The 144,179-nt window shown below is 42.5% G+C and overlaps 1 protein-coding gene across 5 annotated transcripts; it reads left to right on the top strand.

The window, feature by feature from the left end:
• Positions 1 to 54,463: 54,463 nt before the first annotated feature.
• Positions 54,464 to 136,340, top strand: CCDC85A (coiled-coil domain containing 85A). 5 transcript variants are annotated; one of them, XM_053937754.1, is made up of 6 exons: positions 54,464 to 54,533; positions 69,920 to 70,308; positions 72,836 to 73,751; positions 119,156 to 119,232; positions 128,598 to 128,717; positions 134,334 to 136,340. In XM_053937754.1, exons 2-6 carry the CDS (start codon positions 70,090 to 70,092, stop codon positions 134,421 to 134,423), a joined length of 1,422 nt encoding a protein of 473 aa, XP_053793729.1. In that variant the 5' UTR covers positions 54,464 to 54,533; positions 69,920 to 70,089; the 3' UTR covers positions 134,424 to 136,340. The 5 variants fall into 5 exon arrangements, with proteins under 5 accessions (XP_053793729.1, XP_053793725.1, XP_053793726.1 ...); XM_053937750.1 differs by lacking the exons at positions 54,464 to 54,533; positions 128,598 to 128,717 and having other exon boundaries at positions 70,010 to 70,308; XM_053937751.1 differs by lacking the exons at positions 54,464 to 54,533; positions 128,598 to 128,717; positions 134,334 to 136,340 and adding an exon at positions 119,412 to 119,505 and having other exon boundaries at positions 70,010 to 70,308.
• Positions 136,341 to 144,179: the final 7,839 nt, after the last annotated feature.

The following is a 144,179-nucleotide window of genomic DNA, read 5'->3' as shown; positions in this document are numbered from 1 at the left end:
ATTCACTGTGTGTGAGCTGTGAAATTTAGAAGCTCCAATCCTGTGCCAGTGTGGGTGGGCTTTCTGTATGCAGCACTTTAGGTCTGTAGTTCTCACTGACAATGTTACTGTCCCATTTCTCACACTTATGCTGGATCTAGAGAAAACATTGCATTGGAAAGGAATAATCTAGGTCCAGACCTGAGCCTTGATAGTTAGTCTTGCTGTGTCCTCTGGATGGGTGTGTGCCAGGGATGTTTGTCCATTTGCTGTAGGTCTGGGTGTACTGAGAGCAAATTGCACACCCCATTTAAGCAGCATATGGTCATCACAACCCTCAGACATCAGCAGTTCTGCTTCTGCCCTCTTCTGTTTGAAGGTAAATGATTTTGGAGACAGTTAGGGTTTGTATTTCTGTTTCAGGTCTAGAAAGGAATAATCTGAAGTGTGTCTGACTGACCGATTTAATGAAGCTGCTCTTCCCACAGGGGTGCCCTGGTTGTATTTAACTGGTAACTTGTTACTGCTTTCGTGGCACCCATGGTCTGTCCTAAAATACTCTGCAGTCTGTGTCCCAGAGATATTTTCACTAACTTCAACTTCGGGTATGGAAGACAGATGCTTACAGTGGACAGGGTAATGTCAGGTGACTAATGAGAATAAGAACTAAAGCCATATAAATGTTCTGCACAAGCTACACTTTTACATCAGAGGTACTTCTGTTAGCAGTTCCTGAGAAAGCAATGGTGTCCCTTCACCAGGGCTGTTTCAGTCAGGGAATTTTATTTCAACAATTTTCTCCTAAAATTCTGTAGGACTAAAAAGAACTCAGGTCATACCCGGTCTTGTTGAGCATCAACTTCTGTACATCAGAGTGAGCCATCTTTTAGCAGGTTCCTTTGAGTCCTAGTGTAAAACAGGAATATTTTCTGGCAGGCTACACATGCTCCCTGGAATCTCACACACAAATAAAACATAGGGATGTATCTCTAAGGATTGGCCATCTGGAGCTTTCAGCCACAAAACTGGGGTGTAATAAATATATTTTATGTGCTCTGGCTATATATAATGTTTCTTTCTGGTATGTGTCCATAGACTAACTAGAGCCATCTAATGTTAATGGGAATCTTGTATTGATTTCTACATTTTTGGATTGTTCCTCTTGAGCAGGGGAACTTCAGCTGTAGACAAGTTAGAAGAATCCTGACTGATTTGAATTAGGATGCTACCAAGGTCATAAACATGGGGAAAATGGACTGTAATTGTTTTGGGTAAAGGAAGATTCAGCATAGAGGGTGGTTCTGGTGGAACAACAGCCTTTGAACTTGTGAAAAGTCTGGACACAGAACTGTGCGTATCTTAAAAAAATTGCAGATGCAAAGGATTAAAAACAGAAAAGTCATTGTCAGTCCTATGGTTCAGGGCTAAATCAGTGGCTTCAGGAGATATTTTGACAAGTAACAGTTTCAGGGTGGTCAAAATGAGGTGTGACTTCAGAAAAAGCTGTAAACACAGTTAATGAAGAGATTGTTCTGCTGGTGCAGGATGCTGCAGCAGGGAAGCTGGGAAAGGCAGGAGTTAGCAAGGCAAAGCCTGAATGTTGGTGTATGGTCTGGATAAGGCCATGAGGTTCATCCTGCATGTCTGGGTTTTGTGCATTGCAGAAGTATCTCTTGGGTCTGTACTGAAGGTGCCACTCATGTCTGCTAATCCGTTAGAGCAAAGAAATTGCTGTGTTTAACATAATCCCAGCTACAACTGTGAGAGAGTTATTAACTGCTCACAGTTGCCAGCTGAGATTAAGCCAACTCACAGCCATCCAGGTTAGGCCTGCAAGTGGGTTCATGTCAGCTAATTTTCTTCCCTGAGTGTCCTACATAGGAAAAAATGGCATAATTCCACAGACAACACCTGGTGCTGTGGATATCTGTCATTAAAACATTTAGGTTCTCTCTGCTTCTTCTCTGAGAGAACTATTATTAAGCAACTTGCTGAATAAACCTGGTTTATTTAGTGATCTTTGGCATGCTCCAGTCTGGGTGTGAACTGATAAAGCAGACTTGTTCTTTCTGGTTCAGCTTATTTGGCTCCCCTTGTACAATAAGGAATACAATAAAATACCCATTCAAGGGAGTTCTCTGACTTCTGAACAAAAACCATTTATGTAAAACATCTGAAAATGATGTGCCTGTTTCTTCAGCTCCTTCACTTACCTCCTTCACTGCTCCTGGAACTCTGCTGAGCAGCACCCTCAAGCCAGGGTAGCACACCTGGGTAGGGAGCTCTAACCGAACCCTGCTTTCCTGTTGGGCACTAAATCTCATATGTTTAGGGATAAAGTGCCAGAACTGCAAACAAGAAAAGAATCAAAAAAGTTGGATGTACTGGAGACATCTGATAAAATTAGGAAAAAAGGAGGTATTGAGACACTATTGTGGACAAAAGCTGTACAAAAGTTTTCTGGAAGATGAAGAAAACATCAAGTTGTTTCCTAGAGGTGTTTACCTGCAGGACACGATAACAAGATTCTTCCCTGTGTGTTTCATCGTGGTTTGCTGCAAGCACAGCACACTGAAGCCAGGAGAAGTAACTGTTCATTCCCTTCAGGAAGCCTCTGGCTGCTGGAGGAGCAACTGTGGGCCCACAGGCAATTCTGGGGAAATCCTTGCCCTGCCCGAGCCCTCCACTAAGCAACAGGTCATGTGCTGGGATCAGGGGTTTGTGCAAGGTTGAACTGCTTTCCTTACCTTGCCCACTAAAGCCATGAAGCCACAGAGCACAGCCTGGGCCATCACTGATGGGGAGCTGTTGGATTATCTCTGGAATCAATTCCCAGCAGCCTTGGAGCATACTGGCGGGGGAGCTGCTCGGAAAATCCTCAGGAACACCGAGCTTCCGCTGGAGCAAACTAGAGGCTGGCCTGGCAGGTGGTCTGATTATGTTTGCTCAGCCAGTTCCACAGTATTTGCCAGACAAAAGAAGGCATCAGGTGGTACAGAAAGTCCTGAACAAAGCTCCAGATGAACACAGACATGACCAGACTTCTCATCTGTTGCAGATATAGGAAGGTGAAGGGAAAGGAGAAGGCACAAGGAACAGGAGATGCACCATTTCTGTTGGTTCATGTGTGGCAGGCTACTAAACACTGCACTGGGGAGAACTCTGATTTCTTTGTGTTTCTTTTGTAATGCTTCAGTTGTTTTACATGCAGTGCTGGCTATCAGGAAAATACCATTTTGGCATAGCACTGAAAGTAGTCCGTTTGCTGTGGGTGGAGGATGGCTCTTAGATCAGAGTTTCTTCAAATTTGGGCCTCCAAATGTATGATTGTGGAACTTCTGTGGAAGCAGAGGCTCCAAAGGAGTAGGAGGAGACCATTTCTAGACAGGAATTTAGACAAGTCCTACAACAACATGGTAAATAGATATGGATTAATAGTACAGAAGGTCCCTGCACAAGTTAGATGCCTCATAGCTTCCCTATGAGTGAGAAGGTGCTCGAAGTTCCTGAAAGGCTGGACTATCCTTTCCCTTATCTCTGGTGCATAAAAGCCTTGTGGTAAAAGAATGTTAATTTTGCTCTAACACATGTAATCCTCTAATTTAAACTCTGTCTCACGCTGCAGAGGGGACAGAGCAATTGCACCCAGGCAACCTCAGCCCTGGCACTTTAATTTTTCATTGCTTGACTTCTCAGCTCTTTAGCCTTGATGGACACAAGTGCACAGCTTTTTTCTTTTATTTTACATGCATGTAATAAGATTATGGACTCAGTGCAAGACTGATTCAAAGAGAATTTAGAACTTCTAGCTCAAAGATCAAATTACGAATCTTCAGGGTTTTTTTGGTACTGTAATTTGCAGTGCAAACCTTCAATGAAAAGTTCAGATGTAGTGGAGGTTTGCTTACATTTGGAGTTAGATAAATAGAAGGTGGTGCTCCAGTTCTACATGTTGCTAAAAGTAAAGATTCAGACTTCTTTTTTTATTTTTTTTAATCAGTAATTAAGAGGCAATCAATGTTTGAAACCTGGGCAGCTCACCAGGAAGAGAGCTCTCCATTCACTGGTGACTTGCTGCAGCATCAGATTTGTGTTACCAGTTTGCACACTCTCCTTACTGGTGGAAAGTGTTTAAGAATTTTCTTTCTGTTCTGCAGAAAGGGTTTTTTTTTAGTCTGTGCTATGTAATTTTCCACTATTGCAGCATGATGGGTTCCAACTAGTTCCCTAGCTTTAGTGCTCATTTGTATGTCTTGTTTAAAAAGATTTGCTCACAAATAGGGAGATGGAAAGAAGTCATTAGAGGAAGGATGAAAAGCTTCTGGAATAATCCCATGGAAGATAATGCAAAAAATTGTCTTGATTTCACTGAGGCAAGATTTTATCCATCAAATAAGTGCACATTATTGTCATTGGTGTAATTGCTACAGTTTTTTGATGAACTCTTGAAACTTGCTGAAAATTTGTTTTTCTCTTATTTTTTCAGCATTTTGAAGGTGAAGGTATGAAAGATAGTTTTGTCAGGATGACAAGAGAAGAAATAGTATTTAAAATTATGTCAGAAACTTAAAGCATACAATATGAACCAAAAGAACCTCTTAACCAGAACAGTCATAAGAAGAAAATAATATAAAATAATCAAGGGATTAAAATTTGAGATTAGCCTGGAGTGATTCTAGTACTGATTTGAGTCGGTGCTTGGAATGAAGCTTTACTTTCTTCCTCAGGACTGGATTTGCCAGCATAGCTTCTTTTTGGGACATTTTTTATCAATCCAAATTTAAGGACAGGTTCCATCTTATTCATCAATAGCAGTTTGGGAAATATGTGGCACTCTGTTGATGTCTCTGCAGTGCTTGGGCTGGCTGAATGATTGAAGAGGGATTTAAAATATTTGAGTGGTGTAGTCAGATAAATTTTTTAAAATCATACAAGGTAACTGATGTTTTTATTGCACAGGATTTTATGACTTACTTAAGCAGTGAAGACTCAGTAGACAAGACAAGTTGGCGCAATAAAAACAAGGATAAATTGTGAGGGTCTGATTGGGGACAATGCATTTGTTCCAACTGCACTTTTGTCTCCAGTCCAGAACTAATACATAAAGCTTATGTTGAATACAAACTTGGTATTGAAATGAGGGGGGCTTTGCCATTGTTTGGAGTTATTCTGGGATGTCACCACAGGTTTTATTTGCAGATGCTGACAAGTCAATTGTACCCACATGCACAATTTATCAGCTGTATCAGCTGTAATCATGGTATTGCAAATGCTTGCCCTCATCATTTGTCAATCAACACTTGTTTGAGAAGAACAGATTAAATTCATGGCCTTATTTCAGTCTTTATGTACATTCCAATCTAGAATAAAGGTGGTAACTCTTCTGGAAGAGTAGTGGTTTGCTGGCAAGTGCTAGGAACTGGGAATCTGGGAATGTAGCGAGGGTGTGCAGACTAAGGATATATTTCTTGTAAGCAGGGAGAACAAAGGAGATGTAAAACGAGGAAGTAATAAAAAGTGTGGAAATCACTGATCCTTTACAGTAAGGGGTGGAGCACAGCTGCTGGATTTTGTGGAGTTTTGTAATGAGAGTCCAAACCCTTCCAAGAAGTCCTGTCTGTTGTACCCAAGTAGAATCAGGTTTCTGTGCCTCCCCCTGGAATAATGCTCCTGCACTGGAAAAGATCCACACCTTCTCCACTACTCCCTTTCCCTGCAGCTGCTGGCAGAGCTGCAACCCTGAGGAAGAGGCAGCTTGGCTTCCCCTGTGCCTGCAGGAGCTGAGGCACAGCCTGAGTGGTAGCTTTTCATCCCAGGGAGATATTTGACTTCTCAGCAGGAAGCAAGTGGATATGAGGGCTCTTCAAAGGGACAAGTGTTGTCTGAAAGTCCTCCAGCAGAGCATTAACTGAGAAGATCCAGGTCTTTAACTTGCAGCTTGGTAAAATCGTAATCCTGCTTCCTCTGTCTTCTTGCACGAAAAGCTCAGCATCACCATTGATGTCCTTTCACACTAAATTGTCCTTCTAGCCAAACTTTGTGTAAGTGCTGGTCTGGTGGAGTGAGTTTCCTGGAGTGTATAGGCACAGGTTCTAGTGCAGTGACTGGGAGCTGACCTGGTAATGCATTTCTGAGCAGGATGAATGCCTGGATGTCTCATGAACAAACATCTTTCTGATCCCTGATAAATATTTATCCGATTAATTTGCTGGGTATTCTCTTCTTTCAAAGTGGATTATTCTTGCTTCTTGATATGAGAATGTTCATCAGCTGAACGGATCTTCAAAGCATCATCACTTTAAAAAAGCTGAACTCAGCTGGTGCTGCATGAACTGATCACCCATGAAAACCCAGCTGTGATTCAGCTCAGTTAACAGTAGGTGTAGCCTAGTAATGGAATATTAAGCCCTCATAGTTGAAAAATAGCCTATAATAACTTTGTCCTTTAGTATTTTTCCAGTGTCCAGTTGGCTAATTTATGTAGGCTTTATGCTTTTGTTTTCAATTTTTGGCTCATGAAAATTATTAAGTAAAAAGCTTGCAGTCAGCTCCATGCTACTTGGGCAATTTGGATGGAATTCAGCTCAACTCAGCAGAGGTGCAGAGGCTGAAGAAGAGAATAGTTTATAATTACTGTGCACAAAGATGCCAGATTGTAGAATCTCTACAGGTGAGATTGCTATAAAGACATCACACTTGCCTGCAGAGATTTCTCAGTCTGTGACTTCTATCCAGGTTGAAGAAGAGAGAGAAATGTTTCCTTTCTGCTATTCCATGTAATATTTTTTGTTGAACTTTGAGTAAAAAGTTAAAGAAGATTCTGTCACTGAAAGATCAGCTATAACTCAAGAAAACTAGATAATAAAATTGATAATTTTAATATTGTTTGGATCTGACACTCTGCATTCCCAGTGGAACCCTGGCCTCCAAAGGTTGCATTTTGGATGCCTCCCAGTCAGTTGGGACTGAGAACAGCACCTTTCCTCTAAATTTCTGTGGTTGGGTGCTTCTTTGCCCAACTCTGTTACTTTTGTTTGGTCTCTACTGGAACAATGGCAATTTTCCCCTTCTCAACACACATTCTATTTGTAATCAAGTAGCAATGATCTATCTTCTATAACCTCTTCTCTCTGTCCCTTTTTTTGTCTAATTGTTGGTGTTGGGGAAGAAAGGACAGAAAATTCAAGTGTTCTCCAGTGGCCATCACCATCCCTTTGGCTGCAGCCATGAGCAGTTTCTCTGGTACAAACCTCTCTCCTTCAGTCCATGTAATTCTTACCTCGTTTATGACTCTCACACTTGTTATGTCTTGTTGTGCATTTTTACATTTAAATTGGGCATTCTTTGAGGCACAGATTATGAGTAGACTTGTACTGTGCAGGGCTTTAAAAAAGGGAGAAAATTACAAATGAATTTGTACTGTGCAGGGCTTTAAAAAAGGGAGAAAATTACAAATGAATGAGAGGACTGTAGAGTTTCTAACCTTCTAATTTCAAACAGTAAGCACAGGAAATAAAAAAAAGAAAAAAAATACCCTACTTTAACCTACTTTAATACTCTTTTTGTGAACAGCAAAGGAGACTGTAAAAGCCTCAGATTAATTTACTCAGTTCTGGTGTGGAGCTTTCATTGTAAGAGATTTGTTTTTGCCAATGCTAAGTGATCCAAAGAATTTGAAGGATGAGGAACAGATCTTTAGTGTCTTCTGCTCTGAAAAATCATTAATGTGCTTTAGAAGGGAACTAAAGCCTACTATTAGTTTTCCTTTGTCTTTAGGAAGTGAAAGGATGTTTTGTAGCAAATTCTTGAAAAATCCGTGCAAAAGAAGTCTCCCTGAGATGTGACTCACTGTGACTGCTTGTACAGTATAAACAAATGAGAAACAGCTTGTGTCCTTGCTAAGCAGATTATCAGGAGAGGTTGAAAAGGTTCTTTCTAGAGAACAACTCATTCTCGTCATTTTTTGTAATGCTCATGGAGCACTAGGGAAGGGGAAATGAACACCCAGAGCCACATTTTTCCCTCACCACACCCTGCAGCACCAGAGGAATCAACTTGTATTTAGGAGAAAGAAATCTGGGATATGAAACTTCTCAGTGTCCCTGTGACTTATGTGTGTTTCTTATGCTCAGCCCATCAGTCACCTCATCCTGCCCATGCTGGGAAGGAACTGCACCATTAATGGAGCTGTGTTGCACTTTCTGCATGGTCCCTTTCAGCACAGCAGCCTTTAACACAGCCACTAATAATCCTTGTAGAGTGAGCAGATAGATAAATGTATGAGGGAAAAACTCTCCTAAATACAGAAGGAAACCTTGCTGCTGTTACTGAGAGCTCTGCCATGGCTGCCTGGGATCGAGGGTTTGACTCCCTGTTTCAAACAATCAGGCAAAACCTGCAGAACCCTTGTTAAATGATGTACTCTGTTCTGCAAATTGAGTGTAGTCAGCCAAATTCCATGTTCAAGGGAATGAAAAATTGCACTGCAAACTCTGATCCTGTGTTTCCAGACAATGAAATTAACTATTGTGTGGCTCTGGAAAACCCTATAATGAACAGGAGACCAGTCTGTTGCTGCATCCCTTTGATGTAAGGAACAAAAAATGGGCTGTGTGTGCTGATTCACTTCTAAGCACAAAGAGTAATTCCATCCTCAGGCTCTGAAACTTCGAGTTTCTAACTAACTTTTTTATAGTTAATTGCTTATGTTAATATTTGCCACTAGTGACTTGAGGGGATGTTGACTTAGGAAAATCACCATCCTAAAAGTGCACAAGGCAACACATTTGTGTGTATTTAACCAGGAGCTGGTTTTAGTATCTTTCCTGTCCCTATATTTTGGTTTATGTTATTCTTCTTTCATTTCATTCCCATGTACCTCTGGCAGAGAGGAAAATAAAAGTTCCACAGGGCTTCTCTGGTGCCCTGACTGTTATTTCCCAATGATCTACAACAATGGTTATTCAGTAACAGCTGGGCCATGTCTTCTTTAGACAAAGCCACTGTGGGGCTGAAACCTCCAATTGCTGGAGCATAACCGTTTCCCTGGAAACAGTTAACTAGCACGTGTTTTATTGTTTCCAACTGCTTTCCTGGGGTATTTGCAGGTGGTAGAAGATGCTTTCTTAAAGAGGGGTCATAACCTCGTGAACTTTCAGATGTCACAACAAATTGGGGGACAAAAACATTTTTTTTTTTCTTTCAAATGGATTAAGTAAATCTTATTATTCAGCCTTTGCATGACAGACGTAACTCACAGTTTGATTTTTAGCATTATATCCAGATGCTGATATAAGCATTTCTGCTGTCAAAACTGTGTCTTGGGAATGGGAACCAAGACCCTATTCCAATAAAATTTCAAATAAAACCAGTGAGAACATGCAGACATTAAGATTACTGTGACTTCCTGTCGTCCTGGGTTTTTGTCAGCTGTGGTTTTTTGCCTGTATGTATTTCTGGTGAATTCGATATTTCAGGGATTTATCTTAAAAGTGCACTTGGATCTACCAGAATTTTTAGGTTGGTAGATATCAGGATTAATACAAAATTATCTGTGAATATGGAAAGGATGGTAACCATGAAAAAAAAAAAAACTTGCTTGGTATTTTAAGTTGAAAAATATGAAAGTATACCTACAATGCAGACATACATGCATTTATGTGTGTATCAGTACATAGGGAAGCAGAATTTTGTCAGTAGGAATTACATCTTTATTTTTTTACTATACCAAAATGAAATGTGTTTTACAGATGTATGTATTGAATTTATAAACATTTTTCTGTGGTACACAGGAATGTTTGAGCTAGGGTGGTTTGCTAAGGGGAAACAGTCCCAGGACAAAAGAGGGGCAAGTAACATGTAACACAGAGTAAAAATGTGGTTAGATTTTAATAAATTTAGCAAAATCCATTCCTAATCGAGTGGGATGAAGAGAGAGCTCCCTCTCCTGTCTGTTTGATAAAATTTATAGTGGCTATTTGTATGTTTACTTTGAGGTATAAATAAAGATAATGTTTCAGTGACATGCTGAGAAGCTTGTAATAAAAGGCTTCATCTCTCTGGAAGGAGTGAGGAGGCAGTTAAAGCTGATCTATCCTTTTTTTTGAGGCATTCTGAAGCTCTTCTGTCGCACTGGTAGCGTGATGTCTTATTTTGAGCAAGGTGCTGGCTGTGTAACCTGATTTTATAGTGTGCTCTGAACTAGGCACAAAACAAAGCTCCCCAAGCTTGGACAAGAAACTGTCCCAGTTTTCCTGAAATTAACTCTCAGCCCAGTGGCAGGTTCAAGCCCTCAGCATCCTGGTTAATAATTATGTTTTTATTTTTTGTATCTGGAGAACAATGCAAGTATTCAGGGCTTTCCTTCACAGAATTTGTTTAATGGCACATTTTTGAGATAGAGTTTTCTCGAAGGTACAGCCATGGTAGGTGTTGCTGGGCCAGCCCATCTGCTGCCTTTGTTAGAGAGCACATACCTCATTGGCAGCTTAGATACCCCTGGGCCTGAGCTGGATCCCAGGCAGATGTGGAGAGAGTGAGGACAAAGTTTCTGCCGCTCACAGCCGAGCTTTTCCCAAAGATTTGCAACAGATCCAAGCAATGAAGAATTAAAGGCTGAGTTATGTCATCAGAAGAAAGAAAATAAGTTATATCATGGCTGAAATGCACCTCTGAATATGACTGTGTGTCTTCTGAGACTGATTTTATAGATTGTAAAGTTTTTTTCTGAGAAATGGGCATTTGTGTATAGATCAGTGACCGGTGTGACTTGGTTGCAAGCTCGTTTTATATGGAAGCTTAATGCAGGTTCCCTCCTGTATCCGTCCATGAAAGTGCTTTGCTTCTCTTCCCTCTGTTCCACATCCCAGCACTGCTACAGCTTCCAGTTTTTATGGGTTGCTCAGTCCCATGACAGCAAGGATCATCATCAGTTACCCATGGATGCATCCAGGGGTTAAACCCAAAGGTCAGGCTGCTAAGTGACCACAGGACTGGACAAAGTGTCCCTGCCCTGAGCCCTGACTGGCAAAGTCCCTCTCTGGGACCTGCTTTGGAACAGCAGAAAGAGCAGGAACATGGTTCCTGGGCCAGAGCACAATGCAATTTGGCACAGGGATGTGCCAAATCCCAAGGGATTTTTAGGCAGCACCTGGAGGAGACTTTGCTGGGAGCTGTGGGAAGCTCAGTACCTGTCTGCATTAGCCCAGGTGACAAGGACAGTTGTCTGTTCCTTGAGATGGCTGTGTGGGTCGTTGAGTTTGTGCTGAACAAGGGTGTGGGAATGCTACCTTCTGCAGGGATAGATCATGTGTGCCCTGAAGTGCTGGGTGAGAGCACTGCTCATTTTTCACATGTGTTTCAGAACTATAATGCTTGATGGCCTCTTTCACTTGGGCTCATGACTGATGGTATGAAAACTAAATCAAACTCAATTTTTGGACAGATCCATTTCCTGTTGTGATCTCTACATGATCTGTTAGATGATACTTGGGTTGGGGAAGGGAAACTGAGCTAAAGCAAGAAAAGGAGGGAGAAAAGCAACAGGTTGTACACTCAGCCTACTCCCCCTCTTTTTTGAAGGGGAATGCCTTAAATAAATTAGCCACATTTCAGGCCAATATGTCAAAGAAGAATGAAAGCATTAGCCTAATTTTTTAATCCACAAACCAGGTAAAACCATTCTGATACACAGCCTGCCTCCTGCACACCCTGAGCTATATTTTTCAGGAGAATCACACTGGTTATGGCTTTTCCTTGAGATCAATGTGATATCAAATAATAAATAAGTATTATATAGTTTTGCCCACATGCTTGTTTTGCTGAAGGTTTTCTGGCAGCAGAGTAACTCAGGCTAATGATTTGTGTGCAGTCACCCCACTCTGCTTCTCTGCAAACCAGCACTAATTCCTCCCCCTGCCCTCCTTACTACCAACCTAGTTTTAAGTCTGATATAAAGCAACTTGGATTCCAGACACAGCAATGAAACCACATTGAATTAATTATATTCTGTGAACTTCAGAACTCAGCTAAGTCATTTCATTTTTCATAGTTCTGAACAATAAGCAAATGAGGCAATGACAGAGGCTTGAGTGCTGGCAATAATAAGATTGTATTTTGCTGTATAATTACTATCTCATTAATTCTAACTGTTGAAGAGCAGCTGCTGACTGTTGGTGCCAATTTACTTTATGACTAAACCAATGGTCTTGTTCAACAAATGAATTGACATTATTTTCAGGAAGAAAGCATAAGGAATATTTACAGAGCTATAGCAGTGATTAATATCAGGAGTTACTTACCAGCTCCCCCCACCCTGAATTTAAAAGTCCATACTTACCAGAAAACATGGCTACAAGCTGTTCACCTTTTAGCTGTGTTTCTGCAGACTCCAGTGCTGCTTCCAGTCTGTTCACTAACATTTGCAGTCACTTCAGACATCCTGTGCTGGGATAGATGCTGCCTGATGTGAGCTTGATCTCACAAAATCACTTAAAACGATAAGCTTGGTGAGCGCTGCCTTACGCCCAGACCTTTCTGCCTTTGCTCCCAGTTTGCCACAGTTACTGTGCTAAAGCGATTCCTCAGGCTGGGGCAGTAATCTAAGAGCAGATTAATTTGTCACTGACTGCAAAGGGAGGCGAGGGGAGAGGAGGAAGAGTTATCTTCCTGCTCTCAAATCCCCTCTGAGGTCCCCAAACTGCAGTGCTGACACCGGCACGGGGGCACAGCTTCCTCCAGCCAGGCCTACTTTAGTGCCGGCTGCTCCCGGCATGGCAGCTCCCAACTTATTCCTCAAACACAAAAGCATCTGTTCCTCCAAAAGTTTCAGAAGCACCAGAGAGATAGCTGAGAATTACAAGGAAAATACAAGTTTTCTATAGGAAACAGCCTGGCAGTCCACACTTTGTTATTCACTTGATAAGCAGAGTCTTTTTGACAGTCCTAACCTTCTAAACTATAGGTCCTGCTGAGCCCAGCATGAGTCAAACGCTGGGTACCATCTGTCAGAGCTTTAGTGAGTTGTTTTTTTTTTTTTTTTTCTCTCTCTCCTCTTTTGCCACAATCTGCTAAGAGGGGTGTGGCATAGAAGTTGCTTTCCTACCCTTAAATGAGAAAGTAGGGAAATTCAATCAGAGGCATTAAAGAAATCCTGCTGTTTGCAAAAAACTCGGGAAGCACTGGGCAGGAGAACAGATTATTCTATGTTCCTAAAGTTTTTAAAAACAAGTATATAAAATGTATGCCTTGGTAAGTGGGGAAAAAATCTGAACCCCCAAATCCAGCTGATGATTTTAAAAAATGAGTTTATGTGAACTGTGGAATTAACAGGAGTTTTGAAGTGATGCACAGCTCAGAGGTTTCAGCTGTTTTCCTAAAGGAACACTCTGAAAGGATACTCCAAATTTCCCATTGATGGACATTTAATAAGAGGAGCTGGCAAAGAAGAAATGCCCCCCTGCTGCATTGGAAAAGAATTACCAAAGGGACATTTTTATGTCTCATTAGTTTAAATTCAGCCCTAAATTAGTACCTGTTCTGAACTCTGTCAAAGTTTGTTGGGACTTTAGATACACAAGTGAGTATTTTTCTTTAAATATGTTGCTAACAGAGGGGTTTTGAGTTATTGCAATGCAGGTGGAAATGAGAATATAACAAACACAGTGTCCTGATTTTCCAGGGCTGAGGGCTGTGTGAGATGATGTATCTGCAGTCATCTGTGTTGCTTTGCAAGATGCAACCAGGTTTTGCCTTCTGCTACCTGCACAAGTGGCTATTTGAGAAGCAAGTCCCCAAGAACCACGGCAGTTACTAATACTTGGAATAAAGAAGTGGAAAATTCTTTCAAGTCATGGATTTTTGTTGTGCACCATCCTGTGTTTTATAGGGTAGTGTGGGACTGAAGCTGTTTTGTATTAGACACTGCAGTGTCAGCAATGCTAGCTCCCCACCAGTAACACAGCCCTGTGTGTCACAGCCGCTCCTTGGGGGACATTTAGTGCCTTTCTTGTCTTTTTGCCCTCAGCCTTATAAACGGAAGGAAATGTTTAGCCTTCACGACTGGGTTTGTGACTCCACCTGGACATTTGTGTCAGCAGTACTCAGTTTTCACTTGAAATGATTGTAATTAACCACAGAAATTCACAGTATAACTGTAGATGAAGTTTTGTTCGAGGTCCGAATTCTAGAATGCAGAAACTCTTAATTATCTTTACCAACACGCTTAGGTCTCCTTTTACTGTCTCATTTTCTACCTCTGCTGAGTTGCATCACATCATTTCAATTTGTGTTAATTTAGCAGAAAAGATCTGTGGCTAACTGTGAGCACAGATTGAAAAAGTTTCAATGCAATTTTATTGTTTCTTTAGTCACAGCAATCTATATTGCCATTATAAAAGGTCAGCAGTGTGATTTTAATGAGCAATTCTGGTCTCCCTGTAATTTTATACTCATGCAATTTTGCTTAATACATGCAAGCACTTGTGCTGGTGACACAGGTGGGGAGGGAATCAGTGAAATTCAGAACCTGGTGTTTGCTTTGTCTCTTCTTGTGAGCAGAGGCGTTAAAATGTACAATTTGGGCACAAACAGGTGGTTACAAAAGTTGTGGTGTGTGGCAGAAGCAATATGCATGGAGAAATGGCTTTAAAGGCTTCTGTGTGGGCAGTTGTACCTGTGGTTGTTGTCTTTGGGTTTGAACATAGGATTTGAACAAAAGGTGATGTAGTGACTGTCCCTATATTAGGAGGCAATTGTATGTACAGTACATATTTGTCCAGATTCCATTTTCATCCTCCTTGCCTGTGTTTGCTGTGGCAATGAGCAGGGTCAAACCAGAGCTGAGCTCTTTGTCCCTGGTGCAGGGGAGCACTGCTCGGTGGGAAGCTCCCTTCCTGATGGGCTTCAGGGTGTGCAGGCAGGGTGCAAGGGAGGCAGAAAAGATGGAAGGAAAGAGAACCAAAACTGTCCAGTGAAAGCTGATGTGTTTAATTGCTTTCTCACTAATAATCTTTTGCAGGCAGTGTAAATGGTGTGTTTCTCACTGTGCTGCATTGGTGCAGTGATGCTGCCATACAGGGTGGTTCTGTGGCCTTTCATTCTGTTCAATGTCCTGCTGAGCAACATTTAAATCCATGTGCTTCTTTTTGGGATGAATATCTTTGATTTAATGCTATATTCTGGATTGTGAGTCTCACCCCTAAAGGCTGGGTATGTTCCAGAAAGAGCCTGCCTTTGTTTAGGCGTGTGGGAGCAGAGCCTGCCAGGACCCTGCCCCAGCCGCAAGGGAGAGCAGGACAGCTCCCAGATACATCCCTGCTTCCGAGCGGGAGCACAGCCCGGGCTGTTCCCGCTCCACATGCTCCACAAAAAGCCGGAGCACCTGTTCTGAGCACGCTCCTGCTGGGCTCTGCTGTTTGTGTCTGTGCCGCTGGGGTCCCACGAGGGGACTGGAGCTTTTTTATGGAACAAGGAAAGCTGTGAGTGCATCAGATGTGCACTTTCACAGCAGTTGTCTCTCTCTTCTTGAAAAGACCATAGTTCTGAGGTCAAATCACATTCTTTTGATATAATTAATAAAACTGCACGAGAATTAGTTGCACTTCATCTTGCCAAGCTCCATGTGTGAATCTGAAGGGCTTTTTTAGTTGAACTGCTGGACTTTGTGGATGTCACATTATTCAATTTGTAACAAATTGTGAGAGCGCTTTGAAGCATTTAGACAGTGCAGCAGTCACTCCGGGATATCTGGTATTTTATGGATATTTAGGAAGTGCCTACTTATTTAGGAAGTATATTATTTAATAAAATAACATTTATGTTCCATCAGCATCACTGCTGGTAATGGAGATATGTATGAAGTGCTGCTTATTTTCCTGTCTTTAATTTAAAATAGTTATTTAAATCAGTGGCTTGTGTTGGTAAAAAGGATGATGTTCAGAACACAGAATAATTTTATTCCGTGTTGTATCTCAGGTGATATGAATACTATTATGTCTAACATTATATCTGAAATAACTAAAAATGAGCAAATAGACATGAGTTTTACACCAGCTTATTCTCTCCTTTGTTACATGAAAAAACTTTCTACACCCTTTTCCTTCATAAACTTATTGGCTTAAATGACTGGTTTGACACAGACCCATTTAGTGGATATTATTTATTACTATTATATTAGAATTGTGGAAGACTCTTAGGCTTCTCTTTAAATTAAAAATACTGTAGGAAAACCTAAGTCAGTCCTGATCCCAGAGCCATTAATTTTAGAGGCATAACTGCCATTAATTTAGTGAACCTTGAGGCTTTGTGCTATAGATATCAAGTGATGTTTTTAGAAAATGCAAAGTGAAAATATTTTTTCAGGAAAGAAACACAAATGTGCCTTCCTCTTTTCAAAGCTAAAATTACTACTCAAAGTTGCCACGAGTTTTGTGTAAATATAAATATTTCTGAAGTGCACTCCAAAAGACAGGGCACTTTTTCATTTATAAAAATCATGGAATGAGCACCTTAAAATTTGCTGTCAGAGTAAAATATATTTTCATAGCATTTGTACAGCACAGATGTTTGTCATGTAGTGTCTTGTGTTACTTATATCCCTAAGCCCAACCTGCTTGATGGGATTCCTCTACATTTTTCATGCTGGCTGACATAAAACTGCTGTTAGAGGCATGGGGTGATTACATTTGCATATGACTGGGGGAATTTACTGATATTTGACTTTCAGTCTTATGCAAATTACTGGCATCCAATTTGGCAGAAGTAAAATTCTTGACCTTTGAAATGTTCATTTTCAAGTGTCCAATGGGATCATTATAGGCGTTGCTGTCTGTGTTTTATATTTAGCACTTTGGAATAGTTGGAGTTCCTCAGTTCCTTCCCGTGGATACTGGTAGATATTTTCCACTGCATAATAGAGTTGCTGATTTGTGATAGCATTTTACAATTTTCGATGCTTTCTCTTCCATAACTAGCTTAGTCTTCTGTAGGAAAAGTCTCTCTTTTACTTGTAAATGTCCCTAATTAAATAATGCTGAGATAATTTTATTTGTATATAACTTTCAATCTTGTGATCTGCTCTGGAGGGGTCTCAAAAGTTGAATAGTTTTGAGAAGGGACTTCTTCGGCTGGTCCCCTCCCAACAGCCTGAAATTCTTCCTAATAGTCTAAAAATGAGCAGAAAATAGGAGCCTGTTTTACCTCACTGGTAAATAAGGACTGCAGACATTCAAAATGCAGTTTCAAGTGACAAACCTGTCACTTACAGGCTCCCTGTCAGAATTTAGGAATAAGATGGAACGAGAGGCTATGTGTCTGAGAATATTTAATAAAAGCAAAGTTAATAGAGCTGAATCTTTCCAGAACTTTTTGTTTCAACAATCTCTGCTGCCCAGTTTTAGTTCTGTGAGTGTCAATTTGCTGTTGAGAGCCCTGCTACCTGCTGGAGCACAGGATGTGCCTCAGTGAAACAACAGGAGCGAGTTAATAACACTTCAAGGTTGACCTGCCCTTTATGCCAGAATTCGTTCTGTATGTCTTTCTATTGATCTGATTCATGCAGCTTTTTGTCACTTGGGAATTAACAATTCAATGTTTTATTTGACCATTTATCTCTTTAGGAAAATTGTTGCAATCTCTTTGACCTTTTGCAATGTTTATGACAAGGTGTTTGCAGTTAATTGTGCTCATAAAAGAGTAAAGCTCAGACCAGGTCTAATATGCGAAAGGAGCCAACCAAGATTCCTTACAAAAACATTCTAAACTCTAATGTGAGCATTTTGTTTGTTTTCAGTATTATTATTAGTGAAAGAAATAAAATCTCACTTCAGGCGCTCCACTGAATTGTTAATTTGGTATAAGTCTTTTCCTGCCAGTGGAATTCACGTGGTGTCCCTGATTTCCTCAACTGCTGCACTGAAAATTGGTAATCTGGAAATGACTTGCCCTCACAAAGCCTTAAAATTATTTAGTAAGAAACTGGGAAAAAATTACTTCAATGACACAGTGTTGTGAAATGTCACAAAACAGGACCAAAACCTCACTAATACCAATACTGTGTAAATCAAACCAGTCACTGGAGAATCCTTGAATTATTTTCTTTACTAGTGAAATATTTTGCTGTCTGTTAATGAGTGAGTAACTCTCAAAATCTGCTCTTTCCCTGTGTGTCCCACTGCTCTGCCGTTATCAGAGTCAAATGCAGGTTTGCTGCTTTTCCAGCTGTGCCTTTCCCACAGCTCCGAGCATGTTCCCTGTGCTTCCATGCAATTTCCAAGGCCTCGCTTTAACCGATAAGGCCTGAGGTGCTTGGCTTATTCACATCTGCTGCTTTCCTGGAGGTCAATCAAACAGTTCTGCATTCAAGGAGTAAATGGGGTCTTACAGAGGAAAACAATTATTTCACTTGAGATCTATTGATCTGGTTTCTGTGGTTCATGTGGTGTTTTGGGTGCAGAACAGTTGCTTGAAACAATTTGAGATCAATTCAAGTGTAACTGAATCAATAGATAACCATAACTGAAATGCAGCTCTTGGTTTTTATAAGAATAGAGTTTTTGCTTCTGACAGTAAAATGAGAATGCTAAGAGTGAGCAAAATAGTTGGAATTGGAAGCTCTTGTGTATTAGTGATGAGTAACTTTTAGTAGTATTTGCCTACATTTCAGTTGAAAGGAAAGCTTGGACATGAACAGCAGCATGAAAGCGGGGATTTGTTATTTTGAAAGTAATTTTTATAAATGTTTCCCAAGGAGTTGGGTTAATTTTTGCTCTGAGTATCAAATCATCCAAAGATAAATTTACGAGGTTTATGATAGTGTTCAGAATGTTGTCACTGTTATATAATTTTGCTTCAAGGAGTAAAATTTACGTTTTTAAAGTACCTTACTTTCACAATAAATGCTGGTGCTAGAGATTGATGATTTTATAACCAGGTCTCCTTTCTATATTGCCCACAGAGTTTGGTTTTATTTTACTCATCTTTCTGTTTGCTCCAGTTCTTTTTTCTGTTGAGAGTTTAATCAGGCAGAAAATTTCTGACCATTCAAAAGAAGTTTGAAAACAATGGATGGGGAAAGGCAATCGAGGTATCAGAAGATGTATTTTGACATTAACTCTTTGTCTGCTGCTGGAGCACAGACTGGCAACTAAATTAATGGGACAGGGGAAGCTTTTGTTAAAGCAGTTATTAAATACAATCACTTCATCATGCACATGGAAAATGTTTTGGAAATCTTTCCTGTAAAATGTTCAGTGCTGATAGAAATCTAATGGACACTAAAATAGGCAAGGTTCTTTCCAGCTCTGTGGAATCTGCAAATTACTCTTTCTTCCGGGACAGGAATATTTTGGGATCCACAGAATGAAGATCATAACTAATTTTCTGATTCTTCTATTTTTGTGGGCAAGGGCAGCAACTGTAGCAAAGTTATACCTAGTTAGTAATTAATAAAAAGTGACAGGCAAAAAGTATAAAAGTCTTTTTATGCTTTTCTGAAATTTATTTCAATTGAGAAATTTGTTTCAGTTGTTCTTTTGCATTTTGCTAGTTTGCTTTCCTAAAATAATGATTTGACAAATGGTTGGTAGGGGATATTAGGACAAATCTGCCCCATTACAAATATACATAACAAGAGATTTCCACAAAGCACCATTAAATTTGTAGTGTAGTTTAAACAGCTTTTGAATGCTCAGTTGTCCCTGGAAAGGGCAATTTGGGTATGTGTGATGCTGAAATGTTCAAATAAACCTGCTGGTTTTGCAGAGGTGCCTTTTGTGGACAGAAATACATAAACCGTGGCACAAAAAGCTGAGCTGGATTCAGTCCTCTGAGTCTGGGTGTGAACTGCCCTAAGCAAATTCAGTGAGACACTTCAGATACTCTGACATGAATTTAGTTGTTAGGTCTTGCCTACTGCCTACTGATGCCAGCAGAATATTCTAAGAAGAAACTCTAATAAAATACTTGTTGTAGAGTCTTATGGATCTTCAGACTGGTGACTGTCTGGTTATACAGAGAATTTGTTATTTTAAAAGCCTCTCTTTACAGGTGTTGTGCAGCAGCCAGTGAAGGCTTTTTACTATTGTGCCCCAAAATTAGGAGCTGTGAGAGTGCACAATCTGCTAACTACCACCAATAAGAGTTGTGCTGTGCCTGGGCTGGGCATCAGATGATGCAACCTGCATGAGATTGGAAGAAGTTTTTATGCTACAATAAATGGCATGAAGAGGATAAAACTTCATTTGTTGATCTTAAAATTGGAAATTGAAAACAAAGCTCAGCCTTTTTGCTGCACTGGATGAAGATGGAGATAAATAATATTTATGATTTTTTGCTCAAATTTCTGTTGCTAAAGAACATCACCCTGTCCAAGCTGTTGGTGCTCTCTTTCCCAGAAGGGTCAGTGGGAACAATAGACAGAACTTCTGGTTCTTTTCCAAAGCAGATACTGTTCAAAGATTCTGTCAGTGTCCAGCATTGATGATTGACCAGCTCCAGAGGTCATTTATACATCAGAGCTTCTGCTGGACAGCCCCTGGGGTATTGATCAGCTCAGCATCTGGTGGGTGCAAGGTGCTCAGACCCTGCCGTGGAAACCAGCCCTCAGTATCCTACAGCTCATACTTCAACCTCCCTCTGGAGGGAACTCACTCTGAATTTAGGGCTAATCCTCATTCATCTCTTACCTCTCAGAGCGTTCTGCCTGGAGACTCTGCAGCTGCTGCGGCACAGGACGGAGCCGAGCTCTGCACGCAGGTTGGGAACTGGGGACGGGAGCCATCCCCAGAACCTGCCCTGGGCTCTGCCTATTTCATGTGCAGACCTTCAGCCCTATCTCTAAGTAACAGATCTTCCCAATTAGGACTCCTAATCTGAGCGATCGTTTGGAAAAGAGAATTGGAGTTAATATTCAACCTGCTTTTTTTTTTTTTTTTCCAGCTTTCTTCATTTGAATGTGGACGTTAAAACATGCTGTCCTCAGAACTAAATTACTTTACTATGAGGTAAATAATGCTAAGGATAAAATATAATGTTTTTTGGTGATCTCATTTAACACACCAAGTGGAATATCAGAATTCATTTAGGTAACAGACTGCTACAGAGACCAATTAGAAACTGCAGAAGTCAGGAATCATAAGGAGTAGTGAACCTTCTAATTAGCTGGGGTTTAAAAGCTGACCGGAAATCAAGATGCAGAGGGTCACAGCGTGGAAGGGAGGACTTGTCACAGATGAACAGATAAAAGCTGTGCCAGGAGTGTGCTTTTCCCACATGTGACATTCAAAGAAACACTGATCCCACAGCCCACTTGCCACCTGCCCTTATAGCACAAGGGACAAAGTGGAAAAGGTGACTTAGAGTAACACTGATATCTTTCTCCCTTGCCTGTTGTAGGAGAGAGTTACCCAGTCTGGACATCACAGATCTCACCTAGCTTATGGGGTAGGCCTGAAGGGATGAGGTGGGATTGATGTTTATCCTCTTGCTGGTCTTGCCATGAAATGGGAAATTAGGCAATATTGTGCAGATCTGAGATAAAGTGGACTTGCCAGCTTGTTGTATTTGCACATTTTCCAGTTTTATCATTTGGAAAACGTCTTTATCTTTCTCTTGTAATACTTGGGATGCTGCAGGTTTTCTGCCAGCTCCAAGACAGGTTTCCTAGTGTTTTTTTCCCCCTGTGCTATCAGTGATCACCTGCAAAGGTGTGTGCAGGTGGAGCTGTGTTTTTCTAGTTATGAACCCTGATATCTAAAATCTCTCTTTTGCTTCAAGCATCATTAATTGCACTTTTTAAAAGCCCATGTTAAAAACATCAGCTCTACACTACAGTGGGAAAATGCTTATCTTTATATCGCTCATCCTGAGACCAGGAATTCTAAGAAAACTGAAGGAGATGGATAAACCATCAGGAAACAGCTTCAGTATCTTTGGTTTTCCAATTGTTCTCTTCACCTAAACCCCATATAATTTTGGAGTTCCATGGGCACAAACCCAGACTGACCAAGGCAAGCTGAACTTTGGAGATGAGAGCATGATTTTGAAGCCTTGGTGATTTTCACAATCCGTTTTACAGTATCTGTTCATTACAAAACAACAAAAGGAACCCAAGAGGAAGATTCCAAAGCAACCAAATGCCTTTGCAGTTGGACTTCTCCAAGTCTGTGCCATTTTCAGTCAGGGTTTGTAGATGCAAAGTGTATCCAAATTACCATTTACAAATCTCTAGTAATTGGGGTATCCTACCATAGATTTACTCAAGTAAAAATAAGCTATAATTTATATTTTAGTCCTAGGGTTTGCTATTTCTGGCTTTTAAATTTATAAAAATGCTTGTTAGGTGTATCATGTCACTGTGAGTTTTAATGATTCAACAGCAATTAGAAAGCCTGCATTTAGCTCTAAGAATGTTATGGGAATGAAATTGGATGAACTATATTCTAAATATGATGGGAAAACAGTGGATAAACATTCCTAGGTGTTCCTCTGACCTGCCAATATCAGCACTTTGTGGCTCTTGTCATTGTTTACAAGTCCTAAGGAAGCAGGTTAATCCAGGACAGCTGTCTAAATTTCCATGGGGCTTCCTTGGATATTTTAGTCTTGCCCTTGGATCTTACTTTAGTAAGTTCTCCTGTAAGCCCAATTTTCCCAAAACAGATGGGACAGAAGGACTTCTGCTATTACATTGGTTCCACTCATGGCAGTGGGAGGAACTGGATCTACTTTAAGATCCCTTCCAGCCCAGATCATTCCCTGATTCTGTGGTTCAGGGAAAAGCAATGTGGTGTGAGTGGCCCCTGGGCATTAACCTGGACATTATCTGTGCTTTTTGCTGCCTGGGGCTGACACACTTCCAAGTGAAAGTTCCCTTTCCAACAAATGTAGCGTCTTAATTAATTTAGTGATGTCTGAGACTGCAAGTTTAGAACAAATTGTAACTGTGTGGTTACTGTGTAGGGTCATTTCATAATGGAATTAGGCTTGAGAGCCTTTAAAACACAGCTTTTCCTAGCACAGTGTGTTTGATTCCCTTACATGTTGCAGATGCAAGAGATATCTGAAACTGTATCTCAGATTCCTGTGTTTGGAGCTCTTTCTTAGGGGATGATCCCATGATGCACTTATCCTAAATTTGATCTTGTCTTCAACGCTGGTTAACATGATTTCTGTTTGGGAATTGGTATTTGAACTCTGAAGACAGCAGTTGCTGTCCCTGGGAAAAGGGAAACTTCTGAGCGGGAAGATCGGCCCTTGTTCAGGCTGGAGAGAAGAAAGTATCTGTGGCCCTTTGGCTATGTCCCACAGATGCTTAAACAGAGTCTGATAATTTCATTTTATGAGCATCTGTTTGTCCACCAGCTCTTTGATGTGACAGTACTATAGCAAGTGCTCAATAATTTACATACTGTACAACACAGCCAAGTATAAATGATGCATTATTCTTCCATTTAGCCCCATTTGAATTGACTGATTATCAAATCTTCCATTTGTCATCTATAAGCATTGGGATTATTTATAACTTGTGCTGAGCTTACACCGTAATGCATCAATCAAGAAGCTGAGTTGCACTTCCCCGATTCATAATGGATATTTTAATGATCAGGACCTGATCCTTGTATTATTTATTTATTTTATTTTGTCAACATTGAGCTTGAGAAACCAGACAACGGAAAACTGAAACTAAGGTTGAGAAAGACAACACCCTCCCCTTCTTTTCCCCCTTGCTTTGCATTATTGACTTTCACTGCTGCAATATTTACTTTCAGGTGTACCACAAATAGTAACCCAGGGCTGTTAATTTTGGAAATGAGAGCAGTGGTGCCTGGGGAGTCACAGGGGATGTTCAGTTTGTGGCAGGGAAAGGAGCAGAACAGTGCCTGGCTGTGAGTGCTGGGGCAGGGGCTGTGAGCAGGGCCTTGCTGGCTCCCAGTGCTCCAGGTGCCACCTGTACTTGTCACCAGCCACGAGCCTGAGATCCAGCTGGATTTACACTTAGACATGGGGATTTTGTATGGACTGGATCTCTGTTGTAGGCAGGTTCACAGTGTGAGTGCATTTCCACTTTATGTAGCATGCTGGTGTGCTACCAGCCCATTTTCCTTCCCCCAAATCCATGTTAACCCCTCATTTACCCAAACCCTCTCCCTGGCTTTCCCTGCAGTTCAGGTCAGGTCAGTCTCTCCTCCATCCCCACCAGGCTCCTGCCTTGCTGTCTATTCCATGGGGAGCTGAAAGAAGGAGCCAGGCCCGAAACACTGAGCACTAAAATCTTGCCTAGTTAAAACCTAAAATTCCAGTTCATTCTTTTGAGTGGAAAGAAGTGGCATTATTGATGAAATGCAAGCCACTGAAACAGAACATGGGGTGCTGGCTCTCCTAAAAATTTCTTACTTGAGTATTGTTGAATATTGTTAATTGACTAGAGAAGGTCCTTTTTGGCTATTGATAGCTTTCACACTTAATCACTGTACAACCTTTTGTGGTCTGGGCTCACCTAAGGACATTTTTGTTCCAAACTGCTCAACCAGTCGGGAGCAGAACTGCAGAGTGGAGCTGCAGAGTGTCCAGCTAACCAGGCTTTTATCCTCTCTGCTTCCTTATTAACATTTGCTCTGCTGAAAGAAAGGAAGATTGAATGTAAAATCCTGAAGGTCGTCCATACAGTTGTCTCAACAGCAATCTGTGTGACTTTAACCCTGTTGAGGAAAAGTAATTACCCTTTGGCTTCTAGTGACCTCAACTAACCTTTGCTGAAGGACCAGAGAAAATAAAGGCTGACCAACAGCCTGCCCTTCCTGCCCTGTGGTTAACCTGCTCTGGGAATGAAGAACACCCTCAACAATAGAACCTGAAAATGTTGCCATGGAAATATCATTGGAAGAAGAAACAAAAATCTATTACAATTAATAGTGTTTTATTAGGTGACTGCCATAGAACTGTTTAATCCATGGAAGTTGCTCTATCTGAGGATCTGGGGTCAGAAAATTTCAGGCAGAATAAAAGAGGGGAGGGAATGGTACCTGTTTAGAAATTCAGGAGCTGTTGACAGAGCTGGGGTGATTTCATGAGATAAAAGAATCAGATGTAAAAGCACTGTAAGTATGGGAAATGACAGCAAAGAATGAATGCGATTACAGTAATTGCAAATGATCACTGCCAGCTCTCCAACTGCTCAGGGGGCATTGATACACCAATATTTAGGACTTCTTATATGGCAAATATCAGGGCTCAGTTTCCCTTTCAGATTTTTTTTCCCAGAACTGAGGCCATTCCTGGAGAACACTGGGTTATTTCAGAGTGGGTGCTGCTTTTGTGATCCAAGCACTTCCAAAATCAGGGCCTTACAATGCTTGGGGTTGATTTCCCCCCCCCCCCCCCCCCCCCCTTACTGTGGACTAAATTTGACCCCTTGCAGACATTGCATTTCTCTGTTAAATTCCTCCTGCATTGTGTTAGGCAGGATCTTGGGCTGTTCATTTCCCCGGGAACTGGCTTTAGTTGGAGCTGACAGTGCTGCATTTCGCAGAAGTACTTCAGCAGTTTCCAACAAGTATCGATGGTACTTTGACCACACCAGGACAAAAAATTATGCAGACATCAAAAATGCAGATGTTGCTGCTCCACGATATCCCAGTTTTTACAGCATGATAAGGCATTTCAACCTGTGACATTCTGTGATATTTCCCTATTCATGAGACAAACTACAATACTTTAATGTCAGAAAAAAATTGTAAATGTGTTTCTATAGATGCGTCCCTAAATAATTTTAAATTATTCTGCTGCTTTTAGAGAAATGAGAAATTTCTGGACATTCATTTGAAAAATTAACACACAGTTGTATACATACATTTCCTGGTATAGAAAATGAATTAAAAATTACATATTTATGAAAGTCACACACCTGCTTCCTTTTTTTAGTTGTTTCCAAAGCACAAATATTAAAAATGCTAAGATGATGTCAACAAGAATAATTTAGTTTTACTGATAATCTTACCATTAGTGTAAATGGGAGCAAGCCCAACTGTGTATTTCTCCTAATAAAAGCTGGAAATAATGCTAAGGATATGAATTGTAGTAAACATCAGATTAAAATATTTTCCTTTAAAAATGATAAATAAGATTTTTTTTCTTCTCGTATTTTATATGTCAGCTTCTAAAAATTCAGCTGTGGATTTCGCCATGTTCTCTTCAACTTCAGTGTATTTTCAAATGGTGATTTGCGAAGAGAACATCATGTGCTGGATAGAAACAGACATTTATTGGTACATGTGAAACATTAGGATAATTTTCTGTATTGCAGATTCAATAATTTCTGTGATCTTTTCCTAATTATAACACTTTGGTTCAATTTCTGAAGTTCCTTTGCCAGTCAGAACCTTTGAGGTGAGAGAGCGGTGCAGGGCTGCAGGAGTGACAGTGCACCTCTCCTTTTGTTTATGAAATGTGGGCCTGTGTGTTGTTGCTTTAAAATGAAATCTGCTGCTCTTTTCAAACACCAAATGAGGTTTTACTCAGGCATTTTAACTGCATAACCTTGTGCTTCAAGTTATCAAAGCAGTGCAGGGCCAGGAGAAAGGAAAATACTGTAATCTATTTTCAGCACAAATTCCCACATCCCTGCCTCCAAGGCATTGTTTGTGAAACTCACCTGGCCCTGGTGCTGTGGAGGACCAGTGACTGTTCCGCTGGCTCTTCCCTTCTTCCCTTGGGCTGCTGCCAAGCTTCCCGTGCTGTTGCCTCTCCTCCTTCAAGGGTGTAGGTCCATGGCCTTATGGCTGAAGCTAAACTAAAGTCAAGGAAGTCCAGCATCATCTGTGGAGTTTCTCTTCTGTTTATTGAGAGAGAGAAAGCAGGAGGAGAATTACAATTACTGCTCCAAGGTAAGCCTCTCCATACCCTGTTGTGTTCCAGGACTTTGGGCAGTTGGAAAAATCGCCTCGAATTATGTGCATTTCATTTCTCCATCAGAAGTTGCTGCTGAGGTGTCTTCTCTTGTGGATAGTGTTCTGTTGTGCTTTGTTTGGCTCATGGGCTGCATCTTTGTCCATTGTATCCTAACATAAGTCTAAAAGGTTTAAATTTATCAAGATTCTAATCTGTGGGATGAATAAAAAGAGAGGGGTGAGGGATCTAGTACCACATAGTTAGATAGTTGTTACTGCTGTTGAGTGTTTACCACCAGAAAGATTTTGTAACTGAATTAAGAACAAGCTGTTTATACTTAACTCTGCTTTAGAACGTGTTTCATACTTTTATTCTCTGAAATTTATTGTTGTCTGCCATTGTCAGCTGACTGGGAAATCAAATACCAACTCTATTTTCAGGGTGTTATTTTCCTGCTTTTTTGCTATGCCCATACAGGTGTTTGCTCTGTTATGCTAAGCACAGTATAGGTAGGTAATAGCAAAAGAAAATACTCCAAATTTCTATAATTCAAGTGCAAAGTCTGGTGACATGCAACCACATTCTTTAGAAAACAAAAACCTGTTTATACTTAAACTAAATTTTGTCCCTATATTTATTGATATTTTTGCCATAAAACACAATTGTTTGATAGCTGGTGATTAAACTCGTGAGCAGATTGTCATAATATGATGTAGGAAGGCAGAATGGAAATTATTTCTGTTCTATTCTGACCTGATAAATTCCCAGACATCTATAAAATTCAAGGCTTTCAAACATCCCCCAATTCTTAAAGCTTTAATTGATCTAACATTACCTAACTGGTGTATGTAACTGGTGGCCTCCTATTGTTCTATAGCATTATCTGAAATATTTTGCCTTTCAAGAGAGAGACTGAAAATACCAAGGTCTAAATGTTGTCTAAATGTTATAGAAAGAAAAGAGGATTGATTCAGTCATAAGCGGTAATTGTGGCAGTAATGTTAATTATAGCAAGATTACTTCATGGCAAACTACGATATTGAAAGTCCTGAAAGAACATCTGTTTCTGCAAAATGTAAATACAGCCTGAATTCCGAGGAATTGCAGGAATGCTTATGGATTATTTTAGCAGTTGGCACAAACTACACAGGAGGTATTTTTAATAAAATTGTATGACATTTCTGCAGCAAGTTACTCTCACTTTAAAGTCATCTATGAGCTATTTATTAACAGTACAGCAATAAAGCATTGAATGTAGTTTGGATAAGTGTTTATTGCTAGCCTACATCACACAAACAGACAAGTAAATCTTTAGCATGATGCTTTTGTTTCTAAAGCAACAGCAGTATTAGATATCCTAAAAGTTACCACAGTCATTAAATACCTTATGGTGCTGTGTCCCTGGTAATCCAATTTACAAAACTCTATTCTCAGCAGAAACTCCTTGGGTATAAGTAGTTCTCTTCAGTGAGCCCTTCCTGCTTTTCCTTGTCATGAAGCAGTGATGGTACATTTTTATCCTGTTGATAATTTGACTCTCTTTAAACTATTTCTTGTCCCACTGGGCTGCTCTTTATTAAGGTGGAGGTAGCTGGAAGCCTGAAGGACTGCAGCCCATGTATCGTTCTTCCTTTTTTACTGTACCTCAATATTCAACATAGCATCATTATTCTGAGGCAAAAAGAGAAAAGCTGGTCCAGCATATATTCCACACATTGCTAGTCCTTCCTCCACATCCTACAGCACCAGGGAGGGGGATTATTGCTGCAGAAAAAAAATCTGGCCATAGTAGAGGAATAATCACTGCAGTCCAGCTCACCCCCACACCTCTCTCTCTCGCTCCTTCTCTCTGTGCCTGTGTTTGAGGCCCCAGCTGATTCAGTCTGCATCCATCCATACATAAATCATTGCCCTTATTCTATTGGTTACATGGTACATGGCAAGTATTGATTTTTTCCGTTGCCTCGTTGCTGGAGAACCCATGGTTTTTGTTGAGACTGAAAATGCAAATTTTTTTTTTTTCTGGAGATCTTGTCAAGGGACAAAAATGACAAGCAAGGAGAGTGCTATTTTAAGGTTTATGTGAGTTAAAAAATCTTTGCCTTCTCTGTTTTACTCTCTATTTGCCTGGGTCCCAAAAAGTCATGGCTTGTTTAATCCCTGCTGCTCTAGGTAGGGATACTGCCTAAGCAGCAGGGGAATAAGGAAACAGAAACAGGCCCTGGCCATTCTCAGGAAGGCATTGCTTAATTATTAAAAGTTTAATTATCATCTGAAACATAAAAAAAGGATAAAGAATATAATGAAAATAATGCCATTTTAAGGGAAGAAATGACTCCTAGGCAAAGGATGATATATATGCTGTGGAAAAATGGACATTTGCTTCCTTTCTGCATAACACAGATATAATATTGTGCTTAATTCTTGAGACAGAATGCTCTTTGTAGCATTTCAAAACAAGTTTAATAACCATTTATCAGTGAGATTTCTGTATCAAAGTAATTTTGCTCAGCATTCAAAGCTGCCTGAAAACATCTCACAAAAGATGGCACCTTGTTTCCTCAAAAAAGTATTTTTGAGGAACAGAAAAATAGTTGTGAGACAGAATCTGAGATGTTCTCCTTCTGCCATAGAAAATTCACAGGTATAAGACTCTCTCTTACGAGGAGCCTGATCCAAACCACACTGGAGTCAACAGGAATATTTTCATTGACTCCGTAGGTGCTGGATCAGCCTCAGATCACACAGAAGCAGATATTTGTCTCTTTATTTGGATGCAGTTGCTTTCCCCTGTTTGGAAGAAGCCGTGAAATGGGTCATGATGGGTGGTTTATAGATGGGTATAGAATATTACTATATTTAATCCTATCTGATTTTCATACCTTTAAATAAGATGCATTGAAATATTTATTTCCTTTACAATCTGTAGTGTGAAATGTGACCTATCCCTTCCCTGTGCCATTCCCAACTACTAGATTTTGATTCTGTGCTTTTCTGTGTGTTTGAAAGCCAGTACCCATTCTTCCTTGGACCTTCACTGTCTTTAGACCCCAGTCTTTCACTGAATATTGACTCTGTGTGGCATTTTACCTGTCTTCTTCTAGAGCAGGTGGTATTTTCTCTCTGCTTGCATGTAAACCTAATACCTTCAACAACAATGCAGCTTTAGAGCTTTTGTGTTCCTGGGGCTGTAGAAATTGAGCATCAAGCTAAAATTATCAATAAGAAATCCCAGCCAGACTCCTCTACTTGCCATATGGCACATAAAGGAGTGGAAAGCACAACTTGCACTGGCCCTTCAGTTGAGAACCAGGGATCGACCACTCCATCAGCCTTTCCCTGAGCAGCCTGCAAGGGTTAAATCCTTGGTTCATCCTGGAGTGGGCCATCTTCCCCAGGTGTGAGGACAAATATCAGCAAATGGGCTTCTTCCTTCACAAGAAATAGTCTCTGAAAAATGTGCCTTTTGTCTCACTGAAAACTGTAATTTCTCTCCTGGTTTTGTATATGCACAGCCCAGATCTTTTTTCTCCTCAACAGTAATTTTTGCAGTGATTGAAAGGGGAACAGTTTTGTGATCTTTGTGACAAAAGGGTTTGTTACATGTCAGTGTGTTTCTCATTCAAACCAGTTCTCTGGTTTCAGTTCACTCCTTTAACTTTTATTAGTAAAACAGGAGGGTTCCTCGGCCAGCTGAAATGTCCTTAGGTTTTTAGTGTGGCTTGAGGAGTTAACTTCTTCCTGTCCAAGGGAATAAGGTGAGTCTGAACATGGTGAAGTTCCTGTCAGTGAGGCAAGAATTGGTCTTGGTCAACGGGATTTTGTAGAACTGCAGAAATCCTCCCTGAAGGTTCCTGGTGTCAGCTCAGCAGCTCTTTAGAGCTTAATTGTTCCCAGACTGGAGGTTATTGTATGAGAGTCTGGGCACAGAGACACCTTTGGTTTCTTCCTCTTTGAAGGAATGGGAGACAATTCTGCAAAGTCCTTCTGGTGTGTGGGGGAAGTGAAGTGGCATAGTCAGCATGATCCTGGGGCAGGGCTCAACATCCTCTGGATCCACAGGGAGAGGAAGATGGGATGTTAGAGGAATTAGGATGGAATGTTCTTTGTGCTGGTCAGAGGCCCCTAAAAAAAAGGGAAACTGGGCTGGTATCTGCCCTTGGTGGGTGCTGCTGCTAGCTGAGACACACAGGGGTGGCTGCACAGATCCTTTGGGAAGCTCCACCTGACTCCCAGCCTGGAGCCAATGCTGAACCCTCCTTGTGCATCCAGCAGCCCAGCCCTGGCCACAGCCCTTCTCTGTCCTGCTCTGTAACAGCAGGATGGGGTTAGTGCAGCCAAATCAGCCAAACTCTGCACATCTCTTCTGGAGGAAGGCAGGTGTTGATTCATTGTAATTTCCTTGAAAATGAACATGAGAATTAGTCAATAATGATAAGGTAGCAACTAATAAAAATACCTTTGTTGGAAGTGAAGATTGAGGATTTCACTCTCTAAGGCTTTCATAAATAAGGTTGCCATGCAGGAAAATAAGTCTTGCCAGTATCTGTTTCATAGGTGAAGAAATTACAGAGCACTGAGAGCTGAGACTGAAGCTGAGATTCTGTCTGAGCTCTTGCTTGTGACACACACATGGGGAAACTGCTGAAGGACTTTGTGTCCATGTGGGAGTTTGACCCTTACGATGCTGCCAAGGGCAATGGGGGCTGCAGTGCTTTGCTCAGCGAGCCTTAGGCACAAAAGCATCTGGCTCAGCTCAAACCTGCATGTTGCAGTTTTTTAAGAATAAGTACATAAAAAAAATTCTACCCCCAAAAAGGGTAATAGGAACAGCAAGTCCTTTTTGGAGCAGCACCTTTCCCTTTCTCTGTTTTGCTCAGCTTGTTGTTGTGTGAATCACTCTTCTGCACCCAGCAAATAAACAGTACGTGGTTCAATGTGCTGTACAAGCCTTGTGGATTTATCCATTTAAATAGCAGTAGAATATGATGCCACCTCATTTAATCTGTGCTGAATGCTGCATGAGATCCCAGAAAAGTTATTCAGCAATAATTTTAAATCCCATCCCTGAGAAGAAAGGGGAAAAAAAAAAAAAAACAAAACAAAAAGCACAGGACTATACAGTTGGAGTCTGTAGTTGCAAAAAAATCCAGGAAAAGGTTATTTTACCTGAATTTATTGCTTAGCAACCAAGAATCCACCTCCTGAGATTGCTGATCCTGGGTTACCAAGTAACTGCCTGTGACAATTACCAAACAGCTGTCCCAGGAATCTACATAGCCTTTAACCCCTGTCAGCTGAAAGATGGGCTGATGACAGCCAACAAACAATAGAAACACACCCTAATATTTTATTTAAGAGCTGAGGGAAGCCACAGCTGTATGGATTGTGCAGCCAGCTGGATTTAACTGCTTTAAACTGTGTGGCCTCTTCAGGAAACTGCTCTGTGTGTTTAAAGATGCATTTGTTCATCCTCCAAACTTTGGGTCAAATAATTGAGTCCAAACTCTCAAGCCAGGGTTTGCTGTTGTGGAGTGGGGAGTGGCTAATTAGAGAGTATGACAGTGATTTACAAATTTTTCTTGTTAATTAATTGAGTTTATCTTGAGTTTTTCTGGATGCAACTGCTCCATTGATTATCACTAAGAGGGAGAGCATTAATATATCCAAGTAATAAAGGAGTGATTTAGAATGAGGGGGAAAGCATAATCAAGACTGGTAAGATAAAAACAGTGAAAAAAAACTGAGCTTGGATGTTAAGAAGAGCTTCTTGATAATGAGCTGGATTATGTCTTGGGGTGGTATCCCAAAGGAAATGAGGGAAACTCCCATCCACAATGTATGGAAGTGAGCTGGAAACAGAGTATAGCACTGGAAATGTTTGATATATTGTCTCGGGTGTCTGACTTGAGTTGTGCCAATTGTGCTTTCCCCCCCCCCCCCTTCCACTTCCACTTTCTGTATTTTAAAACAAAATTACAAATTTTCTTAATAGAGTTACGAAGAGCAGCAGTAACAACTAAGAAGCACGCTTTCTGTGGCTGCTTTTCTCTTCGGGCCTGGAGAGCTTTAGGGCTGTGCCTTCTTCTGCAAGTTCTGAGTGGCTCCTTTTAGTTTAAAATGGAAACAGGAAGAAGGGTTTTGGAAGTTAAGGGCCCTGTTCACATTTACAAATCCCAGGCATGTGAGCTGGCTGGGATGGCAGCAGCTCCTTTCTCCCTGGGAGGTAACACTGGGAAATCAGCTGTCATGCTCCCGCAGCTTTTCTGTAGCATCTTCTGTTGAGAGAACAGAACTTGCTCTGCTACACTCTTCATTCTTTTTTCTTCTTTCTTTTCTTTTTCCCTGGCATGTTCCATGTGTCACAATAGTAAGAAGTGGCTCACAAAAGTCTCCACCACCTTTCCACTAGCAGCAAGTTCACAAAAAAATTTTTTTACCTGGCCACTTGTGGCACCTCTTTGGTACTGGAGGATTCTTTAACCACCTGGAAAATCTAACTGCATTATTTTGGCTCCCTCTGCTTTTTCTACATAATTTTAAAAGCAAAATTGATAACATTTACCTTCTCTGCACCCAACTGTAATAGCTTTTCAGGCACTCAGGTTCTAGAGGAATTTCTGGCTCCTGTAAAAGGTTAAAACCCCCACAGCTACATCATCATCATTTCCACTGATAAAGTGACATCTCTCATGGATGGGAGTGTCCCACTGCACATACAAACAACTTTCAGTGAGTCCATGCAGGAAGGAAATGCTGAGGACTGGGAAACACCTGCAGGAACCAGCACACACCTGTGCAATGGGCTGTCAGCAGCAACACCTTTTCCCTTAGAACTGAAATGAAACCTTTTTGTTATCAGTGATTCCCTGTGGGTGATGAGGAATATGTGATTGCTTAGAAAATGAGCAAAGACCTTGAAAAAAATTATTTTAAAAAACCTTGAAGCATAATTTCTTGTGAGCATTAAGAACTTGTCATTGCTATCACTGCAATGCCTTTACATGTCTGCTGTGGAGGTTTGGCCAGGCTTGTAATTCTGCTAATAAGATGTCTGAGAGAAACAGCTCCCTGGTCATAAGCAACTGATTTTTTGGGGAGAACAGAACTGTCTCCAAGTTGTCACTGCCTGGAGGGTGGTTCCTTTGCTAAGTATCAAAGAGGCTTCCGCTTCTAAGCTGTCTTTTGGCTTATTTGGGTAGGAAGGGAAGGGTCAGAGATCACAGCAACTCTTCCTTGCATCCCATTCTGTTCATCTTTTGTCTCTGTGTGGAATTTGGTATAGGGAAGCTGTGCTGGGGCATTGGTTCTATCTCTCGATGACAGATCATGGTTGTCCTATTTTCTGACTGGAAGCTGTTTGGTTATGTTGACAGATGTTGCAATGATTCCTTTGGCAATGTTCTGTTGTGCTGACTGTTCAAACAGGAAATTCATCTTTTAGTATTTGTACATGTTAAATGTTTGTTTTAGTAGGAATCGGTCTGACAGCAGACTGGTCAAACTGTGTGATTTTGGAGCAGCAAACTCTGGAATTCTCAAAATCCCTGTTAGGGTTTGGAGCCCTGCTCCCTGAAGTCCTACAGAACTGACTTTTGAGGAAAGGACACTTGAACTCCAGGTTGCTGCTGTGCCACTCTTTGGGTGACTGTGAGTTCTTGGTGGCACTAGATTCAAATCATCCCCTGGTGTGGCATTTGCAAGGTTTGTTGTTTGGCAGAGCCTGTGCTGTTTTTGGTTTCCCTTGAATTTCTGCAGATTTGGTTACTGAGCTGGGCTCGTGTCTAACGTGACACAAGGAAAGGGCAAAATGACTGTGGCTGGTGCTCAGCAGCAGAGTGAGCACAGCAAGAAGTGCTTCCCCCCACACCAAGACCAGCTGGAGAACTTGATCTGAGAAAGCTGAATTTCCGTCTGAATCTCTCACTGGTTGATCCTAATTCAGGTGACTGCTTTCTGACCTTGACAGGCAACTTCTTTGAAGGACAACCTGCTAATGCTAGTGTGATTTTTTGCTTCCTAAATTTTCATTAAGCAAAATTCTATGAATTATTTATTTGAGGGATAACAGTGTTTCCTGTGTGCTTGGCCCCTGACCAAGATCTGTTGTGTTGTCCTTCAGGAAAAGTTAATCAGACATCAGAAATTACAATATTTACTTCTGTAAATCTTGGTACCAAGCACATTATAGGATGCAACTCCATAGAGACTTCCAGTACATGTGTAGAGCAAAGGCTCCCCAGACCCCTCCACTGTCATGAAGTAGGTGAGAAACAAGAGGCTTCAAGCCACATGTGAAAGTTGCTTTGTGTCTTGATGGCCTTTTGGACATCCTTCAGAGCTATTTTGGGTAATAGAGCTTGGAGGTGGAAAAACGCCTTTTTGCCTTTTGCCAAAAATGCAGCTTTGTGGCAAGGCTGTCAGAGGCATTTCTGGGAAACACATTTGGTTCCTAGAGGGTTATTTTTGTGTCATATGTCAGGACAGAACTCATGTGGAGGAGAGCTTGCTCAGGTGAGGCAGATGACAACTCACAGATGTATTTGTGCACAATTCCATGAACAGTGTGTGCATATATGGCAAAAATGTTTTCTGATGTCCTCTTACAACAGTTCAGGCACAAATTACACACCACTCCTGAGTTTCTAAGGAAATCAGAGCAGTGAGATAGCAAGGGGATCCTTGAAAATGTTACACCTGCAAGAAGGGAGAAGAATCCTTGAGAGCCCAGTGCTGATCAGCATTGATGAAATAAAGGAAATCCAGTGAAATATATCCTTCAAAACCTGACATTTGGGTATTGTGGTGTTTGGAGTGATGTTATCAGTTTGGAACTTGCACTGATTGTTCACCAATTAGTTGCATTTTGAACATGTGCGGTTTTTGAATATTTAGTGTCATCCATGTTTTGATGGTTTACTGATCCTCAGGATTTTAGATGGTATCTTTTTATCTTGATTTACGATTTTTCTTCTCAAATTCACCCATCCTAATCCCTGAGTAATAGCATTGGTTCTGGAAGGGGCACACTCTTTCCAAAAGAAATTTAGAAGTGCTTTTATGTATGTTGGGTGAAAGTGCAGTGCAGGAAAATGCACTGTCTTTTAACAAAGTTTGGTTTTAAGCACGAAATAATCAGGATTTGGGCATTATTACAGTAATATTTTTTGTGAAAAGGCACTGGATTTATAAAAATGAACCAATTCTTCAGCCAGACCTGTTATGAATTGCAAAAGCAGCTGGGAGATTTGGCTGAAAAATCAAGGTTGGGTTTTTTTTCTTCATCAGAGTTTGTAAGATATTTGGAGGGACATAGCATTTATTTCTTATTTCTCTGAGTTTCAGGCCAGGTCTTGGAAAAACCCATCTGACAGTAAGTTTGTTTGTATATTTTACATTTTTTCCCTAAGTACGCTAGGCTCATTAGCAAGCCTTGGAGAAGGCATGCTTTGTTAAAGTGAGTATGGAAAACAAGATACTAAGGGCTCAAATCTGTCTCCAGAATATAAATAAGCATAGCTTCCTTTGGAGCAGATTCTGACCACAGCTATACTGGAAGCCTTGTTCCAGGGAGAGCCATGAATGTGTGTTTGCTCGGAAATGCTGCACCTTCAACAAATTTCTTCACAGTGGTGGCTGAGTTCCTGGCTCCGGGAGGTACCATCTACCTGCAGAGGGGCTGCAGGGCACGCACAGCATCCTGGAGGGCAGGGATAGGTCATGGGGTGTTGCTGGGGGGGAGATCTCTGCCCAGCAGCACAGTGGGTGTCAGGGCTGTCCCAAATCCTGTGGTTCCCTTGCTGCCTCACGGTGCTGGCCGGCAGTGAGCAGGCACTGAATAGTCTGTCGCTGGCTATGGGTTCCCTGGAAAAGTTTCCTCTTCCTGTGGATCAAGGGAAAACAAATTATTTTTCCTTGCTTTATGTGGAGCTGTTTGTTTGGTTGTGGTTTTGCCTCCAGTAGCAGGGGGGCTCTACCCCTGCACCCACCAAGGACATGGCAGTAGCAGCTCAACACCCAGTGCCTTAACTCTGGTTTGCTCTGTCCAGCACCCACTGTGTAAATACTACAGGATCAGCTCCAGTGTACTCACCAAAGAGGGCACAGCTCCGAACCATGCTTCAAAACCTTAAATGAAATAAGAAAAAGATGTCTGTTGCACTGGGTGAAGCAGTCATCTTCAGCTGAGCATCTGAATTTTTATGGTCATTTTTAAATGAAAAGATGGGATTTGAGAAGTTTGTATGTATGAAACATCTGTGAGCACTCCTTAACCAGTTGGCACAAGGTGGATGTATCCTCTTTAGACATAATTTCTACTTCCCTGTTAAGCCAAATTTATTCTATTCACTATCATTATCCTAAGCTGGGTCCTTTGGTGATCTCATAATTCCAAAATTACAATAGCCAAATAAGCCTTGATTAAAGCAGTCCCTGTTTTCAAGCCAAGCATATGTTAACACTGGAGAATGAAATAGTGGAGCTGCAGTGGTACTGGAGAACTCGGAATATCCTGAATTGCTGCTTGAGTCTCCTGAGGCAGGGTGTAAAATTTTACATTTGAAACATGCTCTGGAATTCGTCTCCTCAAAGGATAATATTTATCTGGTTCTTGAGTTTATTACCAGCAGAGTATTTATATAAGCCTGTGCATGAGACCAGGTGACGCTTTTTAGATCCCTGAAATGTCTGACGCTGCTGTGGTACCATGTGGCAAACCCTATGAAATAATTTTGATGAATCTCTGTTCTGGCTGTAAGTGGTTTTTGCTGTAACCCATCTGTGCTAGCAGAAACATCTTCATCTTCAGAGAATGTTTATTTTTGTCAGGTTCATCAGCTTTCCCTGCTACTCTTTATCTGAGATCACCTTTTGGAGCGTTGCTCTGGAGATAATGATATTCTATTTATACTGTTAAAAGGCCAGTTAGATGAATGCTAGCAACTCTGCTTTTGGGCAGCAATTTGACATGGTGGGAAATGATGCCTTTTTAATATTCTTCATACCCTCTGTTTCATGTGGCAAAACTCCATTTGTCTCAGTAGAGCTCCATAGCAGCCCGTTTACCTTGCCCAGCACATGCAGTTTTCCCTCGCAAGGTGCAGTGTCACGTCTATTGTGCTGCAGCAGCGCACGGTTCTGTCACTTGGTGGGATTTACTAGAGGAGCAATCCTCTTCCAGCTGGAGGAGATGGCAAGGAGGAAAATATTTTCCCATCTGCACAGACTTAAGAGCAGCTCTGGAGCGGCAGACGAGCGGGACTGTTAAAGCAGGGCTGTTAACAGTGTCATTTAACAAACTACAGCAGAAGGACTCTCTGGAGCTCTGGGACCAGCAGAATTTGCCTTCCGCTTCTCTCTCATATCCTCTCTGGCTGGAGCCAGAGCAAAGGGAAGTGTTTTCAGAGCACAAGGAGCAAATGCTGCTAAGAGAGCAGGTAGGAGGAGGAACAGTGTGCTGGAGTATCTGCTCAAGCATTTGGGGAACCCTCTGAGTACTTGATTAAAACTTCTTGTAGTCAGCAAAGCTCCTTGTGAAGTCATGTGCAGCAAATCATTCATTACTTCTGTGCTTTGCTGCCCAGAGTGCAGCCTGCATTGGGATGCAGGGCTGCATCTTTCCTTGGATAACTCGAAACCAGCATTTCTGGGATAAGCAAATTTCCCAGTTAGCTGTCAGCTCTGCTCGGTGTTCAGCTCTGTGACTTATACCACTCCTACCCTTCACCGAGGCACTGGTATTTTTATTTTCCTATCAAGATAATAAATTAAAAATTCTTACTATCTTTTAATTTGGGTACTAAGTTCAGGGAAATTGCCCAAGTCTCCAGAGAGGAAGGAGCCTGGATCCATGCACTGACTCAATGCTGAGCAGGACCAGATCAAGTGAACACAGTGGTGTATTGTGGATATTCTCAGCTCAGTCAGAGGGAAAGAGAAAGGTTTTCTAACCAGGCAAGAGCCTGGGAAGCAGTTGGGAAAGAATGTAAATAATTCTCTAATCTATCTTGTTATTCACATTGTTTATAGATACGCTCTGCCACTGTGCGTCATTCACTGCACACCAATGGTGTGAGATGTTTTCACTCTAAGACCAATGAAATTAGTCTTCTCGATGTTCTCTATATATAGAGCGGTACATTTAAAATAAATCGGAGCTCATTTTCTTTGCCTTCTGATCTGGAGTTCTCTGTTCCCGTCCTGCTCGACAGCGACAGTGTATGACCACACCGTGGCCTCAGGGCCACTCTGGAGGGTGGCACAGGGATCCCCTGGTCATTCCTCATGTCACTGTCACCATGCCCTGCTGAAGAGGCCTTTCATGGAAACCAGCAGGTGAATTCCCTGGCTCTGTTCATTAATGATAGCCCAGGTTTATTTTCTCCTTTGTCTTGTGTCACTAATCAAGCAGTAATTGAATTAGCTGGAAAGAAGGATAAGATAAATTATGAGGAAGAATTAGCTGTGTGCACCTGAGGTCAGAAGGCTTCCAGAAAATTCAAGGTGATAATTGGCTGGACTATAAATGAGATTTAGCAGGAGGACACCAAGTTCTCCGGAGAATCAAGATGCAGAAGTGCATGTTACAAATCAACTGTGAAAATCCAGAGGTGTATCAAAGTCTCTGGGCAATCCCCTTCTATTTTATGACGGGGAAGCAAAGGATTGCACTTACATTCTTTCCAACTGCTGTATTTGATGAAGGGAATTTCCCTGAAATTTATCTTTTCATTCTTGTGTGAGTAGACTCTGCCAGAAAGGTATTTTCCCTTCTTTATTAATATTAAGGTAGTAAATGGTCTGTCCCTTTGTTAACCCACTGGCCTTCCTTCCCCCCCCCCCCCGCTTAGTCTGTAGTTAAAGTTCATCTTTTATGAAAACCGTATGTCGGATTAAAGACAGGTTATTATTTTCATGCATTGTAATACACTCCATTACCTTCTCCATCACAGCCCATGTAAAAATAATTATTATTCCATGTGTCACTGTGAATACATTTAAGATTCTTTAGGTCTTCTCTAGCAAGAGCTGATTTCTGACTCACTGGGCTCATTCTATTTTTATATACCAGAACCAGCCAAATATGAACATCTTAGTTTTATAAAAGGCTTTTAAAAAGATGAAAAATGCATGTTAAAATAAATAGAAAATGAGGCAATTCAGGAAAATATTAAGGTAATGGCAGTAAATGATTTTAATACATTGAAACCCCTTAAATAAATGTAATTGTAATAAAAGTAATAAAGAAAAATTCCAATCTTAAACACTAAAGCAGACAAAGGCAGCAATTTATACACTTGCATTTGCTTTGACAGTTGTATTTGCTCTTTTGAACAAAGGTTGCAATTAGGTGACTTTTATGGGTTTATGAACTTAGCTTTTTGCAGCAAGTTTTATCTGATTATCCTGACTCCATAGCAAGAGCTGCATTCAATCAGTTCACTTAATTGTTAATGTTCTCTCCCCATCAAACCTCAGCTGTGGCTGTATTAAATAAAAATACAGAAACTGGTATGGTAACCTCACCGTCTGCTATGCAGCTTTGGTTTTTGTTCTGGAGTCGGAGTAGAAATACATTACTGGAAATCGTGGGTTAAGTCGCTGAAATTAGATGGGACCCCTGCAGTCTAATGCATAGGAACTGGCCAATTCTTTTGAGTTTTCTGTGTTTGATTTGTTGTACTGTAATTAAAGAAATTACCAATAGTCTTCTGTCTGGAAGTGATTAACCCACCAAGTGCTCATACCTATATTCTCTAAGCATCTTCAAATAATATAAGGCTTCATTCATTTTCCTTAATAAGGAAACAAATTAAAATTGTCTCCAGCTTTAATTCTGTGGCTTGTGTGTGACAAGCTGTTCTGCCTTGTGCTCAGTGATGGCTGTTCAATTGTTTGTGATTATGCTGCATTTTAATTAAAGAACTGAAATGCTATTTGTATAAATGGAATGTGTTTCTCAGCACAGCCGTGACCCACAGAGAGAAAGAAATCAGATAACGATGGGAGCCACCTGAGCAAACAAAACCTGGCACACTGACCCTGCACACTCATGGAGATATGGGTATGGTTGCTTGAATTATGCCTAAATTTCTCTTGGCCTCTGCAGCAGCAGAGTTTTCATTCATTGAGGGAAGAAAAGGAACAAAACCTAGGGGCAAGGAAAAAAAAAAAAAGCCTTTCTCAATTCTGACTTCTTGATGATGATCTTTGCTATTAAAACAAAAATAGCAGATTGAATTGTTTTGTTAGATTTGCAGAGTGAAAGAGCAGCAAAATACTAATTCATCCTTATGTGCTTCTCATTGGAAGGAGGAGATTCATGGCCTGTGCCCACAAAAACCTGAGAACGTTGTGCCCTGAGCAAAGGTCTGATGGCTGAGGATCCCAGCGGGAGAGGCCGCTGGAGCTGGCTCCGACGGGCTGGCCTCAGGGCCTGGGGGAGGAGGAACAGCTGCCTCAGGCCTCAGCCAGCTCACTGAGCCGCCCTTCCCTGACCTGCCCCAGGTGCCAGACCTCACCTGTGAAATTTAGTTCACCTTCCCCTCCCTTTGTACTCCCAGCTCCACTCCAGGTGCTGCTTGGCCGTGGGCAGAGACACAGAGGTCGGGTGAGTTTTTTGTGGGCAGTAGAGCCACACCTGGTGGGATAATGCTGAGAGCAGCTGCAGCCCCGCCAAGCCCCCCTGCCCGCAGGGATAAAGCACAGCAACCTTTACACAATCTGTGAGAGCAAATCTCCTTTTCTCCAGAGCAGGACTCCTAGAAAGTGGCAAAAGAAGACAGGCCAATAAGGCAGTTTTGCCTTGTCTGTTCTGGGAATATTCCAGGGTGTGTTTTCAGAGTAAATGAATTTTTGCATCGGCCTGGAACATGGGCTGTGCCCTGCACATAGGGATGGAGGCACAGATACCTCCTGTGACATGATTCATACAGTCTGTCATTTAACTCTTCCTATGCATAAAATGTGGATAAAACCAAGACAGCCTCTCAAAAACATGCAAATTAATACAACTTCCTTGAAATAGGTAGCAGAGTATGTCACAGGTTGATAAATAACCAACAGATGACACATAAGAAATTTCAAGAGTTTCTATGAGACAACAAAATAAGTCATTGTACAAAATTCTTAAATTATAAATTCTGCAATTGAGTTTTCTTATTTTGATTCCCTATAAATTGTATGGTTATCACAGCAGCTTTTCAGTGGTTCCTTAAAAGGGATTATTCTCATGGAATATTTTTTACCTTAAAAATCACCCCACTTTTCAGTCTGAACTTGTATCCCTGTTGTCATTGATGCCTCAGCAGGATATTGCAGGAGAGGGACACTGCATTGGGAAAGCTTTGAAGAGAAGCATTTCCTAACCCAAGGTTTTTTATCTGCAGCACTGCACAGCACAAAAAGTTCTGCATAGACCAGTTTAATTTGACAAATAGGAATATAAATGCTACAGGAGGTTTTGATGGACCTTTAATATTAAGGAAGAAACCAGACATGAATCAGGTCCTGTTTCTCACCTGTGCTGGGAACCCTGTGCTGAATCCCAAATCTGTTTTAACCAATTGTTGCATCTCCTTAATTTTCATGGATTTCAAACAGAGCTCAGCTCCTCCACAACCATTTACTGAAATGCATTTTGGTTGAGTTCATCAGAGTTTGTGTTAGTCTGTAATATGATGTATGTAATGGGATTTTACAGGAAATAGAATTTATGGCTTCATTTCCTGTGCCATGCAAATGGAAGTTCTGTGTAATTCATACAGAAAAATCTGCTTATGCAGCGTTTGGCATTGGCTGCTGCTTGCCCTCAGGCTGTAGAAATAAGTGAGAGACTGGCAAATCAGACACATTTGTGTGGGAAATATCACTCCATGGTGCAAGTAGCACATTCTGTACCTCCTGTCAGCACTGCACTCACTTGAGGGGTCAATGGGAGCCACGACCTTATGGGGTCCTGCCAGGTGGAACGAGTATTTTGCATTTGCTGGGCTTTTGATCAGCATGTATTCACTGAGAAATGAGGAGAGCAGGGATGCTGTGGAAATAGCCTGAACTTTTTGTGGGCTGTGAAGCCATGGGGGTGTCAAAACTGGAAATGGGATGGTCTGGTTTGCACCACTGAGCCTCTTCTGTGACCACCCAGTGGCACCTAGTGCCCCCAGGCCCCGGAGAGTGAAAAGCAGAAGTCAGGGCAGGAGGGAAGTTGCCTGTTGGGTCTGAGGTGGAAAAGGGCAGTTGAGAGCTTTTGCCAAAACCTCTCAATTCATGGCAAGGTAGTGAGGTATTTCTGCCTAGAAATAGAGTCTAAAGTGTAGAGGAGTTGTTAGCTTGTCCCATCTCACACAAAACTGCAGCAAAACGGGAGCTAGGGAAGATCCCCAGCCTCCAAAACAAACTCCTCATCTTTGGTTTTTTCTGTTTTGCCTACTTTGGTTGAAAAATCCTTGGGAGGGAGAAGCTCTCACCATGAATTACACCGTGCTTAGAACAGCCTGTCTTCATCATGGCTGGTACTTCTAGGAATTACTGCTTTTCCAAGGGAATCCACATCACAGAGAAATAATAATACTCATCCTTACTGAATGTCCTTTCCAACATTGCAAGGACTAAATGGAAATAGGGAATAAAGCTACTTTTCTGCTTCTAAAAGTAATTCTTCTGGGTCATGTGGAAAATCATTGTGGAGATTATTTGTGGGAGTTCAAATGTTCAGTTGTTCTGCTTTCCTTTTTCTAGGAATTGCTGCATGGCTGAGTGTCAGCCTCTAAAATTCTCAAAAAGCTCATGAAAAGAGCTGCTCTATTTCCTTTGGAAAAACTAGATGGCAGTGGAAGGAGAGAAAAAAGTGTTAGAATGTTTTAGCTTTACTGGGATTTGGAAATAGAGTTTAGAATTTACCTGTTTGTGTCACAACTCAAACAGGACAAGAAATTAATTTGGGGATTGAATTAATTATTTTTAATGAATTCCACCTATAGGACAGAAGGACTGCTCAGGGGTGGAATGTCAGTGAAAAATCATGAGGTTTTCCTTGAGAAACAATGCCATTCCTCAAAGGTTGGTAGTGTGCAATAAAGGAAGCTAATGGAGCATTTTCAAAGTTAAGGAAGGGCTGTTTGATGTGCTGAACCATGGGGGCACAGCCACCAGGGATTGTCTGGGTGGGCACTGGGGACGGGGTAAAGTTTGCCTGAAAAAGTGATGGGTTTCCTGAAAGCTGCTGGCAGAGGGAGGATGCTGAGGCAGCAGGACTGCTGACCACCAATTCCTGCACTCTTAACTGTTTGCCAAAATGTAATATTTTTTTTTTATAGTGAAAGGTTGAAAATAGGAAAAAAAAGTAAAGCAAATCAGTGCCTGTCCATGTAGAACAAGTGGTTTCCTGGTCCTAAAGCAGTTGTCATCAGCTCCACAGTTTGCAGTTCTTTCTCTGGAATAAAAGGAAGTCAGAGCTAAGTAAGCAGCAGAGAGGTTCCTTCTGGGTACACCTACACTTTAAAGGCTACCTTGCTCTTTTTAGCTCGTATACCAGCATGTATGTTTAAAAAATAAATGAAATCAATCAAGACAGGAGCTCCTAGCCCTTTGCCCTCTGTAATCTTTTTTTTCCAGCACAAAATGTCTTTTTAAGTTGGGGAGTTATCTCATATATGGGAATTCCTGTGTCCTGGTAACAAGAAAGGGAGATGGGACAAAGTTAGCAGGGCTGTGAATGGTAGGAAGCTATATAGTCAGTTTTAATTTTCTCCAGCTCTCTCCTGTTTCTTTTGAGTGTCATATGTTAATAGAAGTAGAAAAAAAAATGGTTCTGTAGCCTGTGTGTTGCATTTTCTGTAATCTGTTTGCATGGAAGAGAAAACTCTGATGTTCCTGTAAAACTTCTTTATATCAAATCGCTCACCTGTCAATGCTCATCTTGTTTCCAGCACAAACATTTCATCTCATGCTCTCTTGCTGTGTGCTGTGCAAGGATGAGGGAGGGGGGCACCACAGCACTGCTCGTTTGGGGAAGAATCTGTTGTACAAAAATTGGAAGGATCTTAGCCTCAGACTCTCAAATGTATTTCTTGATACCTATCAGCTTCAGGAGGACAGCATTAGCTTTTCTCCCTCTTCTCTGTCATGTCAGCAGGCTGAGAAGATGCTAAAATGAGCTGATTGTCTTGCTCTTGAGAAAAATTGAGGCACGGACAACAAATAACAAGCACAGAAATATGAACAACTGAAAAGCTTTGTCTTCTGCCTTAATAAACGTCCTTGGCTCTAAGTTCTAGTCTGCCTAGGTACACATTTAGCAACAAGGTTCACAGAGCTGAAAAATGTTTGCACTATGCGATATAACTGCTTATCATGTTATCCAACCCTGATAATAGATATGCCACCCTGGGAGCCAGAGGTTTGGGGCAGAGGAACGATCACCTAGTTCTAATTAGAACTAAATACTGAAGGGATTTTGGTTTAGTAGTAAAACAACCATAGGCAGGGAAAAAATTAGGATTTTACCAAAGAAATATGTGGGGGGAAAAGTTTTACTACTGGCATTTTTCTTGGCTTCTCAAATGTACAGAGGGACTGGAGAATAATTACTGAGTAGTTTGTAGTGAGAATTGGCCATGTTCCACTGTGTTAGATGTGTGTGCAGCATTTCTTCCATGTCTTCAGCCAAAGCTTTCTGTGGTGCTGCTGCTGTTGAGGATGCTGAGTCCCAGGTGACGAATATTCACCATTCCAGGCGTGGCCTTTGTGAAGCTGTTCTCTGAATGAGGCCAGTCCTGCTAGAGGAGCCCTGGAAACTCAGGAGACCTCACTTAGGATCTCATCAGGGCCTTGGGCTGACTGCTGGAAATTCTCCTTTCCATGAGCAGTTCAAGTCCTGTGGAAAACTCCCACTGGCTTTGCAGGGATTATCCATTTGTGGAAAGTTATTTAGAGGGAGGTGCCTTCCTTTGTAGAACAGCTGGCAATGGGTCTGGGTAGGCTGAGGCCTAGGTCCTGACCGCGTACTTTGTTGGTCCAAGTCTGTCCTGTGCCACGTGGAATGGGAATGCACTCAGTGACTACGGCTTGCACTTTCTATTTTAGTTCCATAAAAAGTAATAATAAAAAAGAAAGCAAGGCTTGAGTGCATAGGTGTTTTCAGATATTAGATCCCTTGGGCTATATCATGTTTGTGTCTTGGTGCAATTCTGCTTGAGAAGCACAAACCCAGCATGACCTGTCTTGTGTCAGGACCTTTGGGCTCCCAGGTGAGAGAAGTTTCATTATAAATGGAGCAGTGTTTTCATTAATTTTCTGGGCATTGTTATTAATTGTACTCTTTTTTTATTTTAATACTTTATATTTCTGTTTATATTTGTTTTGTGAACTCATTCATTGGTGTATTTGCAATAATATTCCAATATTTAATTTGAAGGTAAAGCAGAAAAGTCCTCATGCTAGTTCATTTAAAGAACATATTATCTGCTGTCTGCTCAACACATTTCCTGTGATGCTTCAAGACAGACAACCCTGTGCTGCTTTTATGTTTAAGAGTTTGCTAGTAAAAATAACACCTCTCCTGAGGTTATTTAAAATCAGGACCTACATTTCTCACCTCCCCCTGTTGTCTCACATACAGAATCCCATCTGATAATGCTGTGCCAGAAAATGTTAGCAGATAAAGTGCAGAGCAGGTCAGGGTATTCCTAATTCAGATTAATGACCCCATTCTGCTGCCTCCTTAGCAGGAAATTAGAAAGTGCTGGGAAGGAGAAAATAGCGATTCATAACGCCGGGCTCTCTGTATTGGCAGTTGCACTCATAAAAGCCAAGATATTGTTGTGATATGAAATAATTGAGCCTGACTTATTTATGGGATGTGGCTCATGGAGATTCCTCCAGAAGACTGCTGGCTCAATGTCTGGATCCCCCTTCCTAAGGGCAAGCTGGCCTTCCCCTGAATTCCTGCTCATAGGATATGAGTTTCTATGCAGAAGTAAAATTTTTGCCTGGCTAATTGGTCCCAGTTCAAGAGCATTTAACTCCAGTCCAGTATGGAAATATGTAATGCTCCTTCAGAGAGTAATATTCATGCATGTCACACAGGCATGGAATAGGAAGGAGCTCTGTGTGATGTGTCAGGTGAGGTTGGGCAGAGGCCAAGGTGTGTATGAGCTTGGATTTTCAATTGTCAGCACTGGCACTGGTAATCTGCAGTCTGCTGAAATCCTGTGTCAGGTGTATTAGGTGTCTCTTTTGACTCTGGGTTTGGCTTGTAATCTTTAAGGACTCTACTCACTGGATACTCGAAGGTGGCCCTGTGCACAGCTCAGTGTTGCCTTGATTGAACACTGAGGTCAGAGGCCAGCAGGAGCCAGAGGTCCCTGCAAACCCACCCCATGCATGGGCCGCTGAGCTCTCTGCCTGTGTGTCATGAAGACAAATGGCATTTTTTAAAATTCTCCCAATGAGCTAACATTCATTTTCTGGTGTCTCTTCCTTCTTTATTGCTTCCTAATGAGCTTTGTTCCCATCACCTCTAGCCTCCTGCTTCCCGCCCTGCATTTACACCCTTGCATGGAAGAGAAACAAATTGAACAAATTAATTAAGTTGGCCTGTCTAATGAAATGATTTTGGTGACTTCTGGGTTTTTGCCTCTTGCTTTATACAGGAATCTCCTATAAACCTTTAATGGCCACAATTGCTGGGCTTTTTCTGTTCATAGTTGGCAAGAACATCACATTTGTTTTGTATGGTGTTTCAGACTTAAGTGAGACTATTTCATTCTCTGACTATATTTATATTTATCTATTACATACACATGTATTTTTACTCTTTATTTTTATATTTATGGTAGTCATTCTGCCTCCTTGTTTATTTTTTTAGCAGTAGAATTTTCATAAAAGTGCTTTTCAGGAGCTATTTGGAATAACAGCTGTTTCTTAGGAGAGGGGATCTGTGCTGATACAGTCCACAAAACTTCCTCTCGACCCTGGACTGGTCAGGGTGTATTTTTTCTCCTGTTCTTCTCATTTGTTTGCTCTTGGACAAGTCACCTGGTTCGGAATCAAGTGTTGGATAATTATTTTCTTGCTCTTGCAGATGACACAACTTCTAACACAGCACCACTCTTACCAGATGAAAGTGCCATGGATTCTTTCCAAGGAATATGTCTACAATTTTAAATTCCTCTGCTGACACTGCTTTTACTGAACCTTTCCCCCTTCCAGTCTGTACTGTGTTTTCACTTTGAAGTAATAAATACATACAGGCCTTTGGTATCTGGTTACCTTTCTTTCTTTTTGTTCCACAGCTCATCGCTTCATCATACGTGAAAAAAAGTGATGCTCCTGTGAAGTGAAGCTTGTATAAAACACTGTTCTGGTATGAAACAGTGCTTGAAACTTCTGTAGCGGTTCATGTAAGGTCTTACATGTCACTTGTTCAAATCCCAGTGGGAACCTGATTCAGCTGCCAGTGTTGTTACCCTGTGAACTTCAGTGGCATTATAGCACAATGAGAAATATCAATTTTAAACTCATCCTTCTGTGTCATTTAATTCACTGCACATAAGCATGTCTAGGAGGAACAGCATGAGATTTTGTTCTTGCTTCCTCCATTGCAGGGATTATTGTCAGTGTTTTGCCATTCAGCAACCAGAATGTGTAGAGATGGAAGATAAACATGGGGAAATTATTATTTTACACACTTGATACATTGTAGTGAGTACAATGGGTTCATTTCAGTCCTTGGGTGTGTAGTTGCTAATACAGTCTCAGAAGGAACAAAGGAGATCCAGAATGAAACAAAAGCCATCAGTTGGGAGTTTTTATGGAGAGAAAGAAATTGTCAAAAATTCTTTCAGCTGCATTCTCTTTCTATCCTTGTGGTTTTTTTACGTGCTCTTGGTGTCTTTATGTGTTCCTACTACCCCAGTGATAGAAAGGCCATAACAGCTCCTTGTGGGGAACTTGAAATGCCAGAAAGTGCTGCAGAAGACACGAGCTAGGTCAGTACTGCCACAGTACTCAGCTCTGGAGTCAGACTTGCTGCTTGGAAAGTTGCATATCAGTGGTGGGTTTATTTGTGGTTGTTTTCTTTTAGTGTGAGATAGCAGAAAAAGATTATGCTGAGAAGAGTGGCAAGGGTGCCCTGACCTCTAGTGAGATTCTGGACAATTTCATTAGTCCTTCTGCACTCAGATTCACTGGCTCCAGCTTTCTTAGTTGAAGGACCCTCTTCCTTGTCTTCCTTGGAATTTCCTGCACTTGAGGCAGTAACAATTCAGCTGGTTTGGGGAATTCTGTGAGCAATTTGCACTCAAAAACTGGCACTAGGACTTAATAGAGGAAGCACCTGGCAGTGCATGCTGAGATGGAGGGTACCTCATAGCAAGATGAAGGTGAGATTGTTAAAAGCTGCTGTGCAGGAGCAGTGGCCTGGGAATTATTCAGCCTTCTGATGCTGGTTTTTCCCAGTGCTTCTCAGTCTACAAACAAGGGTGTTTGACCTCACAAAGGCATAAATTCAGCAAAACCTAGATTTTACCACCACATACCTGTCATGGCTCAGGAGGAGCAGTTCCCTTGCTTGTGTCTCAGAATGCTTTGGAAAGAGGCTCTCTAGGTAATGTTGTGGATTTGTAGGGAATAATCCAATCTTTCAGTCTGAAAAATCTCTTTAGATATTTAGGAAGAAGCCAAATAAGGAGGGAGACAAACCAAGACGTGCAAAGGAGCAAAGATAGCATGTGCGGTTTTGTCAGTTTTCTTCAGGAAAAGAAGCCCCGACAACTCTGTGTTCAACATGTCTGATGTTTACTCACTTCATGGGAGTTGGCACTGCAGAAAATATTTATTTATAGGGACGTATTCACACGACTTTGCTTTGCACAAACTACTGATATGTATGTCTAATTTAGGAGCACAGGTGCTCTCTGTTGTCAGCAGAACCTAAATGATGGTCTCTGAGTTACCTCCTGAAAAGAGGCACCTTTCTCCAGTGAGTTCAGAGCAACCTGAGGTTCCTAATTTAGGCCCATAAGCCACTTGTGCAGTGTTTGAGCCTTGAGTAAACAGCACTCAGGGATTAAGTGCTGGCCCTGGCACTGCTTCCCCCCACACCAGGCAGTGAACTCTTTGGGGATCATGACTTGGTCAGACTTGTGTGTGGCTGAAGAGGAAGATCATCTTCCTTCCCTGCTGGATGTAGCCAGATCCACGGGCCTCAGTGACTTGAGGGCAGAGACATGCATAGGACTGTGCCCAAAATACCATTTATTCAGTGAGGGAAAAGGGAACTCCCTACCCTGGACCCAGTCGTGCATGCTCGACTTCAGGTGGCAGGACAGGTAGAGGCACAAGCCCCTGCAAGCTGTTACGTGCACAGCTGGCTACCATGGCTGTTATCCTGGGATGAACAGAGCTGAAAAAATAAAAAAGGGAAGAAAACTCCACCCCAAAGCAACCCCCACCTCTGCAGAAGTGGAGGTTAATGAAGTGAGGACCAGAAGGGGCCTGTGAGGCCCTGGCTCCTCCATCTACCTCAGCCAAGGGCTCTTCCTGTGACCCTGCACAAATTGTGGATCTCTTGCTGCTTCTCCACCTCTTTGCAATGAGAATGATTTTATTCACAGAAGGTGATGTCATGAGATTGTTGGGAGGGGATGTGACTCAATGTTTGTATAATGCTTTGAAGATGAAGAGTGCTAAGTATTGTTATTTGAGAGGGCAACAAAATAAAATATGTTTGGTGCAGCTGTTTGAGCCAAATCAATTTTCAGTTAATCTCCCAAGCAGGAATTCAAAATCAAAGTAAAGATTCTTGCCAAATGGAACTTTACAGCTTGATGGGAAAGTTAAAAAGAAATTAATTGGGTTTTAAATATTTGTAACTGTATTGTGATGGAGCATGGAGTGTTCATCTACTCCTAATTGCCAGTCAATTTGGAACTGGGAATTAAGGCTTGCTCAGGGGAATCTTTTTTTCAGAAAAGGAAAATAGTTGGGCTGTCCTGCATGGCACACTGTATAAACTATCAGAACTCTGAAAACATGTGCTTTTTCCACTTTATGCTGCCTTTTTGCAGTAATGCAAACCAGCAAAAGATGTGGAAAGCAATGAAATTGCCAAATGCCACCACAGAGCTCCTTGGGGGAATCGCTGTCCCCTCCTAGAGAGCTGAGCCTCTGATCCTGCCCCAAAGGGCTGCTACAGTAGGGCAGTGGTTCTCCTGGGCCTGGGCCAGGAGAACCAGCCTCTGCCTGGAATAATCTGGGATCAGGTGCTGTGCTGGCCCCTCTGCATCTGCTTCTGGTTGCTCATACACAGGTCCACGACAAGAGGATTTTCCCTTTGGTGCAGGGGTGTCAGTAACCACACAGCACTTACAATGTGATAGAACAAATTTATTCCCCAGCCTTTGTGATGGCCTTTAGCCCCCCTCCTCCCAGTTTTGGGAAAACAGAAATTCCTGTGCTGAACGGGACTAGTGCTTCAGTGTTCCAGCAGCAGCAGCTGACCTAAAACTCCATTAAGGACAGATATGCTTCAAAATTGTTTTAACCTCGTAGTTGATGTTTCAAAATATGAGAGCAAAAATTTGCTTCCTGCAGTGTCTCTATAACAAGGACACAATAACGCCTTGACTTCTCAGGAGCAGTGCTGAGCCCAGACCATTTGCAAAATACTTTCAAGTCCCGGACTTAAATTAGCAAAGCTCAACTATTTTTACCTCCCAAAGACCTGCCCCTTTTAAGGAAATGTACATTTGATTTAGAGTTTTTCCTGATGTTCAAAGGGGACTTGGATGTGTCTCTCAGCCTCTTGTGTTTGATGGGATTTGTGCATGTGAAGCACCTTCATAAGAGGGTTATTCATTACTTCTCACTTTGAGTGAACTCACTGTTTTCCAGCTAGACCATCCTGTTTTGAGTTTTGCTGTCTTGTGCAGAGGTATGCCTTCAGATCCCAGTTTTTGTTTTCTTAATACTTTTGAAGTTACTTGTTCCTAAAATATGACTCTCAGTAAACATTTCAGCGCTTTAATTTGGCTTAAATTTACGCTTGAATATTAGAGTTCCAAAATAGTTTTATGAGCAAATAAAAATACGATGGCTCTGAGAGCCTTTCTTTTCAATATCTTTTAGTTATGTTAAACTCTTTACTCAAGTAACTGCCTTATAAACAGCTTTATATTGCACTCGATTGCAAGTCATTGGAACAACATTCTGTAATGGGTTGCAAATGGCATAATATTATGTGCCCCAGTTTCTGCAGCCAAAATGAACAAGATCATTGGAAAGGTTGGTGATAAAAGTGGACATAAAAAAAGATAACCTTAAATCTAAACCCTCTATATCACAAGTAATAAAACAAAGTTTAAAAAAAACCCATGTATTTTTTTTCTCAGAAGCAACATGAGCCAGCTCAATCCTACTTGCTGAAATATTTTTTCTTATCATATTCCAAGTAAAATTTTTATTTCCTTTAAAACTGTGCTTGCTGTGACAAAAAATGATTGCATAAATAATTTTTCCTCACCTTTGGAAAGCTGATTCTCTCTCAGAATCAATTAGTTAGCTGATAGAAGAAAGCCCGGATCATATATTCTGGAACACTTAGTGGGCAGAGCAGTGTTGAAACACCCGTGGCAAATGTTCCTTACTTGAGGTCTGGCAAAATTAAAAAGTATAGCACAGGACTGACATTTTTCCCCATTCTGTAAATAAACCTGCATAATTAGATGCTTACATTTCTTTCTGAGGTATAAATCTTTTAGATTTGTATGAATGTTGCCATCAGCTACAAAATGGAAAACAGCAGAAAGGATGGTCAGTGCTTGTATGGTATTTTGCAAAATCTTGATTGGAAAAATGTTGTCAAGTCACTAAAAAATATACATATTTTCCAATTATTATATTGAAAACTTTGGTATTTCAAGTGCTTTCTGAAATACATCCAGAAACTTATGTGACCCAGTTCCACATGGTGCAGCCTCTTATGCCCCTCACAAAAAATAAACCTCAAACCCACCAACGAAATACCTTGCCTGAGAAGTTCGGACAAAAGATAAAGCATTGTTAACTGAGGGACATGTACCTGCTTTGTGTGGGCAGTGTTTTGGGTGTCAGCTGTTTGGTGATCATACATTTTAATTAAGGAAGGGCATGGTGATGTGTGGACTTTACTTGAGCTTGTTCTCCCTTGTAAGCCTAATGAATGTATTCAGCCCCACAAGCAAGAAGAAGCCTGTCAAGTCCCTTTGCCAGAAAACTCTGGCACAGATCAATGACCAGAGAGTGTGAGATGGCATCACTCAAGAGAGGGAATTGTCCGAGCCCATAGAAATCCAGCTACTATTTTTAGTAAAATACAGTACTCCAAGGTGGGGCATAGTTTCCTCCTACCTTTCTTTGAGGAAGGCGATGCACTGGGGGAGAAAGAGGTTTCCCAGATGCATTTCTAGGAACAAATGCTTTTGGAGGTGGCTACATCACTCACATTCTGGCTTTCTTAGTGCTTATTTTATCAGCTGCTCTCAAGCTTATGAGCTGCAGCCGGATGGACTGTGGTCCTTTTGGGAAATGTCCCTTGGTTTTATTTCATCACAGTTTGAGAGCTGTACCATGAGTTACTGCATAGTCACCTTTACATGCACTACACGACAGTAAAAGCAAATTGCTGAGGTTTTGGTTTTTATTTTGATTTGATTTGACTTGCACAGACTTTCCTGACTTGTATGCAAGAGAAGAGAGTGAGGCAGGAAGATCAGGTGGCAGTTTTCACAGGGATGGTCCCAATGGTTAGAGCAGCAGTTGAGGATCAGGATTTCTGTCCTTTCCCTGCCTCAGCCATGGCTCACTGTCACTGAGACAATTCACCTCCTCTTTCTGAGCTCATGTTCACAGGGATTTCTATCTGACACAGTGTGATAGCATTGACTCTTGGTGGTACTGAGGGAATGATGTGTAGACCAGGAATCCTGTTCTGGTCTGATTTACATCTGCCTGTAAGCCATGCCTGAGCTTCCTTCCTCTATCAAACAATACTGTAATCCTGGATTTGTACATTAAGGAATCCCTTAATGTAACCTCAAAGTGGCCAGCGGTACAAAATGTTATGTGCAATGTCCATACACAAGAATGGGGTCTGTGAGGGGAAATCCTGTAAAATGGCAGGAGATTCTTGGGAATCACCTGTGGAAGTGGCTCTTTGTATGAGTCACAAAAGGCGTGGGCCTTTCTCGGGAGAGGCAAAAGGCCATTTCTCTGCAATCGCTTTCTGTGGTGCCATTGCCTCTTTGCCAGTGCCGGGAGAGGAGGTGGAGGCAGGTGCAGGCCCAGAGGCGTGGATGCTCCAAAGGGCCGTTAAGGGCCACGGCCTGAAGTGAAGCCCCTTTTTTTTTCTGTGGAGCTCAAACAGGAGGGAGTCTCAGGCGGCCGGAGGAGTGCTGATGTACATATTTATGTAAGTGTAAAATTTGTGTGTATTTTATACGTGCCGATGTCCATTCCGGCCGGCGCGCTCAGGCACCATCTGTGTGCGGGCGCCACCTGCCGGCCGCAGTGCCCTTCCCGCCTTTTTTCCCGTCGCCCTTCCCGCTGTTTTCCCCGCCACTTTCTGTGGGATGCAGAGAAGAGTCGTGAGGGGATTTGGTTGAGGAAGGAACCGCCCGGGCAGGCTGCAGGTATTTTGAACTGTGGGCGATCTCCACATGCTGTGTTACATGTCACCTACATATATCCCTCCTTATTTTTAAGTTTCTCCAAGGGAGAGCCAGGCTCTCAGCCCCAGAGGAAACATCCTCTGTACTCTGGGGCGATTCCCCCTCAGTGGAGACGCCCGGTCATCTCTCACTGTCTTCGACTGAGTTAATGCCAGCAGGGATTTCTTTTAAGGCACCCTGTTCTCCATTAGCAGTTACTCCCACACAGGGCTGCCCTCACAGCCTTGGTCTCTGGTTTGTGGAAGTTACACGTTGCTCCAGCCCTCTCTGGTGAGAGCACACGGCCAGAAATGCCTGGATTTGCCCTATGTACCCTGTGGGCACAGCTGGCCTGAGGCAGGTAGCCCTCAGTCTGGGGGTCTGTGTGCTGGGGGTGCATCCAGAGGGTCCTGGAGAGCTAAGCCATCCTCTCAGATCCACATTTGCTCCATGGAGCAGTTGGAGTGACTGGCTCCGTGTGGGCACATCTGGATAGGCTGCAAAAGCTGAGAAAGAAAAGCCTGCACCAGCATTTCTTAACAAAGACAGGTACAGAGCAAGTTTATTTAAGCTGTATTTGACTTATCTCTATAAAAGCCAAAGAGGCTTTTCTTGGCTCCTCAGTACTATTATGTTTTATTTGATGCTTTATGTCTAATTTCTGCAATTCTAGTGCTCATATTAATTGTTTTTGAAAACTTCAATGAATAGGCCCAGGGGTTGGTTTGTTTGTCTGTTTATCCCCAAGTGATGTTCACTAAATAACAAATCCATGCAGTTCACTAAGATGACTGAAGTCACTCCACTGCTGTTTCCCTACTTCCCATGCAGTACTTCTAATGGACAGATGAGGCTGCTATGGAATTGGTTATTTCAGCTGGGGGAGTGATATTTAGGGGACTGTCCTCTCCCTGCTAGATACTTGCTGGGGGCTCTGACAAGCCTTGACACAAGTAGTTACTCCTGCCTGGCTTCTTCTAGTCTAGGTCACTATAAAGTGGAATAACAGAGGGCTGGCTACCCTTATCAACTGCCTAGAGGCTTTAGGTGATGCTGAAGGTGACCACCAGTTTCACAGTGTGACACCTGTACCAGTGCTTCCCTGTTCTGTGCCAGTGTCACCTCACTGTCACGGCACATCCAAACTTTGGTTTGCATTTAGAGGGCACTGGACTGCCTTGAGAGCTGCTTCTCCCTTCTGCCAAAACATTCCTGCCTGGACTGCTCCTGCTGTTTTTTACCATAATATTAAGCTTGTAGATATTAAAGCACTGTCAGCTGAAATCCCTGGCTCTACCACTGACTTTCAAATTTGTAGCCTGGCCTTAACCTTAATATAAGCAAATGCTTATTTAGGTAGTTTTGCAAGTGTGAGATTTAACGACATCACCAAATTTCTGGCTAATCAAGAACTTTCCAGAAGCAAGCAACAAATGGCAACAGAGCATATCCTTGAAGTGGATTTTATGTACAAAAACTGAGCATTAGCAATCTCATCTCAAAGTAATGAGATAAAAAACACAGAATCACCTTTTAGGATCAAAGTTACATCTTGTTCTACACATAACACATAGTACAGGATGATGATGTATAACAAGCAGCACACCTGACACCCCCTCAATGAAAAGCAGTGTCTCCAGGCAGAACTGTTTGGTATTCTTATAAATCCAAAAGAAAATCAGGTTGAATTGTCCCAAGAAAGAGCATCTAGTTAGAGCAGACCAAAACATCATTTTTCCCCAAGGAAGCATATTGAATGAACCACATTATTCTCTAGATAATGGACAAAAACCTTCTTTATTATGAAAACTTTATGCCCTTTCATTAGCATTAATAATGCTGGGGGTGTGTGGGTGGGAGAGCAGGTGGGTAGGTGTGCTAAATGGAAAAGCAAAAAGCAGAGCAACGAGGCTGTAATTTCTTATGAAATATTGCTCCATATGATACCTCTTTGCTTTAGAATATTTTTATAGAAGAGAAGTACTTTGCATTTCCTGCAGTCTTCAATTTTTTGCTGTTTTTTGTGACTGCAGTACTTCTGAAAGGCAGTGGGGAGGGGATAGCTTAGGAAAGCCTTTATTTATCCCAATGATGTACAGTACCAACAGCAATGGAAATTTCCTTGTGCTCTGGGCCAGTGCCTGGATCTTGTCTAAAATAATCTACTAGGCTCAGAGCAATATCCCTGTTCAGCTCTCCCAAGCCTCCTGAGATGGGATTCGTTGCTGTTCTTCCAAAAACATTTTCCTGTGCTGTAGAAATTGGGTGTTTTTTTTCCCTCATTATCCTCTTTGGAGGTCACAGGGTGATAGTGGCACACAGAGATGGATTCAGGGGGATTCCTGGGGTGGGCTCCATGTCAGAGTACCTGGAACCCTTCCACCTTCTGTTTGCTTGGAAAATTCTGTCATTGAATCTGATTCCTACATTATGGCTACCAAATGTTTCAGCTTCACAGCTCTGGCTCATGTGGCAGTAATGGCACTGGAGGTTTTTTCCAGTTTCAACCTGTTTGCCTCACTAATGCTATTGTAAAATTGTGAAATATTCCCCACGGTTACTAGTAAGTGTTTAGGACTGTCCTATTCATGACAATTCCAATGAGAATTTCCATTCAGCATTCAGAAAGCTTTATTAGCACAATTCTTCCATCGGCAGTGTCCAGAAACTCTTTTTTGAAGTGATTAGATTGAAACTTGTCTTCATAGTTGCACAGTTTTTTTCATGGCTGAAAGTAAAATCCAATGAGCTGGAAAATTCAGTATATAGACCTCACCAGCCAGCTTCTGTCTAAATTAAAGAAAGACTCCATTTTAAAGAAGAATAACATTATAAAAAATAATTAACACAAGAATGAATATTTGCAGCCCTATTAGTCAGAAGCAGGAGAGGTAATGAGCAAGATTAAAATCAGTGCTGGCCTTTCCTGTTAGAAGTGTATGGGCATTTAATGAATTTAAATGGGAAAAGGAAACTGATAATTGAATTATTCGTAAGAACTTTATTCAGCAGGGTTTGAGTGATTGCTGTTGGCTTTTACTGCTGTGCTCCCCTTTGTCACCTCAACCTGTGCTCTGGATGCACTGGATCTATATTTATTTATGTAATCAGGCAAACATGAGAAGTGTGCTATTGATGTCATTGACTGGGAACATGTAACCAGCACCAAGGGAAGGGGAATTGGAACAGGAACCAGCTGCTCAGAGACTGCTACAGCCACCTGAAGAGTTAGACAGGAGCAGAGAAGTAATTTGAAAGAGGTAACTGTGTCAGGCTGGAGAAATGCTTTTGGCCCTCCATGTAACACTTGACAGTTGTATGGGGATGTGTGAGAAAAAGAGATTCCTGCAGGAAACTCTGTCTGGGCAGTTTGCACTGGTCCATAAAGGAAGGCAGAGACCAGCAGAGCAAAGGCAGGCTCAGCCTACACAACTAGCAGGGAAAATGCTGCAACATGAATTAATTTTCATTAAAAAGGTGCATGGAACAGCAGGAGGACAAACTGCAAGTCTCTGCAGATGGAAAGGGCAGTGGGAGGAAGGCACCAGCAGGGAAAATGCTGCAAATTGGTGTTTTGGAGACAAGGCAAATGCATTCACCCCGTTAGCTGTGGGAGGTTTCTGTTTATTGCAGGCTGTGTGTGGTAGCTAATGTGTGTGGGTCCTCGTGGCTTTGGGGATTGTTAGTTTGGGTTGGTTTAATACCTGAAAACACTCAAAAACTGTTGGAAAAAAATCTGACAACTGTGAGTTATCCAGACACTGACATCCCTGCAGACCAGTGGTCTGCAAAGAAACCCAGAAGGAACTTTTCCCTTCTCACAAAGGTCCATCTGTTTGCCACAAAAACAACAGATGTTGAAAGGAAGTAATTTTAAATTGTAAGGTTTAAATTGGCAGCAGGGGAAGACAAGTTGCCAAAATGTGTCTTTGTTTTGTGTTTCTGAAAGCCTCAGTTCTTCCTAGTGGGAGACTTCCATGTTTGGCCCCTGCACAGACACACTTGCATTTAATTTAATCTGTTGTGGTGCAGTCTGAAGGCCCTGGCTAAAAGAAATGTCCTGTGAAGCAGATCCAGAGCAGTTGGCCCATGGAGAGCTCTGCACTGCTCTGCTTTTACCACTAGAGGTGATTTTTGAGGTGCATCAGTGAGGACTGCACTCCCCAGGTATCTGCTGGGGGTATTTGCCGTGTGGGAAGAAGCAATGGGATTTGGTCTGTGGAACTTCCCAAATGCAGCTTTTCTGTCTGGGTGTGAGCACTCCAGTAGCTGCAGGGATTTCACAGTACCCCCTGTGCATGAGCAAAGCTTAAGGAAAAAGAGATTACAGTAACACGGATCTGTGGAAATAGCTAAAAAGGCAGAATTTCAGGGACAATAGGAGAGCAGATGTGAGTTCTGACTGAGTGTACAGGACAGCTCTGAAATTCTAAAATTGCTTTGTAATAAGTTGTACAGGATCCTTTCTGATTATTACACACACGTGCAAAGAAGTGAGAAGTGTTTTGTAAATGTAGTGGTCAGATAAGGAGAGTAATTGAAATGTTAATTCTAATCATATGCTATGCTCATGCGTTGATTTTTTAATTCATGTTATTCATTAATTAGTTAATGCCTGTAAAGTGCATTGAAGATAGAAAATGCTAGAAATTACTATGGACTATTACTATCATTATCCACTAAGTTTAATTAGTTCTTGTACATTTTAAGTGGATTATTGAGATATAAACTTGGTGAAGATGATTTCATACCAGAGGCTGTTCTCAGAATCCTGGCGAAGTGAGCAGCTGCAGTGCCCATCCATACAAATCAGGATACTGCCTTGTTTATGCAGATTGATACAGAAATCTTCTTAGGTTTGTCCTCCGTGAGCATTGCATCTGATGGCTTCCCTCTCCCCCAAAATGCTCCTTGTTTAGGGCCAGGCTGACACACGTTCAGCCTGGCCTGGTGATGGTATTGCTAAGAGGGATGTGTCATGGGGCTGAGCAGTGATTTATGTCCCTGGAAGATGAGAAACAAGAAGATTATAGCACAAAGATGAGAAGATTTTTAATTTCCCTGTGGGACCAGCACATTTCTGTCACCCTTTGAAGAAGGAGAGTTGTCTTTGAAGCAATAGTATCTTCAACAGGATCTGATTGTAGTTTGTTCTCTTTTCTTTCTATGTCTGTAATCATGATGAAACCCCCTGACTTTGTCCTTCGTTCCTGTCTGAGCTTTGGAAGGTTGTATGGAAAAGAACTGTTTCTATTCAGCCTTATTTATTTATTTATTTATAAATAGCTGCTTTTGAAGGAAGCATCAACATCTGATCCTCTTGGAAGAAAACCTTTGAGAAGTTTTCCTTTCAATTTGGTCCAAACTGCTTCCCCTGCCCCTGTGATAGATCAGGGATATTCTGGGTTTGTGTAAAGCTGAAGATGGTCTAATTCCAGAACCTGCTTTATTTCCAAAAGTAATTTCTCAGCTGCACATCTTCCCGTGTCTGTTTGCAGCAGGGCTTTGTGTTCTGCATTTTTTCAAATGTTTTGATTTTAATGGTTATAAGAACCACTATTGAAAAATCTCCCACCAAAATAAAAAAGGCATTATAGTGGAAAAAAGAATGCAAACACATTTGCTGTTTTTTAAAAGACATCTATCAAAGTTCAATCAGCTGGAATTTTCTGACATACAGCTGACTTGCAAAATTCTCTTTAACATCTTTGCATTTTTGGCAACATAAGGAAGTACCACTTGGATAACTGCAACTGTCTGAGGGATTTTAGTTGACAAGAGAAAAAAGCAGGCAATGTGATTTTTTTCCCCTAATTATTTTTTTTGTTAGCTATGTCCCTCTTCTAATTTTTTTCTATCACTTTCTTTGTCTAAATGTCATTCTACTTTTAAAAATATATGAGGACCAAGGCTGGTAAGAAGTAATTGAGCCTGTTATGAGTCCAGGACTCCTTGCAAATAATGGAAAGCCGTGTTTTTGAGCCAGTGAGTTTTGGGACAAATTCTAAAATATCTAACTGATCTCTGCCTCCATAGCACTGAATTCCTATTAAAAATTAGTGGTTTGTTTCCTTTTGTAATCATAACTTTATGTTAGTCAGTTCTGGGGTCTTAGGTAGTGGCATCATGTCCCAAATCCTTCAGGACTGAGCCCAGTTGTCCCTATCCACAGAGATTAGAAAGTTATAATCTGTTCTTTAGCCTTGAAGAGCATTGGCTGAGTCAGTGTAGGGAATCTCAGTTCTGGATTAGATCCTCCTTGGTTTCACATGGTGCTCAAGCTGCAAGAGCTTGCTATACAAAGACCTTTGTGCACATTGCTTATCTAATGTTACAAACAGAGAAAATGCTCATCCTCTGAAGATTGGGGGTTGGGGTTTGGTGTCTAATATTTCCTTGTTGGAAACAATTGTTTCAACTGCTACCTATCAGTTTATTTTCAGAACCACTTGCCCTTGGCATTTTTCATACCTCAGCTGTGACAAAAATGTACAGCAATGAGATTCTCTTTCCTCTCCCTGTGTATTCCAAACATTATGGTGTGTGTCATCCCAAATTGCTGGGAAGTGACTGAGGTCAGCAGGATTTTGCTGGCCATTCTCAAGGAATGGTTTGTGCTTTACTCAGATTAAATCTTATTTATTGGAATTGCTAAGTTGCCCTTTCTCTGTTTTACCTCTGTTTCATTAAGTTTAGAATGTCCACTCTGGCCTGTCATGCCTGTGGCTCTACTCACAAGGATTTCCTCTACTTTTCTCTAATTCTGCTCCACTTAAAAACTCAAACAAGCCAAAAACCCCTCACTCTAATGCCCAGTTTCCTGAGTTCATGCATCTCCTCTGGAATTGATTATGTAATAATAGCTCAAATGAGGATGCTTAGAATAGAAATCCTGACTTGGGTGTTCCTTTTTGTTTTGCTGTTCCTGTTCATAAACAAATAGACCAAAATCTCCAATAATGTGCATGCCATTGCAGCCTGGTGTTGTAATGATACAGCATGTAACATTAAGTTAACACTAGATAGAGTAGTTCACTTTCCTAATATATCGAACACAGCCTAATTAAATATTTAATGGTTTTCTCCCGCTGAGAGGAATCAGCAGAAAAATGAACTAGTGTGTTCCTGGAGATGAAAGTTGCAGAGGAAGGTGATCTGTGGGGATTTTTTTTCATTCAATAACCTCATGAGCTGCCTTTCCAATTACTGTGTACCTTCCTTCTGAGAGGGGCACTGCATACATTGATATGTAGATGCATCTTTCAGTGGCCTGAAACCAGAAGAAGAACTTCAAAGTCTTACTGCATGATGTGATAGTAAATGTTCAGTTGATTACTGTTTGCTGAACTGACAATAAAGCTGTGGTTTGTTCTTTCCTTAGTTTAATGTGAGTGCAGCTTTGCAGTGAGAAATGTCCACATGTTAAATGGGACACTCAGATTTAACTAATTCTGCCTCTTTCCTTTGCAGGAACCAGAGGTCTAAAGGTGTATCTTGTAAATTCTGGGTGCACTGTCCTTTTTATGGACTATATTGAGGACAGTCCTCTCCTTTAGGGGTTCTACAGCCCCAGCTCCAAGGGATCCCACTCCATGGCTGGGGGTCTTGTGTGCTATTGCAGTGCAAATAAATAAGTGAGGCTCAGCGTGGATAATACACTGCAGTCTTTATTCCATCCTGAATAGCATTGTTAGAGCTGATAACTAATTAAATTCTGGAGCCATTGGTGTCTGCACAGGGCTGGAGGAAGTGAACAGTTTATCTCTTAGCAGGCAGCTTCCTTCTACAGTCCTGTAGTTTCTGGCTGATGGAAAGGCAATTACTTTAGATCCAGCTGAGCTTTAATTCCAGCTAAAACTTAGAACTCCACTAGGCATTGTTATAGTTTTACTGCCATACCATTAACTCTCCTTTTGTGGGCAACTTTTCTTGTTTTTCTCATAAAAAACAAATCTGTATATAGCAATTATAAAACGGCAAAAGGTGTCTGCTGTCCTGGTCAGGCTCTGTGTTCACTGGGCCCTCTCACTGATATTGTGAATGAGCCCAAAGGGCTCTGAGTGCCCGCTCCTTCACCCCTGTTATTGCCAAGTTCCACCAGAGCCCTGTGAGGAACTGCCAGTGAGCTGGAGACCCAGGGCTTGCTCAGATGTGGGGTATAAACCCCAAGAAAATTGCAGTTGTTTTTAAACTGCTGGAGGAGCACAGGGAATGCACTCAATAGGAAGTGTCATGTTCTGTTAGATAACCTCTGAATGCTTCGCTTCATAGAGCACAAACATTGGATGGTTTTGTTGTTGTTGCTCTGTTTTTGTTCTGTTCTTTTCCTTTTGTTTGTTTGTTTTTTAATTAAAAAGGAATGGGGAAAAAAAAGCCCAGTTTTAAAGAATAGGATTAAGGAAATGGGAATTATCAGAGCTGCAACTGGTATAAAGGAAGTGAATGTTATCACAGCCACATCTGCTGGAGAAGTTGTGTTACTCCTGCTGCTTTTTATTATCTAGAAGTTAAAGGGTTTTTGTCTTGGAATTCTTTCTTGCAGCAGGAGCTGTACAGAGCTAAGCACGCCTCAGATGAAGCCTGGGTTAGGGCTGGTAGGGCAGCATTGCAGGTTAACTTGTCAGCAAATGAGCTGTTCCTGAGCTGCTGTCCTGGCTCTGGAGCCCAGACAAAGAGGGACATTGTGGAAAGCAGCACTCCAGATGCTGAGGCCTGGCCACTGGCTTTGGGAAGTTCTGAGATGGACTTGGGTTTGTAGTGAGGACATGAGACTAATACGGACTGACGTGCAAATATCTCCTGTGGATGTTCCTTAGTTTTAAGCTTTGCTTTCCTTAACTTGGTTTCCAGTTTTGTACTCAAGGACCCATGCTTGGCTGGATGAATGGTTTTGCCTGTGTTTTTAAACCAGACTAGTATTTAAAGTGACTCCAGGGAAATCTTCAAAAGAATCTCATTTTGCTTCTCTGTAAATAGGTAATCCTAGTAAAGATGTGAAAACCTTAGGATGGGAAGTTTGGAAAATTTGGAAGTCCCTGGAATTTCCCATTGAGCTGCACTGTGGAAGTTATCAGTTAAGCAGCAAGAGACAGGGAGACATTGGCTTCTGCAACAGACCACTGATGTCTCTGTGACAAAGTAGTGAATAAATAACCAATAGAGCTCACCATACTGCAGGCAAAACCTGAAATTTTGGGAGATCTGTTGTAAATTACAAAATCCTGCCCTACCAAGGAAGGAGCTGGATATAAAAGGCCATCACATAACCATGAGTCAGCCAGAGTGAGTGGATGGGTGGCTGATTTAAATGTTTTTTGCTAAATTAAGATGATTCTAAATGAAAAACAGTGTTACAAACCATTGGACGTCTATCCTGTTGTAGATTAGTTTTACTTAAGCACACATAGCTTTATAAAAAATGCAGTGAGTAATCACTTTTTGTAAAAAGGTTTTATTAACAAATATCAATAATGCCTTAATCTCATTCCAGTGCTTACTAAGTATGGTTTAAATGCTTAAAGCTCTATTGATGTCTTAGAGGAGGACAGAAGGTCTCCATCTTCATGTCTGTAGATACTGTGCCAGTATTTGCCATTCTTCCAGGGCTGGGGAAACAAAGGCTGATGCTGTAGGACATGCACCTTGTCTCACTCTCCACCATATGGGCATGTACTTTATTTCCATCAACAACAGTAGAAAGAAGCATCTGGCCCCTTATTAACTCACTAATCAAGTATGAACAGGAAGCAAAGTCCATTGTTACCCAAATGAAGAATGGGAGCACAATTAAAACAACCCCACAGATGCTCTGGTTATGTGTCTCTGTTGGATCCCAGCCAGAACAAACTGTCAACTCTGCAGAAAAGTTGCCAAGCCTCCACGACAAAATCAATGCCATAAAAATGTTATAATTAATAATTTTCCTCTAACATCTATGGATGCCTTTAAGTTATTGTCTCAGGGATGTTTTCTGCTGAGTTGGAAAGGTGCCTTTTTCCATATTTGATGTTTTCTCTAAGGATCAGCCATCAACCCACTTGTTTAACCTTGGGCAGTTATAAAGCATGTTCATTTACATTAACCTTACTGAGTTTAACAGGCGGGTTCAGGAGCATGGGCCAACACCTGCAGAAGCAATTTCCCTGTCAGTTTGAGTGGCAGTATCTTTTCCTGGCTTAGGAAAATGTTTTTCCCTTACTCACCTCCTGTGAGTAATCCATGACTTGGGGATCCTGGGTTTGTCCTGGAGGAGGGACGCACAAGTCTGCAACTGAAAGGAAAGGCAAAGTGCCTTTGTGACACCTTCCAGGAGTTTTCAATCTATTACAGATTTCAAGTGAAAGCTGCAAGTCTGGCTGAGCCATAGGCACTGCCTAAGCTTAAGCAGGACATTCTCATTGGTCTGCACTCCTCTCCTCTGGGATGTCTTTGGTGGCTGTCCTGACTCAGGATGCATTTAGTCTGCTCCAAATGCAGGCTTCTGGCAGCAGGGATAGACTTGCTCCAGCTCCATCCTTGGCCTTCTGTGTTCCTTCCACTTCCCTTGCATCCCATGCAGCTTCTGAGAGCCAGATCAGTGCAGTCATCTATGGGAAAACCAGTTATTATTCATAAGTGGTAGATTTTAACATGATTTTTTCATTGACTCACAAAGCTGATCCAGCTTACCACACACTTGCATGGTCGCTGGACTATAAGGAAGATGTAGGTGGCAGCAGGAAGAAGTTCACAGAAAACTTTGCTTTGTGAGAGTTTCTGAATTTTGAAATATGGAGGTAAACTTCTCAACAATTTAAAGAAGAAAAAACTTTTTATGTAGTTAGTTTTCTTATAGAATAAATAGAAACTATTTATTACAAGTAATTAAGTAAAGGGGTTTAAGTTGCAACTTCTGAAATTTTAAAAGCTCAATGATTAATTCAAGCCGAGCTTCCCCCCTCTCTTCAGACTATTAATTTGAAAACATTTTTTTTCTGGATTTGTTTTACATTTTCTCCTAGTTGGAAATACATTAACTCCTTTCTCTCTCAAAAGTATTACTGGGATGAGAAAGGTGCATGTTGCCTGGTTTGGTTTGCTCAGAGTTGGCCATTTACTTTCGCCTGTTATCAAGTTAGAAGCCAAGGGCAAGGATTCCATCTGTAAAGGCTTTGAATACAAAAGTGTCTGTACTAAAGGATTTTGTTTGTGGCCATCTTTAGCTGGATGGCATTATCCATAATATCCTTTGTGCAGTGGAAGTGGGCATTGCAGTGAAGTGGGAAATACTGTGTGGATGGCCTGGTGTCAGACTATTAACTTTCATATGTACCAACACTCTGAACACTGCTGGAGACTCCATTAGGAACAGTTGATCTACAGTGTCTTGTAAACTGCATTATCAAATTTATGGTGGTACAGTGACTACAGAAGTGGCAGTCAGGGCTGGAAAGTGAATCCTGTGATGGTGAAAGAGCTGGAGGAGGAGTGAATGGATCCTGTGGCCAGTAAGTGCTGGCACAGCAGAGATCTGTTTTTTGTGACTATGGGACCCGCTTTGAGTGTCAAAGACTGTTAGGAAGGGGTGGGATCCACCTGGCCAAATGAGGCAAAAGCATTTTTGCTGATGTGCTGGCAAAGCTGCTGAGGAGATCTTTAACCTAGGGATGGACAGAGAGAGCTGATGACAACGACACGAATGAGGGAATAATGGACCAGACTGGTAGGCAGGAGATGCATGGCTGGGGTGCTGCCATGGTGGAGAGAGACTGTAGAGACAGGAAGGGAAGATGAGGAAGGGGAACTCTCTCCTTACTTAGGGATGGGGAAGTGTGGAGCGCTGCCCAGGGAGCAGAGAATGGACAGGCTGTGCTGGAGAGCAGCTGATGTTGGGGATGCTGTGTTGGGTGTCAGCTACAGACTTATGACTGATGGGAAGAACATCTAGAGGCAACTGTAACTAAAATTACTTGAACTTTTCATTTTTAAAACTCTCTTCACTTCCTTCCAATTTGGGAATGACATTTTTCAAGTCTGAACTACTCTCAAAAGTATTTTTGGAAGGTCTGAACAAAAACATTTAGCCATCTTTGTGTAAAATGACTGCTAGGCAAGTACTCGGCTATGACATATTTTTGGCAGAGAGCTATTGAACAGCTTTAGGGCCTCTTTGGGAATGTCCAAGAGTTTTTAAAATCATCAGATAATTATTATTGGTTATAATAATCCTTAGACACTCTGCCTAGCAGTCAGTGACTTAAAACTCTGGAGGGTCTGCAGACAGCAATGAAAAGCAAGTCCTTGAGGATATGCCAGAGAAATTCTCCAGCAACAATTCCTTGGTATCTGCATATCCAGGAGTGAGCAGGACACAGCAGTGAAAATGTTACTGAGCTGGCAAAGCATGCTCAGCTATGGAGATTTAATTGGCTGTGGATCCACAGTGCTGCTAGCATTTGGCACCTGGTGTGAAGGAACTGGAAGGAAGATGGACAGGAACTGCCATCCCCTTGCTACTGGACAGTGGCTGCAGCAATCCCAGCGCTGCAGTCTCCAAACTCACTTACCCAGACTCTCCATTTCAGGCTGTGAATGAGAATTATTCAGGGGAGTATTGCAAAAATGCAGCTTTAATGTGAAAATTAGAGTGTTTGTTTTGGGGCAGTGGTTCTCACCACTGACAGTAAAGCCCAGGAGCAGGGAAGTACTTGGCATTTGGGTAGTGAGGTGGACTGTCTAAAAGGGAAGTTTTAAACTTGCCAGGAGATGGGAGTAATTATGTTGCACTTCCTATTCTGGTTTTGATCTTGTTACAAAAGCGTGAGTGAATGTGAAATTAGATCCTCTCCTTATAGAAATGTTCCAGATTAGTTTCACTTGATACATTTTTGCTTTCATTATTAGAGCTACATTTATCCCAGACCTTTGAAGTTTGATCTACTTCCAATGTCCATGCTCCATGAATTCCCCTATCTCACTGGTGCCTGTAAAGTAACACTGTGCCTCTTGAAGACACAAATGTGGAGGTGCTTTGTATTTGTGGGGAACACGGTGTCCCCTGGAGCTGTTCATCTCAGATCTGTGCTTTCCATGGCTCCTTGCAATCAAAAGCTGTGAAGTGCTGCTCCAGAGAAACACTGGTAATGTTGAGGCAAGTGGACACTCTTCCCTGAAGCTTTTGGATTTAAAAGTTCATGGACATTTTTCAGTTAATAAACAGTTAACAGTAATGAACAGTTAACTGTTTATTTCATGGATGGAAATTAAGTTGAATTTTTAAAAATCTGACATCATGTGACCTTTGAACTCATACATTGCTGAATTAGAAGAAGAAAAGCCTTTATTTATTGCTGCCAAGCTGTTCTTTTTCAGTTGCATTAAAATGAAATATATTTGGGCATAAAAGATGACAGCTCCTTTTCATGGCCTCTTACTGTATTTTTGCTGTGGCTGGCCAGATGCTTTTATCTCAAGCTTTGTTCTTTGCAGTGGAAAAAAAATCAGAGGATTTAAGAGAGTGATAGAGTTTGAAGAGAAAATAAAATTTTCACACAATACTTAGTGCTGCTCAAGAAATTATGTTTCATGCTGGCAAAGCTCTGTGCTTGGTTGGAGCTCTTGTTGACACTGACGGGCTTTGGGGTTCCTCCTGCAGCTGAGCCAACATGCCACCCTCCTGTGGCACAGGTATTCCTTGGAATAGGGGCAGAGGATTCTGAGCAGCAGGCTGAACCTGTGGGAGCAGATCAAGTGGGATTCCCATGCCAGGACCCATCCTGGATGGAACAAGAGTGTCTGGCATGTGCCTGACAGGCTGGAGGTACATGAAAAAATGGATCAGCTGAAAGAGCATCTCTTCATAACAACTGGGGAGGGAAAACATGGAAGACTTGACTGGGGAGAAGTCCAAGTGTTGCCCACGATGGATAGGAGCAGGAGAACTTTTATTGTGGTCAAGTACAGCTGGCAGTTCAAGAAGAGGATTAGCAGTAAGAACAAAGAACAGTGCTTGATTTAACCATCCTAGTAGCAACTTTTAAACAGGACTAAGAGCAGAAAATAATCCTTGGTCTGGTCCTCTGGCATTGGCAGGAAAATGCCAAGGGAGCCGGCTGGGACAGTGACGTGGGACAGGCTCTGCAGCTGCCTGTGCAGAGCCAGCCAACCTTGTGATCTGCCAGTGCTGGCATTAACTACTTCAATTTTCCTCTCAAGAACCAGAAATCTTCTTAGTACTACATAATTTTAAAATTGCAGAACTGGAGGTTGGAAGGGCCCATTAAGTGAGGCAGCCTCCTCTGCCCGCAGGGGGTTTGTTCAAGGGGAACTTTGTGATTGAAAAATAGGGATTCAACCAATTACCTAATAAATAGTTTCAGTTCATCCACCTCTGCCTCTGAGATCTGCCGTCTCATCTTTCTTTGTAAGCAGCATGAATGGATTATCAAATTTCATTCTCAAATCATCTGCAAGGCAGATTTATGCAGAGTCTTTGTATCTCTAAGCGAATTGGGGAATGTGAGTCTCTTGCTACACTGCGGCTGAATATTCCTAGGGAAGGTGTATAAGCAGCCCAAGCCTAATTCCTGCGAGGGGTTTAGCTCACCGCATGCGACCTTCAGCTGGAGTGAGGAGCTGCCCTCAGGCTCGGTGCGTGCCTGCGAGCTGCGCTGAGCCGCGGCGGTGCTGCCCGACGGTGATGTAATGTGTGTGACCTCCCGCCAGCCGCGCTACTGGAGGCATCGCGTTGATGCGCGGGCGGCTGCGTTTGTGCCTCCATTCGGCGGGGCGCGGCGGTCACCGGGGGCCAGGAGGGCCGGGATGCTGCCGCAGGTGTGTCCCGGCCGCAGGTGTGTCCGTCCCTCTGGTGTGTCCGTCCCGCCCGCCGCTCCGGGATGGCCCCGGCCACGCTGGCGGGCATCGGCCGGCAGGGGGCGCCCGGGAGCCGCGCGGGGTCCGCGCCGCCCCCGCCCGCACGTGGCGCGCGCCCCGCTGAAAAGCCGCGAGCGGCCCCGCGCCCGCCACTGGCGCCGGCAGCGCCCGCTCCGCTCGGTCCTCCCCGCTGCTTCCCGCTCCGTCGCCGCCGCCGCCCGGCCCGCTCTGCCCACCGCCATGGTGCGCGGCATCGGCGCGTCGCATCCTCCCCTGCATCCCGCAGCCTGGGGGCGGCGGGTACCGTGAGAGCCACCGCGCATCCCTGGCGCTGCGGCGAGGACGGGGCGCACGCAGCTGGAGCTGACCTGTTGCAAGAACCGGGCTTGTCTTGGAGATCTTTCGTCTAGGTTTCTTTTTTTCTTTTTTTTTTTTTTTTTTTTTCCTTCTCGACGGGGGAAGTTTGCTCCCCAGCCTGTGGCCCGGCTTCCTCCACACCCTTTCCTCCTTTTTTCCAGGATCCGCTGCTTGGGGCCGGAAGAGGTCTCCCCCGTTACCCCCGGCCCAGCACTGGAGCTGGGGGCACCCCGCGGGCTGCGGGCTCGCCCTTTCCCCCGGAGGCGGCCGTGGAGCCGCCCCGGGAGTGCGGGGAGGCTCCGCGAGTGCCCCGGGCTGCCGGGCCGCCACCATGTCCAAAGTGGCGGCGGAAAGTTGCGGAGCAGCGCCGGCCGAAGACTTGTCCAAGGTGTCGGACGAGGAGCTGCTTAAGTGGAGCAAGGAGGAGCTGATCCGCAGCCTCCGCCGCGCCGAGGCCGAGAAGATGAGCGCGATGCTGGACCACAGCAACCTCATCCGCGAGGTGAACCGCCGCCTCCAGCTCCACCTCGGCGAGATCCGCGGCTTGAAGGTAGCGGGGTAGGCAGGGTGGGACCCCTGAAGTTTGTGCGGTGTCTCCCGCCGGGAGCAATCTCGTCAGGTGGATGGTCTGGGAGGAGCCGCTCCCGAGAACCGCATGAAAAGTGAATGAGGACTGGGGTGAATAGCGTTTGATCCCGCTTAATAATCAAGTGTTCGGCAGGCTGTGGGGCACAGCTGGTTTATGTCTGCCCCGCTATTCTTTTGGGTTGATAAAAACGCTGAAGTCTTGTCAGCTTTGTGTTAAGACTTCCTTGGTTTTGAGCGAGGTTAAATGATCCTGCCTGAAGTGCACAGAAATAAGGGTTTCTGTAGCTCACGCTGTTTTCTGTCACTATTTTCAGACAGACTTAGTCTGTCAGGCAGGTTGGTAGGCTGCTGGAGAGAGCTGGTCATTTCCAGGATGCAGTGCAGCCTGTGGCAGGTTTGGGCTCGGGTTTGGGATGGTCAGAACCAATCCCTAATTTATTGTGCGAAAAGACATCTGGTAACACATCTCTGATCAAACCATTCTTCCTTGTGTGCTCGTGCAGGCTGCAGTCAGGGGCAGACCAAGTCTGTAATGGTTTATCTGCTCTTAATTTCACTCTTGGTGGATGAGAAGCTTAGTTCCTAATGCTTCATTCCCACTTCTGAGGACTGGGAAGAAAGTGTGACTATTTACAGAGCATTACTTCGCTTGTGCATTATAGATCTAGAAAGTTACCTTAGAGAAGGCAGGACTACAGAACATTTTCTGGCTTATTGCTTTGAGAATTTTCAATAAATTCCTTCAATGAGGTGAGGTTGGAGGGAAGGAGAGAAGAGACACAGATGCAGTGTGGGCTTTTGAATTATTACAAGAAAGTGCATTAGGAGAGAGTTCTTCACTTGTAGAATGGCTTTAAATGGAAGAATTATTGAGAAAATGTCCTTGATAATAGTGTGGCATAAAATAAATAGCTGAGGGAATAAATAAAATAAATGAGGGAAGACAGTTCCTGCCTCCCAAGTTTTTGTGTTCTGCAAAGTATGTGTATCCCTTTGGTGATGTCTGAGAGTAAAAAATACCCCACCATGGTAGTATTGAGTAAAACTGAAGCTTATATTTTAAATATAAGTTCAGTTACAACAATAGTATATTTCTCCCAGTTACATGCAAAAGTATCTGGATTTCTGCATCTTCCAGATAACTGACCAAACACACTTAAGATGGGTAGGACAGAGTCACAAATTCCTCTCTCAATTCCAAACTCCTTAAGTCTTGTTTGACTTCCTCCTTTTATTCAGATGCCTCAGCTGAAACTTTCAGAAAGAATCTGTGAGAAGGAGGTTTTTTGAGCCCTGTCTTGGTGTCTGGGAATCTCCCTCCTTTGTCCTGTGTGAAATAACTGCTCCATGATAAGAATGACCAGCTGGATGGGTGTTTCCTGCTTCCTGACTGAGGAACTGCGGACTTCCACAACTTTTTTTGATCCCACTGTGGGATTATTTCAAACATCTCTCACTAGCAGAGGTTTTTAAGGACCCCTTAAAGCCTCAATGAGATTTTTTTCCATTGTCAAGTACAGTAAAATTTGAAGTTATTTTGAGGCAAAAATCAGACAAACACAGGCATTCATGCACCTAAATTTGATGGAGTTACAAAAGCTTCATTTTCTTAGGAAACTGTGCTGAAATGGTGTTTCCATAAGACTGAATTTTTAACAACTTTGGCTAATCTCTGGTTGTAATGTCATACATAAGGAATGGATATGTAGATGATGGGAGAAAGATAAATATGGTCCTAAGTCCAAACTAGAAGGATAAAATACTGAAAATGTTTTTATTCTGCTGTAGTAATACTCTGAACATTTTTACTTCAGAGCATTTGCTTCAGACTGTTCCTCACTTAGGGAGGGGCATAGAGTCATGTACATCTTTTTGTAACGGTGAAAAAATCTATTTAAGAAGATTATTTCATTTCAGAGTGGTTGAAGCAATCCTGGTCAAGTGATGACTGACAAGGCTTTTTACGCCAACCTAAAATCCAGCAAACCCCTATCTTTAAAAAAATCTCTAAAATGGTCATATTTATATGTGACTATGCTTTAGGGAAAAGGGAGTATAAATGTTAATCATTAATTATTTAAGAGAGCTTACAATTTCTGATGTACCTGGCACTTTTATTTAGCAATAACTCGCAGGTGAATATTTCTCAGGGGAGCGAGATCATCATGACAGCACTTACAATCCTTGCCCAATTTGGGAGCTAAATTACTCTGATATTTAGCATGAAAATTAATTAAGCACCTGAAGCTTTTCTGCTGTATCAGAAGTTAGAAATTAGCTACAAGCTAAGGGTAGTTTTTGCTGGACAGCAGCTTTGTTTGCTCAAAGCGTGGGGCTGTTACAACGTGCTAGATCTACGGATGGAATTATTTATGCCTCACTGGAGTGCTTAAACAAGAGTTTGCATCAGTGCTGTCCAGTGGCTTGTGTAGCAGTTTAACATCAATTCCTTTAGACTCCCCTCTGTCATTATAATCTTTCTCTTAAAGGACATCAACCAGAAGCTGCAGGAAGATAACCAGGAGCTGAGGGATCTTTGCTGCTTCCTGGATGATGACCGGCAGAAGGGCAAGAGGGTGTCCCGTGAGTGGCAGAGGCTGGGCAGGTACAGTGCCAGTGTCATGCACAAGGAGGTGGCCTTATACCTGCAGAAGCTGAAAGAGCTGGAAGTGAGGCAAGAAGAAGTGGTTAAGGAGAACCTGGAGCTGAAGGAATTGTGTGTGTTGCTGGATGAGGAGAAGAGTGGAGGAGCAGGCAGCCGGAGCTCTATTGACAGCCAGATAAGCCTGTGCCAGCTGACTGCCACCAGTGCATACATCAGAGATGTTGGGGATGGCAGCAGCACCTCCAGCACGGGCAGCACAGACAGCCCAGACCATCACAAACACCACCCAAACACCAGTCCAGAACACCTGCAAAAACCTCGGGGGGAAGGAAGCCCTGAGCATCAGAAACACAGGAGTATCAGCCCAGAGCACCTGCAGAAGCCCAGGAGTTCTGGCAGTCCTGATCATCACCTGAAAGGGCTGAGCCCTGAGCATCACAAAACCATTGTCAAAGTACCTGAACAACAAAAGCACAGCAGCAGCAGTCCAGAAACTATCCCAAAGCATGTTTTGAGTAGTAGTCCTGAACACTTTCAAAAGCAGAGGCCTGGTGGTAGCCCTGAGCATCAAAAGCACAGTGGTGGCAGCCCAGATCACCTTCAAAAGCACACACCCAGTGGAAGTACAGAGCACCTGCACAAGGTGAGGGGTACGAGTCCGGAGCATCTCAAACAACACTATGGAGGGAGCCCAGAGCACCTCAAACACCTCAGTGGAGGCAGCAGAGAAGGTACCCTCAGGAGACAAGTGACAGATGAGCTGTCCCCTCACCACAGGAGTTTGTACAACGGAATGAATGGTGGGTCAATACTTGGAGCAAAAGCTCACTTTGAAAATTGCTAAGGTAGTTTTGGTGTTATTCCAGCTATTTCTGCAGCAGGAATGTTGTTTGATGTGAAATGAAAGGCAATGAGTCTGGTGTTACCATTATTCCTTTAGCAGATGATTTAATTGGAGTACACGTTTGTCCATCCAGCAGGTGTGGGGTAGATTAAAGAAGTAGGGGGAAAGTGCATTTTGAGTGTTGGTGTAGGGTATCAAGGAGAAGCTCTCAGCCCTGACCCTGCTCTGTGGTTGGTAGATGTAAACTGTCCCTGGGTGGATTTGTGTTTGCATAGGAGAGGAATTGCATTATGTTTCTTGTCTTGCTTAAATCTGAGTCAGCAGAGTGGAGGTAAGTGTCTCCAATTTAATTTCCACCTTCCTAATCTGCTTTGTCTGTAGCTTTAAAGATTTTAAAATTTCCTGTTTATTGATTGAAGGCTTCTTTTATCCTTACCCATAAACTTTGGAAAAGACCCCAGATGAAGAGTAGGCTCAATAGAAATGAATCTGATAGCTCCTTTCAAAGCCTTGAGTTTGCATATTTTTAATCATAACAAATTAAAAATTTAGGAAGATCAAGAAGGGGTTTCTTTGCTGTTTTATTGCTGCCTTTTAGAATAGTTTCCAATAAACATGCCTAGTTTTTAAATGCAGTATATCCTGACTGATGGAAATAGTTTATTTGTCTTAGGAGAGTCACAATGTAAGTATCTTGTTATTTTGAAAGCTACAAAGTTCAGACGTCCTACTTTGCTGTAGAAATAACTCATTTTAGACTTAGCAGAATTCCTATAGCTTGCTGCCTTTTTTTTTTTTTTTCTTCCATGTGCTTTGGGATGTTCTCATGAAGGCAATTAGTGTCCTAGTTGGAAACCCTTTTCTCAGACCTTTACACTTAAATTTGAAATCGAACTCTGCAGAAAGTGATGATTTTGCCTTAGCAAATTGTCTTGGGTGGAGTTCATGTGTTTCCATTTCATAAGCAGCTGTGAGAAGCTGTGTTGGCATCAATGGAAGTGACCACTTGTTGGATCTGCTTGTGGGATGGGTGCTGTCCTCAACCTTTATCACACTGGTCCAGTTACTAGTTGGGATTAACTTGCACAATGCCTTCAGTTAGCCCCTCTCTGCAGGGGCAAATCCACATTGTTTTCAGTGAAATGTGTATTTTTGACAGGGCTGACCAGCCCCAACATGGTAAGTATAGAGACTCCTCTTTTTAAAGACTTGGAAATTATTAATAAGGTGAGTGTGTGACAAATATGTGAAGATGTGTAATACAGAAGTTATTAAAGTTGGTCTCACCCAACTTCCATTAAATGCTGTGTTGTTCTCCATTCAGATTTTTGTGTTTACTATTGACCTTCTGTAAGTAGCATGAAGTATGGAACCAGACTTCCCAAAAATTATTTGTTTCTTGCACCCATGATGTTCATCAGTCCACCACAGTTTAAGTAGGAAGGTGATCCAAGGTTTTAAGTATGTATTTTTAAAACTCACTCATAGGGGAAGGAAGATATGGGTTTTCTGCTACCAGCACTGTGGGTTTTCTCTTTCTTTTTGTGTTTTTTCCCCCAAGTAGCCTTGTTAAGAACCATATTCCTAACAGTGCAGTGAAAGCAGTTGTTACTTTATTCCTGAGTTGACTGGTATCCTTTGTGCAGTATATTTCAGCTGTCAAAAGATTGGACTCGGGCCACAAGGTGCTGGAGAGGGCAACTGGTGCTCTGGGAGGATCTTTATTGACTTTAATCAGAGCTTTGCCTGCCCTGTGCTTTATATAATCACTTTTACAGAGAAGTCCTCTTTGGTTTGACAACTTCTCTCACCAGAAAGTTGTCAAACCTCTCTTCTTTCATATTTATATAATTTGATGCAAGCTTGAGGTTTAATTCTGACATCTGTCTGACCTTGATCAAACTTGGGAAGACTCTTGACAGCTCTGCTGTGAAGAGAAGGCTTTAAACTTCAGGGAAATACTTGGCCTTCACATCAAGGCTGACTCCTTCTGGGTATTTTGTGTTCTGATTTTGTCAGCTACTGTAAAGTTGTGGGGAACAGTTAATACAGAAGTGGTAGAAGCGCTGGTCATGAAAAATTGTTATTGTTGTGAAAATAACATGTAAATCTGAATTTGGATGTTCTGTGTGCACCTGACCCTGCCAGCTGAAAGTAGGAATAAAAATCCTGATCTTGTTGTAAGGAATGCTGAAATTGTGATGACGTGAGTTAGGAAATGGCCTGGAAATGTGACCCTAAAATCTGATGAGCAATACAAAAGGACAACATTTGATTGTGATCCCAAAGTGCATGTAGTACATACAATATTATATTGCATTGGTGGAATCCAGTTTATTTTCAAACTTGGAATATTTCTAGCTGGCAGATGTTTGCACATCTGTGTCATGAGTTTGCATAAGTTCTAAACTTACTGTAGTTCTTGTGGACTGTTATGTGAGCAGGAAGAAGTGCTGGTGACCCTAAATGATGAATGGCAGAGACAAACAAATTTTGGTATTTAAAGGAGTAAAATAAAATATTTTAACTACGTAGTCAGAATTTACCTGAGTCAGTACAAGCCTGTCCCATCTTCCTTGGTCTGAACTGGGCTCTGAATCATGTCTGAGAGGAGAAGTTATTCCTCTGCATGTCAAACTTCATTCCAAAAGTGCTGTACTCTACCTGGAACTGATGTTCCTAATTGGAAGCATGTTTGGGACCAGCCTGGCTATTCCTGGAGAAATGGGAGCTTCTAGCAGCTCCCATTTAGCTGGATTTGCAATCCTGTCAGCACCTGGTGACCACAAGGAAGCAGTGGATTCCACAGGGTGGTGTTACCTCTCCCAGAGCTGGGGTTGTAGGTAAAGACGTGTGGGATGGATCATAGAGTCTGCAGGTTCTGACAGAGTGGAGCTGCAGTCAGAGCAGTTGCAGTATAATATTACAATGCCATCAGAAATGTGATGTGCAGCTGGAGCTGCTTTGCAGGATGTGTTCATGCATTAATCATTGGCCTTCATGCATGTTTTAAGCTATGCGGGAAGTTACCTCAGCCTCTCGCTCACAGGCACAGCTGAAGGAATAAAGGATGAGGTGATAACATTTCCTTTCATAATTCTTCTCATCTTCTATGCTCAAAGGTTTGATCTTGGTATTTTTCTTGTATGACATGTCAGCTTTCATTTATAAGATTTATAAGGCTTTAAAAATACCCTTTACTCTACTTCATGGCTCTCCTACATATTTTTCTGAAATGAGTGTCCTTAGCCTTTGGAGTGACAGAAAAAAGGATGGGAGAGCTAAATTTGGCCTGGTGCCTGTTAATTGAAAACACATGTATTTAATTCTAGAGGTTTTAACCAAATAAAACATGATAACATGATAACAGTCTTTTGCTGTAATCACACCTAAATGTTCTGGGTAATGAGAACCAGGGGTATTCGGGATAGAAAGATTGCTGAAATTAGATGAGAAAATACCAGCAGTAAAAACATTTTGAGAAGAGAGCATTAATACACCCTAGAAGAATACTTGACAGTTTAGCTCTGACACAGATATCTGGGGTGTAAGTGCCTCTATAAATTGATCTGCTTTCAGCATTTGCAGTCTAACTGTTGTTTTTTTAATCTAAGTGATTTATTTTCAACTTTCTATTTTAAGAAGTCCTTTGTTTTACTCTGAGCTTTGACTTTCGTGTGAAAGGAAGGTATCCAAAGGCTTTCATGTGTGCTTCTTGCTTCCTGCTGAGGTTGTTAATGAAGAGAAGTCAAACTGCTGACTAACACCTCCTGTACTGCTGGAGGTGTGAGGGCTCTTACAGAACAAATGCAGCATCACCTCTCCTTCAGCAAAGGTGTTTTTAGGCTAAACAGAGTCTCAGCATAAATTTTGGACACTCTCTTATAAATGCACTTGTGAGAAGGAAAATTAAATTAGAAAACACTGCACTGAAAAAAAAGGAGAAATTGCAGTGTGACTCCAGAGAGGAAAAACTCTTAACAATGTTCCTGAGTTAACTGATACCCTCTCTGTGCAAACAGCTCCTCTTTGCTGGCTGAAGAGTGGGATGATGTCATGTTTCCATGTATGTTTGCTTACATGTTACATTTCTTAAAGTTGAAATGCAAATAATCTGCCTGTCATTAATGGCACTGCACAGCACTCTGTGGGTGATTTGACCTGTCCTGATGGCACCCATGACTGCACAGCTGGGAGCCTGAGGCAGCATTGCTTACTTTTCAGAGTGTAACCAAAGGCTACAAGGATCAGTGGGATTTTTTTTGCCTTGACAATATGAAGTGATGTTGTGTTTATTTCAGGTATTCAATTTAGAAGTGTAGAGCTCTGAAGCTTTGCCAATCAGAGTCTTTAAATTGAACTCTGTAGGTTTGATGTCAAACTTGTAAATTGGTTCTAGCTGTTACACACTGTAAGAGAACTGGGGCATGAGTTGTGAATATGGATGTGACTACAGCACGCTGCATTTATTACCCAACTCGGTTTTTTGGGGAGTGATTTATCATGTTGAAAATGTGATTTCTAGTATCAAAACAATGAACCTACTAGAAAACCATGTTATAGGACTTTTGGGAGAGGTTTACAATTCCATGTCCTTAACTTCGCTGACATAACTCCTTTTGATTTCAATGTTTTAATGTGCAGTGGAACATCCTTCCAGCAAAACTCTGGCATTAACGATGTTAACGGCAGAGTGATGCCTCTCCTTATGGAGAGTGGCCTGGTTTCACAGGTTGTCTGGATGTTCAGCACTGATTCCTGCACAGGTCAGAGGCTGATTCAAGTGGCAGACAGGTGCTGGGGGCAGGGTTTGTGCTTGGGTGCTGTAGCACTGCTGGCTGCAGTGGGATGTGCAGGGGGACTCAGCTGCACAGCCCCTCCTGCTGCAAGGCTGAGATCACCCCAGCACCTTCTGGGACGTCACTGCTTCCAAGTTTTATTATCTTTTCCTTTCTCCCTGAGGCTGCATATCCTGCTACACAGGCGACTCTGTTTTGCAGTGAGGACTTAATGCTAATTCAGCCGTTGTTTGGTGGAAGTGAGAGGCAGAGTAGGGAATAGAGACATTACCTTTAAGCTGTCTCCAGTGTACCTCGTCTCTCTGGGAGCAAGGTCCCTGTTAGTCAGTGCTGCCAGGGATTTGGGAACTGGTCCCATAGTTCCCACAGCAAAGCCCTGTGCAATGACTCCCTGCAGCCCCGTGAGCAGTGCCCATCTCTCCTGAGCGGGACGTAGAGGAGGAGCCGTGCTGGCTCCATGATTGGAGACGTGTGACCATCTCTCGTGTTTGGAGTGTCCCCCTGGAACTTCCCTGGCGCCTGACCCCGGGGCTCCAGGAGGGAGCTAATCAGTCACAGCACCGGTACAAACAAAAACACCCTGCAAGCCAGCACCTGCTCCCACCCCCGACTATGGTCGTGGTACACCTGGGATGGAGCTGACATACTAATCTTTCTTCTGTTTTCTTTATTGCGTTGGGCATTTTTGAGAAACAAAGTATTTTCTGAGTAGTGAGTGGGAGTTTGTTTTGGAAACAGCAGATAAGCTTATTTCTTTTTCATGGTGATTGGGTCAAGGTGTGAGCCACTTGCCTTTACCTCTGAGAGCTTGTCAGGAGTTTGCACGGCTGTTAGTATTGTCTGCCTGAAAAAAGTGGGCACATTTGTGTGTTATTCTATTTTTTTTTTTTTTTTTTTTTTTTTTTTTTTTTTTTAGTGCCAGAATAGCAAATCCTCACATGAAAACCTTGTCTGAGTCCTTGCATAGAGAGAGTACCTTTAACCTGAGCTAAGGACCTCGTGTGTCAGTTCTTCACACAGCTTTTGGAGTTACTGTTGTGAGTTTAGAACAGTAAAATATAGGTTTAGAAATATTAGTGATTAAATTGTAAAATTCTCTGAACTATGGCACTTACAATGCAGTCAGTATATTAGAGTAATTTTTGGTAAGTGCTGCTTGTTTAAGACATTCAACCTTGTAGTGTATATTATGCTTGCCAGTTTAGAATGGCCTGTCTTCTGTTCACCTATTAATGTTATTTATTTATTTTTAAATTTTATTATGAACTTAACAATGGAGAGCTGTGCAGGGGTTGGAGCTGAACGGGTTAAGAGTTAGGGAAGAGTGTGGTAGGCAGTGTAGTGTGGGGTTCAGATTTTGTACTGCCATACACACAAATTGCAGGGTTGTTGACAGGCATAAGGGACAGCAAGGCATTCCAAATTACAGGATATTTAGTGAGGTATAATAAAGCCTTGTGTACATAAGAAGATTAATGGCAATGAAAATTCATTGGCTTCTGAGCTAGTAAGTTATGTCTTAATTAGTAAACTGAAGCACATCTTATCTTGGGTCATATTGTCATGTGCAGAGATATATGGTTACTGAGGGAGCACTGAGAATTATCTTTAAGTCATGATCTTGATGTAAATCTTGTCTGCCTGTGCTTCTTCACTGGTTAAAGGGTGGTCTCTGTGAAGAGAATCAGCTAGGACTGAAACATAGCTTTGAATTTTGCTTATTGCAGGAAGCAGTACAATAATCTGTTTGAGAGTGAATGAGTTATGAAAGTATAACATGGGGGGGTGAAGCACAAACTAAAATTGCCTTTTGAAAAATAAGCAGTAATGATATTACTCTGTGCTTATTTAGTGGACTTGTAAATTTATTTTTTAAGTGTTTTAATTGTGCAAGGCACACAGAGGAGGGTCAGCATTGTAATCTGTGTCCATGAGCATTTAGTATGCAGCATAGAAGTGTGTGCAAATTTATTGATTGTGAATGGGCAAGCTGCTGTCTTGAGCTAGGCTGTCTTAAAAAATGAACAGTTCTGTAAGGGCTGTGAATAACAAATAGTCTTAGTTCTACTCCTCATTTCTGCTATAAAATCTTGGGCATATTCACGTTGTTTCCGTAACATTCACGGGCAGTGAAGAAGGCAGCAGCTCTGGACCTGTAGTTCAGCAAGAACATGCTTCTTCTACCCTTTATTTTTTATTTGCATGATTCATGTGAACTTTACTGATTTGTAAAAGTCCATATAATAAAAGAAGTGGTTATTTGGACCAGTGAAACAGCAGTGTTCAAGCACTGTCAAGAGTAAAAGATGTGTCATAGCTGAAAAAGCACAGTGAGCCATGTGGCAACCAACAATATGGAATGTCTCCTAAAGGTCTCCATTTTGGTACTTCCACAAGGTTACACAAATTATTCCAGAGCCTTTATGCCTATAATATTAAACATCTCTAATCTGATCAGTAGTGAGATAGCTCCTTCAAATGTTTGACCTCAAAACTCACCAGATTTCTTTCACTGCATCTCTTTAAACTCCTGCGAGCTGTGGAAGTTTGCCTTAATCAACTGTGGAGCCTGTACCTGTGACTTGGCTTCAAAGAAAAGTATCAGTGCTTTCTACCAAGGGTACAAGGCTGATTCATCACTCTGTGATAAGCTTCCATTTAGGCCAAGTGCAGCCAAGCCTGGAGAAAAGCATTGATTCCTGACCCACATCCCCTCTTGGCTCCTGAGTCTGTTTTTGGTTTACAGTGAACAAACTTTAATGATGTTCAAAATCCGTCTTAGGACTTTTGTGGTCTGCAGACATTGCTGAGGACATTAAGATGAGCCTCTAAAAATAGTATTGGATTATGAGAAACAAAAAGAACATTCCGTTAGGGGCAGATGAATATATCAAGCACAAACACATGACTGCTGTGAGGCAGAACCTGCAAATTGACTCAGATTCTTCCAAGGATTTGAGCACTTTGCTCCTTGTTGGCACCTGACTTGCACTGAAATGGGATGCCCAGACAGAACACAAATATCCCTGCTCATGCAGTGCTCTGAATGAAGTCACTTGTCTGTCACTGTCATTCATCTTGTTTGCTTGGGTCCATTTTAGAAATTTATGTAACCTGAAGTTAAATTTTGAATTTTAGGTTTTTGCAGTGTCACTAAGTCCAAAAAGAAAGCATGACAAGAAAGCATTCCAGCAACGATTTTTTCCTAACCAGCTTTCCAACCACCAAGACCAAAGGCTCTTCAGTGTTAACTGAGCAGCAGAAGATACCAAATCTATGTCTCCTCCAGGTACAGGTGCTAAGAACTCTTTGATTCATTCCTGTTGTTGGAACTTGATGCCTGGCCTGTATTCCAGTCCATACTGCTTAAGGCTACATTGTGACCACTTACAACCATAGCATGTGCACATATTTTGGAGAAAAGATCCTGAGTTTTTATTAAAACAAATGCTAATTTCAGTGTGAAGACATTGGGATTTTATGTGTTTTAGGTTCTCCATGAGCATAATCAAATGCTAAGATTTTTTTCACTTTTGAGTGGACTGGGATGTTATATTCAGCCTGAATTGCTGGATTGGCCAAGAGCATGGAAGTGACTGATCAGACTGTCTTGGAAGCACAGATCCCAGAGTTTTGTGCTGTCATGTCACTCCATCATCCTGGATTTGTCAAGAATGAGTTGAACAGTGTTGATGCCTTGTATTGATTGCAATATTGCAAGTACAGCCAGTTTTATCCATGGAATCCTGAGAAGGTGGCTGGGGAACTCCAAAAGGAGATGTAGCACAAAGGACTTGCATGACCCACTTTCTACAGCAATGCAAATTCAAGTGTATTTACTTATCAGCTGCCACCTGAAGTGTGTCCTTCAGGCACTGGAGTCAGTTTCCTGGGCAACATATTCTATTCCACCTTTCCTATTTTGTGGTATTTTTATTTTATTCATTTTTTTAACTAAGAAAACCTGACAGCTGATTCCAGTGTCACTTTGGAAAATGGATATTTAAAGGATTGGTGAAGAATGTTTGAATGAGAAACAATTTCTCTTGGTGTTGAGAGCAAAATACTGCTGAATTTATCACTGAAAAGATCTATAGTTTGAATGTAGCAAACCTTGGCTGTGTCTGCTTTGTACTTAGTAGAGCTGCACTTAGCACATGTGTTTTTAAGTCAGTTGATGTTAGATATTAATCCTGCATGTCACTTAAACCTAATATAAGATTTTTGGATATTCCTTGTCTTTATTGCAGGAGAAACAGGATCTTGACGGCAAAGATACATTCAGGTGATGCTTGTTCTCAAATTTAACACTTAAGTGCTTTTAATACCTCCCCAATTTTGTTAGATTTTGATTTGTTTGTTCCTGCAGTTCTGCTTAGAAACACATAATGATGCACAGGAAGCAAAGAGGCTCTGGAAAATCTTGGGCAAGAATCTGTAGTGAAAGATAAAAGTTACTAGTAAGTTTTTACTCCCTGGAATGAGAAAAATCCTGATAGTGTTTGCATTTTTTTTATTAGGAAATGCTGTTCCTCAGGGAATCAGGAGCATTTTTATGCCAAGCACTGAGGCTTGCTGGTCTGTGGCTTTGCTCATCAGGTGTCAGGAGAGTTGGCTGCTGCCTGAGCCAGCTGTTTGATTTGCATCTCGGCTCATGGAACTACTGACATGGGGCCCAAGTGCCAATTTTGTGTCCCATCATGTCTGTGTAAACACAGTAGGAAGAGTTCTTTGGGAGAGTTTCTTCACTGCTCCAGAAGTCTCATCAGCAGAGCACACTCTCAGTTCAGCCACACCCAGAGACATCTGTTGCAGACGTAGAGATAAATTTCAGCAAACACTGATTTCTCTATTTTAATGATGTAAATCAGAAGTGGCTCTTTGCTCTACAGATTGCAGGGTACAGTTCTGTTTCTGAGCACCATCCCTTCAGCAATCTAAATTCAGGATTCAACTTCTAACTGAGGGCTTGAGCCAGCTCAGATCTGTGGAGAACCAGGGGTGGATGAGACTGTAGACTTTGGCTTGTGGATCTGTCCATGTCCAGCTCCATCTCTGTTTATTCCCCATGCCATGGAAGGTGTGCCCTGATAGCGAACCAATCAGCTGGGCTAGAGGCTGACTGTGGCGAGTTGTGGGATTTTGGGGAGAGCTCATCAGACATGGGGATAATCAGACTTTGCATCCTGTTTTGCTCTGGTTTTGTCAACATGTGTTTTTAAGTATGCGTTGTGCAGAAAACTTCTTCCTCTGAACGCAAAGCCAAATGCTGAAAAGCCCAAACCCAAGTGTATGTCAGATCTGAAAGCTAGCAAAAGAAATATTCAGTGACATCTATTTTCACAGATTCACAGCTTATTCTGAGTTGGAAGGGACCCACAAAGATTGAGTCCAACTCTTTAGTAAGTGGCCTCTGTGGAGACTGGACCCACAACCTTGATGGCATGTGCTAAATTCATCATCAGAGGGAAAGACTGAAAATCTGTAACATATTGGTCATCAGATTAACAGAATTTATGCCTCTTCTGAAAATGGCCTTTGCAGTCTGTCTGTCCTTTTCAGGCCTAAAAGCTTCTGCTCTGGTTCATGCTGCAGAAGCTGAGTTCCATGGAGTCCTCTGAGCTTCTGAAAGGTCCAGAGCAAGTCTGTGACTCCAGAGGAGGGACTGGGGTACCCATGGCAGAGGAGGATATTGCTGTTTTCCTTTTCTCCCTTGCTTGCTGTGGAAAGCCATTGGCAAGTCCTGTCCTTACTTCAACTTGTAATGCTGGTGTTTGAGCCTGCAGAGGGTCTGGGACCAGTCTTGTGTGACTGAAGAGAGAAAGCATCTCTGCCCAGAGAGCTTGGCTGGATTAACTCACAGAGTTCTGGCCCTGGAGAGCTCTTGTGTGTGGTCTGGGATGGCATCGATGTGTGGAACATCGATTTATGTGTGTGAATGCTCCCCTGGTGGTAGCCCAGTCAGAAGAAATGTCTTTATGAAGGTGAGACCTTGATGTGTATAAAGAGCTGTGGGTGTGCCGTTACCCTGAGGAAATGCTTACACTTGTCAGTAGTGCCTGGTTCCTGTTTGCAGCTCTTATCAATACTTCTGGAAACAATTTACCAACCACACAAATATTGTCATCATCACCTGTGTATTAAGAACCATGAGCTAAAAGACAAGACAGGATTAATCAGCCACCAACTAGTGCAGGTTTCCTGAGGTTTTGCTGTTGATTATTCCATTGCATCATGTCAGTTTTCTTACAGCTTTATTCTTAGATTATTCTGTTCTCAGCATGGTGTAAAAACTGGGGCTGAAATAACACGCATGCCTAGAAAACAGCTTTATGAGCAATCAGCTCAAGACAAACATTTTCAATGTGTTTCCTTTCAAAATCAATTTTTAAGGCAATGTTTCCTTCCTTCCTGAATTTCCTGAATTGGGCTAGTGGGAAACAAAGCTATTTTTAATTCTCTTTTGTGTGTGCAGCATTCCTGTTAGAAGCCATTAATCTACCTTTTGCATTTATAGGGCTGCTTAAAGGTGTCCTGGCACACAAAGTGATTTACAATGGATCCACACCTGAAGGGCTGTGATAGCTTTACTAGAGGAAGCTCTGTTTTCTGTCCTGTTCCTCGTGGCCTGCTTTTACTGTTACAGAGTAGTTGTGTAGCTCTAATTGTTTTGATTTGGGAAATGAAGATGCCAGTACCAGCCAGAGGCATGGGCAGCTCTCTGCTGTGGATTTCAGGCTGTTAACTGGTACAATCCAGAGGAGCATTCATCTTCCATCAGAATAAAATTTGAAAATGTACATTCTTGAGATCAAAAAAGAGAACGCAGCATTTTGGCAAGATGGTCATCTGGCCCTCAGCATCCATCAACAGTGTGGCATATTGTGGCTGTGCCAGGGAGGGGGGAAGTGGTGCTTAGCAGATATAAATCTCCATGGTGAGGCTCGGGTTGAACATCTGTGACTTGGCAGATGTGGAAGGGAGGAACTCAGGCTTTGGAGCTGTTCTGGCTGGGTGCCGGCAGACTCTATTCTAGCAGGTAGGTGGCTGCTGTTCTCTGTCAAACACTGCAGGCTGAAATGTTTGCTTGAAGGCCTGTGAAGCCGGGGCTGTGTTCAAGGGAACAAGGGGAAAGGTTCTTCCTGCCTGCCAAAAGCCGGAGCTTGCCTGTGCGAGGTCGCTGCAGCAGGGGCAGTTCGAGAAGGGGTTGGCCCCACTCGGGGTTTGGTGCAGGCTCCAGAGCTCCCCGGTGCTGTGACGCTGTGGGGAGCTGGTGTTTGACATCCTGGGATGACGGCCCAGACATTCCCGGCCAGGGAGATGTGCTGACAGCGCAGCAGCAACGATCCTGCTCGGGAACACAAAGTTCCTGCTATTACAGCAGCTTCCTGCTGTGCCAGGCAGCCAGTCCTTCATGGCCCTTCCCAGCCAAAATGTGCTCTTAGTGCAGTCTAATGTTTCGGACCTGGGCCGAGATTAAAGAGACATTAGTACTGCTACTATTTTCATTTTAATTACGAACCAGAGCAAGCACCAGGTTGTGTGTCCTTGTAAGCATGATTTAGCAACCTGTTAGTCTTTTAATTGCTCTGATTATTTGGTACTTGAAATAAGTGGATATTTTTAAAATCTTGTGGCAGTAACTTCTGGAAAAAAGTCATAGCTTTTCATTTTGCAGGCATTTTGTCTTTCATGCTGAAGCACAGGAACATATGGTGCTACTTCTGAGGTAGCACTTGTTTAAATATCTTTCCTTGTAAAATTTTCTGCAGAGCCATATAATTTTCTCCTGTAAAAACATTCATACTGTTCTACAGCTACTTAATGGGATTATAATGTTTTTATAATTGCAAACTTTTAATGGATGTGGGTCAAGAAATTAAACTCTGAACACTGAATAAGACAAATGAGTAGTAAGCAGTTAGAAATTCAAAGAGAGTAGTAAGAAATAGTGATAATAGTATAAAGCAAATAAAATAGTTTATCAAAACACATCCCAGGTATTTTGAAAGGGTCAAAACAGTAATTTTATTTTTAAGGTGAGCTCTTGTGCTACCACTGGCAGTCAGTAGACATGGAATGCTCTAATATAGTGTCCAGAATTCTCACATGGAAGCCAGTTACATCTGATTGTGTTCAGTCTGGTGAACAGGCCTCCCAAATCATGGTGTTCCTTCTGCCTGAGCCATGGGAAGCTTGAGTCAGGAGCATGCATTAAAAAATGTAAACCAGCAGCACATTCATCTCTATACAATGAAGGGAGACTGGAAATGTTCCTGAGTGTGGCACAGCCAGGAGAATCAGAGGAGTGGAATAACTGGAATATTCTGTATATTTTTTGTCTACATTGCTAGACTCTTACCCACCATGAGAGATGATTAGTGAGAGGCTAATTGGCCTGTTAAATAAACATATTTAGAAATGTATAAAGATACATATCTCAGGAATGATGCAGATCTAAAACCCTTCTCACACAGCAGTGGGAAATGCTTTCCAGGGGCAGTGTGCCAGGCTTCTTCTCTGCTGCCTTGGACATGCTGAGACAAGGTTGGAGCTCTTCACAAGCCTTAGAAATGCTGCAGGGATGAAGCATCTCCAGGAGGGGAGAAGCTGGCCCAGTCTTGCCTGGGGGCAGAGCTCTCTCCCCCTACAGGATCCCAGATAGAGCAGCAAATGCACAATTGCTGGAAGCAGAAAGGCAACAGTAGGATGGACTGAACAGGATCTCCCTTCTCCTGCAACTGGGCTCAGGACTGATTGCCATCTCTAGGGAAACATCACTCAGATGTGGAGGTGACTTTTGTAGCGGGAATGGGAGCAGGCTGTGTTTGATGCTGGAGGTTTGGAGTCGCACCCGGCTGAGTGCAGATGATAGAGTTGCTCAGAAAATAGTTTCTGAGGGTTTTTTTGACAAGAAGAAAGATGAGGTCAGACAGATTCAGAGTTATATCTAAGAGTGCATAGGCTGTAAAGTGAAGGACTGAAAAAACAAAAATGTTAGAAGGACTCTGGGCAAAGGAAAATGTCATAATCCAGTTACTTAAAGTTGGATTATGTTGAATTTACCCTGTTTTTGAGCAGTATTCCTGCTTCCTGAAAATGAAGGTGTGGGAGAGGAGAATTAGGTTACAGGATAACCAAAGCTCCAGTGTTTCTAAGTTTGAAATGGTAGGAAAAGCTGTAGGTCATGACCACTTAGCTATCACTTGTTTGTGGGTGCTGAATGCAACAACTGAAATGGCTGTCATTTTTCAGTCACAGGTATCAGTTTGGTCTCCTGCCCACCTCATTCTGCTGGCAGGTGGAAAACAGGACATTTATCACAGAGCCAGCCATGGTGGAGTGACCATTGTGGTGCTGCTGGTCCTCATCAGCTCCCAGGAGCTGCTCAGGATTTCTTTTTCCATAGCACCTCTGAGCTCCCTGTAGCTTTTGGTGTCTTGAGCACTTGGAGGAGCTCCTGCCAGTCTTTCCTTATGACTGTGAATGGAGTTTTGGCATCCTGGCAGCTGATAGTCTACAAAAGTGAATTTCTTTTTGTGTGGCCTCTCCTCCTCTACCAGAGTTCTCTATGAAGCAGGATTCTTCCCCCATGTGCTGGAAGGCAGAAATCTTACATTATGAAGTATTTAATTTTTCAAATGACTGCTGCCACAGTACAAGTCAATAGTCTGTATTAGTTGAACTCTGCTGCTGAATCTGAGCTTTCCTATTAAAAAAGGAGAAAGCAAAATATTTTTTCTATCCACTTTTACTAAATTAATCTTAATGATTTGTGCAAGTCATTACTTTGATTATTATTGCTGGTGGAAAAGCAATTAAAAATTGGAAAATCAACTAAAAGTCTATAGTGAGATTAAAGTATCCAGTTCTAGATATTTTATTTTCCTTGTTTTATTTTTGATAATGGGTGATTTATTATTCAGAGTGAGACAGGAATCTAGGAATTCTTCCTGGTTCCCTTTGTTTGTCCCTGCCTAGCAGCTGTTTGAAGCTTATGGCACTAAGTTCCTACAGGTGCCTGTGCTTTGGGGCGTGGAAAAAAATCCCAGGTAAAGTGAATCTGTAAGAATCTGATGGTTCATTTGGTATGTGGCCATACAAGGCAGCAGCTCATTTAGGGGACCACTTGTCTCATTTTAATTCAACTAGAAAATGCTCACTCAGCTGCACAAATAGGACTATCCATCTGTACACCTATTATGGGATCAGATTAATTAAAGTAAAAGCAGTGAATTAACTTCAGTTACAAAGGCTGCTGTGAATTGCTCAGTAACAATTTAATTCTATGTTACACAGGTAGAAGGCACCATATAACTAACATGTTAAACTACAAATTTCTGATCCAACATGAGTTTTGAGGGTTTTTTATCTTATTTTCAGCATTGTCAAGGAGCTTAGCTAAATGGCCTTACAAAGGTAGAAGGTTTGAAAGCTTTATTGAATAATTTTTAATGCTTAGTTTTAGCCTTACGACTATTTCTAACTATAACCTGAACTTCCTTTAATCTTTCAATTTGTCTAAATGGTAATTCTGATAAATTTAATTTGAATCAAAGGTACTGTGGAATAGAAACCTAACATGAGATGTTCTGATGTTTAAATATCTTGAATGAAAAGAGCATCATATGCTTTTTCAGTCACTCCCTTCACTAAAGTTGTAAAAAAGAAAAATCTACATACAATTACAGCCTAGGTTATTTCTTATGCATGCAGGAGAGAGAGATTTGAAGTAGAATCAAGGAAATGCTGAACTTGGATTGTTGAGCCTGTTTTCCTGCCAGAGGTGAAGTCCTTGAAGCAGGAATAAGAATTAGGATTGCCAGGAGCAACAACTGATCTTTCAACACTTGGGGTGCTGTAAGTTGGCAGATCACAGGGGTACTTCCAAAGCAGAGCTCCCAGCCTGTTCAACTCCATTTTGATGAAAAATGAAATGTCAGAGGGAAAGAGGACATTTATCTTGCTGCAAAGAACCATTCACACAATTATCATCTTGATTTTATTTTCACAGGAACATACGTTTTGTGTTTAATCGTCAACACCTTCCTTAGGTCTTTGCTTCCCACCATAACTAAAGTATGAAAAATCAGTGGGAATGCAGTGAAGGAAACAGGTGGGGTTAGAAAAAAAACATTGGCACAGTTGGCCACACATAGAACATCTTTTAGAGCATTAACAGTGGTGAAAAATTGTGGCCAGTAAACCACAGGGGGAAGGGACAGAGGGATTTAGCTTTAATTTCATTTTTACTGGGAAGAAGAAATGAATTTGAATGAGAAATTGATCATACCCAGTTTGATCCTCTTGCAGGAATATTGCCATTGATTTCTGGAGGAATGGGATGTTCCACCTTGTTTGCCTGAGACTGTGCGTTTCTCTTGGTACAGAGTAATTCACTGACACTCCAAAAAGCCCCAACCCAAACAAAAACCACCACAAATAAACAAAATCTACTTCACTGCATGGGGACTAAATTAGCTTTTAAATCTCTAATGCGATTGTTATGGAGCCATGGAGGCTGAGGAAAGGTTCTCTTGAAATTTCGCTACTCGGACTAATTCCACGCTGTTCAGTAGTTAATTCATTTTCTAAAGATCATGTAGATACATGAGGCTGAAACTTTGTGATTTATTTTGAGCTCTGAGGAATATAATGTGAAAACCCATTCAGGTTTTACTGGCTGGCCAGAGACTGCAGTCAGTTTAATGAGACACAGCTAAATATACCATGATAAAGTGCTGCTTCATGCACAAAATAGATGTTGCGGTCCTGTGCTGGTGATTGATAATTTATTACCTTCAAAACTGTAGAACCAATGTGCGGAATTAATTTTGAGTGGATTGTTCATTGTTTTTACCTCCTGGAATCTTGTATGATTGATAAACATAATTTAAAAGAAAAAAACAAACTCAAAAATTAACTATGAGAGATTTTTGGGTTGTGCATTTTAGAACAACCCCCTTTCCCCCTGAGGTTTTTTACAAACCTAATGTAGCACCAGTTTTGTGCTGCAGAAGATGTTTATAGCTCACTTTATTTGGTTCCTTATCAAATTACTAGTTTTACTCTGTAAAGCTCCCAAGGGATCGAGTGAAGCTCCAGTGTATGGATGATCCCTCTGTTCGTGGTCCTTCATTCCCAGGCAGTCCCCAGGCTGATTTCAGCTGACAGCCCTCAGTGTGGAGCCCCAGGCACTGGGACTCCACTCACAGGGAAATACCACAGCAGGGCTCCGATCAGCCAGGGGAATTTTCAGCTCCCAGTCTTGTAGCTGCTTTAACCCCTTAACTTCTGGGGAGAAAAACCTGCTCAGGCAGAGGATTAGATCTAGAAAACTGAGAGGAGAATCCAACAAGCAGGAGATGGAAAGGGGAGAGGTGTGTTAGAGGCAAGGAAAATCATTAAATATGCTGTGGTTGTCTCTCTGTGACAAGCACACCATGACACAGAGTTTTGGGGTTTCTTCAGATGCAAGCAAGCCTTGGGTCTGCCTCTTACACTGTGAGGATTTGAAAAAACCTGTGCTGCTCCCCCAGTGGGTTCCTTACACTCAGGGCTCTGTAAAAATACACATTTACATACTAGCCTGTCCTGGAGGTCTCATTTTGGTAATGTCGGGTCTATAAGCTGGGCTGCTGATGGACAGCTCAGCCAGAGTCCTGCTGGAGCAAAGAGCAGCTCAGCTTGGCAGCGTCAGCCTCCAGGGCTGTTCGTGTCTGCTGCTGCAACCATCAGCTGTGGTTCCCAAATCCAGGGAGTTAGGCAACATAGATATGTGCTCTGACAGGCTCCACAGCAACTAAATGTTGGACTTAGGTGGAATTCTGTAGGTCCTTAAGCAGTTTTGGTCCTTTCCCTAGAGAGCTGAGGTAAGCTGATGACTTTGCTTTGTGAGAAGTTGTTTCATAATCCTCCTTTAGGCTCGGGTTCCTGTGCAGGTCCGGGCTGACACAAGGGCTCAGCAGTGTCTTAGCTGACAAAAGCAAAGGCTCTGTGTTTCATTTAATCCTTTTTTTATTTAAAAGGAAAGAAGCTGTACTTTTGCAAGCAAGGCTCTTCTCAGCATCTGAAAGCTGGGCAGGGTCAGTCTGGATTTTTAACCTGGATTTTTAACCTCTGGAAAGAACACAGGTGAGCTTGTGGTGGAAAAACCATTATCGTTTGAGTCAGTCATAAATACTGTGAGGGTAAAGGTTGAAATATTAAACTGCGATTCTTTCTGCTTGCTCTTTGAAATACCAAAGACCAAGAGCTTGAAAGCTTTTCCAAGGCTCTCTGCAAACATTGGTGGTGGAATTATCATTCCCTTTTTTAGGAGCTGATGTGTGGTGCTGCCCTGTGCTCCAAGCAAACACAGCCCTGTATCCCCCTCTCCTTCGAGTCCTGAAGCTGATTTGTGTTCTCTCATCACAGCACCTATTTATTCTCTTTATCACAACCATCTCTTTGGCCCCTTGTCCCTGCCACTCTGCTGGGGGTTTGGTAGATAAAACAGTTTTAATTATAATCAAAAATGCCTGCAGAGGGTGGACATGGTGCAGGACTATGTCAAGACAAATTGTTCCATGCTGGGGAAAAATCTCCCTTCTCTGACCTGTTTTCTCTCTTGGAAATTCTGTTTCCCTTATGCTTCCCTACACGTCTTCAGAAACTTCAGTGCTAAAGAACTTTATGATCTATAAGTCAGTTTTTTGGCCTTCATCTTTAAGTAAATAAGTATCAGGTGACTCTGCTCCTCAGACTTGGAGCTGCTCACAACTCCTCTATCCATTACAGACACCAAGCCCTGCAACAATCCAGGGAATATTCTGTTTGGTAAAAATCAATCATCATATCCTTTCTATATCTCCCTGTTTTATCTGTCATCTTGAATTCATCAGAATGATCCGTGTTTGGGTTTTCATCCCTAAATCTGGCCAGACTGTCTGACAAACAACAGTGGCCATAAGACAGTTTCCTTAAAGGGCTCTTGGCACTCAGTCTTCACTCCTGGAAAAATTGTGAAAAAATGGAAGATGTGAGAGACATGGGTTTGTTTTCAAGGACTAAGCTTTATGCTCAAGGTAGTCATAGAAGAGTGCTTTCAAATTACTGATGTCTGGAATGTGAAGTCATCAAACTTCTACTATGGAATTTTTTTTTTTGCATTGGAGAAATGTATCTGAGGTCAAAAATATTTTTGTCTTCCTCAGCTCCAAATCTTTGTGGGTTCTTTGTAGCTCTCTGAAATGATCCTCATATGGCTGGACTGGTGCTGTGTGCTCTTCCCTGGGCAGGACAGAACAAACCTGCCCAAACTGAGCCCTGTTTGCAGTTCCTCTGGAAGGGGCTTCCCACATCTCCTGGAGGTGTTCTGCCTTATCATTCCAGGTGCTCAAGGCATGAACTTTGAACACTTCTCAACCTTGGCTTTGTTTTAGTGGTAAAATACATTTTACTGATTTCTTTTGTAAATGCTACTTCAGTTTCTCTTCTGTCTCCATGGTGTGCTCCTCACTTTCAACAGAAATAATAAACCCTTATATTATATGATGAGTAATGGGGTAAATTAGCATATTTCTGAATCTCACTGTAAGTTCAAAATCCCTTATGGATGCTATCAGAAGAGACACTACAGTTTGTTACTATCCTTGAGACAGGAACCCATGTCTATCAAAGTCTTGATGGGTGGTGATCAAGCTTCTCTTGTTCAGGAAGTGTGAGATGTGACTGATAGAACAGTTGACAGGCTGGGCTTCATTTTTATATCAGAGAGATGCTGTGTGTTTCAGTACCTGGTATAGTGTCCCTTCCCTGGATATTTAGCAAGCAAAAATGGTTCCTCAGGGTAGGAGAAAGGGTAAACCAGCCTTTGGCCAAGAGCAGCATATGCATCAAAAATGCTACTTTTTGGAATATAATTAATTAATAGAATAAAAACTCCTAAAAAGCTGGGTGTTGTCAGCAAGGAATGAGAGATGATATTGAAACAGGATAAAACTTTGGGATAGAAAACACTGAAGGATTCATAGCCTAGTTTAGATGCCTTTTAAAGCAAGGAAAGGAGATTGACTGTACTTCCTAAAGCCACAGGAATCATTCCAGCTTCTGGTTCTGGAAATTCAGATGACTTGAGCTTTGTGGTCTTGATTAAATCATGACAAAGTTCTCTCTCTCTTTCTGATACACTTGCAAAAGCTTTATCCTTATATCCCAGGGCAGAATTTGGATTTGATGCCTCCCTGAGGATGTATTACACTTGATATTGCATGCCCACTTTGCATGGCATGCTTTAATTTAGCTTTTCCTGGCTGAAAGGCAAAAAAATAGTAGAGAAGGAATTAATGTCTTATACTGGAAATCCAGAACTAATCTGAACCAACTCTGCGAGTGTGTGAAGTTGTAGTTCCTCTGTACCTGCCATGGTTGAAGGTTTGATTTTAATTCAGAGGGAACAGAAATGAAACTCTTGTACATGAATGAAACAAAAACCCCCAAATATTTGCCTGACTAATGAGCAAGGCAATTTGTTTAATGGTGTGATTTGTTTCTTATATTTTTTATTTATTCTTTTCCTTAGAGAAAGCAAACTGAAATCCTTCCCCTCAGCTGAGGTTTTGCAGGTGGGCAGTGTCAGTAGGAATGAGAAGTCTCTGAAGGACAGGAGGATAGGGAAAAAGGGCACTGTATAGTTTCTAGGCAGTATTCCTTACACTTAATGCAATGTGAGTGGTTAGAACAATAAGCAGGTTCAGTGTCAAGTTTTGGAGATGTACCAGAGCCAAGAAAAGGGGAGAAAGCCGGGAAGCACTGGAATGTGCTGAGGGTTTCTGTCTGATAGAACACATAAATAGTAACAGTTTCAAAGGGAAAGTAGAGGTTGCAGAACAGCAGAACTCTGAATTCCTGTCAGGGCTGCTTTGAGTTGTGCTGAGCGTGCAGGCCCTGGAAACACGTTCGGTGTCAGAGCGGGAGAGGAGTGCTCTGCTCAGGATGATGCCTCAGGTTTTACCTTTTATATTTTTCAGATTCTATTCTGCTTTAGTGTATAAAGTCTAGGCTTCATATTGGGGGATAGTAAGCTCTCTCCACAGAATAGGTAGACAAAGCAATTCCTTCCCTAGCTGTGGACCCAAGGACAGCCAGTCCAGATCTGAGGCCCAAGAGCATAAACAATGTGGACTGAAGAGAGAACACAAGAAGGATGGGACTTCGTGGGCTAAAGCTGTAATTGGACAATTAGTTCCAATATGCAAGTGGACCAGGACTTATGAAAGTGAGAGACACTGTGACCTGTTCTCCATTTTGTGGCCATTTTGGGTTTTGCTGCCCAAGGTGGATCTATTTGAGACCTCTTAATAAATCCCTACTTTTTCTTTAGCTCTGTCTAGTCTCTGTTCTAGGTCAGCCTTCACAAGGCATAAAGGAGTCCTGTCCCCCCCGTGGAGGAGTGGGCTGGGGCTTCCTCGGGGAGAGATGGCCCATCCCACACCCCGGTAGCTGCTGCAGCGTCACATGCCGAGTGCCACAGCCTGATCCTGAGCTGTGGGGACGCTCTGCATGTCGTGTCAGCACGGAAGTGGCCAGGAATATGTTGCAGTGCAAGTAGTCTTGCTGCTGACACTATTTTTACTTGTCTAGGCAGCATCTTGATGAAATCAAGGAAGACTGAATCTGTTTGAAGTTTTGAAATGGAAAAGAAATAATAATGATGCTTTTCTTGAGGCCAGTTCTTTTCTCAGCCATTTCTTCACTTCTTTCCTCAGTAAGAGGGGAATCTGACTGCAGGAGCTGGTCTAATCGGTTTTAGTAACAGCTGGAATAGAGATTTTTTTGTTTAGCTGTTTATGCGTCTTAATACATCTTGTTCCTTTCACTTTTTCTTTTTTTCTGCCCAGAAGAGTTTTAACAAATGCAAAGACACTGTAATGAGGAGGGAAGAAAATGACTCCTGACCATAGAGCTGTGGAAATTAAATCTCTCCTTTCTTTTTCCTTCTCTCTTACTAGGGAAGAACCTTGTTAATGTAACTCCATGCAACCAGCCCCCTGCAGCCACAGGGGATGGGAAATGGTTTGTGTGGGTGTTCCAAATCACCAGATAAAAGAATAAAAATGGAACAGATGAGATGCCAAACCCTTAACTAATTTAAGGTGGCATAATGCAAAGAGCTTCTGACTGATGGAGAATTTGGCTTTATTTTCAGATCTTCAGGGCATTTCATACATGACATCAAATAGTGACAGCTCTTCTGAAAGCTGCAAAGATTTGGAAGTGGTCACCCCAGTGACACAGAAGTTTTTCTTTTCCATCTTCCTTCCATACCCTGACTTTACTGCTTAATAAAATAGTCCATTTTTCCTGGTAAGCTCAGCCAGTGTATTTTACGCAACTCATGGTATGGATTTGACTAAAGCTGTGCTCTACACAGTGGATCTGGTTACCAGGTGCAGCAGAACTTCAAAAATGAGATGAATTAAACTGTGGAGGGAGTTTTCTGGGTCTGACCATTCAGCTTTGGGGTTCCAAGTGAAGGAATTCAAGCTCCATACCATACTTCATGGGTTCTTTTATTTAGAAGTAAACAGCTCAGCTGGGATCTCTTAGCCTGATATGAAATTCCAGCTTGATGGCTTTCTGATAAATAGTCTGTCTCCTGGCCTTTGCTGAAGCTCTAGGAAGAAATGCAAGCTGCATGTAAAGCTGCAAGCAGAATAAGCTGTATTTCACTTTTATAGGTATTTTTACCAGCAGTTATTTTTATCGTGCCCAGACATTAACCACACTTATTTTCCTTTTGTTCTTTAAAGGCATAAAACTAAAGCTTATCAAAAGACAACAGATTTTTCAATATTTCCTGGGAAGGTAAAGGAAAAATCTCATGAAGAGGCATCAGTTAAAACGGGATATCCATCATTTTACATCCAGTGGGCTGGGCATGTTGCTTATGTTTGAGCCTCTCTCTCAGCTGCAGCTTGGGCGCTGTAGGTGTCTGGGTAGGCAGAGCAGTTTTGTGTCAACTTCAAACAGGTGGGGGTGTGATGTACATGGGCTTAAACACCTCTGATTTACAACACAACCTGTGTGTTGCTCTGCATTTCATTTGCACATGAAAATATGTCTAACAGGTACATGGGCTTGTATAAACCCTGACTGTGAGGTGGTCCTTACTCTGAGTTTGGAATAATTTCATTAAAGAAAAGGAAGCAAATACCTTCATATCTATGTAGACTAAATCTCCTTTCCTCTAATTTTCATCACTGTGCATTTTGCTCTTCACTAAGTGCAGGAGCAGGTTCCCCAGCCCTGTTGCCTGGGCTCTTGCTGAACCAGTGTGAGAGCAACCAGGGAAATAAATACCTCCAAGTTTGCCCAGCAAGTGTTTTTTGCTGTCAACAAAGTATTGAAGTATTGCAGATGAGTGGGAGCTGCTGGTCCCTTGCTGCTGAGTGCTCCTGCTGTTGTCTCCTGTGGGCTTCACTGGCATTTCAACTAGGGAGGAATCCTGCTCCTCACCTAGAGTCTGCCATCAGAAACTCAGGTATTTATAGCACATGCATCCCTGTGGAAAGTGCTGCTATTGTATTTGGGACTCTTTAGTTCTATATTTAATTCTGTTACCTCCAGTGAAAACCCTCACATTCTGGCTGTTAATTTTCCTTAGCTTGCTCACAGCTCATGCCACATGTCACTTCTTTTTGCCTCTAGACAACTACTGCCTTATGTCTGTAGGTTCCAAAACAAGGAGAATGAAAGAACTTTCAGGCAAGTGATGAGATTAAATTGACACAGTGCAGGACTGGAGCTGAAAATGTTAGACTGCTATGCCTTCTTAAATGCCCTTTTACTGGCTAAGAAAATCTGCCTTTAAAAAATGGTTGGGATATGAGAAGAGAGTGACATTTCACATAAAAGTGAACAAAGGGAGCATCTGCAGAATTCACAACCAAGGTGTGAGTGAGATCAGGAAGAAAATGCCAGGTAAAGCAGTGATCGACCAGAGGTTTGTCCCAGAGGAGGTCTCAAGTATTTGTCCTTCTGTCACTATTTTAGTAAAAGATTCAAATGTCTGGGAGCAAAACCACACTCTGGATGGTGTTTGCTTTAGAAGTGAGTCATGTCTGGGAAAACAAACTTACTCAAGATGCATCCCACAGCAAAAAGAAACTTATTTGAGATCAACTTACTTGAATATCATAAATTAGTCTAATTCCACTAGAATTTGATATCAATTAACCTAAATACAACCTAAATACAAATGTATGTGTTTTGTATAAGCTTAATTGTTAATAATAAGTGAAGCTCTGGTCATCTCCTCCTTGGGAACAAAAAAAGAATTAATTGGTCAGGGATAACTGGAAAAGACTTTAATCTCATAGAAGAGGCAGAGGGGAAAGTGAAAATATATAAACAATGAGTGAATGCAAAAGACAGATTGAAACTTCATTTTACTTCTAGAAGATGTTGGAGAAGTTCTATGAAATGCAGTAGCAGGAAATTCAAAAGCAATGAAAGAAATGAAGATGTTGTTTGAACATAGAAATAAAATTTGATACTTAGAAGCAATTCATAATAGCAAAAAGACTGAAATGTGGCTATTAAGAACTCATGAGTGGCAGAGCAATCTGGTTGCAGCTCAGTGTGCCAACTCCTGTGTGCTGCAACATCAACTTGATTGGACCATTTAAAAGCTGTCTTTACCCTTTTATACTGAAGCTTTATTTCATTCTCAAGTCCTACCCCATCAATTGTTGGTAATTTTTAATAGATGAGGCACAGAGCTGTGCTTGTTTGGAGGGGATCCCTCCGTGCAGAGCCTGCCTGCATTTGCAGTGTAGCTACACGTTGTGTGCCTGGTTTGACTTGCACTCCTGTGAGCTCACCCTGAGGGCGCTGTGATTTTAAACACTTTGCCTTATTTTAGTGCAGTGGCTGGTTATAATTAAGGGAATTTACAAGTAGAAATTTGTTTGGGCTAGATGTGCAGATGTAACACCACACAGATTGTATTCTAAAGATACACACATACCTCTCTGTCAAAATGTGGCTGGGCAGTCAGGGAAGAGGTTGGCAGAAATAAAATATGAAACAAGGGAGGAGCCCTCCACCAGTGTCTGCAAATGAGAGCAATGGCATTCCTTCCTACAAATGCACCAGGATCAAGAGGAAAGAGGCCACAGGACTGTGGAGTCTTACCTTTTTTTTTGGTTAGAGTTGGGATTAAATGTGTGTTATTTCTTGTTTGGACTTAGATGATTTAGTTCTATTCAAACTACACACTCATAATCTTAGTTCTGTAGTTTAATTTTGGAAGTCTTCTTTATGGCCTCAGGTCAAATGTAGTGTTTTCTTGGGGGTCAGTGCTTGTCAGCACAGAAAGTCTAAAATTCTCAGTAACCAGGGTTCTAACACAGGACCATAAAGGAAGAGGTGCAGTATGTACAACCCCATCTATTTTTACACTCACTTGTCTTCCACTCCCCTAACTGCTTACCAGCCTTAATTTGTTTTATCTAAGTGAATAGATTGAAATGAAAAATTAAAAGGGACCAATAAAAGTCAACAATTTTGCCTTGCAGCTTCCTGCAGGGTATGGATTTGGGTCATTTGAAGGAATTCAAATTCTTGACTAGAAGCAGGTGAAAGGTTGGTCACTTGTCTGTCATTTTGCTGGAAGTGTAATAAACCCCAGGTAACAGGCGAGGATGTTATTGCTCTCAGGTTGATAAAGTCTGCATGGGAAGTGCTGCTCAATTCTTTTAAATTACACAACTGCTAAATTATAAACAAACTCTGTGAAACACAAGGAGTTCTTATGAATTTTATCTCTTTCATTTTGCCATTCTCAATATCCTGCCCTTTATTAAAGCACCTAAGGGATGGACAGTGAGAATTGAGAAATCTCTTGCTGTTCCCAGGAGCCTCCTCCACCTCTCAGTTATTGGACTCCGTGTTTTCACTAAAACTGCTGTTTCTCTTGTAGGAATGGTGTACTGCTGCCAGACACACACACACACACCTGCAGGGAGGGGAGGCGGCACTTCCCCAGTGATGGGAATGTGCAGACCGTGCCCCCTTTGGTGTCTTCTGAGGCATATGAAAACCACCTCTGAAGCACTGGAAACTTTCCTGCTTTGTGCCTATTTCTCATGGATGTGGGATAAATCCCATCTTGAGACCTCACTGCGGAGTGAAGCCACGAGCAGTGCTTTGGAAGGGATTCTAGGTCACAGGGGTTTTTAAAATTTTATTTTATTTTACATCTTAAGATACAAATTTAGAAACTCATTAAGGCTTTGTCCTCATGGATTAGACTAAAACAATGGCAGGATTTTCTCCAAAGGATATGATGGAATTTGTTGACAAGATTAAGGACAAGCAAATGGTGTCACCCAAAGCCCACAGGAGTTACTGAGAAGTTCACTGATAAAGAATTTGGATCTGGCCTCCACAATTTTGCAGGTGGAAAGAAAAAAAAATTCAAAGGCAGCTTATTTTCCTTCTTGGATAAGGAATAATTCATTGCTACTTCCCCATAGAAACCATGGACATTGATTTTCCATGGATTTATGTGTGGTGATTTACAAGACTAATTTTTACAAATGCTTTCTGTTGGCAGATGTAAGCAGTCTCCTGCTGCACTGGCTGAACAACTGCCGTTAAGCAAATGGTTGTCATTAGCAGGTACTTTTTTAAGTTTAATTTTGTTTAAGCATTTTTTTTTAATCCAAATATCTGTAGAATTGCAAAATGGGGGAAAAATCCATATCTTGCTCAAATTGCTGAGAAATCTTTGGGAAATTTAGGAAATTTATAAAGCATCTTAAAAAGATGGATATAGCTGTACAGTGTTGACTGTGTAATTCTAAATATAATTCTAAATCCCATTAATTCTAAATACAATTTCATGAAAAGGAAGCTCAGGGAGAAATATAAATGCATGGGATAAATGGGTTTCTTAAATACATAGACATTCTACATGGAACTTACCTGCCCTGAATTTTTAATTCAGTGATAGATCTCTCTTTTCAGCAGTTTCTTTTTAGAGCAACACCTTTAGCCAAGGGAATGTGAAAATTATAATCTCAAAGTTCTGTTTCTGGAGGTTTCTAACTCAACATTGAATCATTTATTCTGAGGGGAGAGCTGCTGTGTGAGGTCTCTGATGTCCTGGCTGGCAAGTTGTGCTGTTCCTTTACCTGCAGTTTGGCTTGTGGGACTTGCACCCAAATACCTGAATCAGCAAAAGCCTCTCTGCATTTTAAGAGCCCCTGGTTTACCTGATACCTCTGCAGGAGTTATTTTAGTGACAATTATTTACTAGAGATCTGTTAGTGTTACCTTTGCCTTGAGGACACTGAAGTTCTGTTAATTCCATGGGAAATGCAGTTGCTGATTTCAGCTCTTGGAAATGCTGAAAGGGATTTTTGTTTTTTGGGCTCTGTCTCCCTGGGTGTACCTAAACCTCTGGGTGCTGAGGATGATGTGCTAGGGATGGGATGGGAGATACTTCTGAAATAAACTGGGATTTATTGAAGATGTTGGGTTTGTCCTGAGAACTATGATTCATAGCTAACCCTTTGTTCTTTTGATGCCAGCTCTGAATGTGTCCTCAGCTACTGTTCTAGACTCCTTTATGAAAGTCAAAATTACTTCCTGCAAGTGCTTTACTACACTTTTAAAACATATACGTGATGCTATTTTCATGACACATTGTTTATTTAAGGTAACTATTAATATCTTCTTAAATATTAATATAATTTAAATTTGATGTGCTACTGCCATAAGACAGATACTTGTTCTTTGAGAAACGTTGTACTGTTGTGTATTATACTTAAGGGCAAGGTTAAGACTCAGTCATTCTGCATTATAGCTGGATTTAAGAAACAGAAGAGTCATGCATTTAAGAAACAGAGGAGTCATGGATCTCAATTAATTCTTTCTCTCTTGCTCCTTTTGGTTTTCATATCTGTTATAGCTTTGATGTGAAATACCTACAAACTGCAAAATTTCACTTGATGTAAACTTTCAGTTTCTCTAGGCTTATTTTGTTTCAGTATTTTGTTTTGCATCTCTATACAATTAAGAGTTTTGAAAAGTCTTGAGTCTTCATCTGACTCTTGTGAAATCAAGGGAGATTTTTCTTTATGGCTTTAATGGGAACAAAGCTGGCACTTGGCTGCCTTTGAAAATCAGACCCATAACTTAATAAACAACAAATCACTGTCAGCATTTACAGTGGATGTCAGCATTTGCAGTGGCTGTAAACAGCATTTGCACCATAAATATCCCCATTAGGTTAATCCTTACAGAAGTGGAAGGGTTACTGTTAGCCAAGCCCAGACTGTCCAGATTTGGCTGGATGCAGAGGGCTCCTTCCTAGGGAATTTGTCCTGGTGGTGTGGTCACTGTGTATTGCAATGTGAGGCAGTCTGTGTGCTAAATGGGGTTGGCTCTGGAAGAGGGAAAGGGCAGTGGAGAACTCCTGTGATTTGCCAGTCTCAGCCCAAGGGTAGCTCCTGTGTTTGCTGATGCCAACGACAATGTGTGTTCTGCTCTTGGGAACATCTCCTGTCCCTTCTGCCAGGCTGTGCTTCTTGACTCAAGCCAGAGTTCCTCTTATGGTGCCTGGAGGAATTATTAATGCAGCAGTTGTGTGAAAATGCAAATAAGTGTACCTATTTTGTACAGTATCTAGATAAAATATTGGAGCAAAAAATCAGATTGTTGTGCTTTCCCTGGGCTGAAGTGGGAGGAACTACAGAGAACTGCAGTGCTGCAGCAGGGCTGCCCTGTGACATTCTCCTGTGCTGGTGAATTCCCTTTCAGCCTTCTCTCTACCCAGGGAGCCCAAGTCAGTGCATCTAAAGAGCACAGTTTGGATCTGGCACCCTGAGTTCCACCCAAATTCTCCTAAAGGTGTCTAAATCTGTTTCAAATCTACCTTGAACCCAGACGCACCTGTGGGTGGCAGAGTCACTGAGATGGCCACTTGTATGTCCTTCTTCAGAACCATCGCTAGCTGCTCCAAGGGTGAATGTGCCACATCCAGACCTTTGGGAAGAGTTGTGGCTCTGCTGTGTTCCTATTTGCCAGGGCCCCAGGGGCTGTGGGCAAGGCTGTTTGCAGATTGTTCCCAACTTGGGGGCAGCTGTGACCAAATTCTCACAGCACGTCCAGAACAGCATTGGGCCAGCGTCCATCATTTCAGGCACTGGCTTCACAGCTCCTGTAATATAAAGCAGCTTTTATGTGTTGGCTTTTCATTTTTCTGAAAGGGAAGCTAGAAAGCTTTTAGGATTTTCTGACACATGAGCCAGAGAGAGAATAAAGAATACAAAGCTTTTCCTGCATTTTTAGGGAAAATTGCTTCCCTTCATGCCTACCTGCATTGACTAATTCAAGTAAATAAATCAAGACCAAATTTTCACTCATCCTCTGCATATTAATCATCTTATCCACACAGCTTCCCGTTGTGGCTCTTTAGGATGGGGACCTTGCTTGAGCTGGTTTATTAGAGAAAATATATGTCATGGTCATTCATATCATAATGTTCATTAAATTGGTGACACTATCAGAATTAGAAGCCTTTAAAAGAAAATGCCACAAGTGCTCACTTCCCCTGGAGCTAAATGAGTGAGTGAATAATCTCTGAAATGAACAGAGTAATTAGACATTTTCTCTCTGAAGATGGGACAGACTCCAGGAATAAATATGGGCAATTCCCATTTTGAAGGAGCATTTGGAAGGGTTACAATTTATTCCTGTAACAAAACAGGCCAATTAGGAGCAAAAATGTGGGGGACAATTGCTGAAAATACCTGTGGAAAGAAACAACCCTTGAGTCCTTGGCTGGCTGCAAAGAGCAACAGTCAAAATGCCAGAAGTACCAATGACATGTCAGACAAATAGTAGAAGTGACAAGCCACCTAATGGCCAAGGATAGCCCCTTCTCCTGCTGGATTAATTAGCATGCAAGATGGTTCTGTGTGAATTCTAACCCCTTGAAAAAGGCCCTAAATGGCAGCCTTGAAAATGGACTTTTTCACACCTTCCACACTTGCCTCCTCACCTTTCTTTGCAACAGGATCTAACTTCATTGGAATGTTATTTTTTGGGGGGGGGGGGTTCATTATTTTAAAAAATTATTTTGCTTAAATAAATCTTAATGCTAAATCTTCATTCCTATGGCCTCGACCTGGCTGCCTTTTTCAAAGCAAATTTCTCTTCTATGGGTAAGCTGCAAAAATATACAATGTGAATGTCTGCCCCAGGGTCAAAGTGCTGCTTCTGAGTGTGAAGTTTAACAATGTGCATATTTATCCAGCTGATAAACATGTCAAATGTAAGAGATGTGTTTGACAAGGAGAGAGGAGCAAAATTTTGAGGACATGATGGCAGATGTCAACTCTTATTGCTGTCTGTGGGCTTTCAGGTGTTTTTATTGACACATCTATAAGTGTTCAAAGTAGTAGTTTATGCTAATGGATGATATGAAGATGTAAGGAAGTTAATTACTTAGTTAATAATTCCCAGTCTCAGAAATTATCAGGCAATGAGAGTAATGAGAATGGGGTAAAATCTGAAGAGAATTTCAATAAACCCAGAGTAAAAACTGGAAAAGGACTTGGGAGTTTGCTAATTGATTGTCTTCGTGGAGAGAGAAATCATGTTTAAAATTGTCCATGCATCATTTGTTCTAATGTAATAACCAAAAACTATATAAAAGTAATTTTACTGGGGGGCAAAAAGTAATTAACCTGTCCTGTTACAATGAAACAGATTTTTTTTCTAGAGAGAATTCTGCTGGGGACAGCATTCCTACCTTTGATTATGTGTTATTGCATTATGAAAACTGCAATTCAGTCATATTCATCTTTCGTTCAACAGATTTTCAATTTAGTGGGGTATGAGTTATCTGAGCTTAAATTTGGTATAAGGCTCCTTAAAGGTGACATTTCAAATAAACATATTTTTTCTGCAATGCTTTCACAGAGGAGCTTTAACAAATGAATGGCAGATTTGAAATAATCTCACAGTCAAGAAATACGACTTGGATGTTTTGAGTTACAACATCCTTAATTTTTCTTTCACTTGATTAACTTCTGTATTGTGGTTCCCAGGAGCAGGAGAAATTAATTCCAGTGTGAAGTGACTCACTCCCTGTGCTCTGGGAGACTCAGCTCTGGGTGAAAAGGGTTTAAGGTCTCTCAAAGTCTGGAGCAGCAGGTGAGAGGAAATTCCTGGTGAAAACTGGGAACTCCCCAGTAAGCAGGTAAAGGCTGGTGTTTGGGACCTGACTTCCAGCAGGATGAACAGATACACCAGTCCATAATATCAATTCCAGGCTGCTGGAGAGGGAAGGGGATAGTCCTGGGAGCCCTGCTCTGAGGCTGCAGCTCTGAACCTCACATTGTTTACAGCTGGGTGGGCACAAGGGAGAGGCCACATTCGTATCTCATTTTGGTCCCTGCTTTGGAGATTTCAATTGGCTGATATGGAAGCTCTGGAAGGAGGGAGCCTGACCTTCCCTGGAGCTTGGTGACCCCCAAGTTATAGTAGCACTGGCACAGAGGGGATGCAGCTGAACCTGTGCCCAGCTGCCCCGTAAGTGAATATGTCCATATACATACAAAATAGCGATATCCACACTATATAAATATCCTATTTCCACCTCCCTCTGCCCAGGAGTCACAGAGCAGGTCGCTCAGCCTGGTGCTGTGTTCACCTGGCTCCCTCCTCGTGCCGGTGGGGTGGCCGTGCTCGGCTCAGCCGCTGCTCCTCCTGGTGCTCCCACATCCGTCATCTCCAAAGCTTTCTGAGCCATTTTACTGCCCTGTGCAAAGGGAAGTGCTTCGTGGCACTGCACCCTGCCAGGGGTACCAAGGCAGTGGCTCACAGAGATGTGCATCAGCAAGGAGAAGTGGAATTTAAACTGGCTTTTAATTTGTGCTGATACGTGAACTGGGAATTATGAAGCAGTGCCATTCAATGAAATCCGCTGTCCTTAATAGACTGGGAGGGGGTGCTTAACATGTAGGGCAAAGTAAGTGCTGGATCTGATTGGATTAGTGGTAAATTTAATCTAGTGGATGACTCTGCTGATTCAACAGTATACTTTTTTCCTAGGATCAAAGTGACTTTGGTCCGACATGTGATCTGCTCAGTACCCTAAATGAACTGTAGGCTGGATGGTTTGGATTCAGTATTTCAGCAGGGAAAGGAATTTAATTTGAGAAGTTGCAATGTACAGAATGGGAAATTATCTTTTTACAGCATGGGAAAGCTTTTCTATGATGCAGAATTTCCTCAGATATGCTCCCCAAGCAGCAAATAATAACTCACAAAGATGTTTCCCCAGGATATCAGCACTTACTACAGAATTTGTGAAAACTTGCAGTTTCCATTATATTTTTCAAGCCTGAATCCAAAGGACAAATATCCTCTTTCCTGTAAAGAGGTTTATCTGACTCAGGAGATTTGATTGAATGTTCTTACAACAGGAAGATGAAAGACTGTGTAAATAGGTTAAGCATGGGCTGAATTTTAGTGGGAAAAGCCTCTTGAGACTTCAGAAGCACTTTAAAAATTGATACTTAAATCACAAGTGTCCTGCATTTGTCCGAGGTCAGTGTGTTAAATATTGAAGAATGAAGTGTCTCTGATTAAAGACTAGGAAAACTGATTTGGATCTTGAAGTAATTCGTGTCCATGGTAGGATGTCCTGTTCCTAGAAAATCCCTGTGACACAGGGAGGGTCTGAGCACCTGGGAATTATGAACTGAGGCAGCTATTTTTGCAAGGGAAGAGCTTTAGACAAAAACCATTTTCAACTTATTTTAATATATTTATTTTGTGGTTCTGAAATGTACTCTGTTGCTCCAACTCAGACTGTTCTGTGGTTCTGTGAAAGAAACTGGTTTGGTGGCCCCAGCAGTGGATGTTATTTGGGCTTTGGCAAGAGCAAGGAGAACAAAGTAGGAATTGACATGACTCACTGAACAATTACACAGAGACAAAATTGGCCACTGCCAACATTTACTGTGTCCAGTGCTGAATGCTTGATGCTCAAGGGATTGTAGATTTTGGATGTAATGGATGGCAAGAAAAAACCACAACTTCTTCATAGGGAATTCTTTACTGCCACATAAGAAACGTTGTGTTTATGTTAAAAATGAGGCAGTAAAGATAAGGTTCTTTTCTGAAAATAAGATTGCTGATTGTTACTCACTTCCTCTGATTTTACTTTCCCAAACAGGTCTGCATTCCTCTGACTTCCACAAGGAGACATTTGTCTCACTTGTTAGTTTTAGCTGAGGTCATGTTTCCTTTCTTTGACTCTGCCACCCTGTCTTTCCCTTCCAAAAGCTTCAAATCTAGGTGTGAGTCTATCCCTTAATCTTTCTCTTACTAAAATTTCCAGTCCTTTAGAGATCTGACCCTTTAGTCTCATATTCTAAGACAGAGCAGTAACTTGTGTGTTCTATGCTTAACTCAAGGAGAAGGATTTTTACCAAAATATAAAATGTCCTCAGTAAGGACAGTAATCAGCAAGCTAATCTGGAAGTTGGCACAACTTGATGGCTTTTAAATAAAGCTCCTGATGTTTAGGTGGAAATGATGTCTCATTAAATTGTTGGCCAGGCAGCTCTGTCCTTTTTACTTAGAGACTTCACCAGAAAGGGCTGTCACAGTCAAACACCTGGGGGAGCTTGGTTTGATCCTGTTGTTGCCTTTCCTCTTTCTATGATGATGGGAAGCATCCCTTGGAGTCAGTCTTCCTGGGAGTGTCGGTATAACCCTTCCGAGGATCCTTGGATTGCTGACTAAAGGAAGGACTTGACTAAAACCAGGAAAATCCCGTGGCCTTCTAACAACCCCCTCTTGTCACCTCGTGTGTTCTGCAATGGGAGTGCTTTTCTTGCTGTCCTGCCCAGGGTACATAGTCCCTGTGTGCTGACTGTGGAGCCAGACCCTGGCCAGCAGAGAACAAATGCTCTCAGCAAAACTCAGCCAGCTGTGTCAGCTGGCTGCATTCCCTTACCAAAAAGTGAAAATGAAACCTGGGAGTATTGTCTTTGAACAAATTGTGGGAGCAGGAGGAGACTGAGGTGAGAAAACTCACTACTGCTTCCTGGGATATGGGCCAGATATGTGTTAAATGCCTTTTTTGCCTTCTGCCTGTTTGTAACAGTGGGACAAAAGAAAGGTACAACCAAACCAACCCAAAGCCCAACAAACAAAGCAAATGGAGCAGTTCCCATTACTTCTCACTCCACTTGCTGCCCAAGTGCTTTGGTCACAGTTTGGCTGATGAGGCATGGTGGGACTTGCCATTGCTGGAAGAATTCACTTCCCTTTCCCTTGGGAGGAGCAGGCTGTGTAAGGGAGGTGTGGAGCTCTCAGTGGCTGCTCTACCAGAGGAGCTGCTGCTGTTGTTTTTCAAGGAGCCTCCTTGAAATGTGTTTATGCTATGGGAAAAGTGAGCTTATAATTTCCCTGAGCTGCTGGCACCTTTCCAGGAAGGCTTTGTTTTGTGTGTCAGTTATTTCTGTGGTCGGTGTGTTGTAATTGCTGCTCTGGGAAGAATGGGAGGAAAGAAGATTCCTTTTAGTCTCCAATCCTGTGCTCTGTTTTTCTACCAGTCTTCCTTAGGACTGGAAGCTTCTGTGGGCTTTGAAGCTGAGGGCAGTTCTCTGTACCCTTAGTGAGGCCAGGATTGCTTGTTGCCTTCTAGGAAATACCAGGGGGGGCTGCTGGGGTCATCTTTTGTGTAAGATTTAGGGATGTTGTTAACAGCTGTAGTGTGCCAAATCTTGGTGCCCCTGTTGGCAATTCCATACCCGTGTAGAGCAGGTGGGTACAGGAAACACTGTGGGAAACTGTGGGTTTCCAGCTGCGGTGGATGGGTTTCCTTCTTGTGCTCAGTGTGCTGTAAAAGATGTGACAGAGAGGAATTGATATAGGTTTTCTCCTGCAGGTAATTGATACAGGTTTCCATAAGTGAACTTGAAAGCAAGGTTGTCCTGAGGAATGGCAAGAAATAGTGCATATGGATTGGAACTGGTTGTCTGGCTCACAAAACCCATGAAATATATAATCCTCCTGCAATAATTTATTGCTACAGATCTTGTGTTCATGTCCTAAGTCACACAAAAAAACTCATTCATAAATTTAATTTTGGTCCAATTGTTTCTGCCAAGTTTTTATTTGCAGGAAAAAAAGCCCACAGATTTCTTTCAACCATATCCACTTCCAGCAGCGAAAAGGAAACCAGGCATTCCTGGAATTATTATCAAAATTCCTTTGTCTCCACAGGGCAGGAAGCCAGACTGCTTTGTTTTAATAGCATTTTTTCTAGCCTTGAACATCCAAGGCTGTCTATGTGTCTCAATTTTCTCCAGAAATTTCGGGCTGCTGTCTGCATTTTCTTACAGCAACTGCCCTGACAGCTCCTTTATACACTGATTTTACCTCCCTTGCCCACAGCACTACAGTATCTGAGCTACTGTTTTACTTGGAGTTTTCCTGCAGTTTGTAGCTAACAGTCACATCTGTATTTTGTGCCCAGAACTCTGGGAATAATTATTTTTGTCTTCATTCTAAAAAATCTCAGGAGATTCAGTGCTACTTTGCAGCTGCTGGTAGAGAAAAATGTCAGTATTTTTTTTTAGTTTTCTAGAATTTATTCTATTTCACAACATTACTATATTTTAATTTAATTAGTAGTATTAATCCCAGAACTCTGGGAATAATTATTTTTGTCTTCATTCTAAAAAATCTCAGGAGATTCAGTGCTACTTTGCAGCTGCTGGTAGAGAAAAATGTCAGTATTTTTTTTAGTTTTCTAGAATTTATTCTATTTCACAACATTACTATATTTTAATTTAATTAGTAGTATTAATCAGAGATGATAAATGAGACAGTACCACCTGCTTGGAAAATGCTCACATGTCTCTTGTTGCATTTTGCCTGCTGATGGGGCAAATTCTTCCTCCTTGTAACCCTATAAAAGAAGCTTTCAGAGTGGCCTGAATGAAATCCTGGTAATTTGAGGGCAGGTAGTTCATGGGAAAACCCTCCCCTCACATGCACATGTCCACACAAACACATGCACTTGATTTTTGAGTCTGACTCATCTGTCATTCAGCATGTTGAGTGGCCCAGGAGGGGCAAGAAAGGGCCCTGAGGAGCTCCTTGTGCCGGGGGCAGAGGATTAGTCACAGATTGCTGTAAACCTCAGCGAGAAGGACACGACCGCTTCCAACAGCCTTTGGAACCAAAAGCCCTGCACAATTGTTTGTATGTTTGGGAAGAGGAAATGGGTAAATTGCTTTCCCATTAGTGAAGTAACCAGGAAATAAACAGAGGAGACCTTGTTTAAAATGTTTGTTTTGTTCCGATGGTGAAGATAAGCAGCTGGGAGAGCTCTCAAGTTGGTCTGCTTTCCCTGAGTCATCCCAGCTTTATCTGGATGTCGAAGGCCCTCGTGCTGAACACAGCACTATAGGCCTGCACTGGAGAAATCTCAGATGCAGCCCAGGGAATGGGCAGCTGGTTGTTGGATGTGCTGACTTGAGAAATCTCAGCTGGCTTTGCTACAAAGACATTGCAGATTCACAGCCAGCAGCAAAGGAGAGGACAAGGGGCTCCATTTACCATGTCTGGGGGTAAATAATTATAAATTTAATTCAACAGCTTTATAGTAGGTAAACGTGCCTAATACAGCTCTCAGTAATACGTGCTGTGCTTTCTTACCTGTGTTGAGATTACTTTTAAATTATGAGTGTTTTAATCAGCATCATATTAATATAACAGCAGTGTATGTTGATTGCAGTGAAAGAACACTGAAAAGGCACTGAGAAACAGGGAAGTTGTTTGTGTGAAGCATTTGGCTTCCTCTGAAGCCCTGAAAAAACAGAGGTGATGTCACCAGATGACACAAGGAAAAACTACATACTACAGCTATGGTCATGATGAAGAGACTAATTTATTTTTTCTGACTTCAATCATTTATAGTTCTCAAAAAGTACTAGTAGATTGGAGGGTGAATGTGGCACCTCTCCAACGACACTAGACAAACTACTTATACATTAAATTTCTCCACCTCTATGAAAGAATGCAAAACAATAAGTTCTCTACAAGAATGTAAGTTCAGAAAGCTTTAGAAAACTCTTAAAAATCAGAGCGACAAGGTTCCCCTGGTTTATGCCTCTCAAGTGTTGTTCTGCACCAGTCTATGATGTGGGTTTGTATCTGTGCACTTTCACAAAATAAAGCACAGTCTTATTAGTTCCCAAGCCCAGTTGAAACAATGTAGGATGCAGACACAGAAATCTCAGGAAGGCAGCAAAGGCAACAAGGCAGGGGAAAATGTGGGCTCAGGACAGAAAGAATCTCACCATGTGGATAGGGAAATATGTAGAAGGTGCCTAAACTGCGTCCCTGGGAGAGCTTGGAAGCCTAAATGTGTCAGGGTGCTTGTAGCTTGTGCTTGTAGCTTGTGCTTGTAGCACCTGAGTCCCCTCTGCCCTGGCTGCTAGGAGTCTCTCTGGAATAATCCAATAATCCCAGCATCATATCAGGAGCACAGAGATACTAATCAGACATGCAGATCTTCAGAAATTAGGGAACTAATGAGCTGAAACTGGGGCAGTATCCTCTGTTGGGTGATGTCTGGTCTGCTCTGGCACAGGAATCTTTCTGCCCCTGAGGTCAGGATGTTTGTGCTATCAGGAACATGCAGGAGACATCTGCAGAGTTTTCCTAAGTGCTGAAGTAGTTGAGTGCTGATTTCAGCCAGAGCTGGACACTTAGGCTGATTCCTGATCCCTGAGATCCCTCTTGGGGCTTCCCCTCCCAGGGATTTTGTCTGGAGACATGGATGCTCCAGCTGTGGAGTGAGCAGCCCAGGAGATGTGAGTCCCTACAGAGCGACATGCTTGCACTGAAAGATGATAAATACTGTGTCATTTGATTATTTCTTTTCATTATCCCTTCCCCAATCATTCCAAAAGAGTCTTACAGAGGAGACAGCCTTTCCCTCTGCTATTGTGTAGCTGCCAGCTGAAACGGATAGAGCTAATTTTTCCTTGGAGTTAGGCTCTGTGCTGAGATTGCTAGTGCAGTAATTTTACAAAATGCTCATCTTTCCTGCTTTAAATATGCCCAGCTCAGGAGGGACAGGCAGGTGTTACTGTACCATGGCTCTTTAATGGGCTCTGGAAGCAAGAGGGTGGTTTCAGTCCCCAGGACATATTTAATCTTGTAACATCTTTTACTGCATTTAATAGCCTGTCCTACATCTTAATCACTCAGTGTAGAGAAATTAATCCAAACCCTCCTTTTGTCCTGATAAATTTAAATCTCCACTGAGTTTGCCCAGGTTGACCTGTCTTCTTCTGGCAGGTCCCCAGCTTCTGCCCTTGCCTGCTCATGAGAATGCTCCCCATTGCTCCTCATAGAGCTGGATAATCATGCACATCTTGCTCCTTTTTCGCTTGAATGTTTACCGGTTTTGTAACTTTTCCTGCTGTATTTACAGGAGGCTTTGGACACTGTGTGCACACCACAGTTCATGCAGGATGTTCTGTTGCAGGGAATGAAGTATCAGCAGGATCACCTGTGAGGCAAGGAGCTAGAAACAGAGCTTGAGAGAGTGGCCCTGCTGCCCCTCTTGCTTTCCTGGCACTGCCTGCTGCCCAAACATCTCTTGGAGCCCCTGCCTCTCCATCCAAATTTACCCCATATAAATGCAGACCAGGGACTGTTGGTTTCATTCGCACAGGGAGGAGGAAGAGTTGTGGGTTGGCTGTTCCCCACATATTCATGTGGCTATTGATCTTTGTTGTAAGTTTTGGCATCTCTTGTAACAAGAAAATGTTCAATGGTTCAATGGTTTCAGTAATGTGAGAGCTTCTATTTCTGTACTCTCAGGAACATCGTTTGAATTTGGGATTGAGTCACACAACCAGGAACCCATAAAAGAGGAGTTTACAGGTTGGATAACTGCCTCCTAAAAAGGCACTAGATGAGTGAAAAATGATTGAGAGGTTTGGTCTGATTCAGAATTCCTGGAGATGTGGTTTTCAGGTTTGGCCTAAGCTGCAGTTTGCCAGGTGGAAGCCAATGTATTATTAACTTGAGATTCCTGTATCAATAATAAAATTCTCACCTAAACTAACTTTTCTGAACTATGTCTCTTCAACATCTGATGATTGGAGCTTGTGAAATTCAATTTTATGAGCTAAAAAAAGTGGCTGTGAGCATCTGTAGGGAGTTGTGGGGATTGTGAGTGACCTTTAGTGCATGTGTTTGGTGTCTCAGTCAGTTTGCTCCTCTGGTTTTTGCACAAATCTTGCTGTTGCTGGGATGCTTTGTATTCTCATTTATAGTATTTTTTCATTTTGTCCTGTAAATGTTCATTTAACAGAGGCGCAGCAGAACTGGGAAAAGCTGGAGGTGGCTCTGTGGATACAGTGGTTTCTCAGTAGCCACAGGTTTGCAGGGGACCCGGGGCCTTTTCAGCAAGGGACACTTCCATGCAATTCCATGTGACCAGGAGGCACCAGTGTGAGGTCGAGATTCCTGTGTGAAAAGGTGGAAAGCTGGAAAAGGCAAGCCTGAGAATAGCCTGGCTTGGGGAAGGAAGGAGATGAGGACACTGGGCTGGAGAGATGAATGAGTGCTTAATCTCCCTTCCCTAAGCAAAGCTGTTTTCAGCTGGTGCCTTTTCCAGCCTTCCACTGGATTTTGTGCAGGAGCCTGCTGAACATCCATCCCCCTTCCTCTGCTCTGTTTCCAGTCCAGGGGCTGTGCCTGCTCTTGGGGACACTCCTGATGAGCCCAGGAGAGTGCAGTGGCACAGGGACAAACCTGAATGTTGAGTAAATGGAACCAATAAAGATTTTACCCATCATAAACCACAACCAGTCAATAACAAAACAAGCTGACAGCCAGTGGGAAAGGCTTCAGCAACAGCATAATGGGTTTTATTTTCTCTGTTTCCATCAATACTGTACTAAATGCATTTAGCACAGGCTGAAAGGGAGCTAACAGAGTATCAAACAGGCCAGCAAGGAAAGCCTTGCTGTTGTCACCTCTCTAGCACCAAAAAACCCCAAACAAAGCAAGGTTAGTGTTTCAGAAGCCCATTAGTGTGACAGTGTTATCCAGCTGTTAGCAAGAGCATTGTCTCAGCTGACATCTGAGATAATTTTTAGGTGCTCCTGTAGTTGAATCCTTTATTCTCTATGCAAGATTTTTAAACCTTTTTTAAATTTTTTTTGAGCAAATTTTTTTCCAGATAAATTCAACTGGAAATTTTGTTGCACCTAAAAATAAATATGCAACAAAACCTCCAGCCTTAAACAGTAACGTTCTTAAATGGAAGCCAACATTACATTTCTAGTAAGTTGTGTCACAGGCAGCATTTGGGTTACCTGGGCATTCCTTGGTGACCTCGGGAAGAAGGAAAGCCTTGGGAGAGCTTCACCACATGTGTGTGCACAGTCAGCCCAGACGTGCTCACTAAACTGCCTGATCCACAGTGGCACCTAAATCCAGGCAAATGCAAACGCCTTGGAATCTGAGTCAGACCCCATCACTGAATTGGTAAAGGCATGGCAAAGGGTACCTTAAGATAAGGAGAGTATGCTTTCTTCTAATAAATAGTTAATCTGTGATTAAAAGCTGGTGCACCTGAGAAAACACACTATTTTTTGTGAAATCTGAATAAAATTCTCTGATTACAGAAATAAGGTAATTAGCACCTGTCTGTGTGTAATGTGTGCTGAAAAGGGAAAACATGGCACATGATGCCTGAGAAGTGTCAGGCTGCCACTGCATCCTGGATATTTGAAACCAGCATGTGCCAGCTTTTCCCTTTGCTATAATTCAGTTTTGACACACTTGGTGAACTAGCTCAGCTTAGTTAATGATATTTTTAATTACTGGGAGAAGTTAAGAATTGCTGGATCCATAATCACAAGGAATCTGAGCTTGGGGCTGGAGAATTTCAGACAACAGCAAGACTGAGAAATGCAAACCCTGTCTTAGTGCCATAGTGCTCGCTGTCCCAAAACTTCCTGGGAGTATGTGTCTTTGTCACAAATAGCTTCTACACATTCTGGTGAGCTTAATAAAATCCTGCCTTGGGCAGATGTCTTTCTTTCTACATGATAGCACTAATCCCAGCGTCGCTGCATTGCGGGGGAATTTGGCTGCACTCTAACAAGAAGTTCTCCAGCACTTCTTCAGTAAGGGATGTTATGTAAGATGTGCAGCCCTAATAGAAAACCACAGGAGACAGGGCTAAAAATGACCTTGGGAGGTTTTCTGATCCTGCCCTGGGGAGGTGGACACTGCCAGCGCCAGCTCTGAGTGCAAGGGGTGTAAATTGCTGAGAGTGTAAATCCAACAGTGCCATTTTAATTTTTTTATATCCAAACAAGGTAGCTGAAAGGGGATAGATTGCAGTGATAGCATGTCTCAGTCATGAATATTAATATTGAGGCAATTAAATCAGATGACTAGGAATTCTAGGACAGGGAGATGGTTTGCATGTCACTGAGTCTGTTCCCCAGTTAGCAGAGAAACCCTTTCCTAAATGTGTGGAGCTGCCAGGTAGTTACAGGAGGGTTTAGAGTACCCCTTGCACAACCTTGGTTTTCATTTCCCATTTATTGAAAGATTATTTAGTTGTCATTGCAGTGTGCTGGGTGTGGATTTGAATGACCAAAATCTGATTTGATGTGCAATTATTAAATACCTGCCAGCACAGTGTAGGAATCTCAAAGGTCTTTTCCATCCTAATGAATTCTGTGGCTGTGGAAGAGCAGCAAAACAAATGGAGTTTGTTGAAGTTGGATGTACCTCAACCAAACTCTTGTTGCCACACATCAAAGTATCCCTATACCCAATGTGCTGAATCCTTTGCCCAGGTAACTTTTTGGCAGTTCCCCTCATTTATACCTTCAGTGTTTATAAATGTGCCTTGGGATGTGGCTCCCAAGGATTCTGGAGACCTCCTTTAGGAACATGAATACCAAAGCAGGAAGTGCTGCTGGTAACAGAATCCAGGTGAATTTTGCATTATCACCAAATCATGTTTTTCCATTTTCTGGCCATGAGGATGTGAGGACTACCTCAGAGCAGCCTTCTGTCCAGCTCTTGGGTCTTCCATTCTGTCTTTCCCTGAAATACTCCTCTGTTGGATAAAATCCCTTCTACCTGCTGTACTGAGCTTGTTACTCCAGCTCCTATGATCAGCAGAAACGTAGGTTGAACCTCTGGGGTTTTGCCTTCTGTGGAGTTCTCATCCCTTTTCCAGGGGTCTAATAAGTGTATAGAGGATCTCAGACTTAAAGATGTTCTCAGTCCCACAGCTGCCTGTGAGTTGTAAGCCTCAAAACAAACAAACAAACAAAAACAAACACCCCCCCCAAAAAAAACCAACAAAACCTGAAACAAACCCAGAAAGCAGAAAGAAAAAGAAAAATATCAGAGTTTGGCATGACATCCTCACCCATTCTAAAACAGCTGAGGATAATCTGGTATAAAGAATATTATTAATTCCTTGCTGGTCTGAGGCCAGGCACAGTCATATAAAAATGGGTAAAGCCAATGCACAAATATGCCTTTGGCAGCAATGTAAGTGTCTGATAAAGTTTGACATAACCTCAAAATATCTCCTTGCTTCAAGAGTGTGGATCTCAAAAGAATAAGAGATCAGCTATGTAAATATTAATGTTCTCTTACAACATGTTAGAGTGACAGATGTGGAGAGAGGGTGAATTGTCGCTGAATTTCCCTAAGAGCAAGATATTTCTGTGTCTCTAATAGTTTAGAAAACAGTTTTATTTCAGCCCTAGAATGAAGCACCGCATGTTGATCATGTTCTCAATGATGTTAAGAGCACAGGAATCTCAAGGAGGGAAGCTCATTTGGTGGTAACCCATTCCTGAGAATGGGAATTTTCCCAAATTGTTACATCCTTAGCAATGCCTCACAAAGGAAGACGGGAAGGAGTGGAAATCTTGTAACCAAGGGGCCCACAGGGGTCAAATCTGGCAGTAATGGCATGAGCCAGTGGCTGTCCTGTTTGCACAGGTTGTTCCAGGGCAGAAGAGATGGATCATACAGGTCTTTTCATAAACTCTTTTATTGCAACTTTTGTTTGGTTGGGTTTTTTAAAAGTTTGTGGACAGTGTTTCATTCCATGTATTTTCAATTTCTCCATCTGCTATGTCCTTGACTGACTTTTTTTCTCTCATTTTTCCTCTAAGCTCATAACATCCCAGCATAAATATATTACCAGATCCTGAAATATATATGTGTCTATTCTATGTGTCAAGAAGACTCACATACATTAGGATTTGCTTGCTCAAGCTTTTGGTAGATGACCTAATTTTCCCTTTTAATCAGACTACAAGAGGAGATTTAAGTAACTGTTTCACACTTTGGAAGGGTTAAGAGGCACAGAGATTCCAGACTAAATCCTCAGCTGATAGGAGCTGACATCGGGAAATTGAAAACTGAGGCAGAGTTTTGTGATTTGAAGCAGCCGGGATCTCTGCTCTGGACTCCCAACAGATGAGTGAAAGAATAAAACTAATAAGAGGCAGATGTTGCCAAGAGGTGTGTGTTGTCTGAGGAGATAAGGAATGCTCCGCCAGGAAATCACAAAAGGCCTGGAGCTGAAGAGAATCCAGAGGGGAGCTCACATGGAGGGAATTGGTGGGCACAGCTGGGAAGTTGGACTCGAGCATGAAGTCCAAACCCACACTGACACATCAGTAAACTTGTAACCAAGGAATTTAGAGCTGGCCAGTGCCAGAGGGAGCTCCTGATCCAGCCTCTCTGACAGGATGGGTGCTCAGGAGCCATCTCACATAGAAAATAGCAGAGGGAGGGGTTGGGATGTGCTGGGGGCTGTTGCCTGTGCTAACAGCTGTGATGGTGAGGGAGCTCCCGCAGTTCTTCCCAGGAGTGCCTGTGCTGGGAAGGAGCTGATTTGGTGGGAGGATCCCTGTCATAGGAAGTTAATTGAATGAGCTGTTCATCTCCTAAGTGCTCATCTGAGCTGGGCTCAGCAGCTCTCCAGAGATGCACCCATCACCAACTATGAAAATCCTCACGCAGCAGAGCACGCAGAACCTCAGATTATCTCTTCCTCTTTTATTGCACAAGGCTATTTTTAATCCAGTGCCTGGCTGGGCATTAATAATCTTTGACAAATTACTGTTTGTTGTCTTCATGTTGTGTAAATTCCCATGTATATTTTAGCCTATTGCAGTCATGTAAGAGTAGTAAGTGACGCCTTATTTCCCTTATTTTATGGGCAGGCTGCAGTAGTGTTGAGCTATCAGAGGAAATTCATGCCCAAATTCATCTGCCAATTTAAACCAGGGAACAGCTGTGCTGTCAATGCAGCTTTGAAGGGCTGTATCAGCTGTCAGCACTGCCCCGATACCCATGGATTCCATACCGTCAATCATCAATTTTGCTAATTACATGGCAATGTGAGTAGAAATGTGTGATGGGAATTGACATCTCAGAGGAAGTTGAGTGGATCACTGAGTCAGGAGTCTGAGTACACACAGAATTCCACCTACATACAAAGAGGTGCAAGAGTCGCAGCAGTTTTTCTGCACCTTTTTTCTTACACTTGAGTGCTACATTCCTAGACATGTCTCTCTCTTAGATCCAGGACTTTGAGAGCAGCACTTCTAAGTGACCGAAGAAATGTCTGATGGTAAAGCTTGTGGGTGCTTTTAGTGCTGGATCAGGGATCTCTTCTTATGTCAAGTTGTCGGGAGCGGACTGGCAGTGACTCATATTCTTCACAATGAGCCAAAGGTTGCCCCTGTGGAGGTCAGTGAGTGCCTGGTTAGCAAAACAAGCAGGGTTTGCTCTTTGTGCAGTTCTGAGGGCAGAGCAGGGCAGTGGGAGCGTGTCCCTGGCATGTGGGGGAGAGGAGGACACGCCGAGAGCTTCACTGTGCCCCGGCTGGTCCTGCTGTCAACGAGCTGGGAACCTCCCTGGCCCTGGGGACACACAGCTGCTTCCCAGCCCAGCCCAGCCCCAGCTGTGGCAGCACGGCCTGGCAGGAGCTGGGGTGGAGCCCATGAGCTGCAGTGCTGCCTGGGGAGGCTGTGCGTGCCCCAGAGCCCCGGGACTGTGTGAGGGCTGCCTCTGACCCCGGCTGCCTGCACAGCACTGTCTGCTCTCCCTGGGCTCCGCAGTGCTGACCTGGTGGGATAATACATTATCCGTGTGGAGTGTTTCCAGGTGGGGATGGGTTGGAAGAACTCAATCCTGTGTTGTCTTTCTGTGAGATTGCTTGGGTCTGAGAAAGGACCACCTTAAGGTGCAGAATCACAAGCAACAAGGAATTGATCAGTTTCAGGATCAGTGTTGTTTGCTCTGCCCTGAGAGGAGCGGAGTGGGATGTTCCATGGATATTTGAGAGAGGTGGTCTGCTGTGAGTACAAGTGAGAATGTGGCACAGGCTCTGGCACTGGTAAACACAAGCAGATCTCTGTGGATAATACAAGTTTTTTTCTGTTTGATTTTTTAGAATCAACCTTGTCCTATGTTAGGCAGCTGGAGGCCAGAGTAAGACAGCTGGAGGAGGAAAATCGCATGCTGCCCCAGGTGGGTGCCAGCCCCGCAGGAGCGCCCGGGCTGCAGAGAGACCAGCAGCCCTTGTCCTTCCTGCATTTGAACACTCAGATAACCAAAGGCTCTCACATCTGTTTGCTCATTGTGCTGTGTTTGAGTAGGGGATTTGTTTAAGGCTGTGACAATGCTTTCATTATTTTTTTCCTTTGCAGGCTGTGATACCTTGTTAAGAAAAATTTCCTGGAAACTGCTACTTCTAATTAATTAATTAATTAATTAATGGGTTGGGAATCACAGTGAACGGACCCTTTGCATTCTGGTTTTATTCCAAGTGGTTCTTGTTAAAATATCAACTACTTTTTATAGTTAACCAAAATATTTTGCTCTAAAAGTACAAACATTATAAGTAATAATTGGATTATAGTATTTTTAATACTTTAAGGACATTAATGCAAGGCTGAAAATCAATTGAATAAATAAGCAAATATGATGTTAAAAGAACATGTTTACAAGAATGAAAAATTTAAAAGTCTGGTACAAATAAATCAAAGACACTTGTAATCTTCATATATACACATACCTACTAAAATGTATTTCTATTATATTTCATTAAATAATCCTTATAAAAACCTATCAGATCTTCAAATGAAGTTGCCTACTGGAAAAGAAAAGAAGTTGTATTTTGTTTAAATTAAACACTAGTCTTTGGTCTGACGAAGAAAAGTACATTTTGTTGGACTTAGTACCATTGTTTGACTGTAAAATCCAAGGTAACAGTAATGTAGTAAGAAGTAAAATCCGCTGGCTCAGATTTATTGCTCTTTTCCTAAAGCAGATTTTAAGTAAATTGTGGTGGCTTTTCCCCACACTTTTCATATGGCAGTTGGAAGGGCCTCTACAACTCTTTGCTTGGTGACCTTGGGCACTTTGCTTCTCTCTACCCTAAATTTTGGATCTGGAAGAGAAGGACAGCAAGAAATGTCTGCTCATTAACATGTAAACAATTTTTAGTAGGAAAGACAAAGGTTGATCCTCAGTGATAACAAATATTTTCTTTTCAATAATGGAGTTCAGGGGAAATGTTAACAAACCCACCCAAAAATTCTGTGTGGTTTGTCTTGGGTCCGGAACAACAGTGGGATGTAAATTGTGCATAACATTCTTCTTGGGCCAAATCTTTAGATGTGTCCATGTGTTTTATGTTTGATTTGTCTGGGTTTGAGGTGCTGAGGCAGAACCCACAAAAAGCATTCCCAAATCTTACGAAAGCCTGGAACACCCACCCTGTGTGCATTGGGTTCAGTGAAAATACCTTGACTGGGGTGCCAAACAAGAGAATAGTCCCTGTAAAAACGGCCTGGCACCTAAGCCTGTAGCTCTTGCAAAAACCATTGAAACAAAATATGCTGGGGGTTTTGAAGGGGAAGAGTGAGGTGAGGAAGCCTAGCAACTACTTTTTGTTTTCAAATAGCCAGGTCAGTTTGTCTTATGTGTGGTTCTGTTGGCACAAGGATCTGTGGTAGAGTTCTGAAAAATCTCCTCATATCTCTGGGTCCTTCATTGTAAGACTTAATGAGTGGCAAGAGTTCACATTTCCTGGCATATTTTACTCTTCCTCCTGGTTGAAGTCATGGCTTTGGGGAGAGGAAGGAAGTGTAAACACTGAGCTTATTTTAACTTTGCTCTCATCACCTCGGTGTTACAATTGCCTGAGTTAGTTTTGGGGGTTTGTTATTCCTCTGGGTCCCACCTAGAATGTGCTCACCTCAGTGGTGATCAGGCCCTGTCACAAAGACAAGGATGCAGGATGGAAATGCATGAACTCATTCCATTTAATGGGAGGAATGGGAGTTTGTTGGGCATGAAGCCAAGCCAAGTGCTTTTGACAAATAAACTGAAAATCTACAACAAGCTCTGCAACTGATGAAGGTTTTTGGCATGGCCCTTACTCAGTTACAATGTCCTGCCTTAAAATTTCAGGACTGCCTCTGTGAGCGATGCCTTTTGCTTTTTGGATAGTCACTCTCTGATGGGGTGCTGGAGCACTGGGAGGGTTTGGCAATTGCAGGATTGCACTTAGGAGGGAGGTGAGAACTCACAGTCATGAGTGTGACACCTCTGCTGAAGAGCCCTGGCCTTGTCCCAGGCTTTTTTCTCTCCTCCTGCCACGCTTTTCTTTTTTTCCCTCTCTGCTTTCAATATCCTTTCTTCTCCCCCTTTTCTGCTTATGTGTCACTCACGGAAATGCACTGACACATTTGTTGACACCTCTCCAGACAAATCATTCTGTTCCTCTGTCACTTAAATGTGGTTCTTTTCCAGTTTCTTTTCCTTTGCTTGTCTCCCTCCATATGTATTCGTTTTCTTTTCAAAACCCCACAGACCTCTTATGTAAAGGTTTTATTAATATTTAGTGGCAAGGCCATTTCCAAAGCAAATGGTTTTAAGTGCTGCCATCGCTGTTCAAATGGAACCTGAGTTTCAGCTCTCTCTGCTGTACCGAAGGGCTGCTTTGTCAGGGGAATTGCAGTACCACCACTGAGTCAATATTTTAGTTTGATCAGGTAATAGAAAAGGTATAAAATATCCACTTAAGCCTTTTAATGTCTCTTGCTGTGCTGCACAGTGGTTGAGAAGGTGGTTCAGAGCATAGGAGGGGGTTTCAAAATTACAAGGAGCCGTAGATTGCAGGTTTGGTGAGAGCTGTTCTTTTGCTGTTGTTCTGTTTTCCTTCTCTCCAATAACAAGATATGATCCAGACCCTTTCAGTTTCTGGTCACAAACAGGACTTCTGAATAAGAAAGTAGATACTTTCCAAGATTTATGGTATGCAGCTGGTTCTTCTGTTGGGAATGCTAGACTGTGCTGGCTGTGGTCAGGCCGAGGGGTGAGCAGCTTGCACCGGTGCTCCTCCAACACTCCTGTGGGCAAGGCTGTGTGACAGCAAGGCCTGGGCGCTGCAGGGCTTGAGCAAGAACGTTTCTGGTTTGCTGGATGGAGTTCAGGCCAGAGTAGCTCCCCATGGGGCTGAGGCAGGAGCAGCACATGAGCTCTGGCAGTGCCTTCTGCTGACTCAAAGCACACATGGAACTTCAGCACCACTGGGGATCGGGCTGTGCAGCTGACATTGAAAAGGGAAAATGCAGCATCAGCAGTGCTCTAACCACCTGCAGCGTGTTGACCCTGGCTGGAGGCCAGGTACCCCCCAAAGCTGCTCCATCACTCCCTTCCTCAGCTGGTCAGGGGAGAAAAACACAGCAGAAGGCTCACAGGTTGAGATAAGGACAGGGACTGATCATTCCCCAGTTACTGTCATGGGCAGCACAGACTTGGCCTGGAGAAATTAGTTTAATTCATTACCACTCTAATTAGAGTAGGATAATGAGAAATAGAAACGAAATCTTAAAACACCTTCCCCTCACCTCTCCCTACTTCCCTGGCTCAGCTTTACTCCTGATTTTCTCTATCTCCTCCCCATCAGCAGTGCAGGGTGGATAGAGCATTTTTTCTTCCTTCTTAAATATGTATCTCTTGTGCCCTGAGCTGCAGGGCTCAGAACTGGGAAGCCATCCCTAAAGCCTTCCCGTTGCTAAACCCCTAAATCTTCCCCTACCACTCAAATCTTGTCACACTGGTCCACTACACCAGGACATAACACCTATGCATTTGTAATGAAGATGCTCAGAGCTAATAAAATATGTAGGATCAAAGAATGGATTTGGATCCCAGTTGCAGCTCCCTGGGCTGTGACAGCCCTGTTATGTCAGTGAGGAAAGAGGAGTGTCCTCCCAGACTTGCTGTGGTGCATAACTGCTCTCTGTGCCTTTTGCTGGGGGAAGCCAGAGCAGGATCTGGCATCCACTCATCAATTAGCTGAAGATATCCCTGAGTTTTTGTAGGGGTGATATTTCAGGGCTGATCAGCTGAGCTGAAATGCTCTGGGAATGTCGACATCTGTCATATAATGACAGTGAATGCATTTGCAAAAGACAAACTTTGCAAGTCACCCAATTTAAATTGCTTCAGTTCTTATTTGTTTCATGGGAGGAGGAGGAGACTTTTCCCCTTCCAGCTCTTTGTCCTTGTAATTCAGCTTTCCCTTTCAGTAAAGGGGAGAGAAAACATTGCCAGGATGCTGCAGACAAAGTGCCAGTGGTGCTGGAGTTGGGATGCAAGGAGTGAGCTCCTGGCTCCCACAGCACAGGACCAGGAGGCAGTTCTGGTGCTGGGCTCAACTCAAGCCCTTCTGCTCCCTCTCACCTGGGCTCTGCTGCCTCTGTTTCCTCATTCTTGCCTTTCCAAGGCTTTTGGTCCTTTTCCATCTCTTTTTGCTCTATTTATTTCACTTGCACTGTTGCTTCAGGCCCTTTTTTGAGGGGTTTGCATCCTCGTTAGTCCATTCCAGTCCTGGTATGTTAAACTGGAAAATGGCAGGTGTGACTCTTAGGCACACATTAGTTTATTTTTAAACTCTTCCAACATTTCCATTTCCTTCTTTCTTTGCCTTTCCATGTCAAACCACGACAACATTTTATTTCAACCCATTTCCAAATCTTTCAGAAACCTTTCGTTGAGGTCTGTGTTTTTTATTTTCCCTTTTCATGACATTTTTAAATTATAAATCTAATTAGAGATGGGAACTGTTTGGTTAGAGTTTTTTTCCTAAAATCTGTGGCACTCACAGTCCCATAGTGTTTGTCTCCTGCCTTCCTTAGCATGTAGAATAGGGAATCCTTCAACCAAACTGTAATTAAAAGCCATTGAACAAACTGATGTTTCCTAATCATGTTGTCAAATATTTGCTGGAAGAAAGTGAATCAAGAGCATCCACCCACCCAGTTCCTTCATGTGCTCCCATCCCCAGTGTAAATTAATAGGCCATTAGTAAAGGGCTCCAGTTCCCAGCAGCTGAGGTTCTGGGCAGAGCCTTTATCTCAGGGTGTCCATTGTGCTTGACAGGGGAGGGCTGGGAAGATGTGCTCATGAGCGTCAACTTACCAAGACACAAATTCAAGAAAAACTTGGTGTACAGAGAGTTGCAGCTCTCAGAGGACAGATACTGCTTTTTTCCAGTTATTACTCAAAAAGTCTGGAATTACTTTGTCCTCAGGATTTTTTAGTAGACTCTGTAGAATCTTCTGGATTTTACATGTGTGGCCTCCAAGGTTTGGAACTGCCACAGCGCAGAACATTTTTCTCTCACCTGTTCATTATCAAAACAGGTTTCTGAAGGGCCTGCTGGAAATGGCTGTTTCTGAGGGGGTGCCAGCAATGGTTTTGGCCACTCAAAAATCTGAGTGTGCCTCCAACCCACTGTGAGAGTGTGTGGATTTTGGCAGCAGGTTTCTGCTGAGGTCTTTGAGGACAGGTGAAAAACTGCAGCGTTTGAAGATTATGTATTTTAATTGACAGGAATGTTCCCTAAAAAATGTCACTGTTTTCTTTAGTGGGTTATTAATCCAGCAGAGCAACATGCTGCAGTTATTGCTTTCTGGTTTTCCTTTCTCCTTCCTGTTTGAAACATGCTGACAAACACGGTCTGTGTTTGTTTTGAGCTGTACAGGGAAATTGAGGCCTGGGGAAATCAGGAAAAAAAGCTTTGAAAATCAGGTAGTGATTGAACTGGTGTGGCAACTACCCAGCAGGAAGGATCTGCTTCCCAGTAAACCACTTGCCTCTGGGATAAGAGGCTGCTGCACAATGAGGTAGGGCTTGGATGGTGAGTGAACAGAGCAGTGCCCAGCAGGCAGGAAAATCCTGGTCTCTTGGAAGCTTTGATGATGTGACTGTGAGTGTCCTTGGGGCAGCCATGGACTGCTTTTCCCTTCCTGGCTCTCCCCGTGTGCCAGGCACCTCTGGAGGGGCTGGCACATGGACTTCTATGGACTGAGCTGGACACTGGGCTGGGCACTACAGTGGCTTCCATTCATGACTGTCCTTTTCAACAATACATATTGAAAAAGTGAAGCTTTCTACTGACTTAAGTAGAAAAGCTCGTGATTAATTCTCTCCATCACAAAATGCCCTGTTTTACACAGGGGTATTTATTCTGACCCTGACCAGGGTACAGTGCAGGGTTTGCCTCTGGCGCTGTAAGAAAATGGCCTGAGTAGTAACATTTTGCAGTTAGTGTGAGTGAAATGCTAAATTGCCATTCATCTGGGCTTTTTGTTAGGTGATATTGCAGGGCTGAGTCAGATTTCCTGTTCTTTCTATTCACTAGAGTCACGTTTTTGGCATTAGGTATTTTGTAGATTTACATCTAACAGCAAATGGATCTGTGCATTCAGGGATTCTGGTCCTTGTGGGAAGCCATACACGGGACACAGTGTGGGTTTTACCTGCTCTCTGCAGTGGGATGACCTGCACACAGATCCTTGTAGGCTCAGGAGAGGCCATGTGCATGCACACTGCTCTACTTGGGCACAACGGCTGGCCAGGGTCAGTAGGGAAGGGTGGTTGTGTGAGATGAGCAAAAAAGTAAATTATTTCTCAGGTGCTGATGTTATAGAGCTGTTTGTTCACAATTACTCCATAATTTTAAAGTTTCTAGAGTTTTCAGCACTACAGAGCTATGGCTTCATCCCTCCTGTCCGATTTGGATCCACTTTCACAGTTTGTCACTGGATAAGAAATGAAAAGATCTGTCACAGGGAATATGCTTCCAGTGGCTAGATGCAGGTGCTATGTGGAGCTAGGGAGGAGGAAAAAGGGAGCAGATTTCTCTTCCCATCCTCGAGGTCCTACTCAGGATCCAGTTGTACTCAGGGCTGGGCAGTGACAGGAGCCTCAGTGCAAGGACACCAAGGGCAGTTTTTGGTGGAAGGTGAAATGTATCCCTGCTCTCTCTGGGAAACAGCAGCTGTGCCAGAGGCTCTGCAGACCTCAGTTCCTTGTCCCCCAAGGCCCCATGCTTTGGCAAAGTGGCTTTTCCTTCTGCTTTGCTTCCCTGCCTCAGGAACTCCAAACAGCAGTGCTGGAGTGTCTCCAGCTCACAGGGCCCATGCTCAGGCTGGGCATCCCCATCATCCCCTGGAATAAGCTTCCTCCAAGGGAGGCAGAAGCTTTACTGCCTCAGTGGACTGGCCTCACCTGGCATGAGAAATCCCTGAGCTGGGGAGGGGCCTTCAGGGCTGCAAAATCTGCCTTAATTTTTAAAGAAAACTTAATGTCTCTTATCAAGGACAGGGGAAGGAAGGAGAAGGATGTCCACAGGGGAAGTACTAATTTTCAGTCTCATACCAACATGTGCTGGCTGCTTGAAGCATTGTGCTCATTCTCATGAAAGGAGACAAAAATGTGCTACATCTGGCAGGGAAGAGGCTGTGGAACACAACTGCCTGGAGGAAGGCTTGAACTGTGAGAGCAGCATCACTTGCAGGAGGTTTGGATTTTATTGTGTTCAGGGGGCTTTACATGTGTAGTCTGTACTCATTTTCTCTGCATTTTAATGGCAATATTTCTATTTTCTATTCAAAACTGACCAAAATCTTTTCTGCCTCTGGAGTTACAAAAGAAACAGAATACTTTAACTGGTAAAAGCTCCAAAGCTGACAGACTGAATTTATCCTAACCCAGACTTGTTACAATCTGCTTTATTACCCCTTTTACTTCAACTTTCATTTCCTTTCTCAAAGTACAGCATTAAGTCTGGCCAGTCACTAACAGATCTATAAATCCTTCCCAAAGCAAAGTAAGTCCTAAAACCCCTCCATACGTCACAGCAAACTGCTCCTGCTCCTTGCTGGGGAGGATTGCAGGATGCTGCCCTGCACAGCCCCGAGTGTGTGCTGCTGTTGTCAGCCTGGTTATGAGATCCATTAGTGCCCACTCTAATGGATTACATGGATCCAGTGCTTGGCAGGAGGACAAGTTTGTCTATGAAATGAGGTTTCAGATTCAGGCTTAATGTACCTTTTCTATAGGTTTAGCATATGCAGCGTTCTTGGGTTTGGTGCTTTTTAACATATTTAATTTTTTTTAGGGTTTTTTAAAAATATGTGAGGTCCAGTCCAGATGACTGTGGGAGTCGAGTTGATGTGTTGGGTGGCTGGGAGGGTTCTCTCTGCCCCTTGGCCATTCTCTATAGCCTGCACTATTGCTTACAGTGGCCTTAGCATATCCCAAGAGCATTAGGAACTTGCTTTGGACTGGGTTACTTTCCAATGAATTTTCAGGCAGGCTGAATCTGTGAAGTTCAGCCTCGTGTCTTCGCTCTGTGCCCTTTTTCTCCCACACCCACCTTCATATTTTCCTATTGTTTAGATTAGAGACGCCCCCAAAAGCTCTGCCCTGTGATATGTGCTTGCTCAGCAGGCCAAATGACTGCACATGGAGCACCGATCCTCATCAGAGGCTCTTTGCACTGTCATTATTTTTCCTTCAGAAATGCATTTCCCACACATTCCAGCAGGAATTACTGCTACATTATTTCTTAGTGTTTCCTATGGTGTTTGTTACTCTTTAAGGGAGGAAATTTTCATCCCTCGGTCTTTGAACCGTTTGCTTCTTTGTATTTCTCAATTTTTTTTTTTTTTTTACCCAAAGTTCTACATGAGGAATGAAAGGGAAGAGCAGGGCGGGTTGGGAGCAGCTCGGGAGTGGGGCTGGGGTGGTCCCTGCAGCTGCAGCACTCACATTGCTGCCCATGGATGCAGCAGGGGTATTTTTAGCACTCCTCCAGAGCTGCCTGCTTGCTCAGGTTACCTCACTCCAGGAGATGCTTTACATCCTGCAAAGTTGGAGGTGACTGGGCTGGAAGAGTTTAGGTAGCTTGCATTTTTTTAGCAGTGTCCTGAAGAGCCCTTCCAGGTGTCCACTGGGAGGACAAAGCCCCTGAGGTTGTCACTGCTGGGGACAAGTTGACATCTCTCAGGCCAAGGGGGCCATGCCCTTGCTCGGAGGAGCTGGAGGCAGGGAAGGAGGGAGCTGGCAGCCTGGAGCTCCTGACTCCTTCCCTGGTCGGCTGCCGCTCAGCTTGTGTCACAAACCTCGCAGCAACGTTCAAAAATATGAGTTCTGCTGAAGGAACAACCTCCAGAATTACAGAGATAAAATTAGACCTTCTAAAAACCTTACACTGAGGTTGAAATTATCTAGCTAAACTTTGTAGCACTTCTGGGAGGGGATGTACACACATAAGAAATTTTGTTACTATATCCTGATTTTTCCAGGGAGACGCCCTTGAGGGCCAGAGCGTTTGGGTGACACTAAGTAGTGCCACCCACTCTGCCTCAAGTGACCCTTGGTTACTGTGGCACGGAAAGAGGGGGGTTTTGGAGTAACACACACTTTCAGTGCTTCTCAGCCTTTTGCAAAAGAGCAATAAATAACTGACATCTGTTTTAATCAGTGACCAAGGGTTTTGTGTATTAAATAGTGTTTAATTTTTTGCGAAGGATGCCATTAGGATGCCAGGAGGGGCGGAGGGGAGTCACTGCTCTGCAAACGAGCCAGCCAACGTCAGTGGACATGGCTCAGCCTCTCAGCAGTCTGACTCAGTGGTAAATGCTCTGAAGGTAACGCTGCTCCTCTGGTACAGTCCATAAAAAACGTCCTGTCTGTCCCTCAACATGTGTGTATTGTCCTGGCAACATCCCTGTGGGCACCACCGGGATGTTACTGTCATGAGTGGGGTTGTTTTGTTTGTCACTCATTGCATCTGTGGACTGTGTGTTTCCTGAAGGGTTCAGCCCTCTCAGCCATGTTGATTCCAGCTGTAGCTGCTCGCCATGTTACATTTGTAGTTTTTCTTTGAGGCTGGAAGTGGTGTTTTGCTGAATAAGGAAGTCTTTCATTGAGTATGCATGTTTGTGCTCCAGTGGACTACAAGGTATTCCTGTAACCTGTGCTGAGAGAAAGATTTTAATGCAGAGATAAAGTCAAGGCACACAGTATATTTGTGTTAAAAATAGCCAAGACTGCAATCCCAAGGTCAGTGTTGAAACTCCCTTGGGAACAGATGTGTTTTACCCTGAAGTGAGAGCTGGATTGCAAAGGCCTGTGTGACATCGATACACAGCAGTTGACACCAGTAATCAGAGGGGTAAAGTTTCAAGTTCCCCCTTCTGTCAGCAGTAAAATTGTTGCAATCAAAGAAACTTAGAAAGTGTTAAAGATTCCAAGGTTTATGCGGTGACCTGAGACAACAAGTGGCTGAGTTCACTATCCCACTGCAGCACAGGCACCAGTGGTGTCCGTGCTTTTCTGGAGGGGAATAAAACTGAGGGAGAGCTGAGCAGAGTGAGGGCTGTGTATTCCTCTCTCCCAGTGCTGTCTCAGTTGTGGTTGTTTGGGACTTTGGGCATCTCTTCTCTCCTGTGCTTCACGCATTTCTAACCTGCTTTAGGTTAATTGGGTGTTATTCCTCACCTGTACAGGTGTTGGAGGGACATACTTGGAGGGGGACGTTTGCCCTCTTTCTGGAAGGGACTTCTGCAGACATTTGCTCTGGTTTTGAGTTCAGCAAACAGCAGTGCTGTTGACTTACCTGGACATCCGAGCATCGAGTTCCTGCACAGGACGATTGTGCCCCTCAGGCCGGGTGACATTGGTTTCTCCTTGGTGGAGCCTGAGGAAATGGGTTTATGCAAGTGAACCAAGCACAACTTAGAGCAATCAGATCCCTTCCTGTAACACAACCCCTGGGCACAGCAGTGTTTCCTTGCAGCCAACTCACCTGTTTTCCTGGCATCCAGAGGGGAGAGGCAGGGGAGAGTGCCCCAGCCCCTCTCCTGGTACCCTCACTGGCATGTCCCCTCTGCGGTGGCCTCCCCAGACACGTCCCTGCCAGCAGCACTCTGCCCAGGAATGCACCGTTCTCACCCTTGTACAACATTCCCAGCTCCAAGGAATGCCTGGTTCAGAGTGCTCCAGGTCCTCTCTGCACCTTCCATATATTTCACCTGCTGTTGCCTAGAAAATAAAGGTATGCTGGGTAATTTTGTCAAGAGATCATGTGTCATTATGGAAAAAAGCCTTTTGTAGTTCTCTTAAAATCTCCCTTGGCAAAGGCTCTTCCCTGAAGAGAGCATTTAACAAGGTGCTTTTGACAACCTGTAATAACAGCTAGTCTGTGTAAGTGAAATATTGGAACAACAGCTGATGCTTTGCTTGCTGAAATGGATTGTTAAGAAATACACAGAGTTTAGTTCAATATGATGTGAAAGCTGAGCTTTAAGTTCAGTAGGAGGTACTGCAGCAATTGAAATAAATGAAGTGTTGTATCCAAATGGAGAGTGAGCAGTCAGCTCACAGACTGCCTGACTTCCCCATCCCCAGTCAGGGAGCAGATTCTGCTGTTTCCCAGGGTGGACACATGGGTTTGGTCTTGCCTTTCTGGGGAATGCACACTCTGCAGAATCAGGTGCAGGAGGAAGAACCAGCCAGCATCAGGAGCCTGCTTTTCTGTACTAATTTGGCAACTTGGAATTCCTGCAATAAAGAAATAGTCTCTGTTATAAAACCTCATTGTTAGTGCAACCACTTGTGCACAGCAAGAAACCTGAAGAGCAGGAATGTGTTTTAAAGGGACATTTCCATTAGAAAATAGAGGAGGGAGTTGTTAAAATACTGCTGTTGTCTTCCTGGCTTTGAAAAAATGAAAAAATATTTAAACAATTGCCTGGACTCTCCTTCTGGTGGAAGAAGTGGGGAACAAGAGCAGAGCTTTGGCATGCAGCTGGTTGGCTAAGGCTCTTCCATGACCTACTCTGCCAGGCAGGATGGTTGGAAGAAGAAGTTGCCACGTGTGTGTCCCCATGCCTAGGCCACTTGTATCTGACCAAACTGCTTGTGGTGCTCCACACAGATTTGCTTTGCACTGAGACAGCTGGAAAAATTTGCAGGGTAAGTTTAAGGTGTTTAATTTTATATTCCATATTGAGCCTGGAAACACCTGAAGATGCAGAGTAATCTTGGTTTAAATGCTGACAGTACGCCCTTGAAGATTTTGTATGGAAATTAAGTCAATTACTGTTTCTGTAATGCAATTACTGTTTCATTAGAAACACTGTAATGTTAACATATGGGTTAGTATTGATCAGAAAAATCTATGTGTACAATACAGCTGGGATAAAGTACAGTATGACTCAGCTGACCTGAATTTATCCTTCATAAGAATAAAACTTAGCAAGTGTGATGAAGCCTGACAGCCTCAGTTTCCCCACCTGAACAATGGCCCTTTTGTATTTTTCTGCCTATGATATTCCTTCACAATTTACGGATAAAACCCCAGTTTGTAAGTTATACATATTTAATAGTAATCCATAAAAATTCTTGTGATGTAAGTAATGCCACTTCCAAAATGCTCAATTTGACCTTATCACTTCCTTTGTGTAAATCTCAAATATATACTTGTATCCCACCTTGTTCCTTTGTTCCCCAGCCATTCAAAGCTCTGCTGCTGGCATTGAAATGCTCCCTTTTCCTCTGACTTTTATAATCTGTGCCTGATTTGACTACTGATATATTATTATACTTTTTAAATAGTTGGTTATTTTCTTTCTGGTTTTGTCTTCTCTTACACCCACCCAGTTCATGTTAAAAGCACAGGGGATTTGTGATGAACTGATTATGTTTCTTTTCTTGTGCATTCTCCTTGCAGTTCCTGCCAGGCTGTAACTCAGTGTTTAGCTGCAGCCTGATGCACTGTGGGTGTTTCACAGGAAACATTTGCCATGGCATCATTTTGCCTGTGAAAACAGTGGAACGATGACAAGTTTCACTTTGAGCTCCAGAATTTTGAAGCGTGGTGTTGACTGACACCAAAATGCAATCTGGTACCAAAATATTGCAAAATGCAAATATGGATGTGTAATTCATGCTGTAGGAATTTTGTGGTGGTATATGATCGTGCTGGTATTTTATTACTATAATGGAGGTGGGAATTCTCTCCTCAGGATGTGCATATAGAACTGGTGCCTCCTCATCAACAATGTATTTGGGAATGGTTTTGCTTTGCATTTATAAGCTTATAGTGCCTTTTGAGAATGTAGCCGCATGAGGCAGCAGGTTTAGAGGTAGTTCATGGTGTATTAGAAAGCATGGGGGTAATTCCAAAGCATAGGAATGTCTGGAGGGGTGTTATTCATGATTTTTCTCAGGTTACTGGGAACTTTTGTTTGCAATTCACTTGGGAAGGGAGGCCAAGGGAAGATGGGATACACCAGTTGGGATTAGGGATGTAGCTGGGCAGGAGAGCTCAGGGAGCTGAGAATTCCAGGGGTATTTCCTGCTGCTCATGGAGTTCCACAGGGCTGGAATGCTGCTGCAACCAGCAGATGTAATGGGTCACACCTGCAGTTGGATGCAGGTTCCTGCCTGGCTTCCAGGGACATTCCTGCATCCTGGCACTTTGCTGTGTTGGTAGTAAGCTAAAAAGCAATCTCCATGGCTGCATTGTAAGCCTCACAGCTGTCCTTTAGCTGAGGTTTCTGCTGAAATTTGGAATTATTTTGAGTGACATTTTTACCCCAACTCATCACTTGTGCTTAGGACATGGGCTCTCTTTTATGGGTTTGTCCCTTCCTAGCATTCAGAGGTCATTCATTCAGTTGGGATAAGGGACTTTGGGAAGAGTCACCCCCTGGTTTATTACCGTGTCAACATTAGCTGCATGGTAAATATTGTCTTAATATTTATTGAGAAGAAAAATTGTTGAAAGTCATGGGTAGGTGCAATGTGCCTTCTCAAAAAAGCTGTCCAGGAGATCTTCCACTTTGAAAGTATTAAGTTAGGAAAATCAGGAACCAGAGGTTGGAAAGAATAGTCAGATCCAGCCTGGCTGTGCCACAGACACCCAGTGTGGGAGGTGTCACTGGACCTCCATTTTTCATGCTCTCACCACTGCAGTATCTGACTGCACAGCAAACACACACGTTTTTTATGATGGTGACTTGGGATTCCTGGCTGCAAGATTTTGGTCATATGGCAAGTTTGCAGGGTTTGGGTCATGCTCACCCATTGGAATTAAAGACAGTTCCCCTTAAAGACTTGACTTTGTTTGGCCCTGTGCTTTAGCACTGTAGCCATGTTGCTTCTAGTCTAAAGTGTTTCTGGTTTTCATGCTTAAGCTCATGTTTTCTTCAGCAAAGGCTCTGAGAAAGTGGGTTATTTTCCCATCTCTTGCACAGAATCACAGTAGGACCTTGGGTTTGTTCTGCCTTTGCTCATCAGCTACAGGAACTACCTTTTCAGGATGTCAACTTGCCAGGATCCAGCTCCTTTGTTTTTATTCAGTGCCAGCTAATGCAGAGTCTGTACACTGCTGGACTTTAGGCACTGGTAAAATACAAATAATGAATGATGACAATGGAAAACGGCTTTTAACTTCCTTGACAGTCATATTGCTGTTTTGCTGGAGATTAGTGGGTGATTTAGTAGCAGTTACAAAAATAATCTGAAATTGTGATGCAATTGGTAGGAATCACCATTCTTGTCTCTAGTGGTCCTGGGAGGCCTGGGGACATGACACAAGCTACTATTATTGTGCTCCTATTCCATCAACATTTCTATAAATCATTATTAAATACTTCCCTGAGTGTTGGGGGGTATCACTTCTCTGCCTTTTAATTCCAGTTTTGTAACATGGGTGTTAAGCAAAGTGTAGCACAGTGAGTGCAGGCACAATTCCTCTGACCTCAAGGAAGAATTAGTGGAGTAAACACTTCTAATGCTTTGCTTGATTTTAAGAGAACAAGTAAACCCTTTGCAATAGAGAACTGCTGTATGGGTTTTAAACTGGAGATGTTTAGACACCTCTGGATACGTCTTTGTGCTTCTGAATCACATTCTGCAAGAGATGTAGTTGGGGAACTAGTTGGACAGAGTTTCTGTTGAGGTCTGCAAATACCCTCGGTCATGTGTGTGGAGCGTAAAATGTCCCAGTGATGCACGTGCCAGTTCATGTGTCCTTGTTTTTAATAATTTTTACCTGGCAACATGTGCTTTCTCTGTTCAGAAGGAATGTTGTATCCCTTGAGCGACAGTCTCTGCTCCTGCTGTGTGTCTCTGCCCTATCCTAGCTGTGCTGCATGGTGTGTGGGCCGAGCTGTGGCATTCCAGATGCATGTCCATAGGAACACCAGTGCTCCTTAACTGGGAATAATGAGCTGTCTTTCCATCCCTCCCTCTAGGTTGTGTGGAGGAAACTTGGAGATGCTGCAGGGTCGTGCCCTGGAATTAGACAACACTTGTCAGGAAATCAGTACAAAGGACCCATGTAAGAGGCCCTGAGCACATCCTCTCTCCGAAGAGCACTGTCTGAACTTCCCAGGAGAGGGGAAGCACCGCCTGTGTCTGCCACAATTCCCAGCTGACAACGGGGGTCTGCACTGCAAGAGACTGCTGGAAAGGGGGGACATTCTGAACAGGGGTCCGGCGGGGAGCCGTGTGGCAGTGTCCCCCAATCCTGCTGTTCCAATATCCCAGCTAATGAAGCTCTGCGCCCTCACTGCAACACTCCACCCTTAGAAGCACTGAGGTATTGCCATCCTAACCAAAAGATATTTGGGATTCTGCAGGCATTACGCGAAATAAGTTTTATTTTGGTTAATTACAGTGAATCTCTGATAGGTCTGAATGAATTTTCCAATGGATTTGAGAGAGGGTTTTCAGCAGACTGGAGAGACACTGATAAACTGTGCCTTTGGTCTCTGCAGGTTTGAGAAAGTCGCTTCTTAGTAACTCACACTTCTGTAACTCACACAGTCTGTAAAGGATCCGTTAATGGTGCTTAGGCAATTTCCAGGTGATTTTTTTTGCTTTGGTAGAATACCTGCCTTTGGAGGTGCTAAAAGACCATAAAGTCCTAACCAGCCAGTAGTGTAGCATAACTACAGTATTTGTAGTGATCCACAATTTCTTTCTAAATGAAAGTCAAGATAGCTTTCTTTTTGATTCACTTTGATGCACATCTTCTGAAGAGGTATAAGGTGTTTAATGAACAGCCCTCTAATTAACAGAATACTTAGACATCATTATTACAGGTCTCAAGTCAGGATTTCCATTAGAATTTATTTTGGACATTATATTCCAATTGTCAGGATGCTAATTTCTACTGTTTAATTTAGAGACATGCTGGTTTGTTTAACAAGAGCCTACAAGGATCTAAAAGATTGCCCTGCATTATAAAAAAAGCTTTTCTTGCCACTGTAGCGTTATTTCAAAGAAAAAGGTTTTATTATCCTCAGAGCATGTCTTTCATTTTTATGAGGCAGAAAGCTCTTGTTCAAATTGCCTGAGATTTGACCAGACGGCGCCCTAGATGTGCTTAGTTTATTTTTATCTCTGTGTATGATCCTAGTTGTGTGTATTGAATTACAACAATAGATATTTTGTGTATATCTTAAAGCAATGATAGTTTCATGTATGAATGTGCAACAGGCTTGTGACTGAATGCTGTTGCTTAACTTTTTACCATAGCTAAGTATCAAAAACACAAATAAAAATTAATTAAAAAAAAATAGGAATGCAACAATTCCTGGGTTTCTGGTTTGTTCTTGGTTACTAAGATTTGAGCCAAAGTCAGAACCTCTGTTTTTCTGAGCTTGGACTGTATCTGTGGGCTATTTGCAGTGAAATGTAGCTCTGTTGCTGTACAATCTTTTGTTATATAGGAGTATGATGTAAATCTGCTATCTGTCTTCAGAAAAAGTATATTAATTTGCAGCAGTAATTCTGTTGGTTTCTGTTGTTATTTTCACTTGGTACCATTCAATGTAAGACCTCTGATCCAGCATTGCTTTCTTGGGAAAACTCCCGTTCACTGCTTCTCCTTGAGTTGGAAATGCAGAATCCAGTATTCTGTTTTGAACCATTGCCCTCCTGCATGGTTTCTGATATAACCCCCAGCCCAGACAGCTATCCGTTCTCTTCCTAGGTTATTTTCTCCCCTATATTGTTTGCAGAGTTCAATTTCAATTGTTGTATTCCTATCTCTCTGTATGTATGAAGAGCTGTAACACCTGTACTTGTGCCTGCACTCTGGATGTGCAGGGGCCAAGTGAGGGACACTGGTCTTTTGACACTACACTTGTGTAAATTTTGATACTGTATTAAAACTATATTTTTACAGTTCTGCATATGATGGGGTATCAAGTACTGTGTTCATCTTAGCAACAGTAATAAATTATAGAATCCCACCCTTGTTTGCTCTCCTTTACTCACTGAAGCTCTGAGCTGCTTGGGCTTACAGGCAGGAGCCATTGACAACATTTCCTGCTTGGTGGAGAAATTAGCAGCACGCTGTGTGTTTTTCTTCATTTTCTTGCCAGGTGTCTTTAAAAAATCCCAGCAATGTGAAGTTGCTTCTCTATTTTCTGCTAAACAAGGAATAGCTGTGGGTAATTGTGCAGGGGGGTTGTGACCAGGTGCAACTCATTCAGTCCTCAGCTGTGCTGTGTTTGCAGCCCCAGGAGAGCTGTGCTGGTTCTTTCTTCCTGCCCCCCTCACAGAGTAGTCCTGAGGTGTGGACAGGAGAATGTGGAGTTCCTGGAGTCTTCTTGTTCAGGTAAGGGGTGCTGGTGGGGCTGGCAGTGTTCTATAGTGTGTTGGTGGCCTTGTGTGTCACCACATGCCTGTCCCAGGATGAGCTTGTGTGGGCCAGGGGAAAAAGCTGACTCTTACTGCAGAGCAGAGAACTTTCACTGAATTTTCTGGAGAAAAGAGATACTTAGTACAATCAATATCTTTAAGCTAATAAATTCCATGGGACCTCCTTAAAATGCACCTTCCTAAGAGAAGAAAGTGGGCAGTGTATGGAGAAGGAGGTCAGTGCTCTTGGGAGAGTCTGTAGCCTGCTGAAATGCCTCTGTGCTAATGAATAAAAATTGCTGTAGTACTTGGTGACCTTTAGCTCCTCTGTCTTGCTCCCTGACCCTGTGGTTAAGCCTTTTTCAGTGAAATGCAACTGTGCCGAGCCTCGTGGACTGCGCAGTTGTTTTTAGCAGAATTCTGCTTTGGTTGAAGATTTGCACATGTTGTTACAGGGCCTTTCCCAGGATCTGAGCTGAGCCTGAATGAACTATAAATTCATTGTGCGAGTGAATTTTAAATAGCACTTGTGTAGTGGATGTATGGAGTGGATTTTACCTTCTGTACTGCAGGAAAGCTGCTTTTGCTGAAGGGTTAGAAGGTAAAGAATGGCACTTTGTTTTCAGCAAGTGACTGGTTTCAGTAGAGTTTGTTCCCCAAAGGCTGCAGTTGATGGACATGTTTATGAATGTGGCATGGAGCCAGAGTGCCCTTTATAATGTTTTGAGCAGAGCTAGCCCAAACAGCCTATGTGGCCTGGGGACAACGCCTGGCCCAGCGCTCTTTTGTGCTACCCAAACCTCTCAAACACCAAATGCCCCCCAGGCTCTCTGTGTTGCCTTCCCAGCAAATACCAGCCATGCCAGGGCACTGGTTTGATAATTCCCCAAATGTTTTTGAAGTAAGTCCTAGGGTGGTGTGAATTCTTTATACTGATCTCACAACTTTGATACAGAAGAAAAAATGGCTCAGGCATTCCAACCCCCCCCCCCCCCCCCCCAACTTTTAAGTGGAAAAAGTCTTGATGAGACTGTCCTTTATTTTGAGCAGAATGGGTTAGCAAATGCAGCTGCTGGGTATAGAATGAAAGAGATTTTGGCAATCTCCACACTTGTGTTTTCCAGACTCAGGTGAACCAGCCATGAATATCCCCAAACCAGCACCAAACTGCAACTCTGGTTGTCCAAGATCCCTAAGAACAGCTGACTAGATAGCAGCTCTGCCTGGGATGAATAAATAGAGGCTCTGCATTAATTAATCAAGCAGCAAACAGGGATTTGCTGGGCTGATTTGTGGTTATGGTACTTTCTAGCACGTGCAGGAGAGGATTGTGAGGTGGTGTTTGCCAGAGCTGGCAATTCAGGTCTGATGTATGCTATACTGGGAGTTGAGGGGGAAGGGGAACTGCCAAAGGAGGAATGAGCAAATCATCTTCTTTGGAATCACTCTATTCTTAAAGAAAAAGCTCCTTCCCCTCCTGCTTGGTGGCTCCAGATTCCTCCTGTTTGTTTGTTTGTTTTTTTAATCCCAGAAATAGCATAGCATGGTTGAGATTTTCAGTGTGTGGAAGGTCAGAGGGGAGGGGAAGGCTTAGCAAGACTGTGGGATTGGTAGGGGTCAAGCAACACAGAGATGGTAGTGTGAAGGAAAAGGAACTTTTGAATACTCTTACATAAATAAAAATATGACTGTGTTTTAAAAGCTTAAGATAACATAGACCAGAGACAGAAACCTTACTTGAATCTTCCTTAACTGTGAAAGCTCAGACAGTTCCTTGTGAGTAATTCTAAAATTGAGAAATATTGATGGGGACGATGAGAAATAAGTAAAGCTACAGTGTCCTGTGATATTGATATAAGGGTTTTGCTGGAGTCAGGCTCTGGGGAGCTCCAGCCTAGTTCAAGTATTAGTGGCTCTCCTCATGCTACTGGCTTGTGGGGAAGGACCCCAGAGACTGCATCACAGGCTTCTGTCTGAAACCGTTTCCTGAACACATGGTTCACAAAGAACTGCCAAAATAATAATTCTGAATTATTTAATGTATTTGTTAGAACATGATAATTACTCTCCTCTTGAATAAGAACTTGTTATAATGATATCTTCAAAGCACTAGCTGTGGCCCTGGAGTTTGACGTTTCTTTGGATTTTTTTGCCCCTCACTACTGTGTATAGGTTGAAGTAGACTTAAAAAAATATTTGTGAGGCTGCAGATAAAAAAAAAAAAAAAAAAAGAAAGAAAAAATAACACTGGGAGCCCTTTGCCAGCTTCTGGAAAGAAAGACTGCAAAGGGAAGGGGGATGGGGACTTACCCTGCCAGGATCCAGGCTGCTGCAGGTGAATCTCATTTTGTGTTTAGGTGGGACAATCAATTTGCAATGAGCTCACCTGTGTGTGGCAAACACTGAGGGAGAGAGAAGGTGGTTTAATCCTTTCACAGGTGACTTCATTTTCTTTTTCTCATCACTATTGGTAAATGCCAGGGGCTCGGATTGGCTTGTGAGCAGTGGTGTTCTCAGGCCTGGACACCTCCACTGTGGAGCAGGAGGGGTTTGATGGCATATTTGGAATGTTTTTTCCAAGAAGCTTGGGAAGTTCTCCCTGGTGTGACACAGGGAGGGCCATCCTGGCTCAGGCCAGTGTGATGAACCCTATTAAACCACAGCTTCACTCACAGCTTAAGTGTAAAGGTCAGAGTGAAAGGAAAATGTTCTCTTGGGTTTGGAGGTGGCCTTTCCAAATAGGATCTGGTTTGTTGTCAGAGTGGTGGGACTGCCCTGAACATCAGTCAGTGGTGTGAGGCTGTCGAGCTGCTCTGTTTTCACAGGTGTTAGACTTCATAAGCATAAATACACAATCTAAAAATACAGTTTTTTCCTCCCCTTGCTGAAGGGGAAGTCTCCACAAACTGCTGACTGCTCCCATTTAGGAAGGCCCAGAGCCCACCCTACCCCAGGAATCCCAGGAAAAGCACACCATGAAACATGGAAATTTTCCATGGGAACTGTTCCTCTGCTCCTGCTAATAAAACAGACCTATAACACCAGTGACAACAGGTCCCAGTTTCTGCACTGAACTACAAACAGTGAATGCTACAAAGGGAGCTGGTAAAGAGCAGAAGTGTATCAACAGAAGTGCTAAATTAGGTATGTGAATGCCTCTCTGTGGGAAAGCACAAGCAGATAAACAAAGCCCTTGGGGAAAAAAAGATCATTTTAATTACAGCACATCCAGCCAACATAAGCCCCATGGATTGTGTGAAATCAGGTTTGTTCCTCTGATCCACAGCAGGAAACCCTGTAGCAGATCAAATGTGTTCAGGGAGGCTGTCCTGCTAATTGGTGCTCCTAGCTGAGCCAAAGCAAACTATTTAGAGAAAGGAGAGAATTCACTTTTTATTTAGAATTAATTATGAAATAGCATGTCTTGATGGGCTTCACAATCACACTACATTTCCTGGGGGGGGGAAAAAAAAAGTAGTTCTAATCCTGTGAAATAATTGGAGAATTAACCCATTGCTTCAGGCTGGAACCCCAACATGTGCATACAATTAGGTGCAAGATGAATGATGTCATGAATAAGGCCTTTTGTTCAATCACAATAAATTATGAAACTCATTTTAAAACCTTCCTTACGAGCATTCTTGTATGTTCTGATGTTAAAACTGTGGAATTTTTTTTTTCCCTTTCTGGCATGATTTTCACACTTCCTTTTTATTTTTAAACCTGTTGTGGCCATTTTGCAGCATCTCTATGGCTTCTCACTAGAGATTTCAGAGTTTTGCACTGAGTATTTTGGGGGTTGGATGTATTGCTTGTGTACTCTTACTTTATGCTGCTAAACATGAATTGGAGGTTTCAGTTTTGTTCCAGCACATGTGGGCTGTCTTGAAGCAGCTTATCCCACGATTTGTAGCCATGGACAAACAAGGCCACAGAGGCAGGGAAGAAATTGTGTTGGTACCCTGACAGAATGGAAAGTGCAGGAATATCCATACAGAGCATCTATAATCCATATGTGCTTATGGATTATGTTAAGTAATAACTTTACTGTGTCCAGGAAAATGTTTCTGCAAGTGCTGATGGAAAACTGAGATGGATGGCAAGACAGGTACATGCCAGCAGAGAGCAATAAATGTGCTGCTCTAAAGGCACTTTGGAGGCATTTTCAGGTGTAAAAATGAGCAGTTGGTTAAAAAAAATTGCAAATAAAGGAAAAATAGACAACTTGAAGCTTTCCTAGCTGCTTCCCTCGGCTTTTTTGAAGCTGCCTTCTCTTTTCTTAGAGAATACTTGCATGTGACAGCCGGTTTGACTTTTCCCCTGCTAATATCCCTACCTTAGCAGGAAAAAGGAATAATGGAGAGCAGAGGAAGCCAGTGATCAGTGCCCAGACTGGAGCTGATAAGGTTTTATCTTGGATCTCGATTAATTAATTGATGCTGAGGTCTCAGTCGGAAATGTCCTCGCTTGCTTGAGGAAAGCACCGAGGGCTTGGTCCTGCCGTGTCCCAGGATTCATTTGCTGGGATTGGGGCAGGGGTTGTTGCGGGTGTTTCTGTCCTCCAGATCCCCGGAGCTGGTTTTTACAGTGGGCTTTTTCACATGATGCAGCTGGGATGGCGAGAACCAGCAGGAGCAACACGCCCCCTCAGAGCCCCTTCAGAGCCTCATCTCTCCTCACAACTCCCGTCTTACCTCACGGCTCTCCTCTCTCTCCCCTCACGGCACCATCTTCCCTCACAATTCCCCTTACATCTTTTTCAGTCTTCCCTCACAACTCTTCTCTCTCTCCCCTGACAGCCCCATTCTTCCCTTGTAACTACTCCCTGTCTCCTCACAGCCCCATTTTTCCCTCAATGGCCTTATTCTCCCCATAACTCCCCTCTCGCTCCCCTCGTTCCCCTCACAAATCTTCTCTCTCCCCTCACAACCCCATCTCCACCATCTCCCCTCACAAGTCCCCTCTCTCTCCCCTCTCAGCCCCATCTCTGCCATCTCCCCTCTCTCTCCCCTCACGGTGCCATTCTCCCCTCATAGCTCCTCTCTCTCTCCTCACAGCTCAGTTTTTCCCTCATGGCCCCATTCTCCCCTCACAACTCCCCTCTCTCCCCTCACAGCCCCGTCTCTGCCATCTTCCCTCACAGCCCTCTTCTCCCCTCACAGGACCAGGCCTTCATCCCCAGCACAGGTACTCACCATAAATACAGAAAATACTGATCTGTGAGAGTCTGGAGGGGAAAAATTAAAAAAAAAAGGGAAAAAAAGAGGTGGAATTTGTTGATTTCTAGTCCTTTGTGTCATAGAGGGAGAGAGCTTTTCTTGGGCTGGATGGAATCCACATAAATAAATTTTGCCTTCACCTGTGGCTGTGGGTAGCTCAGGAGCTGTTGATGTCACAGACTGAGGAAAACTTTCTGAATGCACATTATAAAAAGTGGGTTCTAAGTAATATTTGCTGCATTTTAGTTTTCTGTCATCATAGAAAATATGTAAGCAGTCCATAAATCAGAGTGATTGCAAGAGGGAAAGATGTTTCGTCTAATTACCCCATGCTATTCGTTTGGTTGGGGAGGAAATATTAGGCAGGCTTTTTTCTTTTTCTTCTCTAGGAGTAATTAAATATATTCCCAAAAAGGTTTTGAGCTAAACTGTCTATTAACCACATTTTAAATTCCTATTTTACGTATTGCTAGCCTCAGAATTCCAGTGGGCAGAACAAGAGGAGCTGAAATTATATCAGTTAAGGGATAGTATTAGAAGAGAGCTGTGTAACCAAAGTAACTCTTTGCTCGGATGTGTCCTATGAGTTTTCATTGTTTTCAGATACATAAAGATGTCCAAAGGGCAGCAAAAATGACTGCAGTGCTGAACTATAACTGCACACAAACCCAAGGTTTTATTCTATTTTCAATTACTTGAGTGATCCTTACAATATTCCAACCCACCAAAAAATTAATGCTGGTTTACCAGATATACACTTAAAAAAAAAAAGGACCAAATCCGTTCATGTTGCTATTGCTGCTTTACGGATGTAGTCCTGTTAACTGGGATTTCATGGGTATAAATGACTGGAAAATTACCTCAAAATTATGCAATTTCTATTTTTGTTTTGATGTGTATGTTGCCATTTCCTGGGGAGTGTAAATTATGTGGAAACTGTCACAGGTAGTAATTAAAAAGCTTTAAAAATCAATTTCACCTTGCAAGTTAGTAGAGAGGGGTAACTCTGTATGGGCTTTACTCTGGGTGTGTGGAGCCTGGGCCTGAAAAGCAGGATTATTTTATTTGGTCTTAGCTTAGTGTTTATGTTAGTATGTGGTGTTAGTTGCTGTGGTACTACTGGAAGGCATCTGGGAATGCTTGGTGGCCTTTGCTTGGGAACATTGCTCAGAAAAATCCTGCTGTTTGAACTCTGCTCCTGAGGGAAGGCCCCTTCCATCTGCTGCTGACTTCAGTCCTAGTCCTTCAAATTATTTCAGAAAAGAAAGGTAGATCCCAAACAGCCTCATTAACACCATTTTTGTTGACACATTTTCCCTCAATTTTGAACCTTCCAACAGGTGTCTGTTTGGTTTTTTTTTTTTGTTTGCATCAGTGTGAAATATTTACTGATGTGAAGAAATGCCTTCATCTCTTTGAGAGTCAGGTTTACTTTGCACATTTTCCTGCTGTGCACAGGAACATTTGCTGCTGATTAGAGGGGTGCAGCTCTGTTTGCAAAGCAAAAGTGCTTGCATGAGCAGATTTCTCCCCTTTGCTTTCTGGTTTCTCTTCCCAACTGGAGTTTTCCAGGTGCAAAATGGTCTTCACTCAGAGAAAAGACCATATGGGTTTTGTCAATGCTCGGAGGAATAAAACTTAGCAGCTGAGAGCTGATTTCAGTTCTTCTCCTTTTCTACCTCGGGTCTTGAGTTGGTTTTGTGGCTGTGCCAGGCAAGTTGGCAGAGGCTGCTGGGGCTTGTGAAGTCATGCTGGGTTGTGGCTGGAGCAGCTCCCAACTTCTCTTATCCTGTAGGATTGTGTTTGTTTTGTGGAGGAATGTCAGAGAAACAGCTTTTCTCTTGCAGACAATGACAATAAACATTGCATTTTGTGATGCTTTAGCTCCAAGTCCAACATTCCACTTCCCAGCCTCTGCTGTCAGCATGGCCCAAAGCAAAGATGTGGATGAGGGGGAGAAAGAATGCACAAAGGAGAATTCTCTGAATTCTTTTGCTGTAGTAGGTGCTGTGAACCTCCCTGGGATGTGTTGCAGGGGTGGTTTTGATCATTCTGTGCAGGGCAGACCTCCAAATCTCAACATTTATATGTGTGTCTCCCTCCTGACCATGGAGCTCCTGGCAACCAAAAGAGGTTTCCCATTTGTTGGCAGAGGAATGAGTATTGCTGTAGTGTAACATCTCAGTAGTGGCATCTGGGAGATTTTGGTCTGTCATGTGGAGTACCAAT

The sequence above is a fragment of the Vidua chalybeata genome, chromosome 3 (assembly GCF_026979565.1).
Source record: "Vidua chalybeata isolate OUT-0048 chromosome 3, bVidCha1 merged haplotype, whole genome shotgun sequence".
NCBI classification, from domain to species: Eukaryota; Metazoa; Chordata; class Aves; order Passeriformes; family Viduidae; genus Vidua; species Vidua chalybeata.
This window is presented reverse-complemented; position numbering and strand designations above follow the sequence as displayed.

Coding starts and splice junctions, on each gene's coding strand:
- CCDC85A (XM_053937754.1), top strand. CDS start 70,090: ATGTCCAAAGTGGCGGCGGAAAGTTGCGGAGCAGCGCCGGCCGAAGAC. Junction 73,752..119,155: donor TTTGTACAACGGAATGAATG/GTGGGTCAATAC, acceptor TTGATTTTTTAG/AATCAACCTTGTCCTATGTT. Junction 128,718..134,333: donor CAGTGGTAAATGCTCTGAAG/GTAACGCTGCTC, acceptor CCCTCCCTCTAG/GTTGTGTGGAGGAAACTTGG.